Here is a 138,087-nt window from a genome sequence, read left to right as displayed (position 1 = left end):
GCTTATAAACTACATTTTATTATCAACATTTCATATGATAAACAGGGTTTTCTTTTACCTGTTAACCTGGTAATCATATTTGGGACAAACATTTCCAAACTCCTCAGTTGGTCATATAAACATGCCCCAAAGTAAACCACTTCTTATCTATTCATAAGAAACTTAATAGGGGAGGGGGGAGGACTTTCAAGAAGACACACTGTATGAATAACTTAATTTTGTTAGAATTAAAAATCATGGGTATTATGAAGAAAGTTGCAGATTGTTCTGTTATCAATGGTAACAAAGTATTGTACATTAGCTGAAAACAGCAAGTTCAGATACTGATAAAGACACAACTCTTTTAACAAAAAGTCTGTCTTTATCAGCCACGTGTTGTTTAATGCTCACTGCAATGATATAACAATATCCAAACTTGCAGACATAGCTAACTGCAACATACAGATGTTTCTATTCAACAGCGACACTGGTTAGACGTGACTCATCAATAGGACATTAAAAATTCTTCACATATATCACTGTCAAATGATTGGATCTTATTATATTGAACAATAAATACTTTAAATTAATTTACTGCATCAGCAACCATTTAGTATTGGTATTTAGTGCAATATTATGGAATATCTTAAGATAAGTTAGGTTTTTCAGAACTTACTTATGTGTAGATTATGTGTGTATTTTCAGTGTTGGTGATTAATATTAATGTTTAAAAGAAGTTCTTGTTAGGGTCCCACAGGGCTCTGTATTTAGCGCTCTTTTATTTGTTCTATATGCCAAAGACTTTCCAATCAGTTTAAACTGTAATACTGCATTGTATTGAGATAATACTTCTATTAGTGAAATAAATTGCATATATGATATTCTTAGTATTACTAATAAGTCAATAAGTACAGTTATTTTGTGTCTAATGTTTAAAAAAAGTAAAATAAAACTGAAAGTATACTTTTCTCTCTAAGAAATATTGAAATGTAAGGCTCTATTTTGAAGTTGGTAAAGCTTTCCTTTAGACCACAAGCTTATATGGGGTGAATAAATAAATAATTTAAATTTCAAATAGTGTGGGTGTAGAAACTTTATTATTTTATGGCAGAAGAGAGCTGTAATAATGTTTTGTCTTGGCAGTAAGGGATAGTTGTTAGTTATATTTTATTGATAATAACATAATGACTCTTCCATGCATTTTTATTTCCCAAAATTTAGTTTATGTACAAGAGAATTTAGAAAATTTTACAAATTGAAATACACACACACCCAATTATCATACAAGACTCACTAATCACTTAGTTCTGTTTACAATTAGATTAACTAAATGCGGTTAGTTATACATTCTTGAATATCATTTTAACTTATTTCCTGAAGAATGGCTCGGAGGTAAAAAAACTTTAACTCTTAGAACATTAAGTTACTTTATAAGTTACTGCTTATTTATTTAGATAAAAACATTAGATAAAAAATCTCTTTTTAAGTAAAGTGACTAAAACTCTAACCAGAAATAGACTTTTTACTTGAAAATTACAAATTTATTATATCATAGACAAACCTATTACAATATGGACCATCTGGATTTCCCACTGTCTCTAATAATTCTCACACAAAACAAAATAGAAACTAAAATAATAACCTAAAACAATATCATCTTGGTACAACACTAAGCAATGTAGCATACAACAAAAAAACACTTACAAACAATAGGAAACAAGTAATGCTCATAATAGGTGACTGAAATAGATGATGTGGCTATAGGCATAAAAAGTACAGGGCAACTCCAGGTGAGCTAGTTATTTGTTAGTTTTGTTCTAAAGACGGATCTATATTCTGTCATTTACCTTGAATAAGTTTTGTTGCTGTATTTACATGTTTTACTGTCTTGAGGTTTAAAGTGGAAACAGCATTACAGAACCCATAAGCGCTGCGTCTAAAGGCGCATTAAAGGGTTAAAACGCAAATTTCCAAATGGCTCACCACTAGTTTTTTTATTTTGTAAATGCATTTATGAACTCAAAGGTAGATATCAATGTTAAGTTTATCCTGATATGTACAATGTTTCGTACACTGTATGCTTATACATTACTGTAATATTGAAGTCTCTTGGAGCAACTGGAAAAAATTTTAAAATAGTACTAAATGTTAATAAAACAATACTTTTCCAATATGGTTTATTTTTTGGACAAGGCCTTTCGAAATTAAAGGTTTCATCATTAGGCGACTCCACAAATAACATTGGTAAAGACTATTCTGACTATTCCGTAAAGAAAATAAGACTATTCTGACTATTCCGTAAAGAAAATTATAATAAAAGAGTATTCTGATTTTATTTTACAATTATTTGTAGGCTAAATATTTTCCTTATGTTATTTAGCTCGGTAAAATTTAATTACAGATTATAATCTCAGATAAAGCATTGATGGCTAAATTTATGGATCGGGTAGTATGAGCTTAGGTATACCGACAGTTCATTTACAGTGTAGAAATATTAAATAACATTAAGTTTCCTGTTTTCATAATAATTTATTATTATTTCAAAATTATAGTATTTCTTGTTCTTACAGAAAACAGTAATGGCAGACTTTATTTACCTCATTCCTAAATGGTAATGTCTGAATATATGAAGATGTTTAGATCTATATTTGTGTGTATTAACTAAATTTTATTACGATAACAATAAATTGTTCAAATATCTTGAGGTATTTAGGCACAATATTTTATTTGGTGAGTTAATTTATGACAAATTGTAGGTGCTGACAGTGCAGCTACAGCACTAAACAATACCGCAAGAAATAGACAGTGGATGAACTGAAACAAGACTATAAACAAAAACTATTTATTCTCTAATCAAAAACATCTAAATTAGAATATATTCTTAATCAAACTTAAGTATTCTTAACTCAAATTATTCCTTAAACAAACTCATTTAACTTCATATAATCAAAAATTCAAAATATTATTGGTAATGTAATGGCTACTGTCTCATTGTATTAAATATCTATGGTTATAATATAACAAACAAATAAAAATCACTCTTTCGTGAAACAAAATAATCGCTTCCTTAACATATAATATTTATTAAAGATCCAAAGTTTCTATATTCTTAAAAATAAGTAGTTGACAGTATTCTTAAAATTATTCACAACTAAGGATCGTTTTAGGTATTATGTATAATCTAATCTATTTACAAATTAAACATTTAATTAATGCTATTAAGTGCACTTAATAACAATTTCAACAATCACTTTATTGTATGGAATAATAAGAATCTGGCTAGTTACTAAATATGAAAGTAGTGTGCATTATCTATTTACATTATCAATAATCATCACAAATTTAAAAACTACTTTAATCTTAAAAAAAGGAACTCAATTTGCACTCTCTTCAATGCTATACAAACAATATATACAACACATACTTATCAAAATATACTGTAAAATACATATCAAAACCGCTTACAGAAATAGCATTTAATACAACACCCATATTGCTTAACAAGTTTAGAATGTACAATTACTGTATAGTATGACTATCTTAGAATATATGTTACTCAGTCTTAAATGTATATTATTGAGATAAGAAACATTATCTAGTTTAATAAAACAAGTCATAGTTTACATACATTAGAATTAAAAATGAGAAAAAACAATTATTTCAATACATTATTTTAAAAACATTGTGGATGGAAATATTTGTTTTTAGTGTTGTTAAATGCAATAAATTATTACACAAACAATAAAGTACACAATAAATATACTTTAACATATGTTGTTGACAACTTTCAATAGTTAAATTATTGATATTTTATATAAATACACTTATAGTATATTTTTTGAACTGCAGAATGTATTAGAGCATATGTCAATACTTAGAGAAGTAACAACTTAGTAGTTTGTATATTGAAATAATGTTTTATTACAGAGCGATTCTTCAAACTTACATGCTTTATTAATCAAGAACTCGGTGACATTATGATCAAATATCTGATGTTAACTTATTCCAACACTGAAAAATGCATTAAGTAAGAAAATGTTACATAGTTAGTTTAGTTACTGCCTGGTATAGTTAAACTGCAGAGTACCGTCTAAATCTACCATTACATAGCCTTATCCAGCATTAACAAGTCTAATAACAATTATTATAACATTATCACAAAAACAATATTTATTTATAGTACACTATTTACATAACAATATTTAAACATACTACTTTAAGAAGAAACCCTATCTACTATGTACTGATGAGTAGCTCTTGTTATCCACAGATTCTATGCATAAAGAGCCAATCTATTGAGTAATAAATGTTCGTGTGAATTTACTGTGTTGAAATGTTTTGCAATAAACAGCAGTAATATACAGATCGATGTATATTAGTTGTGAACAAATCAACTCAAACATCCATTAATACGTGCTGTGTAAATTGTAAATAGGTTTACATTAACAAGGAAGTTTTTTTAATGTATAACAAACTTTAGGTTAGTAACCTAATTAAATAGTTTACAAGTCAAAACAAAGTATAAATCTGATTAATAATATTGATATTCAGAAGGCACATTTTTATCTCATTAATAATGAGGTTAGATTAGACAACTGTTGGTAGTGGAGTGGGGACAATGTGCAAGGCAAGACTAGACAACTGTTGGTAGCGGAGCGGGGACAATGTGCTGGTAGAAGAGAGTGTCAGGGTGAATGTAATGAGTAGTGGGAGGAAGAGAGGGTGGTGGAGGGTAGAAAACGGTGGGGTCATATACAGTATACTCCACATAATTAGGTGGACAGTAGGGCTCACACTCCACAGGGTGGTAGTATACCGCAGTAGCTGGAGCTGGAGCAGAGGCAGGAGGGATGTAGTGTGTCGGTACTGGTATGTTGGTAGTGCTGGACACTTCAGGCTGCTGAATCATGGGTGGATCGTAAGGCCGCCCTGTAAAAAATAAAATTACATACTGCTAAAAATATATTTCTAAACAAAAATGTGCAACAACTTTTGAATGATCTATTTTATTAGATCAACATTTTCTTTTCATGATAGTTTTACAATAGATGTTTAATGTTCCTTGTTTAAATTTCCAGTCATAAAATAAAGTAGATTTTACATTGTGTAATTGACAACTTATTTTAATTTTTAAGGCCTTCATTTTAATCCGTCTATGGGTCACACGTGAACTTTGTTCAAATTATAATTTATTTCTCTTTTTTTCAATGATTTAATCTATTTTTTTAATTATTATTTTATTTGTTCATTTTCTTGTTTGTCTATCAAGTACAAATTTTGTAATTGATTTTAAACAGACTTTGTAAAGACACAAGCCTTGAAATGTTGAGCATAGCTCAGAATTGGATGTCGATGAAATAATTATAATAATTTTGAGAAAAATACAGAATAAATAAATTGAGTATACTGTGAAAATTAATCTTAAACAATGTTTCTGCAAGTTATCGGCACATTTGATGAAGATATTTTGTTGGAGTAGTTTCATAAAAAGTTTTTAACCAATTAAAAAAATGAGGAGGTTATACAATTCAATCTGTTTTGTCTCCTTTTTTAGTATATGTTCACTAATGTACCAAAAACTACAACACTTATTTAGATTATATTTTTCTAAATGGAAGAGGACTGCCCCAGAATTATTTAAAACAAGAAATTACTGTAGATTACAGTTTTATTGCTAAAAACATATTTGTTTCACACAGTAATACCAATAGTGCATCATTGTTTGATTTAGAATAGTAGACAATAGACAAATATTTATTGTACAATACGTTTTCTGGTATCACAATGTAATGAAAACTGGTACATAGTCAATGATTAAAAACTACATAACTAAACCTATTCTAAAACATTACTTTCATACAAATCATTTTTGATACATAGATCTATAAAACATAAAAAAAAACATTGATTAAATCCGAGGCTAAACCCATTGCACGTATTTTTAAATATATATTTTTAATATTTGTTTTCATCATAAACTATCTTCAAAGAATTCATTTACACTATAATATGTTTTTTGACAAAGGGCTTCTTTTAATTTTTTTGTAAATGTAGATAAGGGAAGTTTTTTATATGCCTGTGGAATATCTTATATATATAAAAATCTTGAGTCACGATGTATGTTGCCAATAAACTCCAAAACGACTGAACCAATTTCAATCAAATTTCACATGTATCCGTAATTTAGTCTAACTTAGAAGATAGGATAGTTATTATCTGAATTATTCGCTTATGTCGTGAATATAAACGAATAAAATGAAGAAAAGTTTTCAAAGCGCCTGCACATTATAACCTGCAATTACGAGATAGATACGTATATTAAACAGTGAAACACTATTTGAAGGCGCTAAGTTATGATGTATAATTGTCTAAACTAAATTTTTGGTTGAACTTAAAGGTTGAGTGGTAGACCACTTTGTAATAAAATACATTATGCATGTACAATACATTTTTGACATATTTTCTTGATCGTGACATCAAGGTAAAATCTACATCGGGGTTGGAAATATAATTTACTTCAACCAGAAATGCTCATACGCGGGCAAAACTTACGAAAAGCGTGCGAAGCCGCGGGAAACAGCTAGTTATTATATAATTTCAAACCTAGATAAAGAGGACTAGTTTCAATTTTTTTAGTTTATGTGCCGGATATTGAAACAAATTACAATTTCTTGTGTGATATCTATGATTAAATTTGTATTTTTCAAATTGATCAGGATTCTTACGTACTAATTTAAGCATTTCAAAAATGTATATACATGGCAAAGTAAGGATGTTAATTTTTTTAAATAACGGTTTACATGTTGTTCTTGAGTTGCAATGACCTATTGCTCTAATAATTGACTTTTGACTAATAAAGAGTTTTTGCACATCTGAGCAATTACCCCACAAAGTAATTCCATAACTCAACATCGAGTATACATGGGCATAATATACAGCTAAACCAACTTCCAAAGATGTTATTCGAACTAGTATACTCAAAGCATACCTGGTTGAATTAAGTTTCTTATTTAACATATTGATATGGTCGGAAAAATTTAATTTAGTGTCTAAATGTATGCCTAAAAATTTTACTACGTGTGTATTATTACTAAACCCTTTACAAAAATGATCATTTCTTAATTTAAAGCGTAATGTATTATGCTTGTCTCAATTTAACAACAGACCGTGAATAAGGAAAATGTTGTGAAGTTTGTCAATGACATCTTTGGTGTCAAGTTCTAAGTCACTTAACATTTTTCGTCTAATTAGAGCAGTTGTATCATCTGCATATAAAAAGAGGCTACAAACTTCTTTAGGGAGGTAATTTGGCAGATCATTGACATAGACAATGAATAACAATGGGCCTAATATTGACCCTTGGGGTACACCATGTTTTACATCTGCCCAATTAGAACAATAGTTTCCTGATTTATTAGTAATAACTGTCCTCTGTTTACGGTTAAATAAATAAGAATTTAATATTGTAAGAGCTGTGCCTTTGACACCCATTCTTCTTAACTTTGTCATCATCAGTGTGTGGTTTACACAGTCAAAAGCCTTAGATAAGTCACAGAAAACCCCTGCAGTGTAACTTGACTCATCCAAGGCTTCAAGTATTATAAAATTTCTTTAAACAATTTCTAATTTGCCTTGTACCTCTATGGGCATCTGTGATGATCAACAAAATCAAATAAAACCTTACCTTGCATTGCCCTTATTTTGTTTTTGAACCTGGGAGCAATATTCTGAGTGCTATAAGTTGTGCTGTCTGGCTCACTGTTAAGTGAGACACCTCCAGGACTGTGCAGAACTGGTAGAGAGTCTGGTCTCTGAGCATACACGCCCACTGGACTCATCACCACAGCAGAATCTGCCAACAAAAACATAACAAAATAATATCTTGATATAGGAAAAGCGATTTTTAAATTGAGTTTAAAGTTTATAAATTTACACTGGAAAGCTGATGTGAAATAGTAAATGACCTGACATAAAATGAATAGGATGATATTATACAAACTAGTATTTTATATTTACTGTATTTGTCTGTTTACATTATGGGAATCCTCTTCCATCAGGGTAAATATCAAATCAAGTGTGGGCTAGGGTGAATCAGTAACTATGCAAGATGCTAACCATGTGGTATACATGGAGTAAAACTGTTTATTTTAACTTTCATTTATGCGAGGTTACTGTCACATAATTGTTTATTTGCAAAGTAAACCTAATGTATAAGGATTGCATCACTTACATCTACATATTTAAATTAGTTTAATTTATATACATACATATATATATATATATATATATATATATATATATATATTAATTTAAATTAAATATATATAATGTGCTTTTTTTTAAATTGAAAGAGTATTGTACGCATATTAAATTGAACACATAATGACAACAATGACAATGAATTGGGTTTCTTGGGAATAGTCTGAACCGCATCTTGATCATCACAATAGCCACCATCAACGATCTCCTCGCTGCTTAAACCGACATCTCCCCTTTCGGAGAGACTAAGCTGCTGTATAGAGCCATCATTTGTTCGGTCCTTATGTATGTCTGCCTGGTACCCTATATTTGCCATGACAGGATAAAGGCTTGAGCCATTTTAACACTTTATACTACATTTCCTGACTGGATCACCATAGTACGTCACGTATCCATTCATAGTTTCATTTCATGAGTCCACCATCAATCCACATCTACGTCAAAGATGTGGGGGGGGGGGGGGGTGGGGGGGGGGGGGGGTGGGGGGGGGGGGGGGTGGGGGGGGGGGGGGGTGGGGGGGGGGGGGGGTGGGGGGGGGGGGGGGTGATTAATTTTACCCCAAAATGGCCTAAGATTTATTTTGATTGTTTTGTTGTTTTTAAGGATCCATATTATGTAACTATTTTGCCTTGCTTTGATTACATTTCATTCCAAGATTTCAAGAAATTAATAGGTACTGAGATACAATTTTAATGTGTTAATTTTAATGTTGGGTAGGGTCCAATAAGCGGACCCGGTTTTTTATATAGAATATAATCATCGATACCTAATATTCGCATATCGAATCATAGACTATCAATCGATATAAAAAGTAATAACAATCATATGTTATATTAAAATGTGAATTTAATGATGTAACAAATAACCTTTACCATTACCTTCTTTTTTGCATCTGAAGACGACCATGTTAGCTCCTCTGACAGTTACATTTGTTACCTTTCCACAAATATCACATAATGGATTCTTAGGTACTAACCCCACATTCTGAAGCCATAAAAAAACATGTTTTATCGTCTTTTAAAGCAATTTCGTGAATCTTCCTAAGATTGACAGCCATTTTTAATACACAATGTTACTTATGTGAAATTAAAAATATTAATTAATTAGTATCGATTGATTATATCGATGGTTATGATTAAATAATATCGTTTGACAATTTCGATATAAAAAACCGGGTCCGCTTATTGGACCCTACCCTTAATGTTTAAAAGTGAACCCAAGTGATTGTACTCAATGTGTAGGCGGGTTAAATTGTATAATTTATCAATTTTCAGTATAGTGATACTGTATAGGGCTAGGCTACATTGAACATACTCAAGGTGGAGAAAATTGTTAATGTAACCTTCTGAATGCTACGCATTAGATCGTGGCTACAGTATATAACACAATCGGATGATTATCGAATGATAATGGAATTATCGATATTCATGACCATCCAAAGGACTGAAAGCTAAATGTCATACCAAAATAACGTAATAGAATTTACTATTACTTCAGCCAATCTTGCGATGGTATTTCTGCAGGTAGTGATGCTGTCAAAAGTACATTCATTAATAAAAAAGTAATAGTTTGTTTGATTTAAACTAAAATAGTACACGATTTTTCATTATATTCATAATACCAAATTTAAAATGTTGAAAACAAGTCTTCTCAAGATCGTTTTTTAGATATGTCGTGTTTGTTTATACTCTTCTTGCAGCGAAACACTATTTGATTTCTACCTTTAATTCTAGTTTTCATCTGTCAATAAAAAGCTGGACAATTCGGATTTAAAGGAGCAAGGTTATTATCTTGTAACCATTTAGAACATTGTTCACTGTTTATAAAAACATTTTGAGCCAATATCTGCATATATTCATCACCATTGATCTTGTTGTCACTAGCTTTTTCGTACATAAACGAAATAAAAACAGCTGGTAATGATGTCACAAGCAACAGCTTGTAATGACATCACTAATCTAAATAAAGAAAGCTGGCAATGATTAATTATGAATATCTTTAGGTCAAATGTTGTATTCAATAGTATCAGTATTTAAAATCGATAATCATAATTCAATTGTGTTGGTGACTGATTATTATACTGTAGCCTGTAATTTGGATTGACATTTTATTTTTGGTTTCGGTGGTTTAAATATAATCATGAATATCAATTAATTCAATTATGGTGGTGGCTGCTTATTATACTGCAGCCAGACTGTTTATGTTTATGGCAAAATATTTATGTAAGTACCCTGTATATATAAAACAAGAATAAATTACTATGAAGTCTGGAATCCACTGATTAAATAATGTTACTTTTCCTCAGATTCAAGTGATAATTATGAGAAGTTTCATTAATAGCATACTAATGTAACCCACAAGAAAAGAGTCCGATGGCATTTGGGGCAGAGTTTCATATTGCTGCTGGCCAACAGCTTTTCCCAGTATGACATGGCTATGGCCACATCTATTTGATTTACATGTAAATGAATGAAATTAAAGAACACCTATCTGATTATGGTAACAGCTGATGATGTTTGTTTATTGTAATAATTGTTGAGATTGATCAATAATTTTTTATACACATACAACTGGCCAAATTGTTGGGCTTCGGGTGTACAGTGAGGATGCAGACGGATCAGTTCCTATTGGACTATTTCCATGCTGGCTACTCTTTAACATATGTGATACAGTTATTGATATTTTTCTATTATTAGTTACTATCCTTATTTACTATGTACAGTTATAATAGATAATTCAACTATAACTTAACATGATTATTTCATTTCAGAATTAATCTAAATCAACAGTTGATGAAATAGCAACTGTTATTTTATATAGTTAATGTATTTTTCTGTTATTTGTATTTTTTCATGGTTTCCTTGGTTAAGGCTACAGTTTTTACAGGTATCAACAAACAAGCCTCTTCGTGAACCAGCTTCTCGTAGTAAAATATGGGTAAAACCAACTGACCAGATGGATTTGTGGTTAGATTCACAAGGCTATTATAGAAAACACACAGCTAAAGATGGTTCATGTCTTTACCGAGCAGTTTCTGAACAGGTAGGTCCATCGTCTCAACTATATTAAAAAGAGACTCTATGCCTTTGGAGTATGAAAACATAATAAAAGTAATAATTAGCTGAGAGGTTTAGGTTTAGGGAGTTAATTAATTAGAGAATTGAGGTTTCAGAAAAATGTTTTATGGTAACAACTAATGAATAAGAGACTAATATGGCTCCTCCACCTGTGTTTGTTGCTCTTAAATTCCTCACTACTATGAATTCAAAGGATTAACTTACGTATTCACACAACTAAATACCTAAACTTTCCAGTTAATAACAAATCTATGGTTTCTTTTGTGCATCTGACCATTCCTCCCACTTTGAAACTTTGAGAATAAGTTGCCAAAAATATAAACTATTTACAGGATTTTTAAAAATTTTAATAAGATATCTTTGGAAACATATATTCAAATTTTTAATTTCATGTAAAAAATGTTAACAAAGTATTTTGTGCCGAAGATCAAAAGAAAGAGCTTTTAATACTGACTAAAGTTACACCGTAACCATCTCTGTGGCTGAATTAGGAGTGCAACTATAGTGATTTAAGTTGGTTGGATTTTTAGGTGGATTTTGAGAAATTTTACATAGCTGTAACTTATACACCGTTTGAGATATTTGGAAAACATTTCCTAATCTATACAAAGACAACCTTCATACCTAATTTCATTAAATTCTGAGGTGGTTATGTCAATTTTTTATTTTAGTATGTTGATTTCAAATAGAATGACTACTTACATAATTGAAAAGAGTAGTTCTATTTAAAACAGATGGTGCCTTTTTCAAGCATAGGGGATTTTTTATATATGTAAACGGTTAGTTGTCTACCAATTGAATGTTTCTTTCTCTATAATGTCCACCATTTCATATCTAGTTATTTTTGTTTTGATGAATAACTAAAATAAAATAAGAAATAGCACCAGTTTTTATATATATTTTAGCATGGAACTGACATATTTTGATAGTAGAATAGTCTATATAGTAAGTTGTATATACCGTGTGTTCCAAATTTTGTGCACACTGAATGAATCTTGTAAACTGTGGAGATACAGTAAAGATGAAATGGACAAACTTGTGCAAAATAACAAGACCAACACTTTAATGTGGTTAAGCTAATTATTGGTTGGGTAATAAAAAGTTTTTTATATGAAATCTACATGAAATTTTTCCTATTTTTTAAATATTACAAATACAAAATTTTCAAGACCAGAAATCAGGTAGTGTAAGGTTGAATTCAATGTTTTTTTTAAATATAACGATCTATTTTTTACTTAATCAAAAGAAAGTAGAATTTTTACTGATTTAAAAAATACCATATATATTTTATACTTTTCTTGAGTTTCATAAAATAATTCATAAAAATCTGTTTTTTTATGGTTGTTTGTAGAGAATTTTGGTACTTTGGGATTATACCGACCACACCAGTATGAAGAACACAAAAATATAAATTTATAGAAACAAACATTATAGAACGAGAAAACAACTCTTTAATTACAAACTTACAAACTTACGATTATCAATTGTTAATGGGGTCACATTCTGTTATATGCCCCCAACGATTAAACTTTTTCCAATGAACTTAGAAAGTTATAAAACGATGTAGTTGAGTAACAGAACTAACATTCCATCAATCAACAAGCATTTCCAGGTATTGTGATCGGTATTGTTTTCGCTGTAATCTTATCTCTCTCAAGAATCCCGATTACGGCAGGCCGCGCGGCATCACATGATTTATTTAAGTTTTTTGCACGGTACATAATTGCCTTTCAATTACAATTCAATTTATATTTCTGATCAGCTCCTCTAGAATTTGATATTTTACTGATAGGTACTATCTCGAGGGATGTTTTTCTTTCGTTGAGATCAGCGCGGGCTTTGGCAGCACCAAAGGTTTGCCCGCGCTGATGGCCGGAGGCACTCGCATTTTGGGTGGCAAAGTGTGATCAAGAATAAAAACAAGTTTTGTGCGTTTTTTTCAATAAAGAGTTTAGTTTTTGTTTGGTAATGTTTGTTTTTGTTGAATTTTTGTATTTTGAGAAATGTAGGGGTAAAACACGGAAGTACAACAAAGCGACGCACCAGCTGAACGGGCGGCGAGACTCTGCAATCACGTTATCTACTAGACCGCTTGACTTTGATCTCTGTCTGAGGATGGGGAGGGGTTTGCGATAAGACAATTCCTTTTTTATATTGACGAAATATTTTTCTACGCTAATCTAGTAATCAGTATAAGAAAAATGTCAAATAACGGTTCATTTCTGGGTGTGGTCGGTATAATCCCAAAGTACCAGAATTTTTGTTATACTATTCAGATGGTTGGTAAACCTGTCTGATATTTCACTGCAAATAGTGTTGAAATGAGCTGTTTAGTGAAATACAGAAATTATATTATCAAAAAAAAGGTTTACTTCCATCTTTTTTATAGATTAGTAGATGGATGGTTCTATTCTTTTTCTATTCTATTATATTCTATTCTTTTGTAATCTACTTCCAGTATAAGATATTTTCTGTGCCATAATTTGCCTTTTTGTCTTGATGAAGAAAATATATGTAGGTCTAATAAGCCTACATCGGTCAAAAGGCCTTTTGCCCTTTTGAATTTCCTTTTAGACTAATGTGTTTATGGCGTCAAATTTGAGTTTGTCCTGATCAAGACAATATATACTCATGTAGGTTTCAGAAATCTACTTAAGTAAAAAAAGGCATACTTCCAGCACTTTTAATCTTCTTTTGGTTTAAGATATTTCCAGTGCCTTAGCTGAGTTTGCCTTATTGTCCTGAAGAAGAAAATATACATATATAGGCTACATAGAACTGAGAAGTCTACTACGGTCAGAAATCATGTACTCTTGATATAAGAGGGCATTCCTTTCTAAGTTCATGCAACACTTCAAAATAATCGTATATAGTAGGTTTAGTGTTATAGAAGTTTTGCTGTTTTTTCAACCTACAGTTCTAGGAAATAATGGCTCGTTGGAGAATGTTTGTGTTTATTCCTCTGTTCTTTTTTTAAAGCCGATATCACAATGAAAATACAATATAACAATGTGAAGGAAGTCAACCAATATTGATTACTTTATTTGCAAACATTCACAACTTTGTTTCATTAAGGTGTATTTCCAATGCATTAGATATTAATGATTTGTCATTAGCACGATCTGAAATAAAAGTTATAGGGTAACTTTGTGTTACCTGTATTCCACTACTGATCAAGCACTGTGTACTTTATAGTTTATAACATTAAAATTTTAACAAATATTTCAGCCTCTCTGATGAACTTCAGCTGTAACATCAAAGAATGTTTAAAAGTTTTAACAGCTATTTAATGTCAGTTAAATTTGTATTGTGAAACAGAATTATTATCATAATTTATTATAAAATTTAGAAGTGTTCTAGGAAAATTTTCCTATATTTCTCTTTCTACAAACCTTCCTCGGACTTCAACAAATATTAAAAAAAGGTTTGGTTAAATTGGTTCACCTGTTTTTGAGATTAGCGCTTAGCAACAAAGATACTGTATGAAATATATAAACAACATGTATCGCTTAGCATCACAGGTACCAGATAAGATAAATAAACAATGTGTATTGTGTATCAATGGGAGGCGAAGATTCCATACTATGTGATCAAATTATTGGTAAAAAAATTTTCTGAAAAATATTAACATAAATATTATTTAATTATTACATTTATGTAATTCAACATTTGTTGTAATTTTGTACTGACTTCTAAATTTGTAGTAAGCTAGTAAAACACAATTTTTGAATTGCTATTATTTAACACATAATGTCGTCTTTTTGTGTAAAGCAATGTTTTTATATTGATCTATCAAAAAGTTACTGTATTTTTAGTTAATTTGTTACTTTATTTTTGAAATAATTATGTCTGACATATTTTTACACAGTGTACACAGTCTTCTTATTGGGTAATAAATTCTAAATCTTTTGGCTATTTTGGTAGCATTTTTCTAAAAGATTTTGGCAGTCAATGGAAAAAGGGCTCATAGCTTTATGTGCCCTTTTTATGCAGAACGGCTATATGGCTTCGCCATATTTTTGTCTGTAACTGGTGAAAATGTCCTAGGGATATTTTAATAAATGAGGTTGGTAGGTTTATTTTAGTGGAAGTCTACAGCTGAACATTTGCACACAAAAAAAAAAAAAACTTGCTGTCTGCAGTTGCCTCGTTGTTCTGAGCTCTTTGAATGTTTACTTGTTTTCTGTATGTTAAGTTTGATTGTTATTAACATTTAAAAAGTATTTGAAAATGAGTGATAGTGAAACTAGTAGTGTAGAGAGAATGGTATGCCACAAAAGAGATCATCCATAAACAAAAGAACACGTAACGTGAAAATATAAAAACAAAACATGAGTGTGCTGAAGGTTGTGTTTCTTCGCTGGAGAAACAGTTACTGCCAAAGAACACGGGTTGATTACTTACTTTTAAAATGAAATGTTTTTAAAATTTGCCTTTTGGTAGTAAAATTGAACTTTTTAACTCATTCTACAATGGACAAATTAAATGCCTATAAGATTCCATGTTAACCAATTGTATGGAATCGCCAGGAGAACAAAAAAACATAAACAAAATCCAAAAAAATCCTGAGAGCATATTATTTGGTTATATCACATATCTGTAGGAGACACTAAAACAAAAGTCTTGCCGTAATTTTATTCTGAAACTGTTCCAAGTTTCGTTAAAACGCCTTCGTATTGTACAGAAAAAGATTTTGCTCAATGATTATTTTGAAGAGAAGCATGGTTTACATGCCAATAGGCCTAAGAAAATGAAGTAGTTACACATATGGGAGAGAATCTTTTCAGTATTCCTCATGATGAATCGCATTTTCACAGTTCCAAAAGCAACTTGTTATATATTGATAATATGTTACTAAATAATGTTAAAGACTTGTATGTAGTTGTGTTGGTTTTTCTTTATAATTTTCCTTGAATAAGGCCGAGAAGCGATCTTCAAGGAAAATTATAAAGAAAAACCAACACAACTTTAAAAATGAGTCCCAAACTTATTATGAGGATTTTAAAACCAAATTTTTGTTTACTAGTTGTAGGTCCAAGACAGATATATGGGATTTTTGTGTAGAGTGCAAAATTAAAAAAAATAACCCTGATGATCCTTGTAAACAATTTTTTTTCTCTTCATAAGAGAAAAGTGCAAAAAAGGAAAGAACTAAGAGATGATTATAAAGTCTCACGAAGATTTTCTATACTTAGTCATAGAGTTTGACTATTCACAAAATTTCGCTATTCCTAAACTGAATGTAATATTCAATTTTATAAGCGAATTTTTTGGTTATACTGTTTCAATATACATATTTTTAACGATGGGTCCAGTTATTGTTATTGTTTTACAGAATGTGATGGCAAAAAAAATCCTAATTCAGTTGTATCATTTTTATGTGAATGCCTAAAGAAGCAAATAGAAAAGTTCCTTGGAATAAATATATAGTCTTTCTATCTGATGCTGTTGGAGAGTCATAATCAGAATTTTATGCTCACAGGATTTTCATCTTGTTTGGCAAAAACAAATAAGTTTACTACAAGGGCTATCCAGAAAGTAACAGATGTTTATGAATACTGCGGCAGTGGGCGGGGCTACAACCGCCATCTTGCTGTCAAAACACTGCCATTCAGTACGCATCGAGCTGTAGCTGCATACGGTCTGTATCTCTTTTACTTTTCTCACTGTGATTAATTAAAATGTGTGCAGCAATTGAAAATCCCGCCACTTGTGAAGTGTGTTCAGTGATAAGTTTTTTGTTGGCAAAAAACCATAAACCAATTTAAATCTATCGCCAACTGTGTGATGTTTATGGAAATGGAATAATGAGTGAAGGAAGAGTAAGGCAGTGGTGTATTTACTTTAAAAATGGCCGCACCAATGTTCATGATCATAGTTGTAGTTGTCAGCCTAGCCTAGTGACTGAAGATTTGATATTGAAAATCAATGGCAAAATTCGTGAAAATCCCCATTTTACAATGACTGAACTTTTGAAACATTTCCCACAAATTTCACAGAAGTTTATTTCTTGAAATTGTTATAGGGAAGTTTGGATACCACAAATTTTGTGCCAGGTTGGTTCCAGAAATCCTTACGGAAGATAAAAAAAAAACAAATACTTGATGCATCCTTAATTAACTTTCCTTGATGAATACGACAAACATGTTAGCGAACTTTCATTCGATCGCATCATTACTGGTGATGAAACATTGGTGAGTCATGTCAATCGTGAAACAAAAATGCAATCTATGGAATGGGGGCACACACATTCTCCAAAAAAAGCCAAGGAAATGTCTCCAAACTCTTGTCAGTGAGAAATATTATGGCAACTGTTTTTTGGAATGTTAACCCTTTGCACTCGAAAGTAAAATTTTTGGTCACTACCAAAAACTGAGGCCTCTATTGAACAAGTACTGACGAAAACCTCGGAGCCCATTTTATCAATTTTGTAAAGGTTTTGTTAAAAAGTTGTAACTTTTTTATTTTAGCAGATAGAGTTATAATTTTGGTTTTGTTTTATTTCTCATAAAATTCTATATTGTAAGAAAATATATATTTGTAATTACATTATTTTTAATACCTTTTTTTTACTTATAAAAAAAACATTTTTTACAAAAATTAACTTTAGCTGTTATAACTGAAAAAAATTGCGTTGAAATTATATAAACTATTATTATTTCTAGGTCCCATACATAATTTTAAACATGCACATAAAATTTCATAAACTTACCTCTATAAACAAAAATGTTGTAGGCAGTTTTGTAATTTCCGACAATTTCCCCAAATAGTGAGTTATTTGTCAAATGATTGAATATTTACTTTTTTATACCTTTTTATGCCCGTAATACCGGTACTTTGGGATTATACTGACCACACCAGTATGAAGAACACAAAAATATAAATTTATAGAAACAAACATTATAGAACGAGAAAACAACTCTTTAATTACAAAATTACAAACTTACGATTATCAATTGTTAATGTGGTCACATTCTGTTATATGCCCCCAACGATTAAACTTTTTCCAATGAACTTAGAACGTTATAAAACGATGTAGTTGAGTAACAGAATTAACATTCCATCAATCAACAAGCATTTCCAGGTATTGTGATCGGTATTTTTGTCGCTGTTATCTTATCTTTCTCGAGAATCCCGATTATGGCAGGCCGCGCGGCATCACATGATTATTTAAGTTTTTTGCACGGTACATAATTGCCTTTCAATTACAATTCAATTTATATTTCTGGTCAGCACCTCTAGAATTTGATATTTTACTAATAGGTACTATCTCGAGGGATGTTTTTTCTTTCGTTGACATCAGCGCGCTGATAGCCGGAGGCACTCGCATTTTGGGTGGCGGAGTGTGATCAAGAATAAAAACAAGTTTTGTGTGTTTTTTCAATAAAGAGTTTAGTTTTTGTTTGGTAATGTTTGTTTTTGTTGAATTTTTATGTTTGGAGAAATGTAGGGGTAAAACACGGAAGTGCAACAAAGCGACGCACCTGCTGAACGGGTGGCGAGACTCTGCAATCACGTTATCTACTAGACCGCTCGACTTTGACCTCTGTCTGAGGATGGGAAGGGGTTTGCAATAAGACAATTCTTGTTTTATATTGTTCTACGCTAATCTAGTAATCAGTAGAAGCAAAATTTCAAATAACGATTCATGTCTGGGTGTGGTCGGTGTAATCCCAAAGTACCGTAATACCTCCCTCACTTTTACTTTTGGCATCGTCAGATGATTCCGAATCTGATATGTTACTGACAAAAATATCACTCAGATCGTCAACATAACCTTTTTGACTGAAATAACTTATCAGACTAAACAAAACAATGAAGAGATCAGCTGTTGAAGTTGGGATCAAATCAGCTGATGAAATGGTGAAGTTGACAAACCTCTACAACAAAATGTAAAACTGCAAAATCACCGCTATAGAGTATAAAGGTTTACTACGTTTTTACATACAACAACTATCCAGCTTGCGTATATCGCAAATTTACCGCATTTGGATAATTTATAATGCCAGTATAAAGGATTTACCAAACATCCGACATTTCGGACGTCCGAGGTTTTGGCCAAAACAACGATGTCCGATATTTCGGACGTCGGAGTGCAAAGGGTTAAGGGTGTGATTCTGGTTGATTTCCAAGAATGAGGATCAACAATCGACACAGAGAGGTACTGTGAAATATTTCAGATGGTGAACTTCACTCTGGCATTAATCAGTGGTTAAGATCTAAGGCGGCAGATTTCTACAAAGCTGGAATCGAAAACTTTGTGTCCGTTATGATAAATGTCTCAATTTGAATGGGGATTACGTTGAAAAATAGTCTAACAGTAGCTTTTAAATGTATATAATAAAATGTTCCTATTTCAGTTGGTTAATTTTTTATTTCAAAACATCTGTTACTTTCTGAATAGCTCTCATATAATACAGCTATTCACGGTTCGTGGCCATGGCTTTTCGCATTGCGATAGGAACTTTGGTTTGATATGAAGATTTTTAAACAAAGCTGAAGTTATTGAAAACCTGAAACCCTATTACATGCAATGGTATTGTGCAGAAAAAATGTGCCTTTTGAAGTAATAATGGATCCAGAATTGTTACAATATTGGGAAATATGTCATTGTAAAATACTTGGTGTAAAGTAATGGGCCCATTATGTGTTCTCAAATATATAATGAAAACTGTGAGGTATTCAGTGTATGGAAATCTGGTGTACAAGGTTATATTAATGTATGTACAGAGAAGTCACCTCGTCTGTAAAATAATTGGACAGTTATGTGCCCTTTTTAGCCAGAACGATTTTTAAAAGTGTAACATAAAAGAAAGGCTTCAAAGTTGGGTACAAACACTTAATTAGCTTACATATAAATTCATAATAGAGCTGGTAACTACATATTGCTTTAGTATTTTACATATTATTATTTTTTCAATAAACTGGATGAAACGTTCCGTTAAAAACTTTGAAGTCCTCTCACGTCAACATTTCTTTATTGATTTCAGGCCCTCGTCCCTGTACCCAACTTTGAAGCCTTTCTTTTATGTTATACTTCCGTAAGGATTTCTGGAACCAACCTGGCACAATATTTGTGGTATCCAAGCTTCCCTATAACAATTTCAAGAAATTAACTTCTGTGAAATTTGTGGGAAATGTTTCAAAAGTTCAGTCATTGTAAAATGGGGATTTTCACGAATTTTGCCATTGATTTTCAATATCAAATCTTCAGTCACTAGGCTAGGCTGACAACTACAACTATGATCATGAACATTGGTGTGGCCATTTTTTGCCAACAAAAAACTTATCACTGAACACACTTCACAAGTGGCGGCATTTTAAATTGCTGCACACATTTTAATTAATCACAGTGAGAAAAGTAAAAGAGATATAGACTGTGTTAAATCTCCTTTACTATATGATTTAAAAATGTTTCAAAGGGCAGATGTTAAGTTAATCAAATATACTAATTACATTAATATTGCAGTTATGTTACATTTATTATTGACAAAAAGACTTATTACATGAAAGTAAACTTTAAACTCAAATTTCTTATAACATTTTGCTTATGTGCCCTTTTTTCTTAGACTGCCTCAATTATGAACTAAAACCAGTGAACACACAGTTTGTGCTTTTGCTCTAAAAGTGCTAAGTAGCCACCAGGTTGTGCATAGTACTTTTTTTTATTAGTGCTAATATTCTTTATAGTTCAGAATTCAACTTCTGCAACTAATGATAAACCTATTCAGTTTAGACATATTATATACATGTATTGTTTATAATGAGGTTGTAATATACATTGAGCAGGCATGTGTGGGGTGTGCATAATCCTGTAATTATTTTTTTTTTTTAAAGTAATTTTGGAGCTCCATATCTTTTATCCATCTTGTGTATTGTGATATTACAAAAATTAAATTGTACTTTTTACAGATATTTCTAGCTCAGGCATTTCACCTCGATGTTAGAAGACAATGTGCAGAGTATGCTCATCGCCATCCTGAACTGTTATCAAGTGTAAGTGAATACATCATTTAGTGTCCATTAAAAACTATCTTAGTTGATTAAGTTAATTTTTAAAGTAATATTTTTTAAGAATTTTATATTAAGATAGGCCTAATGATTTAATTTTAACAGTGTAAGGTTTGAACAAGTGAATGTTTGGCTAATATAAAAATTAAAAATTATGGTTGTTCCTTCTTGTTTTCTGTTGAATAAAATAGATATGACAATCTTTTAAGAAGTGCTTGAAAACTTACAAAATGAGTATAAACGTCTTCTGTAGTATGACATCCAAAGGAGTAAGGATGTCATATGACATTTCATTATTGTGTCTTATATTTTTATGAAAATGTCTAAGCTATGCCTATGAATAGATTAGTCTGTTTAATCTCAACTTTTGTCCACTTTTCAACTTTAATATTTGTGTGCACATAAGTTGGCTAGTGGCATGTGTGTACATTTGTTTACTGTCGGAATTTCCCATTTTATTGCAGTGGTCACTCCTTGTTTCCCAGCAATTCAAATACTGCAGCTGATGAGAAACGAGAAATCAAGAAGGCTGGGGGAGATTTGCAGACTCTGATGACAGTTAGATGGATAAATGCAAGGAAGTTATATAACAGGCGATGGAGTAGGAGGTGAAAGAGGTTATGTATATTGCTGTACAGTTCCTACAAAAACAGGTTTCTGGTAATAGTCAAGAGGACATATCATACCAAAGGCAATCTGAACCCATAGCTGAAGAGATTCAAAGTAGAATTGTTGAAGGTATGAGTGATACCCAAATCAATCAGCTAATGGGGGCAGACTGGCCCGAAAATGCTTAGAGCAGCACAAAACTATGCAGATGATACCAGGGTGGTATTTGTAAGCTATGAAAAATATACTGGGAGCCAGCTGGAATGAAATCTTTGTTCTCAGATACCAGGACTAAAAGGGAATAAGGTATCATGCCAAGGTGTTCTGATGGTCGAGAGTACAGACTCAGTATAGGTCGAAGGGCAAGAAGAGGATAAGATGGTGAATCTGTGTATTCTAATGTTGATTGGCTTAAGGCCTGATCAGAATACAAGTACATATAGCAATGCCATCATAAGATAGCCGAGGAGAAGTCAAGAATGAGTTTAAGTATGGCGGTGCCAGAAGATGCTGATGTTATTAAAATACGGAAGATTTCAGAATTCTGTTGTGGAGGTAGTCAAGTTAGATTAAATCTGCTTTTAAAGAAGAGGAACAAGATCTCTAGTGGATCGGATCCTAAAAAAGCCAATCATCCATCTATGAAGGATAGAGCCAAGAATAACAGGTGAATGATGAGAAAGGAGGGAGATGGGAAGAGGTCAAGAGTAGAAAGAAATTTTCTTATGCTAGACTAGAAACTCTCATAGTGGTTAGCAAAGAAGGCAAAACCTACTCCGAAATCCTTAAGGCAGTAAAAGAAAGAGTAAAACCAGTACAGCTATTAGGCAATGCAAAAGTAACTTCAATACAGCATTCAAACAAAGAGCTACTGATCTGATTAAAAGGAAACAAGAGGACTGCAGAAAGGTTGTGTAAGATAGTAGCAGATAAAGTCCCAGAACTAGATGTCAAGATGAGGGGACAAATGAAGGGTGTTCTTCACATCAGTGACCTTGATGGGGAGACTGCTAAAAAAGAATAGCAGAGCTTGGACAGGAGAATCCAGACCTAAAGACATGGATGTGACCTCACTGCAACTGGCCTTTGCTGGAACTCACAAGGCAACTGTTAAACTTTCCCAGATTATGGATCACAGACTGATAAGGAAGAAAAGTGTCCTAATCAGATGGGTTTCGTTTAGAGTAAAGCTGCATGAAGATCAAAATCGGTGTTTGTTTCAAATGCTGGGAAACCGGAAGCAAGGCATACAAAATGTAAAGGACCTGACAAATTTGAGCATTCTGCATAAAATGCTGTAAGGAGGTCACAAAAATTGCAATGCAGAAATGATCATCTCCAAGGCACAAACAACTAAAAGAGGAAAAGGGTGATGAAACTGCTTCAAATTAATGTAAATACAAGTAAAGTATCTCAGAGCCTCTTGTATGCCAATGCACTTAAAACAAATTGTTAATTTGTTTGTTATTGTTAAACAAAACAAACTGAGGAGTCATTACAGGAGGGAACTGGAAGGCTGATGTGGATGGAGACTCAGAAATATTGCTGCTTAACCCTTTGACTAGTAATCCCGCAACAAATTCGAGAGCACCCTTCGTGCCGCCTGCAGTAATCCCGATAACACCCCTGGCAGTCATAACTTTGGATAAACAGAATGCTTTTAAGAGCGCTTCCTGGCAGAAAATTCTTAGGTTATTAAAGGATCGAGGAATCAAAGAGTACCAGCGCTCTATGGTACTTCAGGAACAGAAAGGTTTTGAAAGATACAGAAGAATACTGCCTGGAGATGGAGATATCCAATGGTGTGCCACAAGGTGCAATCGTGGGTCCTACTGCCAGCAAACCTGCTGTATGGTTTTTTATTGCTTCCGCTGTTAGATGGAGTGTCTCTAGTAGGGTACGCTGATGACCTGGCCCTTGTGATTATAGCAAATAGTGAACAGCTGCTCATGTCCAAAGCAAACCGAGTCATCAACCAAGTGGTTTTATTGTTACAACTACAAGTGTTGGAGATTGCACCCGAGAAGACAAGACATAGTAATGGCAGGAAGGAAATCTTTAACCGACATTACCTATGAGGTAAATAGTTTGGTAATGCATCCTGTGAAGATGCTGAAGTACTTGGGAGTATGGTTAGAACACAGAAGATCCTTCCAAGTTCATTTTGAGGAAGTGTCAAAGAAAATTGCTTGAATGGCTGGTAGTCTTAGCTGACTCATGAGGAATGTTCACGGACCAAGGCCAAGTAAGCAAAGACTGTTGGCAATAGTGGTGGAGTCAGTTGCTTTTTACGCATCACCAATCTGGATAAGAATCCTTGATTCTGGGAAGGCTAGATTGAAGTGTGAGCGAATCCAAAGGAGGATTGATTGTTTCTTCATGTGTGCAGTGGTTACCATACCATCTCAGCAGAGGCAGCTTTTGTCATTGCAGGTGTTCCCCCTCTGGAACTCCTGACTCGAGAGAGCGGATCGTCATGTGGGCATGGAGAGAGCTCAGACAAGGGAAGCACGATGGCAAGAGTGATAGATAAATACCCAGGAGGCGCCCTTGACAAGAAGTCTAATTGTGGAATTGGCCAGATGGATGAAAAGAAGTCTATTGAGTCTATTAAATCTGGATGAGAACCAAACTTCTATTTGACTCAATTTCTTACAGGACATGGGGACTTCCAGAACTACCTTTTCCGGATACAGAAAGTAACTATCTTTTCCGGATACAGAAAGTTCAGACTGTAAACTACAGATACTGTGGGGAAAAGATACAGCAGAACATACAGTTCTTGAGTGTGAATGCTGAGCCCAGCTGAGAAGAGAGTTCTTCCTCGAACTAGATGTCCTCACAAGAGAGCACCTGATAAGCAAGATGCTTGAATGTATGGAGCAATGGAGTCTGGTGTCTGGGCTGGTAAGAGACATCATCAAACAGAAGAATGTAGAATCAATGCACGATTATCGTGTCGTAGAGTTAGCCCAAGGGAATGACTGATAGATAGGTGGACAGAGCCAAGAAAGAATACTAGGCCCTGGTGGACTGAAGTAATACCATAGGTGATCCCAATTCCATCAGGTTGTAGTAGAGAGGTTAGGTTTTAGTGGGTTCAAGCCCTACACGCACAGGGAAACCGCAAAGAACCCGCAGCACCCCCTATGTGCCTGGAAGAGATTTCCCCCTCTCACAAAGAAAAAAAATATAAAAAACTGCTGCAGAGTCTGCTAAGTGAGTCACTGCTTCATATAACTATACTTTTTGCTTGCTTGAGATTTTTGCTGATCGTGTTGTCGTTTGTATGAATGCCGGACTACAATGATAGACACATGAACAGTGAAGAAATAACATCATTTAATTGATGAAAATAGTGAAAGTGATCACATTGCAACTAGTGAAGATTATATATTGAACTCAGATGAAGACATTTTTTAAATTTTGGAAGGAGAGTTTATTAATTGGACACGAGTCAAGCGTATAAGATTCTTACTGGCAAGTACAGATTTGGTTTCTATTAAAATTTGTGTGGGTGGATAAAATATTATCTGGATTTTACCCTTGGAACACTTTATTGTTGTATTTTAAACACATCTTATTTTTCTACATATACTCCCTTTTTTATTTATACATTTGTCCTACTGAATTGAAAGTTTTATAATGTTGACACAATAAAATGAAACTGGTAGTATCTGCAATGGAATGTACACGAATGATTTCACCCCTTCATCGTTGCCAAAGCAGTGATCTCCCAGTTCCTCTTTAAGTGGTTCAAATATGTAAAAGTCCAAATTTTCTTGAGTCGATGCAGCTGTGTATGGTCAAATGTTGGCATGGAGCAGAATTGCATTTTGAACAAATAAATCTCTCCTTTTTTGCTGACTGATAGACAAGCTTCACAACATGAAGCAATTGACAATAGTACACAGCATTAACTATATACTGTTCATGGAGAAAATCAATGAGCAGTATGATTCTGCAGACCCTAAAAATCAAAGCAAGGTCCTTTCCTGCAGAAAGACGGGGCTTGGCTCCGAGTTCAGCATGGATGGCTCTCTTTTCTGCTTAAAAATTGCAGAATTGTTTGTTTTAGTTGGAAGTTGGAGTCCTTGAAAGCGTTTTCTCAGTGAATTAATCAACTCAGAATTTCAGCAGATTTTATGTGTTCACCTATAAAAAAATTTGATAATTATGCATTGCTCAATAGATGTGTGCACTTCTTGCTCAGACATGATACTACTAATAGACCATCTGGTCTGGTGAGCCGAACCTCCTCCCTTCCCTCCTTTTGACATTTTAACTCAACATAGATGAAGACAAATTTCCACTTTTTTCTCTTATAGAGTCGTGAAAAGAAAAGTCTGGCTAACATATTTTCACCCTCATATAATATATGGTTTATGTGAATGATTCTTGTATATCTTGTATATCTAGGGGTGGTAAGATAGGAGACCTAGGCTAATGTTGCCTGTGAACGATATCGCATATACAATTAGATTCAGAACGTTTTTCAAAGACAAATAAGAATGATTTTGCTGTTCTAAATTCAAGACGGATCACAAGGAGTATGTTCATATTCAGTACGAAGCTGACTGCATACTAATAGTTTTGCATACTAATAGTTTGTAGTGTAATTGATTCTAGGTACAACATTACTATAGTCACCAGGTTGCACCTCCAGTACAGTAGGGACTTTTAATTATGTCAGATTACTATTTTTCAATACACTACACACTGCACTCTAAACTCTACACACTGCACACTACACACTACACAATGTAGTAAACATATTCAAATTGCACTATTCTGTAACTTCTTATATGAAAATAACCTCCATACCATCCATGGAACATGTATTAAATCTCCCAAACAAAGGTAGTAAGTATATCATATTGGCAATAAATGGGTGTTTACAATAAGCTAGCATTTTTAATTCATGTGAGATTTATTTTGTAAACCCTGAATTTCTGGAATATGGATGTATTGATTTTTGGCTTTGTGTAATATGTACATTTCTATAGTGAAGTGATTCATTGCATGAGTTGTATAATCAGATTAAAAGAGATGAACACTCAAAGTTTTTGAAACAGTACAAGTTTATTAATCATAAAGCTTTTAAGAGACAAGCATCCAAGTGTTTGTGTAGCTTAAGAAAAAGAAATTTGCACCACGATAAAATGTTGTAAATCATCATTATTTAACAATTAGTATTTTTAAAGTTCTTTTTTATACATGTATATAAACAACACATGTATAATTACACTCAATAACATGTCTATTCTTTACTTTTCTAAAAAAATATCATTACTTTTAAAGGCCAACATTTAAAAGTAAGTCCTTATAAAATATAATTTTGTATGTTTGTAAAAAAGTGATTTATTGATTTTTACTGTTGATAACTATGATTTTCATATTATTGATAATTTATTTTAGGTAACACATTGTACAGTTGATGAGTATGTGGATCACATGAAACATCCTCATGAGCTAGGAGGAAAAGTAGAACTACAAGTCATGTCATTAATGTTCAGGTAATATTTTCTGTAAAATCCTTAGTCTAATTTTCATCAAATACACTACAAAATATTATTGAGAAATATGAAACCTTCCCTAAATCCTGCAACTGATTGCCTCAATATAAAGTTTATAAATCATATTACAACTTTTAATATATTAGAATCATGACTGACGAGCTATGCTTGGAAACACCCTTATTTGTAACTTTGCATATGATATCATGTTATTCAATAATATACGCTCGGACAATGGTAGTTTTTATGGGGAGGCGGAGGGATTTACACCATTTAATGTATGTAGGACAAAACCTAAGCTATTTTTAAAACTCCAAATTACAGATTAAATTAGCATTTTCAAGCTTTTTTCGTTTTAAAACAACTAATCTCAAAAAATTCCCACATTGTTTCATGTAATTAAAATGTATGTACATCTTATAGTGTCTATTTTGGTTATGTATAAAAATTAGAAGAGTTTTGTATTAAAATTGTAATCAAAGCAATCAGTGACATTTTTAACATTTTATTCAGAATAAAGGTTTGTGTTCATAGATTATGTATGAATAAATTCATAATCCTTTCTATTTTTTAAGTATGTATTTTAACCCTTCGCACGCCACCAATAAATCCATTAACTTTCCTGACGCCAAACATTAAAAAAAATTTTGTTCAAGTTCAAAGCTAATTTTTATGATAAGTAAATTATAAAAGGTAAAAGCAAAAAAAAAAAAAAAAAAAAAAAAAAAAAAAAAAAAACAGCATTTTACTATATACTACCATTCTAATATATCCCTCTTCAATGTGAGAAGAGTTAAAATCAAGTACATAAATTGTTTTATTAGTTTTCAAAATAAACTGGTATTGCTACAAATGAAATTTTATAACTTTTTTAAATAAAAATTCTAAGAAAAAGATTATTCTTAAAACAAATTTATTCAAACTAAACTTAAACCCATCCACAGCTAGTCACTGGTTACAATGATAAACATAGACCTTTGTGTGGGGCACACTTTAGATTTGGTTATTTTTTATGGGCTTTCATATGGTATTAGTGAAATAAATAAAAAAAATATGTACACTAAAGTTGGCTTTAAGTGGATGTTTTAATAAAAGAAACACTTTCGGAGTGCTAGCTCTGAAATATATATCATAAATTGCTGGTCGTTTTGAGTCTTTTCTTTAAATCAGAACTAGTTAAGGTATTAGAAAAACTTATATTGCTGAAATTCATGTGTTCTTTAGTGTGACATAAATTAATATAAGTATATAAAACAATTAAATGTTATTCTTTTATAAATGTGATATCACTTTTTGAAAAAAAAGAAGCTAACAAAGTTTTTTTACACATATATTTTTATTTTACAATATCTAAAATTATCTAACAGTATAATGTCATAGTAGTGCAATTTTATTAAAGTTTGATATTTTTTGGTGAATTAATGACATCAGGCTGAACGTCTTAACAGGCGTAAATAAATAAACAATTCAAGTCACCAGCTGTTGCATTATAAACAAGTTGATTAAATACAGCATACATGTTCTGCTGTAGAATTTATGTTACTTAAACAAATAGATGTTAACCCTTTTAGTGCCAAGAGCCCATATATAGCTTCAACTTGTTGTCATAAAACGCCAAGAGCCTTTATTTAGGCTCAAGCTAGGTTGGTGGTGAAATGCCAAGATCCTATATATAGGCTTGGACAAGTTTGGACGTTAAGCGCCAAGATCTTTTATTTAGGCTCTCAACATTTTCATGCAGTACACAACCATTTATTGACTAATATCAATAAAATTAGTACTGATTTTTGCATTTTATATAAAATGTACTATAGCAAGTAGGACTGTATAGACATTTTTATAGTATTCAAACAAAATAACTAAAATGTTTTATCTAACGACACATGCATTTCTATGGTAAGTCAGTTTTGTACTTTGTTTACTAATAAATATATAAATTGTTAGTATTATTTTACCAAATTTTCACAGTTCTTTCTCAATTAAATATAATTACACTATAATACAGAGGTTTGTTTGAGTAAACATTTTTCAGGCATTTATTGAGCTCTTAATTTACACACAAAAAATGGAAAAATTTTAAAGGTATGCGATTTTAACAGATCAAAATTTCATAAATTCCATTACATGTCATTGTTCTCCTATTAAAAACGAATAAAATGAGGTCAAAATCTTTAGTTTATCATAAAATTTAGCGAAATGAGAATGATTTATGTGATACAATACAATCAGTACACACAGTGTTAGATTGTATTGTACCAGTGAACGAGGCAAATGTCCTGAAAAATCCTGTTTCCTTCACAATCCTTCCATCGTTAAAAACAAACTTCAAACAAAGGATCTAGAAATAATTTGATTAAATATTTTTACTCTGCCTTTTCAAGAAAATCATGATTCACACTGATAAAGTTTTTTGTCCCATATTACAACAGAAAATGTACGTTAACCCTCCATCGGGCGCTAAACGGAGTTTTCCTCCGTGTATTTTTTATTATTAAAAATAGTACTACTTTTCTGATGTTGGCAGTCGTGTCCCACAGTGTACTTCACGAGCATCTTTCGGGGAAGCGAAACAATAGCCTCCCGCTTTTCTTTGTCAAAATCTGTCAGTATGAGGTCTACTTCCGTGCGAGACTGGACGATTCCTCCGTGAGCGCCCGATGTCATGTTTGTAGTACTTGGACGAAATCTCCGTGAGCGCCTTATAGTGTTTAGTTTTTATGGAGTAATAATCCGTGTGCGCCTAAATGTCTGACCTGTGATGGTTTCTTTTTAAGTTTTACAATATATTTTATTTGAATTTTGTGAAATGGAGAATGAAGACGAGAGACTTGTCAGTACAGTACCCGTGTGCTAGGGAACATTTCAGTACTGTTTATGGAGTGAACATTGTCGTTATAAGAACCAGAAGGAAAATGTTTTGAAACTTTGTATAGTGTAAAAAAATTTTTAGTAAAGAATAAATTTTTATTTTAGAATAATAATTGACATTACAATTGTATAATATCTCAAGAATTGATGTAAGTTGTTTTTGTAAGAAGTTAAAAACTAAGTTAATTTCCATATATTATTAAAGAAGGTTAAACATTTTTACAATTAATTGCATTATTCCTTAAAATAAATCATGTTGTTACTATACAATAACATTTTTTTTTAATTTCGAAATTCCTATTTGGAAAATTCATTACATAAGAGAGTAATTTTTATTTAAATTCTAAAAATGAATATATTACATTGTAATTAAATCAGTATGAATATTTAAACAAATAAAAACAGTTTAAACGACTATAATATCCATTATTCACTAACCTGGAGGAAACCTCCGTGAGCGCCTGATGGTGTTTCTAATTTTAAGCGCCCGATGGAGGGGTAATCACTCAGTAGTAATTGAGAAACATTTTTTATGTGTATAAAAAACATGTACATTTCTTATTATAAAACAATTAATGGGAGTATTTATATCCTAGGAGAGACTTTCTGGTGTTTTATGAGGTTGGAAAAAACTTCCAACAAGCAACAGATAATGGTTTCAAAGATCGCATCATGTTGTGTTTATCTCAAGATCGGCACTACGACTCTGTTTACACTAAACAATTCATCTCAAATGCTGCGTTCTGTCAATGTAAGTATTTTGCTAGTTATATATTATGCTCTCTATTATTTTTGTCTGTAGAACACTCACCAATACCTATAAATTACATTGCAACAATTATGTTGTGCATAATACATGCAACAATATTAATACACATGTAACATTGCAGTGTACCATTAATCATAAAAGCCTGTTTTTAGCTGAAGACTACTAAATGTTCTTCCATGGGTACAAAGCCTAAATTGTGTCATGATACTAGTTGCTCTATCAGTTCTGTTCTAGATTCTAAATAATCATTAAATATAACAGGCTATAATAAGCCTATAATATATTAAAAATTAATACTATCACAAGATAAGATATTAGTCACAAGAAAAATTAAACTAATATAAAATAATGAGTTGTTTGAAAAAAAAATCAAAAGTGGCATAATATTCATTGAATTAAGTAAACTATTTATTATTTTAAATTTTATTTTATTCATAGTAAGAATAAAATACTATGTATGTACGAGGGTCGTCCATAAAGTAACCGCCGTTTGGGCGTGGCACGATAACTAGTGGGGGTAGTGCCGCCATTCTCACATCGGTGTGCGCAGCCGTTCAGTACGCTTCTAGCTGTGCAAGGAAGAGCATCGTGTGATCGTGCGTTCTTTTGTTACAACATAAAAACATGAGCGCCGTGATAGAAAATCCCGCCAAGTGTGAAGTGCGTGGTGTAATAAGATTTCTGTGGTCGAAAAGTTACACAGCAGCTGAAATTCATCGTGAATTGAGTGCGGTGTATGGCCCAAACATTATGAGCGAAGGTGTAGTCAGTCAATCGGTTCGTTTTTTTTTAAATGGAAGAAGGAACGTTCACGATGAAGACCGGAGTAGTAGGCCATCTCTAGTCAGTGATGACTTGGTGAACAAAGTGGATGAGAAAATTCGCGAGAATCGTCGCTTCACAATCTCGGAACTTACAGATCATTTTCCTGAAATTTCTCGAAGTCTTGTGCATGAGATAGTGACAGAAAAACTAGGCTATCACAAGTTTTGTGCTCGTTGGATTCCAAAAGTGCTCACCGATGATCACAAAATGAAAAGAATGAGTTCTGCCATAGACTTTCTTACTTGGTATGACGTTGAAGGATAAACATTTTTGAACAGGATCGTTACAGGAGATGAGACTTGGGTAGCCTATGTGAATGCCGAAACAAAAAACAGTCAATGCAATGGGGTCATACCGCTTCGCCAAGCAAGCCAAAGAAAGCTTGCCAATCTTTTTCAGCAAGAAAATTGATGGTTACAGTTTTTTGGGATGCTAAGGGCATCTTGCTCGTTGAATTAATGGAGCGTGGTACGACCATTACAGCTGCAGCTTACTGTGAAACTTTAAAACGGCTACGACGAGTGATTCAAAACAAGCGTCGTGGTCTTCTGACATCTGGTGTTGTGTTTGTCCATAACAACGCCCGCCCTCATACAGCTCAAAGAACAACAGAACTTTTGGAAAAGTTCAAATGGGACGTTTTTTGACCACCCCCCTACAGCCCGGACTTGGCTCCCAGTAATTTCCATCTTTTCCCGTACATGAAGCGGTGGCTTGCATCTCAGAGGTTTGCGAGTGATGAAGAGCTTCAAAACGCTGTGACAGGTTGGCTACGTTCTCAGGCGGCAGATTTTTTTAAAGACGGAATTTCAAAAACTGTTAAAAGATATGATAAGTGCTTGAATTTGTATGGTGAATATGTAGAAAAGTAGAGAAAAGCTGTAGTTTTAACATTTATATAACAAACTTTTTGTATCTCAACTGGTTTATTTTTTATTTCAAAACGGAGGTTACTTTGTGGACGACACTCATATGTTAGAAAAGTGTCTGACTCTATTGTTTGTGTGACTACCTAATGGATATGAATCAAATGGGCTCACATGAACTTCTGTGCTCATGCATTATTTTCTTCCCACCTTGGCTGGCAGCATTTGAGTGAGGTAGTGTATAGTGCTTTCATTAGTTCCTTTATTACAAGGAAAATAATGGCACATTCCATTTTTATTGAAAATTTTGTAATGAATAGAGTGGTCTTGAAATTCGTGCCGAACCTACTGATAGCAGCGGGACAAAAGCAGCTTCGTGTTGGTAGTCTCAGAGCAATTGCTAGACTTCACAAACAGTGACATCTACCTTATGAATGCCATAATCACTGGTTATGTCTTGGGTGTGTATGGGTATGCCCGAAGACAAATCCCAGCTGTGACAGTGGAAGCATTCCATGTCACCAAGACAAAAGAAGTAATACAAGCTTTAAGTGCGCAGCAATGTCAAAAGTAGTGCTGGCAGCTTTCTTTGACTCTCATAATTTGGTACACCACAAGTACGCACCACAAGGTCAAACAATCACAAAAGAACATTAAAAGGATATCATACATCACCTACATAATACTGTGTGGTACAATAATAGATCATAGTTGTCAGCATGAAATTTGTTAATAAATAGAAAAATGAAATAGAAAAAAAACATGATGACAACACTCCAGTATATTACTTGGATTTAATAATTCAGACTTCATTGAAAAACCAGATTTCAATGGTTCAATTCCTTTCTCGCCTGATATGGTCAACTACACCTTCTAAATGTTCCTCAAATTCAAGAGGCCAGTGAAAGGTCAATGATTTCAGACAAGAGAGGACATATGGCTGTGACATTATAGCCAAACTCCATTCTAAATGGAATTTCAAATGGATTCCAATAATGACAGTACTGTTGGGCATAGTGTCTAGAGTTTTGAGAAAAGATCTTTAAGGGTGATGAGGTTTCCAATGCTCCAGGTATACTAGGGGCAAAGGTCAGGTACTTTTCTAACAGCCTTTGTATTGTTTAATTTGTGGTTATTCTCTTAATATTATAAATGTGCAAGTTTGTGAAGAATCGTCTTTGGATGTTGGATATTTGTATGTTTAGGTTTTTGGATATTTGATTCTCAATCACACAAAATGTGGTGGGCAGATTTAGGTTAAATTTGACTTGTATATTGTTGCTTGTATATGACAATAACACATAGACATATTTTTATTCCAAAATAATACTTATTAGTTATTCCAGAATTTCTTTTTGCACGAACAAAATACTATCTGGGAGGTGAATTCAACCTATTTAGTTTATTTTGGACATTCAAATTAGTTTCCTTTGATGTTGTTGTGGAGACATTTTATAGTAGCTGAATGGTCAAAAACGGAGGGATCGGACACTAATATGATTCAATGAACCATTCCCTCTCCGGGTAGCAGTGAGCCTGTGACCATTGTACTTGGAATGACAAAGTAATGTTGTGGAGACATATTATAGTAGCTGAATGGTCAAAAACGGAGGGATCGGACACTAATATGATTCAATGAACCATTCCCTCTCCGGGTAGCAGTGAGCCTATGACCATTGTACTTGGAATGACAAAGCAATGTGTGATACACAAATTGAAATTTTTTTATGATGCAGAAAACAATTTTGCATTGAAGAGACATACAATACTGAGTTATATAAAAATGTATGTAACTTCCAGACTGACCCAAGAAAATAGGATGATTTAGCAAACAGAGATTGGAGAACATGGGCATACAGTGTACTGTGTCACGTTTATAGATATCTTTGAAGAACTAATACCAAAGGTAAAAGCAAAGACTGCAAGCGGGGTGGCCTGCAAAGTAAGCATGCATTTGCAAATGATGGAAATATGTAATTAATTTGAACCAGAAGTGCTCCTATATGTGCAAAATCTGTAATTAAGACCATGTCGTAATTCTGTTCATCCTCTAATATTCTCTTTACCCTTTGAGTGCCAGAGATCTTGCAGAGATGATGTAAAACATGCTTAAATGCAGAGAGTCTCACTCCGAGACGAGACGTTCCTACGTGAAGAGTGCCGGAGTCTCGGAACGAGACAATTTCTATTTAATTTGTCTCTATAACTTATCCCATACTGTCTGATATCATACCAAAGGCTAATACACGAACTAAACTAAAATTTTCAATTATTATTTATACATTATAATGCTGTTAGGTGACGTAAACAACTAACTAAAATGCAACACTTTCTCAGCTGGATAGTAATCGCGATCGCGGTGTCGTGACGAGTAGCGGAGCATTTTTGAGGTTATATAATTGTGCGTTTGTATTAATTAAAAATTTTTCAAGTTATTAGCTATTAAAATTAATAAAAAAAGGAGATGACAGTCACTTCTGAGTGTCCATGATGACAGTGTTGTGGAGTTTTTTTTTTTTTTTTTTATTTCCTGAATAAGGTTATGTTTATGTTTAGAGTTTTATTTTAGTAATTATTATTATATTAAACATAATTTTGCATAGTTTTAAATGGCTTTTATCATTAGAAGTATTAAAGTTTAGAAAATAATTTAAAAAAAAGCTTTTTATGATGAAACATAAACTTAAACTGAATATCTTTCAAAACCCTGTGCTTTTTAGTAAAACAAACCTTTAGCGCTTGAATAATTTTTATAATTTTGTTTATTGTACAATATTAGGTTATTACACATGATTTTGGAGTGTTTTAAATGCTCTTTACCATAAAAGTATTAAAATTTAAAAATACATTTTTCTTATGTGATTTTTAATTTTTCTAAATTATATAAACATCTTATTGTTATATATTTTCTGATGGACAATTAGTTTACCTTTAAATAGAATTAAAAAACCGGTTTTAATGACCAAAAATAAATTTTAAGTGGATTTTTTTCTGAAACCTTGCCTATTAGTAGTAAAAATAATCTATAGCCAATAACTATTTATAAAAATTTTGTTTATGGTAAATATTAGGTTTTGATTTTGGGTTGTTTTAAAATTATCTTTATTGTAAAAGTATTGAAATTTCAAAATACAATTTTTTTATAATAGTTATTTTACCTCAAACTTGATTTTTATTTTGTTTCCATGGAAATGTTGCTGTTTAACCCGCGATCGCTCGCGTATCGGAATGTTGTGTAGTTGCTCGCGTGGTGAGATTTTTTTCTCACTTTGGTTATTGTTTATTAATAGTCACTAAATCTACTTAAATGGTTTTAATAACCTCTAAAAACTTATTAATGTGTTTACTGTATAGTTTTAGAAACCAAATATCACCAAAAGGCAAATAAAACACTTTTACTTTTTTATATAGCCTTTATTACAAACTCAAATCTTAATAAAAATTACACACATAGGCTCAATAAAATTCCTCAAATATTGAAAACTTTACAAAAATCATAAGATTACCCCAAAATAATAATGACTTGTTTTACAGTTTATTCAGTCACTATCTTCACTTACGTAGCAGTCATTGCAAACAAAGGTAGTTTTTTTAACATGTTCTTTGCACAATAATTTTTTGCAGTTGCAACACCGATTTTTTGAGTATCGGTTCTTTTTTGCGGGACAGAAGTCACATTTTGATTTGGCACCCTCCTGTCGTAGGTTGTGAATATTCCTGTGTCCAGTAATCTTTTCTATTTTTTGCCGTAGCGGGATCGCCAGTGTTGGAATTGAAGCTCTTTGGTCAATGTGAGGTTTGATGAGGCATTTAGCTAATTCCTTTATAAAATCTTTTCTTGCAACTTTTTTGGAAGTGTTGAAGTTGAACATAATTTGGCTGTTGATAGTAGCAACATTCAAAAGGCCGCAAAAAACAGTAAATGGCCACCTGTTGCTTACTCTGGTGACTGAGTATTCTCCTTTCATGCGGTCTACTACGTCAACACCACCTTTTGTGCTGTTGTAGAACGTTATAATATCAGGTTTGAACTGCTCACCAGTAGACTCATCTATAGTGTCATCACTGTGCATGGTGGATAACATGATTACGTTTTTTTTAAGATTTTTTTGTTTGGTACATAAGAGAGTATAGTGCACTTATTAGGGTCTTTTCCAAAAGCAAAAATAGTACTGCATTTAGCACGACCTGTAATGTTTGTTATTTCAGGTGGTAGATCAGGTTTGTTTTTCCTAATAGTTCCTACAACTGTAGTTCTGTAGTTATGATATAAATCATTGGCCAAAGGAACTGAAGTGTAAAAATTGTCCATTGTCAAATTACGTCCACCATTTAGTACTGGCTCAGCAACTCTTTTTACGACAGCAGACACGTCATTATCGATCTTGAATGGACCATCCGGCTGTTTAACTGGATATATTTCCATGTTAACCGTATAAAAAGTCTTCGAGTCAGTAACTGCGTAGATCTTAATGCCGTATTTGGCTGGCTTATTAGCAATGTACTGCCGAAAACGGCAACGACCTCTGAATGGCTCTAACATTTCATCTATTGTTGCAAATGCTCCAACATTATATGAGGCCTGGCATTGCCTCACAAACTCTTCAAATATTTCCCTTATGGGAGCTGAATTATCTCTTGCCTTTCTGTAAGCTCTACTTGCTTTGTCATCAAATCTAATTCCCTGAACAAGAGTATGAAATCTCCTTTGAGACATTGTACATGCGAATATGTCTGGAGCAGTACCGTCTGTTGCCCAAAGTTCGTCTGTGCTCAGATGGTTTCCTTTTTTCATGCCAATCAAATATAGCAATCCAAAAAAGGAAAGAATTTCGTCTCTATTAGTAGGAGGACAATCCTTTTCCCCCCGGGAATAATTCCTCCTCATTACATCTAACTTCTGATTTGTGCCTAAAATTATTTTATCAATAATATTGTCTGTAATAAAAACCTTCCAGCAATCTACAATGTTTGATTTCTCTTGATATAGACGTTTTATAGAAGGAAGTTTTTGCACAATATTTTGTGCAGGTGTTCTGGTCTGTTTTGGCTTGTGAGCTTCCCACATTGTACCTACCATTCTTGCCTTTATAAAAAACACCACGTACCTCATTATTTGTTGCTTGTGGATGTTCAGAAAAATAAGCTATGGGCTCACCAGTGTCCGAATCAGCGCCCCTTTGTTCAGAATTTGAATTGTGATCACTGTGTTCACTTGCACAATCTGAGTCTGACACTATTCCACTAGCATCAAAGTTTTCCTCTTCTAAGAGCCAATTGGCAATGTCTTCTTCTTGAAAACGCGCCATTACACTTGAATTCACAATACTATTATTTACATTTAGTCTAGATACTCATATACTGCATAAACACAAATAAAACAATAAAATATTAACAACAAAACATGAACAGCTGGTAAACACACACAAAATTATAAAACAGCTGTAATACAATTCTTGCACTGAACAGGTCCGCCGTTAGTCGCGTGGTGAGAGAAAACTTCCTCTGAGCAGTCACGCGGTCGCTCGCGTGGTGAGATTGAGACTGGAAGGGCGCGGTGCTGTCTTCCCCCCCCTCTCCTGCTCGCCCCCCCCCCCCATGCGACAACCGGCTTGTAATGGCGTTTGTCTGTTTTCTTATATAACCTATTTAGATTACCTGAATGATGGAAACGAACACTGTGTTATTAAAAACACTATTAACAAAAATGTACTTTGGTGAAGTTTTTTCTCGCCACGGGAGCGATCGCGGGTTAAAGTGATTTATTAATATAAAAAAATTAAATAAAAATTGTAATGTTTAAATATTTTTTTAACCTAATTTATATTTATCTTTAAAAAGAACTAAAAAGGAGCTTTTTATGATCAAAAATAAATTTTATACACATTTTTTTCTAAAATCTTGTGTTTTCGTCCAAATCCCTTTGGCACTTTTTGCATAGTCACACAAAAATTAACTCTGCACTTTTCAACACGGATGTGATTTTACCTCTGGCACTAAGAGGGTTACTCATAAATAATGGAATAATATCTACTAGATACATGTCTATTACCACTTTTAAATCACAATAGGATCATCATATTTCATTGTAACTGATTTCACTAAAAGGCTGGATGTAAACTTTATTATTTCTCAACACTGGCCAAAAATATTTGAAGTGTTACTTCAGATCATTGTAGTTATTCTATAAAAATATTGTGGAATTTTGAAAAGAAATTCAATTAATTTCATTGGTATACATAAAAACTGTTTTCACTCTCTGACTCCTTCAAAATACTGCTCCTTAAACTTAAAGTACAATTATAAGTAAATGAATCAGGAAATTGCAATATCCTCCATTGACCATCACTCATTACAGATGTTTGGAATGCCACTTAAAAATGATATGCCTATCATGCCCCCAGTTGTTCAGCAGAAAATTGGGTGTAGAGCCATGTGTAACTGCTTGTAGGTTTCTATTCTGACTCAGTGCTTGATGAAGGGTGCCAGATGGGGATCTACAAATTGGGTGCAGAGCCATGTGTAAACTGCTTGTAGGTTTCTATTCTGACTCAGTGCTTGATGAAGGCTTGCCAGATGGGGATCTACAAATTGGGTGCAGAGCCATGTGTAACTGCTTGTAGGTTTCTATTCTGACTCAGTGCTTGATGAAGGCTGCCAGATGGGGATCTACAAATTCCTCTGATGTTTGTATAACTTGTTTTATGTAATGTTCATTTAATCATGTTTCATGATGTCCCTCTTTCTCTGACAGAAAAATTATATTCCAAGAAAGACTACACATTTATTTGGTTATACAAGATATTCAATTAACATGTTCAATGCAATGGACGTCAATACAAAGATATGCAATATTTGAACAAGTATCAAAATTAAGAAAGTAATTCTGGACGTACACTTTATATCAACAAACACTTATAGTCCATTATATATTATCATAACCATGTATTTTTATTTGTTTATAGTTTGTTGTGAGGTTAGAATGTTCCTGATATCATGGCCTAATTGCTGAAACGTGTCAGGGAAATACAAAGTTATAGAAGGGTAACTATGTTGAACATTTTCTTAATTTATTTGTGTTATAGTAGTCTTATACAGTGGATTGAAAACTTATATACATTACTTATATACATACTTTTATATACTTATATAGTTGTTGATAGAACTCCATATTACAGGGTTTATCTTTATAGTAGAATAATAAATGGTGAAACTAAAACCCTTTTTTTTAATTATCTTATTTCATACACGTGTATTGGTATTAAACCGTCATCATTAACCTCTAACTAAATAACAAACAATAAACAACTAAATATACACATGTGGACCATTTAAACAAATGTTAAATTTATATGACAGTTTTGTAATTTTGATTAGTGTTCTGTATTTAAATATTTTAATTTTCTCAAAGATTTGGTTTGTCTTATTTTTTAGATTACTATTTAATATGTTGTGAGGATCTTTGTTATAATTTAGATAGATTTATGTAATTCTTCTTTCGTTGTTTAATTTTTTCCTTTCCTTTTGATATTCAAAATGTCCATGTTCTTTTCAATAGTTGTGTAGTTATGGCCAGTTTCTAATACATGTTCAGCAAAATTTTATTTTATTGTAGACATGTTATTTGTTTTCAAAGCTTTTATATGTTCTTAAAACCTTTTACTAAAATTTTCTGCAGCCAGTTTGTTCCAATATAAATAGCTTTCACGGTCATTACAGTTAATTTTGTACACACACACACACACACACCTAATCAGTATTGTATCCCTCATTACTGAAAAGGACACAATGTCTCCTTGGTGATTTTCTGTCATACAAAATTGCATTAGTTTCTGGTGTATTGCTTGATTCCATCTGCTGTGGTCGTGGAGTGAATGATAGATTGCATCTAGTTAGTGCCCAGTCTCTGTTTTTGTTCCTTCAGCCTGTAAATAGAATAGAATATATTTTTGCATCACACTACAACACAATACTGGGACAATGATTGGCATGTTTTGTTCTGACTAAATTAACTGTCAAAAATATTGTATATATTTCCAGTAAATACATTTTCTTTACATTCTTTTGAAGAGTGTTTGTGGGTGGTATTTCGGGATAAAAATATGCCTATGTTTTATATCTAAGTGATGTACATGCTAAATTTGTTACAAATTTGCCCATTAGGTTTTGTGTGATTGAGTATCAAACATCTAAACATCTTTATAAACTTTTGCATTTTCAGCTCTTATTTATGAAACATTGTACAAAGGAGTTTTTGAACTTCTTGAAGTGGATTATGCTGTTAAAAAGATGTTACACGACAAATCATCAAAATATCAAAGGGATTCAAGCTCTTTTCTAATGAATGGGTGAGTAAATATAACCTAATATTCTTTTATATGTAATTATTTTTTTAATTTGAAAATTTTGTACTATTTGTTATTTTTCTGCTATTGTTGCCAATCTAGATTTTTTCAATGGTAACATAAATGCAATCATGTTAATAACTGTCATTTAAACCATCTTTTGTGTTAGTTTATAATAAACAGAAATTTTGTACCATTTTATAGTTTTTACAGTTATATCCAATGCATTTTAAAATTGTTTATCGTACTTTTAAGGGTTTTTCGAAGAGAATTTGCTCTTATAGTTATTTTTGTACGTTTTGAACCTGAATATATTTCTGGCATCTACGCTTTACCTGATCGTGTTTTTAACACTTCATTATCATTGAGATATCAAGTGAAACAGTTATAGATTTGAGACAAGTCTCTATTTATAACACATTTTTATACAGCATATTGAAAGCAGAGACCCAGATGCTTGGCCAGCAGCTAACAATTAGTCTTAACTATAAAGACACTATAAAACCTCTCAATTCTGATAAACACAAAAGACATCTCAAACTGTTGACCGATCTTTATAGAGAGTTTAAGCTTAGTAAAAATGAAAGATTTAGAAAATAAGCTTAAAACCATCTTTATTGAGAGTGCTTCAAAAAGAACAAATCACTTTCCCATGTTACTGATAATGTGAAAATTCTAAACTTTAATTATTTATCAATGCTTTAAAAAAGGCTACACTTGTGATATATTACTTGTTGATTTATTTTGAATTTTACTTGTAATATACTGTAAATTGATTAATGTCAATTCATTTGCATCATAAAGATGGTGTTTTTTTTTGAGATAATCTAAACATTGGTTTTAGCTGAGATAGGACATACATTTCCCCATCATTCTGGACTGGAGTATGACTGGTGTCAATTTTAGTTTGTCTGTGATAACAATCAAATTTTTATTAGCCTCTTTTATGTTGTTTTACCAATTAATAAATTAAATTGTCATGCCTTTTTAATCAGTCTGTAAATTAAGTTTAATAGTGTGTGTAAAGTAGAGTATTTTATAAATTGATTTGTAATGCAATGATGAGTCAAGACAATTATAACAATTATTATATACCCTAATTTATTGAATGAAGCATTGTCAAGTGTTAAAAGTCCTTCACTATTTAATTTATAATCATGAGATAATTACAACATACAGGTTGCCATGGAACCAAAAAGATATTTTTAAACTACAAATCTGACAAAAACTTGGTACATGTTTTTTTTTGTTTTTACTTATTATTAATAAGAAAATGTAATATAGGGGGACAAACATGATTTGACCTTTTGTTTGATTCAAATCAAAACAATTCAAATCTGACTTGAGTCAGCTTTATAACAAGTTATATTTTATATTGAGTATATTACACGATTATTTGTTCTTTTTAATCCCTCCAAAGGTTTATCCTAGCATAAATATCATTATGTATGAGTCACAGATCATTAATTAATTTTAATGTTGAGTTTTAAAATTACATATAAAAATCATGTCAGTATTTTTAATAGACAATAGACTTTATTTGCACATTTCATGGAGAATAACATTAGTGTCAAAGGTAAAATATTAAATTATTTGAAAGAAAAATCAATTTAGTTGTGTAAATTATCACATTAGGTTTATGTCAACAGTTCTCCTATATATAATGTTATTTAATTTATTTGCTTTTGGGTGAAAGATGAGTTTGGACACCCAGAAATCGTAAAATGCTAATATCAAAGCTATTTAATGAAGTTCAATTTTCAGATGTTTGTCAATGTTGATTTATAAAACTTGAGAAAAATTCAAATTGTTTTTAGACCATCTATGGATCTTATTACTGCAATAATATTTAAGTTAAAAATACACTATCTCCAGAGGCTATTAACACATTTACTATTCTTATAGAAACTTTATATTCAATATATTATTTGCCAATAATGGTTGGGAAGGATCAATAGAAGTGTGCAGGTACCCTTCACAAAGTGAGTTAGATAGCCAGAAAAGTCCGAGATGGTCGCAGTGGTGTGCTTTGCGTAAGACATCGATTTTTTCATGTAGTGTATTGCAGTGTTTAATATTTCATGTTTCAATATTTTAAAAAATTGAAGAAAAAACAACGCTGGTGGTGGACATAAGTGACACATTTAATAATAAATAAAAAGATATTTTTTACTGTAATAAGTTAAAAAAATAACTATTGTGATCCTATGCATCAACATTAGTCCTTTAAAGCAAGGCTATAATTCAGTGTTATATGTGGATTGTTAAAAACTAGGGTTAAAAACATATTTTAAGGAAACCATTATTATTGTCAGAAAGTAAACATATTTTCACACAAATACAGGAAAATCATGTGAATATCTTCAGAAATAGTTTTTGGAAATATTTTTCAAAAAATGTATTTGTTTGATACACAACTGCCTTCAGAATTGGGGTTTTCTACTGAACAGATAAAGTGAAAAAAATTTTAAATAGTTAAAATAATCTGAAAGGATATCTGTTATTTTTCATCTGATATTATATTACAAACTAAAAATAATAAAGTAAAAGAAATCAAATGAAGGAGCATGATGCAGTTTTGGAACAATTAACACTGTGCTGAGACTTTGGCTCATGCCCATTTCGGAAATATAACTCCATAGTCAGTATATTGGCTCGTGGACATCAACGGGTTAATCAGTAACTAGAACAGTATGGATATACCATGTACCAGAATATTAATGTAAAAAAATTACTATCAAGTGGAAGCAACAAAATAATTAATAAACTATCATAAAATGCTAAAACAAATAAGTGAATAGTTTTGTAAATAAAAATATACTACAAGGATTCCTTTATTATCAACTAATGTTATAATTGATTGTATAGTTTTATGGCTACTGGGTTTTCTTTATATTGGTTATGTTTCAGGTTAGCTCTGCGACTTGAAATAAGGGACAGTTACTTCAATGTCAAAGACTTGTTAACTCTGGGAGTTACCCCATTTCCCTACAAAGTGGCTAAATCATTAGATCCAGATATTTATAGAAATGTTGAATATGACACTTGGAATGATATTCGGCGAGGTTTGTATATCAGAGTAACAAAACTTCCCAAACGTTTCAATACTCCAGCCATATGGAGCATTTTTTATGAGATTTATAAATTATAGAAGTGTATTTTTACTATATAAAAAATTAACAATGACAATTAACATTGATTTAGTTGCATATGTAATGTGTATTTTATTTGGAGTAAGACCGTATACATTGTAACATATATTCATGTACACATAACTAAAACTATTATTTAGAAACTCTTACTCACTTAACTTGACTTGGACCATTTATGTGCATAACTACTTTTTGTTTAATAACTTTAGTGTGATTCCATTTATGTGTTTAAAGTGTATGATTTTCTAAAATAAAACTATACTATTTAACACAAAATACTACAGCTAACTATTATTTTGACAATAACTTCATGAAATGTTAAAATTACATTTTGTATATGCTATATGACTTACAAAAATTTGTTTCATTTTTATGACCTACTTCAACAGGTGCAACTTCTATTCTTTGTTTCATTCTGATTCTTTTACATTAAAAAAATTTTAATTACCTCACGTGAAGCTTTAAAATGGCTGATTCTACACAAAATTTTTTTTGGAAAAAAGGTATCTAAAACATGTGTATTAATTATATCTTTAAAATGAGATATTTCCCATAATTATATGATAAGACTAAGGCATACAAATTATTGAAATTTAACATTGTTTCTAAACAAATCAGCTCACTTTAACAGAAGATGGCATTATTGGTCTGCCAACTTGATGTATGAAGCCTTAATTAGTGTACGTTTGAAAAATTCTCTTCGTGCTTTATGTTGCCTTTATTGCACTTCATATGATTTTTTTAAACCATCAATGTTGGATCAATTTTAAACTTTCCAATTTCAAACCTTTTGTTGTATTGTTTTACGTTCTTTAACTCAAATTTAATGTATTTTTGTGTCTTGTCTATATCAACCCATTACAAGAACATGATAGACAGTCTTTTGATTCCTACATGTGATTGTTTTGCTTAGTTTCTCCAAGATATTGTCTAAAGGTGTTTGTGTTGTTAAACTGCTCTAATTTCATATATTATGCATGTCTTTCTGTGTGTATTAATGTGTAATAAAGTGCTACTTGAAGAACTACATTAAATGTTTATTTGAATAAACTCCTTATTCAGAATACTTTCCACAAGTGTTTTGCCAATTTGGGGTTTAAAAATTCTATTTATCATAATTTTTTATTATAATATTAAACTTTATTTAAATCCTCTTAGCAGTGCACTGCCTTATATAACAGTGTTAGTAAGTTTTATAAATGCTTATTTTTAATTTTTATGGTCATTATGAACCAGGCTCAATTAGTTCTGAGTTGTTGTAAATAATGGTAATGACACTTGAGCCAAATCCCTATTTGTTCAATTTTAGCAAGAAATTGGAAAACAAAATTCACTATTCTTTAAGCATAAATATTGAAATCATGAATAATTGAATAAATATATGTTGAATATGAAGAAGAAAGATATATAACTGAATATATAGTGAACTTGGTGTTTAGTGTTTGTTGAAATATAACATTTTGTTTGTTATACAGGACTGAGGTATGGAATGTACATGTGGAACAATCGAGAACTGCAAGTTGGAGTAAAGTGCCTCGTGAAGCTTCAGCCAGACCGAGTTTGCCATGCGCACATTCAGGACATGGCCCCAAATAAAGGACCAGTTGTTGTATTTGTTGAAGAACTGGGTGAGAAGTATGTAGTGTTTGTTCAAATAACAAATTTTGTTTATTTATGACTGAAACTTAATTGCAATGTAAATAGAATAAAACCTGTTTATTTCAAAACACAAATTAACAGAAATTAAAAACTAGGATACACTAATTTTAAAAAAGGTAATATGTATATACATTGTGTACAGTTACATCTCTGTGCTCAATGAAGGGTTAATTATAATACAAATTATATTTTATTGAAAGGGTGACAGTGGACTATGAGAGCTTAGAGCTACTACCTCAGCCTCCACAACCTCCATCTCTGTGCTCAATGAAGGGTTAATTATAATACAAATTTATATTTTATTGAAAGGGTGACAGTGGACTATGAGAGCTTAGAGCTACTACCTCAGCCTCCACAACCTCCATCTCTGTGCTCAATGAAGGGTTAATTATAATACAAATTTATATTTTATTGCAAGGGTGACAGTGGACTATGAGAGCTTAGAGCTACTACCTCAGCCTCCACAACCTCCATCTCTGTGCTCAATGAAGGGTTAATTATAATAAAAATGTATATTTTATTGAAAGGGTGACAGTGGACTATGAGAGCTTAGAGCTACTACCTCAGCCTCCACAACCTCCATCTCTGTGCTCAATGAAGGGTTAATTATAATAAAAATGTATATTTTATTGAAAGGGTGACAGTGGACTATGAGAGCTTAGAGCTACTACCTCAGCCTCCACAACCTCCATCTCTGCCCTTGCCTCTGAAACAGCTGAGACAACTGCAGACAATAAAGGCACTTACTCATGATATGCTGCCACATGAAGGTATATGTTTGAATATCACTTTTCTTATTCATTATCTAAGGATAGTATTTTTACTAATCAGTACACGCTCTAGTGTTTAGATGTCCTGTATAGTCTATGTGTGTAAGCTAAGGTAGTAGATGTGTTATATGTTGACAAATTGGTCAACAAGTGGTGCAGTGGGTTATGTTGGCATGTCGTGTACATTCAATTTATTTAAGGTTTTGTGGTTAGTGTGTTATATAAAAACACTGCTAGCTTTATGATACAATGAAACTACAAGACAACAAAACATTCCCTGCTGTTGGAGTGGAGAATGTTAGGTTGTTGTGTTTAGTCAGTTTTTATAAGAGCTCATTAGTGAATGTTTTATATTTCATCACCTCTACAGCTATTGTTTAAATCCGATGCAAATTTGTACCTCTGTATCTTTAAGATTAAATCAAAACTCCAGAAGATAGATCTCTGGCTTTAAAAATTTGTTCTGTGGACCATGATTGCTCTAGCAATGTGCAATTAGGGACCAGTGGCGTAACAATGGAGGGGATAGATGGGAACCACCTTCAAAAGCTCTAATAACATTTGTAATTCAACTTGTTTAAAACACCTCAGTTAAATATTTAAAATTCATTTTTGTTCATGTTTAATTCATTGTTTTGTTCAAATTAATTTTGTATCCTCCAGTATGGTGTGGTCTTCAATCCGATTCATCACCCCCTAAGCACATGTCCTAGTAGGAACTGTAGGATGTTACAAGTAAAAACACTTAAGTATTAATATGACCAAATGGTAAAACTAAGATTAACAAACAACATGGAAAAAGTATTAGCAAAAAGGATACAAGTGAGCAGAGCGAGCTGAGTTTGACCCGAAAAGTAGACAGTGATGTCATCTTTTTTAAAGTATTTAAACTATTAAACATATAATATTAATTACTTTAACAATTATAACGATGTTATACTTTATAAAATGTTTTTCCTCTCTTGTTTCAGACATAGGTGAAAAAGATGTCTGTACTGAATCATTAACAGTTAGTAATTCTGATAAAGATGATGTTTGGCGAATTGTACCAGAATCAGACGGGAAAGCTGCTCCAAAGCTAAAAATGTTTGCAGAACTTTCAAGTAAGAATTTGGTGCCAATTAGAATTTAGTGAGATGAAGTGAATATCAATAATTATTGGCATAACATACTGAAGTAGTGCCTATGAACTATTAAATCGTTTATAAGCATTGAGATGACAATTTTCTATGTTAATGTTGAGTTTAGCTCCATTGCATTCAGTCACTCCTTTACATCATACCAAAGTTATGTGAACAATTTCCTAATTATAATTTTAGAATTAGTTTGGGTATTAATACAATTGTTTAATATCTTACAAAATTAAGTCATTAGTTTGTTCAAAGCTAATTCTTATAGATTCTAGTTACAGAGATTAACTCATTGGGCAAGTCCCTGGACAATTACTCATGTTTTACCAAGTGTAAGTAAATCATACTGTATTTTTAAGTCCTGGCTATCTGGCCACAGGATATCTCAAGAATAAAATGAGCAATAGACTTAAAATTTTGCAGGCAACTGTAGCAAAGCCTGTTACTCAACATTAAATTTAATTAAAATTAATAACTTCACATCGTGTTTGATAAAATTATTGTTCTTGCTGTTTTGAATTTAGGAAACAAATGTTAATATTAAAATGCAACAATTTAACCAGTACAGTTTTAAGGTAATCAGGAAGTTATTGGAGCATAGATAGTATCGTACACAGATTTTAATAGGGTAGCCTCCACTAATATCTTTGTTGGGTGAAACATATGTAATTATTTTCAGGGTGTACAAAAGCTACAAGATTAACCCTACATCGGGCGCTAAACGGAGTTTTCCTCCGTGTATTTTTTATTATTAAAAATAGTACTACTTTTCTGATGTTGGCAGTCGTTTCCCGCAGTTTACTTCACGAGCATCTTTCGGGGAAGCTAAACAATAGCCTCCCGCTTATCTTTGTCAAAATCTGTCAGTATGAGGTCTACTTCCGTGCGAGACTGGACGATTCCTCCGTGAGCACCCGATGTCGTGTTTGTAGTACTTGGACGAAATCTCCGTGAGCGCCTTATAGTGTTTAGTTTTTATGGAGTAATAATCCGTGTGCGCCTAAATGTGTGACCTGTGATGGTTTCTTTTTAAGTTTTGCAATATATTTTATTTGAATTTTGTGAAATGGAGAATGAAGACGAGAGACTTGTCAGTACAGTACCCGTGTGCTAGGGAACATTTCAGTACTGTTTATGGAGTGAACATTGTCGTTATAAGAACCAGAAGGAAAATTTTTTGAAACTTTGTGTAGTGTTTAAAAAAATTTTTAGTAAAGAATAAATTTGGATTTTGGAGTAATAATTGACATTACAATTGTATAATATTTAAAGAATTGAATTAAGTTGTTTTTGTAAGAAGTTAAAAACTAAGTTAATTTCTATATATTATTACAGTAGGTTAAACATTTTTACAATTAATTGCATTATTCCTTAAAATAAATCATGTTGTTATTATACAATAACATTTTTTAAGATTTTGAATTTCTTATTTGGAAAATTCATTACATAAGAGAGTAATTTTTATTTAATTTCTAAAAATGAATATATTACATTGTAATTAAATCAGTATGAATATTTAAACAAATAAAAACAGTTTAAACGACTATGATATCCATTATTCGATAACCTGGAGGAAACCTCCGTGAGCGCCTGATGGTGTTTCTAATTTTAAGCGCCTGATGGAGGGTTAATAACTGAAAAGTAGACAAAATTGCCTTCATTCTATAGATAAAGTTATGACTCTGAAATATAATATAAATACTGTAATGGTTATATATGAAGCAAAAGCACATAACAGACAGGTCAATTTTAATGGAAAAGACATTTTTCATACTTCCACATTAAATTTATTTAAAAAGCGCTTTTGCCGGTTTTTTAAATAAATACACAGGTCGATCACTATTCTATTTACAAGTAAAGAAAGAAGATAAATGCTTAAACCAGGTACTAAAAGCTGCAAACGTAAATTATGTATACCAATACTCTATGAATAAAATATTCAACACTTCTAAAAGAAATCACCAGAGTAAAGGTACCACGACGTTCGTTATGTAAAAAATAAAAGCATTGCGAGTAATGAAATTTAGAATAACAAAGGATAATTACTTACAAAAATATGAACAATTAGTAAATAATGTATTTAATTAAATGTTAAGCTTTAAAAAATATTGATATAATGTAGGCTTGAAATTTACAAAGATAAATACAGAAACTCTTGAATCAAATTAGCTTGAAAAAGAAGAATTCTATTAACTTAATATAATATAAATTTTATCAGGATGGAGTCTGAGGAAAGTTTTCTTGAAAGCAAGGTGTTAAGGATGGGGTGCCAGGACTTTCGCTGAAAAGAAAAGGTAGCATGACGTGTTCCGACTTTTCAATATTTTAGCAGGAGGTAATTGGTTGGAAAAGGAAACTCATTAAGGATGAGGTGTCAGGACAATCACCTGAAAGAAAACAAAGTAGTAAAAGTAGCGAGTATTCAAGATTTAATTGAGGTAAAACAGTTATCTGATAATTGGAGTTATAAATTTAAATTAAATAAAAAATAAATAATAATTTAATTAAGTATCATTCGTGTGTTTTTTATATAAAAATTATCAGTATATGCATATTTCATGTGTTTTAACTAAACAATTTATATCTGTAAAGAAAATAAAAACAAATTAAGAAACTATCTAAAACCGTTTTGGTGTTATAAATGTTTTAGTAATATATTACAAAATGACTGAATAGGCTTGGTATTTTTTAGCAGTACCTTGAGAGAAATCTCTGGCATTTTTTGTACAAACTTATTCATTATGCTCCAGCACTAAAAAGGTTAAATTAAAAATGAATTAACAGAGTTGCTGTTCCATACCTGTTGTAAATCCTCAAGCTTGAAGTCGGATCAGAATATGATAGTACAAGTCGTAGGAGCAGCGAGCGCAATATACCATTTCAAACGTTCGTGGCTGGTGATTTAGTGCCCGAATTGCCAGTCAGCAGTTGTAGTGTTGGCTCGCTCATGTTTGGAGAGTATCACCTTGTCGTGTTTCAGGCGGGGAAGCAGGCTAAGAACCTGTCAACTGGTGTCTGATTCATTGTTGGTAAAAATACAACAAGAATGGTTTCTCTACTTTTAATTTAAATTACTATGAATTTCATGTTGTTATATTATACTGTGAATTTAAAAAATTGTGTATTTTATTTATGTATTCAAAATAATCTGTATTTAATTTTATTTCATATGTTAATAGAAGAAAAATGTGTTACAATACAATCATGATCATGAAGCACTGCTGTTAAGCTGGTCCTTCTAATGAACTTTGCCCATTGAGATAAGATGGTCTACACAACAGTACAATAATTGTTTATCCTTATTCAATACACGATACATAATACATAATTTCTCTTCCAGAACGTACAAAGCATAAGTGGTTGTATAATGCATACATACTAACCATTTTGACAGACATTTGAATATTACCAACAGCCTAACTACAACACTAATAATTTCAAAACTAAACTTAAAGAATATCTACTAAATAAACCTATATATTCATTCCAAGAATTTTTTGAAAGGGCAAATTGACTGGTTTAGCTCAACATGTCTATATGTATTTACGTGTGTATGTGTCTGTATATGTATTTATGTATGTATGTGTCTGTGTATATGTATAAGATAACTATTTATTACCATAACTTATAATGAATGAATGTTTATTCCAGCAAATGTACACGAAATACACTTATAATAGTAATCCAAGTACTAATGCTTATGTTAATTAATATTTTATAAGTTGATGTTAGATAATTTTTTTATTAACTATAATTTTCTTGATGTGACTCTATTCATTGTACATTCTGTGCATTTGTTTTATGAATAAAGAATATCTGAATCTGAGCCTACTGCAAGCTAATTTTCAAAATATTTTTGTTTTTCAGAGCCTAGCAAAAGATCAAGCAAAGCATTTCGAACCAAAACCAAAGATTTACAGTTACAGTCAAGTTCAGATTCTGTCAAGAATCAAGCTGAGGCCAATTCAGTTGTTTCTAGGTAAGGTTCTCACATACCCTACAGTATTATAAGTATAAGAAATTTGAATATTCCTTTTGAGGTGTGCAATTTTAATATTGCTTTTAAATGTATAAAGAAATCTTTAAAATATTACTGTGAACGATTAAAAAAATGACACTGGTTCAGGTATCAAAATTGAAAGTTGTATGTTAGTTTTATAAACAACATTTTGTGAAAAAAAGCATAGAATCAACTGTTGGTATATTCAATGAGAAAGAGTACATAACATTCTGATATACATCTCTTTATATGTTTAAAGATAGAAAAGTAATTGGTAATCATAGTAATATATTATTATTCAGTAATTGATGAGTTAATCTAAAGTCAGCTAAAGTGCTTCAGCAAATGAAGGGCCAAAGAAGAGATAATGAAATTTATAGTACCAGTGTTTGGTTTTAAGTTTTCCTTGGTTTAGTTTTATTTTTTAAAATTTGTTGGAAATAATCGTGAAAAATGTACAGAATGTATAAATATTGTCTGACTTCAATATAATTTAATTGAAAAGTGATACCTAATCTTGCACATTGATTTTGATATGGCTGGGCCTTGTACTTCTCTCCACATATCAAATAAAACAAGCATTGAATACATACTAAGTAACTTTTTATATGGACTTAACCCTTTTAACCCTGGCTATGATATCAAGTGATGTGCCAGAAATCCCAAGCCATTTTTAGAAAAAATTTAAGGTGTTTGTAAAAAACTCATAACGCAGCTATTTTTTAAGATGTCAAGCTAATTCTTTTTTGTTTTACTTCTTAATAAATGTAGTTTTACAGAAATATACAAATACAAGTAATATCTTGAAACTTATATTTTTTTAAATACATATACATAAATAAAACATTAAAAAACATTTAAACTTCAAGTTTGAGGATGGAAACCAAATAGCAAAAAAAATATTTGACACAAAAATACCCATTTATTTAATGTAAATTGAATCCTTAATCTAAGGAAACAAAAATTATAGGCTTACCTTATTTACAAGTAGAGTGACATCCATGTTTGTAAATACATGTCATTTTTCCTTTTTGCCATTTCCGGCCAAGTCAATGTACGAGCATTGAAATTCACAGGACTTAAAATAAACATAGAACCAAAGTTATTTCTGACAAAATAATTAAAAACTATGCATAGCCTAAATTTAAAAAAGGTTTAAAACCATATTTACATCACTATAAAAATGTTTTAGCACTTGTGGTCACCGAAACAATTTGATGAATTTCTTTTTGGCAACATACAAAAAATACCTTACTCTTTTTCTTTTACCTCCACACTGAGTGCTATGAATATTACACACACAATAACTCCTTTCCATTCTTCTTGGTAGGTGTTCTTCTTATGTTACACTGTTTTAACCTAAAACCGCAAAGAAAACTGAATATTCACAACCGCTGTCTGCAACAAGCGTGAGCAGTCAGTCGAGCTGAACTGCAATTGCTCAGTCACAGAGTGACAAAATACGAAGTTAAAGCTTTACAAACTAATATATTTTGATGCAATACATCTTTGTACACAAGTCTGTGGAATTTCAAAGCATTTGGTAAAATAGGTGGCCAGTAAAATAATAAAAAGTGCATGTCCGCACTATACGAGCGTCGGGAGTTGACACCATATTTATGACGTCTGTATTATGCGGACGTCGGGGTTAAAAGGGTTAATCAACAATTTAGATTAATTAATAAAAATATTTCAACAGGAAAACATGTATGTACGAGGGTCGTCCACAAAGTAACCTCCGTTTTGAAATAAAAAATAAACCAGTTGAGATACAAAAAGTTTATTATATAAATGTTAAAAACTACAGCTTTTCTCTACTTTTCTACATATTCACCATACAAATTCAAGCACTTATCATATCTTTTAACAGTTTTTTGAAATTCCGTCTTTAAAAAAATCTGCCGCCTGAGAACGTAAGCCAACCTGTCACAGCGTTTTGAAGCTCTTCATCACTCGCAAAACCTCTGAGATGCAAGCCACCGCTTCATGTACGGGAAAAGATAGAAATCACTGGGAGCCAGGTCCGGGCTGTAGGGGGGGTGGGTCAAAAACGTCCCATTTGAACTTTTCCAAAAGTTCTGTTGTTCTTTGAGCTGTATGAAGACAGGGGTTGTCATGGACAAACACACCACCAGATGTCAGAAGACCATGACGCTTGTTTTGTATCACTCGTCGTAGCCATTTTAAGGTTTCACAGTAAAAGGTTTCAGGAAAATGATCCGAAAGTTCCGAGAGTGTGGAATTTTCTCATCCACTTTGTTCACCAAGTCATCACTGACGAGAGATGGCCTACCACTCCAGTCTTCATTGTGAACGTTCGTTCTTCCATTTTTAAAAAAACGAACCCATTGACGGACTCATAGTGTTAGGGCCATACACCGCACTCAATTCACGATGAATTTTAGCTGCTGTGTAACTTTTCGATCACAGAAATCTTATTACACACACGAACTTCACACTTGGCGGGATTTTCTATCACGGCGCTCATGTTTTTTCGTTGTAACAAAAGAACGCGCGATCGCACGATGCTCTCCCTTGCACAGCTAGAAGCGTACTGAACGGCTGCGCACACCGATGTGAGAATGGCGGCGGTACCCCCACTACTTATCGCGCCACGCCCAAACGGCGGTTACTTTATGGACGACCCTCGTATATTAAGGATTGTCTTCATTCCTTTAACTGTATGAAAGGCTTTATTTATATTAGTTTATTTTTTTGTTTATTACAAATAATTTAAAATTGACACTATTTTATTGTTTACCTCAGTAGGTTTAACTTATAATATTAATTAAATATTGCGATATATTTTAAGGAATCTTACATTACTGTTGTTTATAAAATACAAGCTGTTTAGTAAATCCTGACCATTTATCTATGCCCAAATATATGTTATACCACTAAGAATTGTACAGTTTTCAAATTTGTTACTTCCTTATACAACATAAGATCAGATTAGTGAAGAATGTTTTCTGTGTTGTATCATCCACATTCTCTACCTGATTACATTGTGTAAAATTAGCCAGTTCAGTCATAGAAAACACCAGAAAATCTATAACATTTTATAAAAGTGTTCATGACTCAGTTTTACAAAATACGAGGAAATCTAAAATTTTCACGAATAGTGCTGTGCTGTGAGGAAGTTATGTAGTGCGTATTTCTTTCACAAGGTGAACACCACACAAACAGTTTTTAATTTAATACAACTTTGCTTACAAGGCTATAAAAATATTTGTAAAAGTAGTTTTGCTTCTTCATAATTTTTAGTCCAGAATATTTCGGGACAGCCCTATTTAAGAGCTGTAGAACTAAATTCCACTGAGCCCCCAACTCTTCTGTAGAAGCACACAGAGGATTATAATGTGAAGATATTATGATAGTTGGCCCACAGTCACAGAATTCTTTCCGGTATTACATCTATATAAGTCGGTGAAAAATATGCTGGTTGTTCAAGTTCAAGTTCAAAACTCTTTATTCAAGTCAACATTTCAATACATAAATCTTACAGATCCCAATGCGCCTCACAGGGCGCGTGCGGGAAAAGTGGTTGACAGTTAACATGTTACAAGTTTTGAATTATTTTGCAGTCGTCCATTTTTATCTTCCACCACCATTAATTTTTCACCCAATAAAAAAAAGAGAAAATTCAATTTTACAAACATTTACACTATTTTCAGCTTAATCATTATATATACAAAATTGTGAGCAGAAAACGACATTTGACAATAATTAACAATAAACTAGTGTTATGCTATCCCACTAATATTATAAATGTGAAAGTTTGAATGTTTGGATGTTTGTCCTCGAATCACGCTGAAACTGCCATACGGATTGTGCTGAAATTTGGAACAGGTGTAGCTTTTGGTCTGAATTAACATTTAGAGTGCTTTTTACCACCCATAACACATTCATTTCACGAAATAAAGTCGAATTAAAATTGAAAAATTAGTTTGTTTTACATTCGAATGTTATGATAAGAACGAAACGTATTTTGACAGCTGTTGACAGCTATAGTTCGACAAACTTTCTGAAACATCTATTTACATTTGAATTTCATCTATAATAAGTAAACAGTGCTTGATCTGTAGTGTAATGCAGATAGTAAATAAAACATTAATATATAAATTTTACTCCAGATTGCACCAGTGACGAATTAAAATCATCTAATGCATTAAATACTGTTATAAAACTAACCTTAATAAACAAAGTTATGAATGTTTTCACAAAGTTACTTTAAACTAACTGGGGGGTTCCTTGACATTATGATATTACATTTTAACAATGGCTAATGGAAAAACAGAGTATGAATGAATACTAACATGCCTCAACGATTCATATCTTTCCCCCTGGGCTACAGTCCAAAAAACAAGTGTAAACGCAAAAACTTTAATAACGATTATTTTGGAAAGTTGCAAAACCTTAATAAGAATTTTCCCTCTTATAGCGAAAGTACATAGTAAGTAGGTAGGACTCTCCCCTAGGTTGTAATAGGCTTTTCAGTCCCTACTAATGTGCGTATTTTCTTCATCAGGACAAGGTAAACTCAAATATGTCAACACGATTTTGGACCAAAGTAGATTTCCGAGAACTAGATAATCGAATGTATATTAAAATTTTGATCCAGGCAATATGGCAAGCTAAACTGTGACATAGTAGGTAAGTGAATTTAAAATGGTCTTAAGTAGCCACTATTTAACCGAAGTAGGCATCTCAGTCCTACTTGAGTATAATATATATATATACAGGGTGTATATTATGTCTGGAAACACCCCAAATATATCCTTTAATAATTTAAATATAAATTTGAAACCTCTTACAATCGTGATAGAGATTGGGCATCTACTTTTTGGAACATATGTTTGTTATGTCACACCAACGCGGGACGTCCTGGCGAGGGTATCGTGAATATTCTTAATGGAAGCCTATACCTTGTGATACATAATTTTAAAGGTAATAGCGTTACTGAATTGAATGCCACAAACCGCATCTCAAGGGAATTATTCTATCAGAAAATAGAGCATTTTTAGTATTGAAAATTTACTGATGTTCAACAATGTAATTTTAACATGGTTCTTGCCACAAAATGTGTTACACTAATTTTTTTAGCATTTTTTTAAATGTTTTCAATTAAATAAAACAAAAATTTCATTTTAAGCTGGTTCTATTAGCACAAATTTGCCAGTTTTTATTACAGTACAATTATGGAAATACTTATGTTATTGATTTCTTATTACAAATAAAAAAAAATAATGTATGCTGTTAGAAAAGTCTTAGCTACAACAAAACGTTTTACCTGCATTTGGTGTCAAAGCAATTGTTCGAACTGTGTTACCTTCTACGGTTTAGACAATGAGCCAATCTTGTGTAAAATGATTCCACAGAGTTGCCTAACATTTCTTCAGTTATCAAAGCAATCTCCCTCTATATAATCCTGTTTCTTCTTAGGTCTTCCAAATTATGAGGCTTTCTTCTATAAACATTGGATTTAAAATGACCCCATAGGAAATAATCGATTGGTGACAAATCCGGAGATCTTGGAGGCCATTCGATTTCTCCTCTTCGGCCAATCCATTTATGAGGAAACCTTAAATCCAAATACTCTCTTACCTGTCTCCCATAATGGGGTGGAGCACCATCCTGCTGAAACCCATACATTATCAAAGTATTCTCCTGATGCAATTTGAATAGCTGGGATTATTTCATTTTGGAGCATATTGTAGTAAAGTTCGCAATTTAAATTTCCATTGATGAAAAATGGGTCCAACAATTTTTGTTACCTAAAATTCCACACCATACGTTTCAGTTTTTGTGGTTGCTGTGAATGGGTAGGACTCAGTAATCCAATGTGGGTTTTCACTAGCCCAGTAACGGGCAATTGTGCTGTTAAACATTGCCATTTAGGAAAAAAGTTTGCCTCATCAGAAAATAGTATGTTGGTCAGAAAATCTCTATTGTCATCACATTTGCGCATCCAAAAACAAGTATTTTTTGTTTGTCACAAACTCAACTCTTCTGTCGTAATCATCCTCACTTAACTGTTGGACTAAATTAACTTTAAATGGTTTTGTATTTATTAATTTTCAAAATCTTACTCACAGACATAGAGTGCATATCATGTTGCTGTGCAGCTTTTTCTGAGCGATGTATGTGGGTCTTCAATAAATGTTTTGCAAAACATCTAGTGCATGTTCTTCATCTGTTGCAGATTGTATCCTACCCAAATTTGGCCGATTACGTACACTCCCTGTCATTTCAAAACGCTCAATAGTTTTTGATATTGTTGGAAACACTTATGGGATTCCTTTCTGTGAAAGTGGTCATTAAAACAAATTACAAAAACTTCCCGATAAGATCTTTGACGATCGCCATATCCTCGCATCATTCAACAGAGTAATTCGTTCTCTTTCAGGACAATTCCATTAAAATGCCAAATAAAAACTGAACTACTGTAATTAGATAAACTTGTTGACAGCAATGCTTCAGAGACACTGATTAACTCGACAGGAATGATATGACCTTTGTCCATTTGTAAAATTCCCAAGCTTAGACCTGTCTAGTGAAAGCTCCATGCTCAACAAACTGAAACCTGTAGACCAGATGATTAATAACACAATAATGTTTCTCATAGGCTATTGACCTTTGTCTCTTTAAACCTTTCCCTGCTGACTTGGAAAACACCAAGTACAGATTCATAAGTAATCAGAGAAAGTGACTCATAAGTTTTATTCATTGTAATAAAAACTGGTAAATTTGTACTAATGAAGACCAGCTTTTAAAAATAAATTGTTTATTTTATTTTAATTGAACATTTAAAAAAATGTTAAAAAAATTTAGTGTACACATTTTGTGGCAAGAACCATGTTAAAATTACATTGTTGAACATCAGTAAATTTTCAATACTAAAAGAATGCTCTATTTTCTGATAGAATAATTCCTTTGAGATGCGGTTTGTGGACATTCAATTTCAGTAAGCTATTACCTTTAAAATTATGTATCACAAGGTATAGGCTTCCATTAAGAATATTCACGATACCCTCGGCAGGAACGTCCCCCGTTGGTGTGACATACACAAAACATTGTTCCAAAAAGTAGATGCGCCCAATCTCTATCACGATTGTAAGAGGTTTCAAATTTATATTTAAATTATTTAAAGGATATATTTGGGTGTTTCCAGACATAATATACACCCTGTATATATATATATTTCTTCTTCGTCAGAACAACAAGGCAAACTCTACTTATTAGTATTGGAAATATCTTAGACCTGAAATATATGACAAGGACTGGAAATATACGCTTTTTGACCGAAGTAAGTTTCTAAGACCTGTGTGATCTGAGGATTTCTGTTTTCTTGATCAGGATGACAAGGCAGATTTCAGCTGTGACGTTATGTATATAATTAATTACAACCAGAAATGCTCCTAAACGTGCCAAACATGATATAATAATTAAGTTAAACTCTGATACTATTTACTACGAACTTAAATAATATCTACCTGATGTATGCCTACTTACGTTTTAAAATTTTTATAGGACTCCCATCATATTACATTATAATTGCTTTTACTAAGTAATATAAGGACTTTGGTTCTAAGATTGCGTGCGAAGCCACGGGTAACAGCTAGTTTTAACTATAAAATGAAGCCATTCGGTAGATCCAATGCTATGCTCGTAGTCTAATGATGGAGTAATAAAATGAAACATGAAACTTTCTTTTACTAACTAAATAAAAAAAAATGCACTTACAGTAATTTTGGAAATTTTATGGATGGTAAGAGTAAGAATAAACTAATTAATTGTTATCATGAACACTTAATCCTAGTGATTATTTAAAGAAATTAAAACATGCAATAAATGCTAGACTGCAGTGTTTGCACCTATTAATAAATTACTTTCATGTACAGTATTTTTACTGTACAATAAAGTTTTGTTTTTTCTAGTTGCTGTTTCTGTGTTGTAGCATGTGGCAAACACTCGTTTCATACAATGAATTAGTACATAAGTTTACTGTCTAGCAATACAATCTAGACAAGCTTAGTAATATTCTTGGTCCTCTATAACTAGAAGTTGTGTATTTTCACTCTTAGTCACTTAGATACTGATTTACTCAAAAGTATTTGAAAATTCAAATTTTTCTCTGTTTATTTCAAGTTTTGAGTTATCAAGGTTCAACTGTTATATTAAGGGTTGTAAATTCATCCATGTTATTATTATTTTGGTAACGTTATACATTTTGTTTTTTTTTTCAAGTATGAATTAATTTGAACGATTAATAAATCAAAGTATGTAATAATGTGGTATGTTTTGGACTTTTTTAACAGTTCTGACTGTAACTATCAACAACAAGATGTGTTGAACTATCAGCAGGAGAGCTATGAAGAATACAATTCCCAGGGTTATATGCAACAGGTAAGCTAATATTCCATATACATTCACCATATTCGTATTCTTGCAATAACACTGGCACTTTTTTGTTATACATGATAAAACTAGCTGCGTTAAATAGTAACACTGATACTGGTAAACCCTTCAAAGATAATTTGTGCACCTGATGAGACAATAAGAGTCTCTTCACCTAATTTTATACTATATTTTCATATTTTGTAGTCTAGGTGTCTCTGATGTAGAAACAATGTAGACAGTTTGTTTTGAGCTTCTTTTTCACACATTATTTTTGGACCACTTCAGACGAAACATGACTTTAGATTCTAGGAGGCAAGTTTGAAACCAGGCATCAGATTCCAGATGCTACACTAAGGGAAAGGTGAACCATCCCATGTTATCTAACACTAAACTCAATATTCACGTTTCTGGTATACTGTATTTCTGTATCTTAGCTTACCTATGACTGTGTTGAGGCGGTGTATTTATCAACAATTAACTATATTTCAGGTGATAAATACTTTAAATATGTTTGAGATATTGTATATGGTATAATGAGGATTATAATGTCAGTGTAGTATTGTGTTAAGTAACCTACTCAACATTTTCACTGGAACAAAATTGCAACTTTTCCAAATTTATTCCCATTTATCAATAAGATAGTACTACTACTACATCATGTTAAATAGAAGAAAGAGCACTGGAAATGGCTTGCTTTTGTTATTGTTTCTGATCTGATGTCCTTTATTAAAGCTTGATCTTTGTCTGACAGTCATGTTTCAATGTACGATATTCTGGATTATTTTTTTATACAGTTTGATGGGTCACAATAATTAAATTACAACACGAATGATTTACCCCTCGGATAATCGGGCTGTGGACAAATATTTCTGAGTGAGATGATAAAATAACAAAACTGAAAGCACACAAATTACAGGCATGATTTGACATGATGTAAATAAATTACACACCAGTTCAAAGATTACAGAAATATATTTGTATTATATATTTAAAATATATGAAACATTTTGAGAATAAAATACATGTTGGTTTTGGATTGAATACAGGATGTTTAACATTCAGGCAGCAGACGAGGAGATGGAACAGAAGGGCACTGAGGTGGATTCCAAGCACGCCTCCGACTGTTTTTGTGTCTGGAACCCCAACACTACTACATACCCAGCACAGAGACTTATATCCCCACCCCCACCTACTGTTACGTGCCACACAAAACCTGAGGGTAAGTACGTAACCAATCAACATATAATCAAGTACATAAAGTTTCATGAAGTGTTAATCTCCTAACAACAAATTTATGTGAAAAGAATTCTCACATGGTAGAAACAAGATTAAAAATTAATGGACAAAATCATAAAGTTAAATATAAATAAAAAGAATAATTTTTAAAGCGCCCACTCATACTTTTTAAATAAAGAATTAATATCTGAAAATTCATAGCTGCCTTAGTAATATATGAGAAATTGTAAATATTTTTAAATAAATTTTAATATTTATATTCATTTTAACCCTTAGTAATAGTAACGCCTTACAGTTTATAACTGTATACATATTAATTTGAAGAGGAGTAGTAATGACGGAGAAGTAAATGAAATGTAGATTTGTCATTGAGCTGTAACTTTTGATATAGTCAAATTAATGTAAATGAATGATGACATACATGATGAATTATTTTTTATTATATATGGACACAAGGTTCTTTTTTGGGCTATAAATATGTGATATGATTTTTTACCATAGCAAAACATTAAGCCAAACTATATAGTACAATCCCATTTATCTAACCTAAATGATTGAGCAGCTGACATCAAGTAAGTGAATATGGTGGGTGGGCGATATAGAATATAATTAACATCTTGTTACACTTTTAGACATTTTTATTACCTAATAAATATGATTATGTAATATGGTTATAAAAACTGCTATATATATATATCAGGGACCATAAATACATAGACTGCCAATTCATGTAGGATAAGTGAGACAACTCCCTCTCATCCTCATAGCACTTTTCCTATGTCTTCATATTTTTTAGAGGCAGTTATCTCCCCCCCCTAGAGCCTAGAGATTCTACAAAAATTACCAAATGTAAAGCAACCAAAGTCCTAAGTCTTTGACTTGACTGGTCTTTGAAGTGGTTTGAGAAGTTTAAACAAAAAACCCTTGAAAATTGTGTTTTAATTAACCGAATCAAAAAACATCTGTTGACCACTATCCTAATTTTCTCATTCTCCATATCACAGCTTGCCCCTCACCCTCCCCCAGACTATCGGCTGGCGACGCCCTTGCTCAAATGCATTTACAGACAGAACACAATCAGAGAACATGTGGACATGCACTGCCATCTTTTTTTCTGTACAATATAATAAACTGTTGTTTTAAATCAATGTATTGGATTACATAGTCATATTCAATATCTATCCAACCATAACAATTAATTATTCTTTCTTGGATTTTTTTCTGTATATCAATCTACTGAGTTTACTAAAACAATTTATTCATTTGCATCCACATAAAAATTTTTGTTTTAAGAAAAAAACTGAGATACTATGACTAACCAAAGAAATACCTTCATTTTAAATTATAAAAGAGATTGTATCAAAAAGTTTAAATATAACACGAATAAATTTGAAATATAATAAAATATATTTTAACGGTTTACAATTTCTAAAAGATCCTGTTGTAGACGGCTTGATTATTCTTTTCATGGCTTAAGTTGGAAAAGTCAAATCTTTGTAGATGGATATTGGACCTAATAAACAATTGGTAAAGGGTGTGGTTTTATTGATGTTGTTGTATTCGGGGTCTATATTTCTGCTGTCGAGGTGAAGAAAATCAATCAAGACTGATGTCATCCATTTTTGTTCTTAGATTTCTCTATATTTCACTATCATGGACAGATATTGTAGCTAATAAACTTGACTTTCATTGGGGGGGGGGGGGGGTGGGGGGGGGGGGGGGTGGGGGGGGGGGGGGGTGGGGGGGGGGGGGGGTGGGGGGGGGGGGGGGTGGGGGGGGGGGGGGGTGGGAAAGTAATGTTTAGTAACTCTTATGGCAGTCATTTGGACAGTGTTTTAAACGAGCGTAAATTCCATTAAATCCCTTATTATGTTGCCACATATAAGTAAAGTAAAATTTGAAATATCATTAAATCTGTTTATAAAATGGTTCTTTGCCTATAGTGTTTAGTAAGCACTTGGAATATAGTGGAAAACAGGATGATCTTTCGAACTTTTATTTTATTTGGCTGATGTAATGTTTTGAATTATGTTCGCATAAATGTTACAAAAACATTTAACATTATTATAATTAAACATTGATAATGGTGTTTTTACAATTATGTTCAACTGTATTCTATTAAGTTTCTAATACTTAGGATGACATTTTAATATCATACAAACATTAAAAAATATTGGCATTATATAATAATAATATAAAATCAGTAAATAAAAATATTTGAATATCAAAAGATACCAAAAATAAAGTTAAACCATAGCAAAAGTGTACCTTGTATTATGAATTTTTAGTAAAAATTACTTAAAAACCATCAAGGTGTTGAAAAAATTATAAACAAAAGTGTAAATAAACCGAAGCCCCTCAAAAGCAGATAGTTGTGCCACACAAAGTGTTCAATAATATGCAAATCTATTTATCATTCCATACCTGTAGCACATTACATGTCTTGTCAAATATTAAGAAAATATTATTTTCAGTTATAGTTAAAAATAAGATGTGATTTATAATTACATTCGTCTTATGTAATAATAAATGCCATGAGGCACAAAAAACTACTTCTAGTATAATAAAAAAACTTATTTTATTATTTTGTATTGTTCTATTATGTAGATTATTGTTTGTTATTTTTATCAGATTATAGTTATTTGGATTTTATTGTTAGCGTTGCTACTTTACTTTGTATTTTGAAAAGTGCTTATGGAATGTAATAGTGTAGCGACATTTAATTTAGATAATTATAATAAATAGGGACGAAATGTTCATAAAAAAATGAGAGGTTGCGTAGAGCGGATGGGTTTAAGAAAGTGAATTAAATCCATCAAGTTAATCCTACTTTGTAGGTTTACCATATTTAAATTAAAATACAAATAAGTTTTAGTTTAACTTTTAAAATACCAACTTAAAACTATAACATAAATTCGGATAATTCAGTTAGAATGTTATTAAAATGTTACATATAATTTTTTCAAATTTTAAGCCCTTTTATAGAATGTTATTTTAAACATATTTGAACGAAAGTAGTTTGTGTTGTATACATTAGTTAAAAATATGAAATTAATGTTTGGAATTATTACACCATTTTTTTAAAGAAGAATATATTTTACTGTTAGTACAGTTTATGAATTTATGGTTTTTATGAGAAATAGTGTGTGTCGTTGTCAACAGGACGTTTTAAAACATCTGCCATTGTGTATTCCAAACTGATAGTGAGTGTTGTTTCCTTTCTGCTTTTGTTAATCAGCAGTTTGTTGCTGAGGACTCTTGAACATTGCAATGTCGAGTGTTCAGCTAAACAAGAGTAACCAACATGTGTATGTGTAAACACTCTAGAGGGTTCCATTGAATGAGGAGCCCATCTTACTGGAAAAAACTATTGTAGAAGAGAAATATTATACAAATGTCCAATAATTTTCAATATAATTTATTTGATGTCTAAAGGCCTTGTGGAATAAATTTAAAACGATTGGACAGTTTTGTGAATATTGTTCCACTACAACTCTAGAGAGTTGTTTCCTGCTGTCATGTAAGCAGTTATTACTCGGGAGATTTGTCTTAACATGTCGGAGATTCAATTAACAATAGCAATCAACACATATTGTTACTGCATGTAAGTGTTTAGGTAACAATATATTATGAAGAATTTGCGATACATGTTTTATAATTGTTCTTTTGTGTGATTGTGAAAGAATTTTGTAGACCATTTTTTTATAAATATGAATATGAATATTTTTGTATACTATTACTGTGGTGCTAATAACAATGAAAATAAAAAAAGATGATGCTTAAGAAAACATGCCTATTTTTGATACTGGTACTGAGAGTAATAATTCACCTGCATATGCTCGTACATCATAGCTAGTCCCTATGGGGGCCCCACTGTACTCCTTGGCAGGCACTAGTTGTACACTAGGTGGTGCAAGGCGGGTAACCTCCATAGTGAAGGCGTGAGCGTTAGGCCCTAGTCTCCTCATCAGGGCCTCCTGCAGTAGTTCATTATAAGTTACAAAGTAATTGTAAACAGTTATTTTAATGTTAATAGAAATTGGTACATTTTGCTTAGATGGTCAGTGTAAATAATTAATGAAACTAATATTTAATTAGCAATACATTGCAATTATTGCAGCCATTAATACTAATAGGTATTGAACTCTTTTTCAACTGGAAATAATTACTGCAAAGTGAGTTTGCATTGTTGTATAGGATGTTTTTAAATAGCTAATATTAAACCTATTTATGTAGCTCACCGATCTGGTGACACATACGTAATGGATATATGATTAGCCTAAATTATTTAAAATGTCCTAAAGAGTTACTTAAAAACAACTAAATGTTTGAGATGACAGTTTTTAAATTGTAAATTTCTCCCCTTGAATGTTTCATGTAATGCAACTACAAAATTAGAAGCATAAAATTCTTTTTCTTACTGAAATTTTTTATGACAAAACATTTTAGATTCAATAAAAATTTGGTTCACTACAATCATGATTTTTTAATAAGATTGAAAAACTTTTAAAAGTCTTAAAGTGTTTAAAACAATCATTACATTTTATTAGTTTACACTTTAAAACGCTGTGTATTACATTTATTTACCTCTAAAATGTAAATTTTGTACTGATTCTATAAATGGTATAATACTTTTAATTTTTACTTCTGTAGAATTTACATTTCTTTTTTTGTTGCAAAAATAACCAATTATGTTAAAATTAAATATTAGGATCCTTTCATAATGTTAGGATAGTCTTTGTATCATTAGTCACTGTTTAATTATTAGGTAGATTTTTAATCTATCCATCACTATGTGTAAATGTGAACATTGTTTTATCTGTATGTATTATTACGGTTATGGCTGCAATTCTTATTGCATCTTTACGAAACCTGATATAGACGTTCAAGAAGTGAATTGTTAGGGCCAATTGGACCAGGAGTTCTTAGTAAATTAACATTTTCAGGCCACCCTCTGAGAAAATGGTTGTAGAGCTCTAGGATAGAAAAACCAATTTTTATAAGCACATTACTTTAATAAGATTCTTGTTCTTTATGTTAGATTTTTATTCCCCAATATTGGTATGAAATAAATCTTAACAGACAAAGGACTTTAGCTGCAAGGGCTCTTATAAAATGGCCAAAAAGCCTGAAGTTTGCAAGGGTGAAAAGCACTTGAAAGCTTCCAGGGACCGAGAGCTCCCAGTGGGTCAGTAGCAGAAGAGTCCTTGAAGCTGCTAAAGACCTAGAAATTATCATTAGACTGGGAGCTGTCAGAGGCCCAGAAGAGCTACCAGAGGATAGAAACTTCACAAAGCCGGTGTTGCTCCTTCAGAGAACTTGAAACTCCTAGAGACTGTAAAGCTAGAAAACTGCTGGAATAATTGACACTGTGAAATATAAGGAAGACTGTAAATACCTGTACGTGGTTCGATTTTTGGTTCCAGTTTGAGCCCTCTCTGTGAGGAGGGTTACATACTGAGCAAGGACACTATGATCCGCTTCATTGCAGAACTTTTAGGCCCATCACCATCCTCGTTCTTCTCTCCCATATCGGAAATGTCCAGCGTCCACCTGACTCACAATATCATGAAAAAGTGTTATTAAAGAACTATTTAGCAGTTCATAGTTAACCAAAAGCACCCAACAATTTAAACTTTTTACGCTAAAAATTATTTTAATGAAATGCTTCTGTGACATTAGACCTAAAGCAAAAATTATCTAACAACAAATAGATGTTTTTATGGGTTTCTTAAAGGTATCAAACAGTATTTTATAAATTTTAAATTAATTAATAATATATTAACATTTTTATTATACAATTATTTTGTACAGATTATCAAACAAACATCAAGATAATTTATATTGAGAATTATGTGCTGTTTGGGACTTGAAAAAAATTATTGTTAGATGGAAAACTAATAAAGAAGAAATTCAGGAATAAAAGCTATTAAAATATAAAAGGATTGTACCATACACAATGCGCAAAGTTAAAAAAGCTAGCTAATTTTCCGAAAACATATTTTGACAAATAGGGGTATTAAAAAATTGTTGTTTGTACTAGCAATTATTATTAAGTAGTGTTTTTGAAAATTAGTGTTGTTATGATAATTCCAGAACTGTGCTTTCAGTAATATAGCAAAATTAAGGTTTTAAAAAATGTAATAAAAATAAGTAATGTAGTAAAATGATAATTTGTGCTAAACGATATTTAACAAGTAAATACACTGAGGTGGTGAAAAAAATACAGCACTGCCTGTAGGTACAAATTATTGATCAGCACACTCACAGCAGATGACACAAAGGAAGAGTGCAGTCATGTGTGTTAGGCCATTCATTCCTTTATCAAGCGGAGGTCGAATGGGCCTGAGGCAACTCTCTCAAAACTATTGTCCATTCCACCATTCTTAAGCTGTCTTCATTAATATTAGTGAGGATGAAACTTATTCTCGTACCTTTTTAATAGTTTCTTCAAAAGCCACAGTTTGAAAAGGATGCTTGTTTTCTTTAATAGATGAATTTATTGAAGTGCATAAAAAAATTATTCTTTAATTCTAATTGCAATTACATTGAATAATTAGTAACTTGTATGGCATGTATTGCTCCTATAGATCTAATTTTTAATAATCCTATGAGATGTGCTTCCTTGTTGTGTATTTCAATTCCTTTCTTTTCTACATAAGTACATCCAATTCAGTGCAGTTTTAACATCATGGAAACGCCTTGAGTTTTACCACCTGTAAGAACAGGTGTCGTTGTAAACAGGCTTTTTTTCACCCATTATTTGTAATTTTCGTCGTTAAACCTATGGGAGAATTTTTAACGATTTTATTTAATATGCCTAGTAACTTGTTAAATGCCAACTACATTTTAGAACCATTTTAAATAATAGAAGTTTAATTAGATGTTTTTCTGTTTTTTTCAAAATAGCGAATAAAAATATATATTGAAAAAACTGTAAAAGGCTTGGTTTGTTATTAATTTATGGTTGTGTTACAAATTTGATACCTATGATAACTTGGAGTTAATTCGCACTTCCATAATTTTCCGTTCCTCCTCAAAATTTTGAATAACCTCAAGTTTAATTCCACAACTAAAATATGAGAGAATTCAAGTGTTTGAAGTTTAACATTGTTATGAGTTTGAAATGAAGATGGCCGCCTGTGTAGCATTAATTTTAAAATAATCAGAAATTAAAAGATTATTTTAATTGTTTAGTCTTATAAATGATATTGTGATTTTATTGGTATATACAATGAAATTACCATGCCTTATAGAATGTACAAAATATCTTATTAGTTACAACTAATAACATGATTATGTAAAGTGAATAGATCATTGTGTAAGAATTTTAAAGAAGAAAATCAATTGTAAAGTAATTTAAATATTAGTATTAAGATATAATTCAACAATATTATTCCAATTTGTAACTTAAGTTTACCTTACGATTTTGTAGAAATTCTGGCTCAACGATGACGACGCCATGTATTTTACCAACACTTTTGTGTGATATGAACAATGTCTCGGCTGCCAAGGTATAAAGGTTAGCTTCGTTATTTGGCGAGCATTTTCTTGAAAACTCTGAAACAATAAGTTATTTTATTATCTTCTTATCCACACAGTAAACTCCTCCTTCAATAAGTGGTAGTTTCAGAACATTGGAATTATAACATGTCAGTAATATCATAACCTCTAAACCTATTAAATAAGCTAGTGTAAAATAACAAGAGCAATAAGACATGAAGACAAGTTGTGACTATGTAAGTTTTATTGCAGAATCAAAGTTTCTGTAATTACCACCAATTATTTTGTTAACACTCCATCTCGCTCTACTTTTGTATACAGTATAGGTACATACAATATTGCAACAGTTTTGTCTTATTTTTTGTACATGCTTCTTAATTAGTAGTAATTAGATATTAATATTAAACCATAACCACTCTTTTAAAATCTTCATCCTCTCGCCGGAATCATCCAATACTCGATATTTATCATTTATGTAATGAACGTTAATCTTAATATATAATTAGTTTGAGTTTTGCATAAATTTCAGTCAGATTTGTAATTAATTTTAATTTGAAATGGGTATAGAGGTGAGACTACTAAAGGGCATTCATGCTTACTAAATACTTTAAAAATATTTTTACTTTGCCAGTTCCAACAACTGTAACCAGTTAAAGACAGATTAGATTATATGAAAAGTGGAGTGTTGGCTGGGTGACTGGTTTGGACTGTTGAGTCTCCAGTCATCAGTCTGACATTGAATAGAGGTCCACAAGCAGTTAGAGTACTTCAGGTAGAAAATGGTAGCTTTATTATCAGATTGTGATTTAAAAAGTCACACAAATCTATAGACCATTGAAAAAAGACAGTTTTATGCACAAGTGCTATACATAGTTTTTAATTACACCATTGCCTGGTCAAAGTCTTATTCACATTTTGACAAAATATTTTTTAAGGAGAGACCAATTCCCTTTTTCACCTTATTCTGTCTCAAGGGCCATCAGTCTTTGTGAGGTCTTATCACACAGAATAAAGGGAGAGTTTGTACAGTACTGACAGTGCTTTGGTGACAGACAGGGTTTGAACCTGCCATACCAAAGTTTGATTACGTTTTTTAGCCATCGGCTTTCCAAATAAAACATGTTGCTATTCTTGACAAGCTACATATTTAAAAATTGAATACGCATGTTAACTTAAACTTACATTATAAAGCAAATAGGCTTACTTTCTTATTAGAATGTTTTCGTTCTACACAAACACCATTCGAAAACATGGTGCATTTATGTTTTTGATACAGTCATTTTGATTTCATGGTTTATTTTGGGCCAGCTATGAATTGAACACTCTTATTCGTAATTCCTCCAAAGGCAGAGGTAGATGTCGTCTATTGAATTGTAATAATATATGATATGTCTACAAGATTATTTCCTCATTACAAAAATAAAAACGGTGTAAATACTATGGGACTAGTATTAGTGTTTTATAAAAATGGAATAATTGTTGTGATTAAGAGTACAATCATGGCTTTGTAGTACTTTATATGCACTGATATGAAAACACTAAGTCAAGGTTGATGTTCCCGATTCCAAAAGACTCAATTCTTAATCATAAGTAAATGATGCAGACTGGATGATTTACATGTTGTGAATAGAGTTCTCACTTTCAATTATTCAAATTTTGAATATAAACTCTTTACCATTATGTGGAAAGTCAAACATGTGATGCTTCAATATGTAAACTAATTAAATTATATAAATTAAACTTAACACCCAGAGAGAAATAAGTTTTGACCTTTCCTTTAAATATTTTTATGTTACTAAGTTTTGCATACTGAAATATCCTTTTTTTAGTATGCTCAAACCTTTTGAAATGACAGCTTTACAACATCATTAAAAGACAAAAAAAAATGTAAACAATTTTACTCATCTATTCAAAATACTGCAATATAAGAAAATAGTCATTATTTTGACTTTGGGGTTTTGAATCAACATCAAAAGTACATGAAAAATACATTGACTTTGTAGTGAAAATGTTTATATAAATTATATGATAACCTTAGTCATAATAAATCTATTCTTAAAGCTAGTTGTTGATATTGACTTGTTGCATGTCGATTGTAGAGGGTGTTTATAACAATAATTATAATTAGAATTTGTTACAAAAAGGAAAGATATAGATAGTTTGAAAGATTGAAAAACAAATTGTGTGACAGTATTTTAATTACCTATATGATATATTGTGAGACATATTTGTACAGAATTTAATTGTCTGCCACGAAATTTGTACAACACAGTTGCTTTGTGAGTTAATGTCCATTGATGTTACCTTTGTGCTTGTGGTTCCATGATTGGTTAACAAAGCCTACTCTGTAACATCACATCTCTCCACTGTGCCTGTTTCCAGAGTTGACAGTTTTTACCATGAAACCCCATCAATTATAAATAGCAAAACCATGTAATCTCGATCCTGTTATCCAACTAAACATTTCCGTTCATTTAGTTTTTGCTATCCTCTTTGCTGTTTTTAGATAACACTAATGTACTGATTTGTAACCAGCTCATGTTCATTTTACCACCACTTATTTTTCTAAGCTATAAACATAATGTAAATTTACTCACATTCACTTTTTTGCTGAAATACTCGTTATAACATGGCTTTTAATATTATGACTATGGCATAATTGACTGTAAATTTAAAATTTAGTTACTTTTTTATTTCTGCTTTCTTAGTAAGCATAATATTATAAACATTTTGTATGTGTTTATGCTAATAACAACAAAACATTAAAGGAGGTTGTTAATCTTATAAATATTTAAATATTATTCTTGATTTTGTAAAGAAGCAAAGGTATGACTATAACGACTTGGATTGTAGATATTAATATTCCACAATATTAATATTTAAATTATCAATGAGACATCCAAGACGATATAAAATATTTTTTGATTAGTAAGCTCCGAGTGAATATTCAGTACAATTTATTACTAAATTGTTAACTACTAAATTATCTGGTTTGTCTAAAATAAAAATCACAGTTCTAAATAAAAATAATAGATTTATTTTAAACTGGCAAATTAATAAGTTCAACGTTTAAGAATTTTCATCGTTCTATTTTCCACAAAGAATTGACAAACCGTTTAGTAAATTTAAAAGTTCCTTTGGCAAGAAATAAAAATATTAATCAAATATATCAAACTAAAAAATCAGAGCTCACTTCTAAAATAAAACAATAAATTTTTAAAATAAAAATCAAATACCACTTGGAAATAACTAAAATAAAAATGTTCACTTCTAAGTTCACTCAAAATTCAAAATAAAAATTAAAACTTAACTTTCCACTAGTTGAACCTTAACTTTCAAGTCTCTGCAATTCAGATTACAACTCTCTCAAACAATTATTAAAGTTCAATTAATTACCAAAATTAACAATTTCACAATAAAAACAGTTCCATTTAAATATTAATAAATTACCAAATCTCAATTAAAATTATTAACAAAGTTCAATTTTTAATTCACTTTTCTTGCAAGTATGAACCAAATGTAACTGTATGATTCTATTATGCTCTATTGTTCATCGAGAATTAATTATGCAGATTGCTCTGTAGTTTCTATGAATTTTTATTTTGAATTTTGAGTGAACTTAGAAGTGAACATTTTTATTTTAGTTGCATATTGAAATTATTTGATTTTATTAGTGCTTATGCAAACAGTTACATTGTAAAATATATATATTTTTTTTCTATGAAAAATTACAAAAAATTTAGTTATTGTTTTGTAAACGATTAAATTTTTTTCATTATTCTGGGGGGGGGGGGGGTGGGGGGGGGGGGGGGTGGGGGGGGGGGGGGGTGGGGGGGGGGGGGGGTGGGGGGGGGGGGGGGTGGGGGGGGGGGGGGGTGGGGAATGTAGCAATTCCGTGGGATTCAAAGTGTGTGATATGTTAGTATTGCTGTAGTAATGTGATAAATATGAGTTAGACGTAGTATGGTCTTTAGTTTTTTTTTCTTAGCAATTCCACATGTCCACTCAGTTATAAGTCATCATCAACTATTATTCAGAGAAACTTAGCTTCATATGTCATTTTCACAGCAAGTAGAGCAAGAATTCAACTTTTTCTTCTCCCAAAACCCTATTTGTTTGTTTTTGGCATATTGACATCTAGATCATTTTCATGGCAATATTGATAGGCCATGTTCATTGCTATTTACTATTTATATTTATTTAACACATGGACTTTGAGGGACGCACGTTATTACTATCCCCACTATTAAGTATGGGTTCTTCATCACAGAAAGTCTCGTTTTTATTTTTCTTTCCCTTTTGTAGTTTTTACTTCATACAATTAAATAAATAAACATTTCAGTTAAGTGGTTTCTTAATATAAATGCGTAGTTTGTAGCCAAGTTTAATTATTTATTTCCACTGTAAATACCACTTTACAATAATTTAAGCAAACAGTATGTAACATGATAATAACAACACTGACAAGAATTAGGATGAAAAAATGTAATTATTCCTAACTGGTAATGGTATAGATAGCAACAGACAACAAAACGTAAATTTAAACATTACTTAAAATATCATATAATTATTCAACATAAAATGTTGAACATTTGATCAAGTTGGTCCACATATATATATATATATATATATATGTATGTGTTTATTTGCATAAAATTTCTGTAAGTAAGAATTCCGTGCCTTGGAATACTTTTTACTGTCTTACTTTTTTTGATTATGTACATAATTACTAGTGTAAGAGCCTATAGTAGGTTCGTGATGATGAATATTATATAAAGCATGTAACATAGGATTTAGCTGGATAGAGTTCTATTGTTGTCTAGATTTTGTTGAAGAAATTATTTTTTAAAAATGTGGAAAGCCCCCGAAATGAGAAGACAGAAGGTGAAACCAAGTTAAGAGCCAATTACCCTGAGGGTAGCCGGTCCCCCAGTTTCATCACTCCCCTATACTTGTCAGTGATTCTCCCCCAACCATCATGCTTGTACAGGACAGTACAATCAATACAAACTTACTTAGGAAAGTTTCCTTCAAGTTTGATATGATATTAAATTATTGCTTTACTGAAAAATGTTAGGATTAAATCCATTAAAATTGATTCAGTTGCAAGTAAAATTACAAAAAAAGTGTTTAAATTTTCTTATTAAAATTAATGAAAAATCAAGAGGAATAATACAACGTAGCATTATTAAAATAGCCTATGCATTTTTCACATTTTTAAAAATTTTGTATTGTTTGAGCTAAGGAAGGAATCATTTTTATTGTTATGATTAATTTTATAATACTGTAGTTTTCTATTAATAGGTTTTTACTTACAGCCAAATATATCTGATAAATTCCACAATGTTTGCTATGAATACTCCTTGTAAATAGGATGGTAAAAAGTATTTTTTAAGGTTTTAGAAAAACATTTTAGGATTATAAATTTATTAAGTATAAACCATGTTAGTAATTTATGTATGATCTAATTTATTGTTATGTAATGTATTGTATTATCTTACACAGAGTGTCTAGCGACTGGGAAAATTGAAAAAATACCAGGAATAGTCAAGGATTTTTAACAATTTGGAGAAAGTCATGGAAAAGTCAGGGAATTTCATTATAGACTGGAAACATTTTCCTGTTATTCTTGCAAGGTGTCTACCAGTCACAGAAGTCCTGGAAAAGTTACGGATTTTAATGGGGGTTCATGGAAATGGTCATAAAATCACGGATTATTGCTTTGTCACAGAAATTTTCTTTTTAAAATATCTGTTTTATGGCATTGTGATAAAACTAGTAAACATGAGTTTTTTAATATTGATTATACATTGCTCATTAGTTGTACAACATAATAAATAGTATTTCCATAACAGTTCTTTTTAAAATTATAAAATACTAATTTAGATGGCTGTAAAAATGTAATGGAGATCAAACAGTCAGTCAAAATGTAATAGAGATTAGGCAGGCAGTCCAAATGTGTTATACATATAAGCAGCAAATGCCTAATTTTTTAAGTCAAATTTCATGCAATATGTACAGAGTATGTCATGAAATAACAGGAAGTTGTAAAATTAAATGTCTTTCAGATTAACAATAATTACAAGCTAGTATTAAGTACATTTTTATTAAACTTACATATTATAATGGACATTGAACATAGGTAATATAACTTTAAATACATGTGTTTAGTCTTAATAGTTCTGACTTCTTGTTTAGGAGTTTTGAATTCTGACTGTTTGGTTATTTTAGTAGTTTCAATCTTAGACTGAGTAACTCTCAGTTCCTCACTGTTCAGTATTTATATTTTCTTATTTTTTGTCTTATTTTAGCCCTAAGTTAAAACTTGGTTGAGTTAGAACATAGTTAATATAACTTTAAATACATGTGTTTAGTCTTAATAGTTCTGACTGTTTGGTTATTTTAGTAGTTGCAATCTTAGACTGAGTAACTCTCAGTTCCTCACTGTTCAGTATTTATATTTTCTTATTTTTTGTCTTATTTTAGCCCTGAGTTAAAACTTGGTTCACCATGACACCTTTAACCAAATACTGTGCTCAGGCAGATATGTTCATCTTTTAAATGCTTCAAATTAACAAAGATTGAAATTGAGTGCTTTAAGGCTAGCATTTACATGTAAATAAGTGTCCTGAGCATCCAAAGTTGAGAAATGATGAGAATTAAGTCCGTGTTATGAAATTGGTCTTTAATATGGCTGAAACCTCTAGTGGCCATTCAGTGATTTCTGACACAGAGTTCTGTAAATATCAATACCAGAACTTCTATCAGCCATTCAGGAGAAGCGTCTGTTCATTTAAATTTTAAATGGTTAATGGGGATGTACTGTATATTAAACCGTCTACATAACTATTAACCTGATAATCTAAATAGAGGCCATTTCTCATAATAATATTTTTTTTTATAAAAATGACTTAACAATATTCAATTTTACATGGTCATCATATATCTTTTGTTTTTCGTTGTTGTTCGTATTGTATAACAACTATCAAGTTTCAGCTGATATATAGATTATTCAATTTATTTTTATAAACCTTTATTTGCTCTACAAATAAAAATTTATAAATAAATTAATAAAACTTGTAGTAGATCATTTTCAGAAATTGTCATCATTGTGTAGTTATTGAATAATTAAACTTTTTCATACTTTCTCTAGATCGATCATTATATTATTAATCCATTTTTAATGTGCTTAAATAACACATGAATTAATTATGTTATTATGATTGTAAAAATGTAATTATTATCAACATTTATACATTTTTTGTGATTAAATGATAAACTTTACTGACAGGATAGTTTTATAATCAATTTTATTTTATCTGTTACAGATGCCTAATAGATTACGTACTATACCATTGAATAAATTTGTGACATCTGTGGTGTCAATACCGTCGTAATTCATAAGGTGAGAAGTGCTAATATTCTACACAATTGATAGTAACAATCATTTGTAACCGGATTTCTGACTTTTGCCATCATTATATTGTACAAACATAGGACACTACATTTCTAGAATACGAATGTATTGCCTTATACAGATATCAAAACAATTTAGTCATAAGGTTGAACAAGCACTTAATGGAACAAACTATTATAGTGCAAGACGTCACTGCAATTCTAGTGGGCAGTTATTGCTTCAAACCTTGCGGTGTTGCCACATTGTCGTATCAGCTGATTCTTAGCATGAAGCGACACAATGACATCTTGATTCGTTCCGGTTGTTTATATCCGTTTTGTTTTTCGATGTTTAATTATTCTGCATGTTTTTATTTTATTAATAGCTGTTCCCCGCGGCTTCGCACGCTTTTTGTAAGCTTTGCTCGTGTATGAGCACTTCTGGTTCAAGTGAATTATATTGTCAACGCCGATGTAGAGTTTACCTTGTTGACACTATCAAGAAAATCTGCCAAAAGTGTATGTTTATAGCCATTGTACACGTACATGTACTTAATAATAAAGTGGTCTAACATTCAAGCTATAAGGCCAAACAGAAATTCATTTGAAAGACAAATATCCATAAAAACTTAGCTCCTTCACATAGTGTGTGGTTATTATACACAACTATCTCGTAATTGTAGTTTACAATGTGCAGGCGCTTTGATAACTTATATATTTTGCAGCGCCTCCTGGTGGTGAGTTACATCAGTGGGCATAGCATATAAACCTTCTACGTCGAAAAATACATATACATACAAATTTTCATAATGATCGGTCAAATAGTTTCTGAGTCTATAAAGGACAAACACACAAACATTCATTTCTATATATTATATAGATTATATTTTGCTCTTATTCTGTTTCATAGTATTAATCCGTGTAAATTTAAATCGTAAAACTAAAGGATTCATAAAGATAGATTAGAAGTAAAGATGAGCTGTAATGATCACTCAATTGTTGAGTTCAATTGATTATCCAATCACTAGTTATTCTTCCGTTCAACACACACTATAACCCAGGCTTGCATGGATATGTCTCGTACTATAATACATTTTATACAAAGAGTTCCTTGTACGTTTTCCAATGTTTAAAATAAATTAATCAACGTATAGAAGCTTTTAATTAATAATTTATTTTAAAACAGCCACTCCAATAATAAGTAAATTTTACTTTCACGAGGCCTTTCCTTTGAAAACATTTTCAGACCCACATAACAGAAAACATTATTCTGTTTTTTTGAAGTTACTTAATATTCCCCTGTTTATGTAGGTTAATGTTACATAGAAACATGTTAAAATTAATTTTAGGATTATAGACATTTGCTTTTTAGTACGAGTCCAATTTTAAAATTATAAGATTTAAATTAATTAATGATGTAATGAAAAAAATTTACTAAAGCCACTTTCTATTATTTGTTATTTTTCCGTGAGAAAAATGTTTAAAAATTAAATTTAAAATAAACAGAAAACATTTAAGTTTTGGAATACCGAAATAAATTCGTAAATCAGGAACAGCTAAAAAATTTAACACAAACCTTGTGAAAAGAACTATTTATTAGATGAATAGGCTAACAGTTATGTCTCTGACCTTGTGCTGATAGCAGGCATCCCTTAAGATAATACCAACTGAGAAGTATTGATCATGAGTGTTTGAGAAAATTAAAAATATTACAAACTCACCTAACTGTTCATTTACATAACCAGAGGACAATGGTGGCCATAGTGTATTTTGCGATAACAAAGTAATTCTCATCGATCTAAGATATAGACCTAAGATCTAAGATGAACGAAAAATTAATTTCATATATTTCATTTTGATCTTCACACAGTCAAAAGTACTTGAAACAACATTCACTACACAAATTGTCCTAAGTTTCAGCAAACAAACCATTAAAATTGTTTACCCCTTCACGGTTTTTGACATAATATAACATTCACAGCGATTACATAAAAGTGTGCTACAGATGTAATAATTCTGTATTCTCTTGTGTGCCATAATATTGTGCAAGAAACATATCTATGTCAATTGCACGTTGCACAAGTAGCTGTGACGTTTTTACTACATGTCAGGACTTCCTTGGACCTCTGTCATGAGTGTTTATACCTTGTTAATTCCATTGTAGTCAGTCACATAGTGCAAATAACTACCGCGAGTTATTACATACCCTGAAATATTTTATGGTTTTATTTCTATTGTTTATTTATGGAAATAACCAATGCACAAATAGACAATTGGCTACATTTGCATTATGATGCGTAACCACAAATTGGTTGGTTTTAACATGTTGACTGCGGCAGACGCCGAAGTGCGTTTACTGTCATATTGGAATGCTTATCACTCAAGATAGAGCGGCAGTGAAGGTGTTAAGGTACACAAGAGTTGGGAACTGTTACGGCTTAAGAAATATAAAACAACAGATACAATGCACCTCGATAAATGCCCAAAAGGATTTCCACAACACCTTCATTTTGAAATAAACTATGCAGCAAAATATGACCATTCATGAAACGGGAAGAATATTTCAATAACAAGATTCACGGTGCCAATCATTAACAAATATTCATAATTCTGTTATCTTGTGCTGATATCCCTATTTCTCTATAGTTTCTTATCCCCCCTTACCAAGAAACCTTAGATTTTCCCCAGTTTCCTACATCAATAAATTATTTGAGATGTAACCTAAATTTCAAATGTTATTAATTTTTATTTAATATTAGCTGTTACTCGCGGTTTCGCATGCATCTTTAGAACCGAATTCCTTATATTACTTAGTAAAAGCAATTATGATGTAATATGATGGAAGTCCTATAAAAATTTTAAAACGTAAGTAGGTATACATGAGGTAGATATTATTTAAGTCCATGGTAAATAGTATCAGAGCTTAACTTAATTATTATATCATGTTTGGCACGTGTATGAGCATTTCTGGTTCTAATTAATTATATACATAACGTCACAGCTGAATCTGCCTTGTCATCCCGATCAAGAAAACACAAATCTCGGATCACACAGGTCTCGGAAACTTACTTCAGTCAAAAAGCGTATATATCTAGTCCTTGTCATATATTTTAGGTGAAGATGTTTCCAGTACCATAGTAGAGTTTGCCTTTTTGTTCTGACGAAGAAAAATTATATATACTTACGTAGGACCAAGATGACTACTTCTGTTAAAAAGTGCCTACTTAAGACCGTTTAAATTCACTTACCTACTATGTCGTAGTTTAGCTTGCCATATTGCCTCTATCGATATATATATATATATATATATATATATATACAGGGTGATTCATGAAGTTCTCCCCCCACTTCTACAGCACATTGTACTAGTAAAAATAATGAAAAAATGTTATATAAACATAGGTCCGAAAATGCTTCGTTAGCGAGTTACAGCTAGCGAAAGATTTCGCCTGAATTCCTGGGTAAAGAGTAAAATAAAGCCATACTGAACTTTTGGAAAGGTTAATTAAGTAAGAAATATCGTGGATTCTTATGTATTTTTACCTGATAAAGCTAATAAAATAGGTTTCAGAACTGTACCTGTAGTAGTTTTTGAGGGATTCAGGGTTAAATGCAAAAAATTGGGGCACGAAACAATGTTTTTTTAAGTTTGATGTACAATATCTTTGTTAAATTGGTAATAAATACATAAAATCAACAAACATTAATTGTAGAGAATTTAATTCTGAGAAAATTGATATAATCATATAAAAATTATATGTTAATGTTTTATTTACTATTTGCATTACACTACCGATCAAGCACTGTTTAAATAAATAAATATATGTTTATTGCCATCTTAGAAAAATGCATCAGCAAAGTCAAATATACACCTAAGTGGTATAGTCTGGAGGCAATTTTACTTATTATTGATAAAATTTAAATGTAAACAGATGTTTCAGAAAGTTTGTCGAACTATAGCTGTCAACAGCTGTTTAGTGCCAGTTTAATTTGAATTATGAAATGTAAAAACTACAATTTTTCTGAATTCCAAAATATTCCAGGTAACTTTTCTTAACTTTTTCTTCATTAAAACCTTCCTTGGATTTCAATAGATATTTTACAAAAAGAATTAACCGAATTGGTCCAGCCGTTCTCGAGATTTGCGCTTAGCAACACATTTTGCAATTCATTTTTATTTTATAAGATATAGTGTGTGACTGCCTAAGTATTCATTTCTGGGAATGGAAATAAACTATATTGAAAAATTATTAAAAGTCATTTTAGATAGTTTTAGGTAATGTGGCTAAAGTAAATACTCAGATCTAGATGTAGACTTGTATAAATAATTTGGTTTTATTTTGCCAAGTGTAACAATGGTACAAAGTACTATTGCCATTATTTGCCCAAAAAATTGTTACAATTTAAAAAATACTATAGAAATAGATTTCTTATATAATAATCCTTATTTTTGAAGTTACTGTTGACTGTTGCTGGTACTGATTGAGCTTTAATTTGTTTCAGGCATGCTCTGGGAGAAAATGAATGTGGTTATTAAAAAACACTCCACCATTAGAATGAACTTAAACAACCAACTGTATTTTAATTTATTTAAGTCCTATTATAATATTTAAAGGAGCTGTTAATTTTTCATAGTTTATCAATATATTTTATTTAATAAACTTTCATAAAAGTCAAATTATGATTAATTGGTGTGTAGAGTGTTTGAATAAAATTAAGTTTTAACCGCTAAGCTCTTAATTGACCAATTAATATCTAAGAAGATGAAAGACTCTGGTATAATGGTGAGCAGTGGAGCTGCCCAACAAAACATTGTTACAAATAACAATAATTCCATCATACAGAAAGAAACATCGACTATCATGAGTGCACGTAAACTTCCAAAAAAGAGGAAGTTTGATCCATCAGAACTTGAAGAAACTGACAAACCCGTTATGTCAGAACATCATCTGCCCCCGAGTGTGGTCGTAATGCCTCCTCAATCAATGGCAGTGGATTATTCTGGAACATCAAAATATCAAGAAGCTGAGAGAAGAACAACATATGATATGCCACCTGTTATAAAAATAGAAGATAGAAGTGAACCTATTTTAAATAAAGAGGTGATCACTTCGCATGATGAACCTAACAATGTACTGATGCCAACTGCAGAAATGAACTTAAGTAGAAGAATGAATGGACGTTCTGATATTGATTTACGAGAATGGATGGATCACAGGGTATTAGCTAAGAAAGACCAGGTTTACTTACCTGGAAAAATCCGACAAGCAGGGTGCAATGGAGAGGTTTGGGTCGAGTTTGATCACATGGAAGGTAACAAAATGGCTGTGTTCACTGACGTGTTGTGTAGTGGAAAGTACAGTGTGATAAGTGATGCTAGTCCTTCACTGCAACAGATATATCTGGGTGTGCGAGTCTGTGTTCGTGTAGCAGGTTCAGACGAGAATCAGTCAGTGTTTGTTGAAGGATATGTTAACAAGATTATGATGTCACCACCAAGATTTGCTGTCAAACTTGCAAATCACCATAACAGTGAACATGTTGCCAAACGTGCTGAGCTTCGTCTGCTTCAGCCTCCCTGGCGAGATGAACTGGAAGATGCCGAGGAAAGAAATGGACAGATGCCTCTTCAGGTGCAACATGTGGTACCTACTCTACAGCCAGTCAGCTATTACAGGTAACACTAGAATATATCTATACAACTAATCTACATAAACCTCTCCTCCTGAGCAAATTACTATGGTGTGTTTCTTGTACTACTGAACTGAATTAATTCGGACACTGGTGCTGGGGGCTATATTACACTTATTCATACTTTTCTAACTGTGGCAATTTTATTCTTAAAACAAAACTATTAAAACTAAACATCCATTACATTATAAAGCTTATTAAATTTGGTCTAATTTGGTTGTGTTGTAACAATTATGATAATTTAACAAGAATTTATTAAATTAAATAAGAATAAATTATCAAAATATTTTGTAAACATTGACTTGTTCCTGCCATCTTCATGGTACATAACAAGCAAACGAATAGTAGAACTATAAAAATAAAGTCTTATGTAAACGTTGGTTGGAGCACGTTTCAAATAATTCCAATTATTACGTAAGCTAGCATCAAGTCAAAAGGAACCGAAATAAGAAATGAAAATGACTGCCACACTGTAAAAGGTAAAAATGTGTTTTATTTTACAAGGATAAGTTAGGGCTAAGAAGCTCTTTCTGACACCACCTAAGGATTAACCACTTAAAGGTGACTTCTGAACCACACCAATGGTCGAGAAGGCGGGCTGCTTGCAAGGACAGTATCGTTGAACGGTCACCTATCCAAGTGGCAGCCGTGCTCGACATTGCTTGACTCTGTTATCTTCCAATAATTGCTGTACCCGCTTGCTCTGCACTATAAGTATATATTACTGTCAATGGAGTGATATATACTTAAAGTTTTGTATATTTCCCCTAGGTAGCAGCACAAGGCAAAACAACACTGAGTAAACTAGGACAAGATTACTGCATATAGATTATTCCACTAGAAGTTAAAACTATCGCTATATGAGGGCAGCGTGAAGCAGTAGAGATATGATAATGCAGATCATGGTGATTGGACTTTCGATTGCCCAGGAGAGGGCATCTTAAATATAAGATCTGATATTTGATCATTTTTATTGTAGAAACCACTCACTGTAGTATAGTGAATTTATTCCTGTAACATCTGTTGGTTGAGATGGCATCTGAATTAAAATATAAAATTCCAATTCCACCTAACTACCTTACAGTTACAGGAATTTCATTAAATGACTTGCAGGACATGATGAAATGACTGTTTCAGGTCTATGACAACGTCACCTCTACACAATAATATGGCCACTCCTATAAGCTTACACTCAACTTCAACAGCATTATCTAATGCTAGTGCAGATGACATACGGCACAGGAACTATGATGACTTCTGTGAAAGTGATGACGATTTACGTAGAGAAGATATTTTTCTACTCACAGACGCAGGTAAAGTCACAATTTGCTAATTATACAAGGTGTGTTAAGTATGTATCATTTTGATATTTAAAAAAGCAAACTTTGTGTAACATATATATTTCAAAATGAAAACACACACTTTTATTTAATTTTCTACATAATCTTCAACAGTAATAAGGCATTTGTCATAACGAACAAGTTTGTGAATGCTTTTATTATGTATACTGTCATCTGAGTTAACAGCCACTGGAACATAGTGATTTTGATGCGATTGTGGTCATTGTGGCACTGACCTTCAAGATACTTCTTCAGTTCAAAAACACATGTATATTTAGATTGAGGCTGTATGGAGGATGATGAAAATATTTCATGTCAAATGATTTAATTAGATCTTTTTAAGTTTGTTTTACAGCATGTGGAAGGGCATTATCATTAAGCACCATGAGCACAATTTTCAATAGTTTCTTTCAGTAACATCATAAAAAAACTTTCAAACTTGAAAGAACTTCTTTGATAATAAAGAAATCCTGAAGCTTCTATTCATTATCTTGTTATCGTTCATTTTTTGCATCAAATCATCAGTGATAATTGAGGGTCTCCTACTCGTTTCTTGTCATGAACATTCTTTCAGCTGTCTTTTTTGAAGGCTCTACCCATTTTCGTACTAATCCATCAATCATATTGTTTTGTCCAAACATTTCAAACACATCATGGAAAAATTATAACAGCTTTCATGTCTTTAGCAGTAAGAAAAGGAGTAACAGTGTGGATTACAGTCGCTGATGCGTTTTAAATGTACATAAACAAATGTAAACACATTCGGTTGTTGTTGTAATAGTGGTGTGCTCTCTGTGACTTGCCAACAGATGTACATATACAGTATGTATACACATGTAAAGGCACTTGTTGCTACAGTCATGTTGTTGTGAAAGATCCAGTTTTAACAACTAACAACTATTTGTTGCAATATTAGCGTTGTCGTGGCAGTACCAGTACAATCATTTGCTTTTTAGTTCTCATGATTCCGTGATCATTCCAATTATGAAGTCTCATAACAAGGCAGTTCGAGTTGTGAGGATCCACATCTAGTTCTCGGTAAAAACAATACTGAATTAATTAAACTAATTTTGTTTTACTTTTGTGAAAAATCATTGATAATTAAACATATATAATTGTATTTAATTCAAGTTAAATCTCACTGTACTATTAATGTGAAATTTAATGTTATTACCTACATGACACCCAGAATGTTTTTGTTTTTACAGATGGTTGTAAGTTGTCTGGAAGCAGTAAACGTAGCAGTATGCAGAGTCGAGGCAGCACCTCCAGTCTAATGGAGCATGGCAGTATTACACCTCGCTCCACTCCAGCTACCCCAAGGTAAATCCAACTCAAATGCAACAAAAACTGTGATTATTTTGTTAAGTTACAATGTTTATTAATATTACAATTGAATGCATATTATAGTGATTCATGTCCCAAATAGATAGCGTTGCCATAACTTTTCACTGACCAACCGGGACGCCAATATTTGAAATGGGTATGGGAAGATTAAGTGTAAATAACATTTAAAAACTTGGTGTAGAATGATTTTATGAACTTATTTTCTTTATAAAAAATATAAGAGTGGTTATAACTTAAAACTAAAAATACAGTTTGGATTCTATTTTTACAGGGTTTTTATTAAATCACTTCAAATTATTAAACATCACAAGCTCAGAAAATGTTACTGCAATTGTGATTATAGGTAAAAATTTATTCCATAAAAATATTGACAGGGATAAATTTAAAGCAAAGCTTATTTTTGTACAATCCATATTTTTTACTAGAGTGAATATTTTCTACACATAACGTAGAGCAATGGTGAGTTTGATTCAATACGAATATTAAGTTCAACTCCATCTCACCTTAGTCGGGCATTTCCGTAAAAAATCAGTTTATTATGGACCAATGTAAACCAGTGGAGTATTTTTATTCTCGCGAATCTCCAGACTAAACTACTACTAGCTGGGACAATCCAGGTAATTGGTGGAACACTGGGGCAAGCTTGTAGATCCTGGACAGTCCAGGCCAAACCGAGGCTATGGCAAGTGTACCAATTTATATAAAATAAACTATCAATTATTGAGAAATATCAATAGTCAAACTTTGGATTTTTGCTACAGGTCTCAAGCTGCTACACCTCACAAGTACAAGAAAGGCGATGTTGTGTCAAATCCAAGTGGCATTCGGAAGAAATTCAATGGCAAACAGTGGCGTCGATTGTGCTCAAAAGATGGCTGTACCAAGGAGTCACAGCGGAGAGGCTATTGTTCCAGGCATCTCAGTCTCAAGGGAAGCAGTCTTCGTGCAGGACCAGCAAATTTCCCAAGGTAATTTTCAGAACAAAATCAGTTGTGAAACCAAACAAATGAATTGAAATCCACAATATTATATTGAAACGTTTATAAGAAACGAATTTACCTTTATATTTATTACATTCAAGTACCTATTCTGTAATGCGTAAAGTAATAAAAATCTGCTATAACCTAAGAAACATAAGAACACACAAGTTTTTCTACAAAGTAGGAATACTTTTATAATCATATAAGTTATTATTATACAGGGTGATTCATGAAGTTCTCCCCCCACTTCTACAGCACATTGTACTAGTAAAAATAATGAAAAAATGTTATATAAACATAGGTCCGAAAACGCTTCGTTAGCGAGTTACAGCTAGCGAAAGATTTCACCTGAATTCCTGGGGTAAAGAGTAAAAATAAAGCCATACTGAACTTTTGGAAAGGTTAATTAAGTAAGAAATATCGTGGATTCTTATGTATTTTTACCTGATAAAGCTAATAAAATAGGTTTCAGAACTGTACCTGTAGTAGTTTTTTGAGGGATTCAGGGTTAAATGCAAAAAATTGGGGCACGAAACAATGTTTTTTTAAGTTTGATGTACAATAACTTTGTTAAATTGCTAATAAATACATAAAATCAACAAACATTAATTGTAAGAGAATTTAATTCTGAGAAAATTGATATAATCAAAGTCTAAAATAAAACAGAAATAAGTACCAAAAACTGATTTTATTCAGTATAATACATTACTAGTTTTAAGCAAAATTAATCAGGTTGGGCCAACCGTACGCACCTTTTTATAATAGATGTTCGAAAATGAGGCCATCATTATCAATACATTTTGCAGCACGTTTTGTGTATTGCTTTTGTTGCGTTTCTTAATTTTTCAGGACTTCCCTGTATCTGCACAGCCGAATCCATAATACGGGGCAATTAATTCATCACGAGAATTCACTTTTGTCTTGTATACAAATGTCTTTCATCCATCCCCAGATGCAATAATCCAATGAGATAGATCTGGTGATCTTGGTGGCCAAGGGTGAGGCCCTCCATGACCAATCCAGTGTCCAGGGAATTGATGATTTAAGTAAGCAGAAACGGCACGTGAAAAGTGGGGAGGTGCTCCGTCATGCTGGAAGTACAAATTTTGTCTGAGATGTAAAGGAACATTCTCTAACAGCTGCGGCAACTCTTTCTTGAAGGAAATGCAAATAGAACTCAGCATTAGGCGTCCAGGATTTTCTTCTGCCCATGAGTGTTCATTGTGCAAGTTATTGACACCATCCCGAGTGAATTGTGCCTCATCCGTAAACAAAATACGCTTGTAGAGTTGATTATTAATATTCAAAAAGTTGCAAAACTCCAAGCGAAGTGGACCATCCCCCTAGCTGTAGATGTTGAACCTTTTGTTTATGAAACGGATAAAATTTGTTTCGATTAAGTGACCTCCACACCGTTGACTGCGAAACTCCTATCCGCCTAGAAATACGTCGTGTACTTACACCTGGACTGCGATGAACAGCATTAATAACATTATCATCATCAAGTTGGACAGCTCGTTCATAATTGGTTCTAGTACTTGGTAGTGATCCTGTTTCCCGAAGAGTACGAAAAGTTCCTCAAATTGGTTTGGTATCTGGAATCCTCCTATTAGGGTAACATAGTTTCATATTCTTCTACAGCAGCTCTAGCATTACCATTACAGTAACCCAAAATAAAAACCATATCAGCGTATTCCTCTGATGTAAATAAGTAAGGCATTTTTTCGCTGAATAAACAATCGAATTATAACTCACAGAAAAAATTGCATTTAATAACACGATTCACAGAACCCGATCTCCTGCTGTAGCTTGCAAAACACCACTAATACACAGTTCTAACGTAACAGTACAGAATACCATTGTTGATCAGCTGTTATTCGTGCGTTACCAACTTAGAAATTAATAAAACAAACAAAAACTGCATTTCGATGATTAGTAAACAATAATGGGAAAATGTTTTGCTTCATTTATTTTCGAACATTTGATGTAAATTTTTATTTAAAAAAAAAATACAACGTAATAAAACATGATATATTTATTTACAAACAAATTTATTTAACAGTTAATCTTGTTTTCTCAATTTATCTCATCATTAAGGAACAAACATTATTGTTTTTGTTTTATTTTAACTAAATACCGTACGGTATTTCTTTACAGCTAGTAATGTATTATACTGAATAAAATTGATTTTTTGGTACTTATTTCTGTTTTATTTTAGGCTTTGATTATATCAATTTTCTCAGAATTAAATTCTCTACAATTAATGTTTGTTGATTTTATGTATTTATTAGCAATTTAACAAAGTTATTGTACATCAAACTTAAAAAAACATTGTTTCGTGCCCCAATTTTTTGCATTTAACCCTGAATCCCTCAAAAACTACTACAGGTACAGTTCTGAAACCTATTTTATTAGCTTTATCAGGTAAAAATACATAAGAATCCACGATATTTCTTACTTAATTAACCTTTCCAAAAGTTCAGTATGGCTTTATTTTACTTTTTACCCAGGAATTCAGGCGAAATCTTTCGCTAGCTGTAACTCGCTAACGAAGCGTTTTCGGACCTATGTTTATATAACATTTTTTCATTATTTTTACTAGTACAATGTGCTGTAGAAGTGGGGGGAGAACTTCATGAATCACCCTGTATAGTCTAGAAGTGTTGATAAATAATCAGTACTTTAATTTTGATATTGTTTAATGAATTCCTTATTTCATTTGTTGTATTGGTGTGTCAGTCATACTTTAAATCTTTTCTGGAGGTACATAAAAGTGTGTTTTATGTACCTTAGATTGGTAACATTTAGTATGATTAAATTTTTAATTTGAGTTATTATTATTGTTTTACAGCACTAGGACTAATACAAATTAATTATTTATTAAGTTAAAAAAATACCTGATGATGGGTAGCAAAAATCTTTTTATGTCTATTCTTAATTTTTATTTATTAGCAAGTGCTTTTGAAATTTAAATTTATGGGTGTCTTTCAAGTTTTGGGTGGTTGTATATGTTTTTATTGGTCATATAAACTTTAGTTTATTGGCAAAGGTTTGGCATAATCAGCTTAACATTGATTTCACAGTAATGAAAGACAACTAGATGTTTCTGTTTGATCGTTGTCAATTTCAACTGACTCAATGCAAACGCCTCTAGTTGAAAAAGATTAACTATTAACACAAAATATAATGTTATTATGTAAATAAACAAGAAATTAAAATTGTCATTAATAACCACACATATCTAAGATTGACATTGAGTGGTGAATACAGTATCTTTATTAAGTAGCCATGTGAAATGTATTTTATATATATCTAAATGAAGTTTGAATCAAATGTATATTCAAATAAATTAAATGATAATCAGTCTCAATTTTAGTAATTTTTATGCAGGTTTAACTCTTATTACAGTACTTGTTGTATTTTGCAGAGGAAAAGGCAGTGTACTGGATGGTGAAGAAACATCTCGTGACTCTGACACTTCTCCAAACTATGGAGATCGTAGAATAGCTGGCCGTTTTGATCCTGAAGAAACAGAAGCAGCTAACATGCTAGGTAGTACATAGATATTTTTTACTAATATTAATTTTTCTATTTGATCTATTTATTGAATTATTATCAATGTTGAAATAAGCTATTTTTCAATACCATTTATACATTTACATAAAGCGTGTTTCGTACATTTAACAAAAACCTCTTTGAATTCTCATAAATATTTGTAGTTCTGATGAAGTAAAAGATGAACAATATTGTTACAGTATCACTGGGCAGTTCGCGTTCAGCAACACCAGCATTCTCTTCACCCACAGGTGGCTCGGCCGTGTCACCGTGTACCATGCAATCCCCTGTCACCGTCGGACCACGCCACAATGTCTTCCTACCCATCAACAACAGTCGGCCCCGCCAGCCCCGACCTTCTCCTGTTCAGCCTCACTTCATGGTCAGCTCCTTTCAGCAACATGTCATCAGGTGATCCTACTTTTCTGTTAAATCGACTTTAAATTATTGAATATTACCTATCTCCATTAAATAATTTAATGGAATGGGGATAAGAATTTGTCACAATCAGAATATTTTACACAAGAATCAATGTTTTGAAAAAAATATTTAGTTAAATCAATTATATATCCATACGGGTGAGGCAGACCACTCGTCCACAATGTATAGCGGCTCTACCAAGAAACTACTTTCTTCCTTAAAAAAAACCCCTCATATTTCACTCCCAAAAAATTTGGAAAAATAATTTTTAACATCCAAAAATACCACAATATGGCACTTTTGAGGGAGAGGAATAGGGGTCATGTTTGAAAAGGTTGGAACTCAAATACTGCTATTTAAATCTGAGTCAGAGTGAAGTACATGGTTATGCACTCACCAATTAGATACTCCAAACACAGCTGGTCATTATATGTGGCATGCTGAGTTGTGGTAACAACTAACTGTCATTTGCCTGAACTCTGCGAGACATCAATCAGGGTTAAAATTAACGGACTGCCTAACCAAAGGATTAAACTAAGATAGGCATTCCAAAATTACCCATTCATTCTGAATCACATAATTATGTTGTAAATAACACAACAAAATATGTTCATCATATCGGTCCGCAGAAACTAAATCAACAATATTATTACAGGCCAGACATAGTGAGGCCAGGAGCGATCATGTTGCAGCAGACCTCACCTACAAGTCAGGGCATGGCTACCAGTGTCATCCGTATCTCTCCCAGTCCTGCTGGACTTCAGCCTCACCCTCACAACGTTGCGTGGAGAGTAGACAGTCCCCCACCACCTCCCCCACCAGTTCCTCACAGTGTCGTCGTCACTTCCTTGCCTAATCATAATATACTGCAGCAGGCTCTCACCAGTACTGATGTAAGTAATTGTGGGTGTCAGTCTGGTCCGTGTTAAGGGACTTCCTGAAGTATGTTAATAAATTATGGTTGCTTGGCAAAATTTGAGTGATAGGTAATCTATTTTATACCCAATATTAACTGGAAACACTAAATTGTTCAGAAAAATATCAAATAAAACCTAGCCAGTGAAGGATTTGATGATTGTTGGGAGCAAATTCTTTTTAAGCATATCTTTAACAACAATTCACCAAAAGAAATTACTCTTATCACAAAATTTCATCTTTTTGTTTCAAAGGGATTGATTGAATAAAAAGGAGGAAAGAGGAGTAGCTTAACATTTTGTTATCTTAATTAAGTAAAAGGTAGGAGAAAGGCTCACCACATGTCGTATTTTTTCCCCAAAATTGAATTGTTCAATTGAAATTGTAGGAACTCTGTGATTTTCAGGTTTAGAAGTACGAGTACTAACAAGTTGAACTTTATTCACACTACATATTCTGTAATTGTCAGCTAAGATCTATGTTTATTGTAATAAAACAAGTCTTGCATGCAATTAATTGGTTTTTTGTAAAAAATTAAGAATATTGTTTCTTCCAAACATTAACCATTTAGTGAGTCAATAATTCTACCAGTTTATTCAGACTAATTGATCTTTTGATTGTGCAGATACACAGCAGTGAACGGTTGATGAAAACAACGCAGATGTCTGAAGAGTCCAACCATCATCACGTCCCTATGACTCAGGAAACAGTAATTAAGAAAGAGATGTCCCATCAACAAGTTTATATTGAAAAAAGTACACCACCATCTGTTCTCCAGCAGGTGGGTTCCAAAGTTTTTTTTAGTTAGCACAATTTGTTTAATACAGATTGATTCTTTAACACGTTTGCTGCCAAAGGGCACAGTAGTGTTTTTTTACGACACTTGTATTATCAGATATTGATCTGCTTGGTATCCCAAGAGTTGAAATTAAAGCTTTTATTTACTACAATTAATAAGAACTTCTGAAAAAACAGTCTATTTTAAATTACATGCAACAGAAGTGGTTTTTACTACAGCAGTGTGACATGATTGTTAACCTATTGGCCTACTAGCTTATAATAGCCTCTGTCTGAACTTCATAGTAAAACCAATTAGTTTGGTCCAAAATGGAGACTTTTGCTTGAAAGAAATCAGGGTTTTAAAATAGCCATCCTAAATTACATGTTTTAAATGTATTATTCAATTTGAGATTTAAGTGGAGAAAATCGTTATGTTTGGTGAATTTGTTTAGAGATTGTCCATAAGAACAATTGCAATAATCTGATTTTTCATACAAAACCGACCTAAAATAATTTACTGTAATGATCATAATGTAAAATAAAAATACCACACTACAGTAGAGTCCCGATAGTTCGAGTCTCGATAGTCTGAGGTTCCGTTAAATCCGAGCCAACACATGTAAAAAAATAAAATGTGATATTGACATATTTGTACAACACACTCGAGCGCATGTCTGTAAACTGAGTGCTAGGCTACTTGGAGAAGCCGGCAGCCTGACTCATCAGTGCCACTTCATTTGCAACGCCCCAACCTCACCCTATTGTCAAGGCCATGGAACATCGCGCCCCGTATTGTCTAAAAATAAATCAGTCCGTTGCTCATCACGTTCGACTGCGGTACGGTTGTTCTAGATTACGATCGCAGTGCGCTTACCCGTCTGTTATTTACAACGTACAGTACTTGTTGTCTAAATATTAAGTTTTAGTAAAAAAGTATTTTCTGAAGTGTTTATGTGTTCATTGTACAGTAAACTATGAGTTCAAAAAGTAAAAGAAAGTTTGTACCGATAAAAACAAAACTAGAAGCTCTTAAAAGACTTGATAAAGGTGAAACGTTAAAAAAATTAGCTGCCGAGTACGGAGTTGGTGAAGTGACAGTTGGTGACTGGCGAAGGAATCGCGATAAAATTGAAAAGTTTGCATCAGAAAAGTGCTCGGAAAAGTGTACTAATGAGCGGAAGTCTATGAATAAAGCAGAGTATGAAAAAACTAGCGAGACCCTATTTTTATGGTTTTGTCAACAAAGAAACAAAGGTTGTCCTATTTCCGGACCTATTTTACAGGAAAAGGCATTGTACTTTCGAAATGAAATCAATGAAGGTGAGGAAGATTTTACGGGAAGTGTAGGATGGCTTGACCGTTGGAAAAAACGTTATGGCATGAGGCAGTTAGAAATTTGTGGAAAGAAACTTTCGGCGGATTCCGAGGCAGTTGTTCAGTTCTGTGAAAAGTTAAAAAATCTTATTAAAAGTGAAAATTTAACACCTGATCAGATTTACAACTGTGATGAAACTGGTTTGAATTTTAAAACTTTGCCATCAAAAACTCTAGCTTCATGGGAGGAAAAAGCTGCTCCGGGTCACAAAAAAAGCAAAGAGAGACTGACTGTGCTAGCCGCTTCAAACCCGTCGGGAAGCCATAAATTAAAACTAACTGTCATTGGCAAGTCTGCTAAGCCTCGTGCGTTTAAAAACATGTCTATTTCAACGCTTCCAGCAACTTATACAAACCAAAAAAACGCATGGATGGGCAAACAAATTTTTAAAAACTGGTTTTTTAGTGAATTTGTTCCTGAAACCAAAAAGTTTTTGAAGAAAAGCAACCTACCCTCTAAAGCCATCTTAACACTTGATAACGCAGGATCACACCCAGATGAAGGGGAACTGCAATGCGATGGCATACGCACAATGTTTTTGCCACCGAACGTGACCAGCCTCATTCAGCCTATGGACCAAGGCGTACTTGAAACTTTGAAAAAAAAGTACAGACGCCGTTTGTTGCAATCAATGTTTCAAACAATTGAAGGAGAGGCAACCATAAAAGATTTCCTGAAAAAAGTCACAATCAAGGATGTGATGTATTGGATCGCTGAAGCGAAATTAAACCAGAAACAATCCAGAAATCATGGAAGAAAATCGGAGTGTGTAAAATTGATAATGATGATGACGATGACGATCTACCGTTAATAAATTTAATAAACAGACTTCCTGGTTGCAATGGGACAAATCAAACTGATATTGGAGAGTGGATGAGTAGGGACGAACAGTTAGAGACAACAGACGACACCATAGTTGAGATGGTCACAGACATGACAGCTGACGGGAGTGAGGAAGAAGAAAGTGTGCAGGAGACAGACCCGGCAATGACTCACAGCGACGGCTACGCGGCACTGGTTGCGGCCCTGCGCTACGTAGAGCAGCAAGCAGAGGTGACAGCGGCAGACACGTTATTGCTTCGGCGGTGGAGAGACATGGCTGCCCGCAAACGCTGCAGCGTGGTGAAACAAAAAACTTTAGACAGTTTTTTTAAGTAAACATTGCATCTTTGGACCTCTGCAAGTAATTTCTTAATGCTGGTATTTGTAATAAAAGCATATTTCTTTTGTTTGCCTTCAGTTCTAATTATAACCCAATTTTTCTCAAAGTGTTCCATATAATTCGAGTTCTTCACAATTCGAGGTACATCAGGTCCCATTCACCTCGGATTACCGGGACTCTACTGTATTTGCAAATTTGGTAAAAGTTTTATGTAGATGATTCATCAATCCAAATTGTTAGTTTCATTGAATTTATGAGTTACTTACCTGGATTTTTTATGTTTCGTTGTGTTTTATTAGTCAAACGTTCTTAATTTACAACAACATAAAAAAGTTTTTTTTTTAATACTCTATGAAAAGTTTGCCTTTTTCTGGTAGTTATGAAACTAATGATTTCTGAATAAGATGTACAGGCACTAGGTGCAGCAGAGGTAGCATCAGCAACAATGTACAAACCTTGCTGAATGTGTGGGCACTGATTGCCAATGTGTTGACCCAACATCACCTGGGCCTGGTCTTGTAAATTCTCCACTTGCTAAAGGATCCTTCAGACTTCCCATATCTGCTCTGAAAAACACAATAGTCTTGAGACAAGCAAACATGGCCGTTTTCTTGTCGTCAGCTATCTATCTAAAGTTTTGAAGATTGGTTAAATTTTATATCATAATACTGCTAAATCGTTTTCTTAAATTTTCTGTGTGTGTTTGGTGTATTGGTAACAAAGAATTGTGTACAGGGAAGCAAGATTCGGGTGGGACTCCACATAGCTACAGCTCCAGTAAACTCAATGCACTCTCCTTCTCCTCCTCGTCACCAGGTCATTAGCCCGCCCACCTCCCAGTGTGACAAGAACATGTTCCAGCAGGTTATTGTGCATCCAACAGAATTGCTTCCTGTCTTACCTTTTCAAACTAAATCCGCCGACCAGCCAGAGAAACATGAAAACACCACGAGTAAGTATTTGATCATTTATTTACTCATTTGTATATATTTTTTAGGACATAATTTGACCAATTTAGTTTGTTTATGATTCGTCTTTTTTTTTTCATCACAATATTTCTTCTTTTCAAGTGTTATTTTCTTTCCTGATCTGTAATCACTTTTCCCATTCTCTGCTTGTTCTTTTCCAACTGTAACATAGAAAAGCACTACATCTATCAATATTTTGAGTGTGTCTGACTTTAACTTTGTTTTAATAATTATATTACATGATTTATTCATGTAATTTCAATACATAGCTAATTGTTCGACTTTAATGTATCTAACCACACAAAGACAGATGAAATAATATAACTTTAAAAATTGCTTTTTAAAGATTTTTTGTGAGCTTTTATTAGTATTTTAACAGGCCAGGTCCATAACACATCAGTTATTGGATACTGGGTTCTCAATTTTCTCTATAACAGTATACTTCCCATGATTATATAATGAAATGTTGAGGATCAGTAGAATTAAACATTTTTACGTTTATTGAACAGGTTACAAAAAAGTTGATGTTTTAAAATCTACAGCATACCAAATTTATCACTTTAATCACCTATTTTTATTGCTTCTTAAGCTCATATTTATTATTGTAATTTTCTGTGTTCAATATCAGTTTAGTGTAAAAGCATCTGTATTTATAAACTAACATTGAATTAAAATGTAACTATCAAAATATTGATAGAAATTTTGCAAGTTTAAAATTTTGTTCACTGTATTGATGTTATTATTTATTTACAAATTTTGATGTATATTTTATTGTTAACAAGCATTCACCATACAGTATCTGAAGTGTAATATACTTAAACCTGATGTGAGAGTGCAATGCACTTTTTTCTGTGAATCTCAATGAAGAACCAGTTATGGTCGCCTCCATACCTCCTGGCTCAACTCTAGTGATAACAAGCCTTTTATTATTTATCAAAGATTTTGCTCTGCAGGATTATTTATTTTTACCCCTTTCCATGAACTAATCAAATATAAACTTACAACAGTGTATATTGAATCTTCTTTGGTCTATGTTTTTGTTTCACCTTTTAGCCTCATTCATGCTGTACTTGTAATGCTTGGTTTGTGTAGAAGTCGAGTATATTTATGCTTGATGAGAAACAATAACATTCTATACTGTATTATTAAAAAATTAAAACAACTAGATTGGTAATTATATGCATTTTGGTGCAAATTTATTACTAAGAGATAACTACGAAAGTAATTCAACAGACCAAATTAAAGTTAAAAGCACTTTTACTATAAAGTTGTTTCTGGAATAATAAATTCGCTTTTTTCCAGTTGTAAATGATAACTGCTCAGGACAAACGACATATTCGTGGGAAACACTGGTACCTCTGTTGAATGGCTCACCATCTACGACGCCCCCTCCCCTATCTCCACCCCTGAGTGCTCCACCTGTGGCAGATATCCCACCAGAGGAGGATGATGATGTGTTTGAGCCAGAAGGAACTGCTCCTACTGTAAGCGACACTGGGAGTAAAAGGAGAACACAGTCATTGAGTGCTTTGCACAACAGTAAAGAGCCACAAAGCCCTCTTAAAGTTAGTATTAATTTATACTTTTTAATATAGTTTTAGTAGTTATCTATAGTACAGAAAATGTGAGGTCTGTATTATTTTATTCAGAAACAACTTTTATATCAATTGCTTGTTCAATTCAGTAATGAACGTTAGGGAAATTGGATTTTTCCCTCCAAAAAAAATGTATAACACATAGTAAATTTAATCAAGACTGGTCTTATTCCTTAATTATATACGGAAAAAATTAACACTAGGATTGGCATTAAATTTATATGATTGGCCTCTCATATCGCCTGGACACAATGGTGGCTGATCTCTGCCTCAGGTCATTGATTTATGACCACATTCTGTCCCTCAGCCCACTGTTTTGTTGTCCAGTTTATCAGACCAATACATGTGGCCCACTATATTGTGCAGTTATATAATTCAGTCCTTGTTCAGTTGTGGCTGGGAAGTGCTGCTAACTCGTGGCCAAATAAGTAACTAAATTAATTTTTCTCTATTTGTTGCTATTATAGTGAATCCCATCAATGTATTAAATGTGGGATATAATAGTAACATAAGTGCATTTGGTGAAGACAATGCTCAAAATATGGAAATAGCTTTATATTATGTTGATACTAGAAATCTACTTCAGATAGATTATTATTTTATTTTGGAAATAAATATACTTTTAAAATATATCAACCTTTGACTTAAATTACATTTGACTCAGTCCGTTTGAGAGCAAATAATAAATAACCAATCGATAAAGTTTCAACCTTGAAACTAATATAATTTATAAAGTTTTTGTAATTTAATTTAAGTCAGTCATTTAAGGAGCCAAAGGTTAAATAGGACCATTTAAACCCGAGTAAAAGTGACGTAAATGATAACGCAAGCGCAGACTGGTGACGAAGCTGGCCACTATTCATGGCCCGGCGAGCTGAGAGAGCATCCACCTGAGATTCCATCCAAACTGAGTGACAGATGAGTTTTAGCCTCATTAAAGCCTCCCAATCACAAAGGGTGAATAGTTTTTGTTTTTTTTTTTTTTTCTGGTACTTTAACATAGTTGAATATGTATACCAGGTGTTCACAATTGTATGTGCACTGAAGGGATTTTGGAAACTATATAAGATACAGCAAAGATTAAATGGAAAAAGTTGTGCATAATAACATGGCCAACAAATCAATGTGGTTAAGTTAATTATTGATGCGCTCGCTGTGCTCAAAAAACTGTTTGATAACATTTTAATGCTGACACAGGTCTCTTATTAGTACTAATAATGGTATGTTTTTTTACATTAAGTCTGCATGCGATTTCTTTTAGTTTCTAAATATCATGACTAATTATTCAAGAACAGCAAGTAAAAGGTATAAGGTTTGAGTCAATGTTTTTAAATGCAGCAACTCATGTTTTACTTATTGAAAGAAAGTAGATTCTTTACTTGTGGGTCTCATCAAATAAATCATAAAACACTATTTTTTGTATGGTTGCTTTAAGGGATTTTTATTTTACTATTCGGATGTTTGGCAAATCTGTCTGATATTTCACTGTACACAGTGTTGGAATCAGCTGTTTACAGTTTTTATATTTACATTTTTAATTATTGTCCTTTTACATTTTTTATGATAAAAATGTAAAATATAAAAAATGTATGCCAGAGTCAGTCTAATCTGACTGTTAATTACACTTTTGTGACTGATTAGCACAAAAGCATTTTACTTTCAAATTGTAACTTAAAATCTTAAACATAAATCAATATTATGTCAAGCAGTTCAGAACAAAAAATTTTGTACGAAGACAAAGGGAATCTTGCTGTACAATGATAGTGCATGACCTAACACTGCTTTTGAAAAGCCTCTGTATGGGTGAATCTCACAAAATAGGAGAAAATGATTATGTAAAAGAAATAAAAAATAATTAAATCAGAAGTTTGTTATTATTGGTGTAACTGTTAGTACGTATTGTAAGGAATAGTTATTTGTGAGTAGCAGAGCTAAATTTGAATAATTTCTATTTTTTTTTCAATTTTTACAAAGTTCAAGACACCATATTTTTTACAAATCGGTAACGTTTAAAAATCCACGATTAAAATTGTATTAATATTAATTATTACCAATAATTAATCATTGTTTTAAGATTTGAAGTCCTAAAACTATGAAAGCAGTTACTGTCACAAAGTTTGTAATAATTTTTGCCATTTTTAATGCCTTTTAAGTGGAACCTGTAAGCTATCTAGTCATTTACATTGCAAACTTTGCAAATAAAACCCGAAATTCTTTAAGTACTTTAACTAGCTTGTTAAATATGGAAGGATAAGTTCTTAACACTAAACAATTTATAGGATTAAAAAAATAAGAGATAAAAATAACCTCAATATTGCCGATTTCACGAGCGTCATCCGATTTGTAGCAGCCGTCACCGATTTGTAGCAGCCGTTACCGAGTTGTCGCGAGGTTACCGATTTGTATAATCAAAGTGACAGAACGAATTTCTAATGATAAGGAGTAAGAAAAAGCACGCAGTGAGTTTTATATGTTTATAATCTATAACATATACTCTCAAATGACAATAGTCAAGATGATGTTTTTTAAGAATATTCTGAGGGAAACTAGATTACAAAAGTGTTATAAATTCAAAACACTCTATACAAAAACCCCATTGAAATAATTATAAACTAATAACTAATATGATTATCTTAAAAGGATATGTTACATAGTTAGTACTACAGCAAATAATAAAATGTCCTATGCTGTTAACAATATCTGGACATAAATTGTTTGAAAAAAACGTCTTACTTAGTGTAATATTTAATATCATAGTTTGAGAAAAAATGGGTAACAGAATATTATAAATTTCAAAGCACTTGATATAAAAAAGTTAATGCAATAATTATATCTTAGTAACTAACACAATTATCTTAGAAAACTATGTTGCATAGTTAGTATTACAGAAAATAATAAAATATCCAATGCTGTTTACATCTTGACAAATTTTGCTTGAGAAAAGTTTCTTTTGAATGTAGTGTAGTATAATAACAAATTAGAAGGATATTTTGTTACAACTCATACAATAAAGTGTGTTACTATTATTAACCTGTGTGATATTAAAATCCTTCATTGAAAACAAACACTTAAAAACTTAATAGTAATATTTAAAAAAATTAGTTAGTCCACATTTGCTTTTTTAAATTTGTAAAAAACCCGATTCCCTTTCATTACTACAGTTGGGGTTGGTAATATGGCCTTAATTTGATCACCATGAACCGAAACAAACATCTTTTTCATTAGCAAAATATAATTGGTTATCTTTGTTGCAAAATTTCAAAAACATCACGGTGACATCTTCTTGAGAGAGGTCGTTCTGACACATACACCAATAAATTGTGTTTCAATCTTCGATTTCTTTCCTTTGTCAATTTTGTATTCAACCAAAACATGAACTCCAGAAGTAACTTTATTTGCAAAATCTTCCTTTGTTCGTGTTACATTTATACATTTGGGTCAAATCCTTTTGTTCCTTTAATTCAGGTTGGTCATAGTGGTTGCTATACTCTTCGTCTTCTGAAGATGTAAATACGTCATCAACTGACATATTTTGAGGGGTTTTTTTGTTTTTTGAATCGATCTTATTTTGAGTAATTAATAATTGATCATCAGTTGGCAAGACTTCAGAGAGTTTGTAGTGTATACAGGATGTGTTCTGCTGAACACTTAAAACAAGAAAAGTGTACGACAATACATAATGCCAGTACAAAGTCCACAAGTTACCTGATGAACCTGCATAATCCCTTTATAAGGGGTATGCTGAGGTTATTCACTTCCAACTTTAAGTCTTCTATAACTGCTGATGGGATTTCATACAAATCAATGTTAAAACTACTAGAGCATCCACAAAAATCTTTGGCACAAGTTATGTCAGATCCACGTAACACCTTTTTTATCAGATTCCCTTTTAAGAGTACCGCCCACCCCATCCATTGGCCCTTACCATGACCGGCCTCAGTGAAGTTCCAGGTGAACGATTCCATTTGGGTAAAGTATTTTGGCAGAAGAGTCTTCAGTAAATAAAGGTTTATCCTGTTTCTATACTGACTAGATGGACTGTCCAGTAAATATATGAACCAGCGGTAGTTGCAGGGAACTGTTGGGATGCGTTTAAAAAAACAGGTTTCATGTGACCCCAAACGGCGTGGGCTTGGTGGTCCAAGTTATCGGAGGCAGAGGCAAAAACATGATGTTTTTGTGGTGTCACCTACTTTAGCATACCACACACCAGTATTTAAGGATAGCTGCCTTTTACTAGCACCGAAGTGAACGGATTGTACTTCCTTTTTTCGTACTTGGCTACATAATTTTCAGAAAAATCTAATCTGAAGAGAAGCTCTCCCTCTGAAAGATTTTCAATTTTGTTTTTTAGAGCACCTGCTTGGTGTTTTGCGTAAAAAACATGTTTTTTAAAGATAGCTAACTCGTTTTTTAAATACGTTTTTAAGACAGATACTTTAGCTACTTCTTTCACCTTGACAGTTTTCTAACAATTTTCTTTTCATTTTTTATTACTTTTTGCTCTTCTACCATTTTCCACTTCTGGTATTTAACCAAAAAGTCTTCTTCATAGCAGAACTTGACTTCATTACTTTTGCACTGTGAACACATATTTAACATGCATTTTTTGCTATCAGTTGAACACACAACAAATTTCACTACTTCAGCAGGAGACCGCTGCGCTATAACATTAGTTAATTTTAATGCTTTTATTAGCAAATCCATATTTGCGTGTTTTACGCAGGCACATGTTTCCCTGTCAATCATTTTGGGAAATGTAACCCAAAAGGGTCTGGAACGACAGAATGATGCCTTCGAAATATTTCCATGAGTCTCCTTTTGAAATTTTTTGTGAAGATTAGATAAAGTGTCCAATAGAATTCTTCTTTGTTTTTTAATGCCACCCTTTTTAACAAACTCCTTTTTCCCTGGGCACATTTTGCTCACACGGTCGTCTTCAAAAAAATTTCATTAATTTTTCAGACAATTCTTTAGTGATGGAAGTTTTAGTTGGCTGTGTATACTCAAAAGAGGTACTGGGGCTGTTTTCGATCACTTTGTTTGCAGTATAAGGCACTATATCTCTGAAGTGTGTTTGTACTCGGTATTTTTTCAATATTTGGTTACCGACCACTTTGTGTAATATTTGATTTTTTATTTTTGAATGTGCGACTTCCTTTGTTTGGGACTTCAGCTGTTTTTCCAGGGCATAGCCCAAGAACAATTGTTTCCTCACTCGCGGGGAGAACTTTTTCACCTCTTAGTATATTACGTACTTCTTTTCTTGGAGATGGGGATGAGTCAATTAATGTTTTTTTTTCTCTCTGTGCAACCGCTTTTTATACTTTCCTAACTTTTTTTCTAATTCTTTAATCTTCCTCTTGTTGCTTGGCTATAGTTTATAGGCCTTTGCTTTGTCTCTTCGGATTTTTTTGCGCCCTCTTCTTTTTTGTTCAGATTTCCTCTCTCACGTCCTGTAAAGGAGAAGCTGGGGGAGTATCTGTAACTTCTTTCAGTGATTTATTTTTCAGGCTTCTAACAAGATTTCTTTCTTTCCAATACTTTCGCATTTTTCTTTGTTCTCTAGGAGTCATGTATGATATTTTCTTTATTTTATTTTCTGCTTTCAATCGAGCAAGACGATCTCTGTCATACTTCCTCTTTTCTTCTTTCTTTTCTTCACTCATTCGTTCTCTATACCTTCGCTGACGTTCCTTTGTCAATGCTTTCTGTCTCTCATACTTTTCCTTTGCTGATAGCTTTGAGGAACGTACCATGGTTCTTCACGACCTAGAATCAAAAACAGAGAAAAGTGTTGCAAAGTTTTTAAAAACGTATGTTTTAAATTAAAAATAAATGTATTAGAGATTTGGTTAATTTAAGATTTTTGAGGAAAATCAAAAAGTTTCTATAATTACAATATGCCAATAAATAGTAATTTAACAAATTTGTTGTTAATTTATAATCCAATTGTTTGTTCTAAATCAACATGCTACAGAGCATATGAAAACTGTTAAAAGGCTGTTTATACTATTCGTAGTAATCACGTTAATTTAGAAAAAGTAAAAATAACATTAAAATGAATTTTAATCATAACTTTCAAACATTATATAAATAAAAATTATTTAACAAACAGTTATTGCAAGTCACACAGTTTAGAAGTGTATTTCCAACAAAATCGATAACGGCTATACCTCATCGTTAACGTCACCGATTTGTGCGTCACCGATTTTGTAATATTCAGATATAACCTAGTACTGCCGTGTTTTAATGTTGAGTACAAAGGTTAGGAGATTGAGGGGTATGTTCCTTACTAATAACGGCGGCATATGATAGCTTTCAGAAATGTTTTAACTGTATAGTTTACAAAAAAAATAGCGTTACCGACTTGTTGAGGAATTAAGGTACTGATAGTTTCTTACCTGAATATTAATTGTTTGAAGCTTCTGGATTCGATGCAATCTTCACTAAAACAGCAAGTAAACTCGATATACATTCACCTCACATACAAAGACGTAATTTTTAACGCTCAAATCAAGTCTTGCTAACTTTTCGCGGGATCGTAGCTTAGTGGTCGTTGACGTAGACTTCCCCGGTGACAAGGACCAAAGGCAACTGAATATTATTAATGAACTAAATTTCTTTTGTAGGACTTTGGTTTCTCTGAGCCACTGTCTTTAGCTGTATTGTTGACTAATAGTTTTTATTTTAAACGTACGTTTTATGACTTATATTTTGAGGTGAATTAGCAGACGATAGCTCAAAGACAGTTACCGATTTGTATTTTTCTTCCAATAAGAAGGCATAATTAAGTAAATCATATGAGTTATTGTTTTAAATTATTAAAGAGCTAAAGAAAGGTGTTTAGGTAAATAAAATAACAGACTTTTACCTAAAATAATATATTTATTTATGAAAAAATTGCCAAGGACTTAAATTACTACATTTGGTGAGATTCACCCGTATAGTTCCGAAATTGCTCCATGCAATTTTTCAGTAGCGGAAACATCATCTTGGTGGAAAGCACTTCAATTACAATGAAGTGAAAATTAAATAATGTGTAGCACCTTCTTTAAACATTAAAAAAGTCAAAAATATAAAGTGTTTTATGATATTATATTGGTTAGTCTTTTCTATGATTGTCATAGATTCCAGCACTGTACAGAAAGTGTCATATTATGCTGGAAGATTTGGTAATGTGTTTGACATTTTTTAATCTCCTTCTGGACTTAACTATTTAATTGATAAAACAGAGTTTTCAGTTTAACTTATATGAGTGCTCAAATTTTTGCTGGATGTATGTCTTAAATTTTATAAACCTTGTTACAAATTGTATTTATGCAAATCAGAACCCTCTTGTAGATTATATACATTTTCACAGCCGTTTTTTGTGGTTCAAAACATGGATATTACTGTGTAGTTAATGTAGCATCTAGTTTTTGACACTCAGCTATCTAATTATTATAATTTGTAATACTTCTATGATTTCCTTCAACCAAGTTCATACAATCTTAAAACTTACCAAATTTGCTAGAAACTATCTGCCAGTTTGAAAACATGATTGCTTGTCGCAGGTATTTTTATTTTGTTTTAGGTAGAGATTTAACAAAATTTCACATATAGTAAATTTATATTTTAGTAGTTATGTCTGTTGTTATTTATTCCTGTTAAAAAGGTGAATCCCCCTTCCTTATTAATCAATCAGTCCCTTTGTTTGTTGAAAGTACAGTGTAGTACAACTGTAACCAAAAAACAATAAACATAAACACATATAATAATGATTTAAAAAACGAAACTGGAAAAATGAAAACAACTGTGAGCTGAATAAATATTAAATAATGATAGATGCCTGTAAATCATTAATTGTACGAAAGTTTACCATTTCCTTTATTTATAACTTGTAATTATTGTGTATTATTACAGGCTAAAGAACGAGATCGTATTCGGAGACCGATGAATGCTTTTATGATATTTAGTAAAAGGCATCGTGCTCTAGTTCACCAACGACATCCTAATCAGGATAACCGTACAGTTTCAAAAATCCTTGGAGAGTGGTGGTATGCTTTAGGACCTGAAGAGAAGCAGAAATACCACGAATTAGCATCTGAGGTATTTGAAGACAAACTTATTCAAATGTAGTGATCTGTTAAATGTGGTCCTAATGAATAAAGATATCATTAATAATTTTTATAAAACATTAAACAAAGTTGTGTCTTGTAATCGGGTATACTTCTACCTTGTTTATTTACTAACATATTTTTGCTTTATTTGTTACCTTTAAAAAATATTTAGCGTATTTTGCTAAGCTAAGTGAAAATAAATTTTCTTTGTGCGAATCCTGTATATACAATAATATTAAAACTGAAGCTCAGAGTTTTTCTTCATAAATAATGTATATTCAATGATTTTGAATTCTAAAGAACCATATCTTTGATTTCTTATACCATGTTTATGTTTATCCTCATAAAAACTGAATTAGTGGGTAATATCTATTACTAATAAGTATTTGGTAGGCCTCATTTATGTGACTTTTTTGTTATTAGTTGATAAATCTCAAATCTTTGTTCACATTTTGTCAATTAGAAAAAAATTACATGTATCTTGTCATTCAAGTAATCAGTAGAAGTTACTTTACTAGAAGATCATGTCATGAAGAAAGAAATTTTAGTTGATTGCATCAAACAAAGAACACACTGTTTTACTTTGATATACAAAGTTTCACTATCACAAGTTTTGTTATATAAAAATTACAAGGTGTTTGGGAACTTTTTGAAACCTTGTCTATGCAAGATGTTGTAAAATATTCCTAATGTGTACAATTTTTTGTAAGGTTAAAGAAGCTCATTTCAAAGCACATCCAGAATGGAAGTGGTGCAGCAAAGACAGGCGGAAGTCATCGACTGGATCTAGCCGGGGGAAACTGGGGTCTGTGGATGAGGGTGTGGAAGGTGTAGTGATGGCAGCAATGTCACCCCCCGGACACCCTACCTCACCACAGCCCATAGCTGAAGTAGAGATCCCACAAGACACCACTGAGGTAACAACCAAGTGTTATTATTGTGTCCACTCATCCCGTCTTTGAGAAGCAATTTTAAATATTTACCCCAAGATTTAAATTTAAGTACATTGAAAAATAAATTCTGCCATCTATAATTAATTTGGAATACAAGAATATTATTAAAATACTATCACAAATAAATATGTGTGTTAAATAAATAAATATATCAAACTAATTGAAAGCAGAGCAGTTGACACAAAAATATATTAAGCAGGATATGCAAATAGGATAGTAAGATACACAGAAAATCTACTTTGTCTGGTTAAAAAGACGAAAAGCCTTTCCATCAAATTCGAGTTCAATTATTAAAATTTTAAAATCAGTTAAAAAATTTTTTTTGTTGTTTTTAGCTTTAAACAAATTTTTTTAATATGAAAGGTATTAAATGGTTAAAATAGAATTACTGTTCTTGACAGTTATACTATCATCACGCTTCTTTCAAACTATTATTATAACTACTAAATTACAATCTTTAACAACTCTGATTAAAGAACTTGCATCAGTTATAAAAATGATTACTATTAATAATATCATTGTGTTTAAAAATATGATATTTAGAAGGAATGCTTTTTAAGAAGTTAATTTTTCTTTAATACTAAACTACACATTTTAAAACAGTAATTATACATTTTCTTCATATTTTAACATAGTTAACATACAAGTTTATTTTAAATCGTGCTTATGAGTATTTTTTTTCAGAGAAATTTGTCACCATTTCTAATAATTAAGTATTTTATTGCCATTTTTACGTCTTCATCATCATTGTAGTGCTTGCTGCTGACTTTTAGGATGTAAAAAAATGGAAATAATTTTGAGCAAGGTCGAAGGTAAATGACAGGTGGTTCAAAATCTCCCAGCAGGAAGAACAGATCAAAGTTTTGTGAAGCAGGAAATTCTGTTTGTCAGTGTCTTATGTTCAGAATTGCGAGGTCCTTGGAACATACCTATCTACAATCACTGGTTTTCAGTCCAAGAAAGTGTACCTGTAATATATAAAACTGTAACCTTTATTTCATGAAATCTGTTTTTCAGGTAGATCTCAATGTTGATATAATGTTTTAGTAAAACCCAATTTCCCCATTTTCATAAATTTCATGATTTTAATATTGTTTATGGTTCACATGTGAAAGACCCAGGGCAAATCACAAAATGTAATCTCTTGTCTATGTTAGAACAATTCGGAATTTTAATTTAACTTTATTGATTGTGGATACTGTCAAAAATAGCTTAAAAAGAAATTTGTGATTCCAGAACACATGGTATATCAAATTAAGATTATAAGTGTCCATTTCAAAGGTTGTTTTATTTTCCTTTAAATGTGAATCAATATGTCTTATCAAGAGTTCTTGTATTTCAATCAAACCCAATCAAATTATTTGAATTCTCATTTTAACAATAGTCAGTAAATAAACAATCCGTTCTGAATTTGTAGTTAATTGTGAACTTTCTTATATTGGATAGTAAACAAATTCTTCTATCTTACTAACACTAACAGTTTATTTTAGGCAAAACTTCATGATGGAGTTAAAGTTGCTGTTTATGAAGAGGAATTCTCTGATGATGATAAAATGGTAAATATCATTTTAATTTTCATCAGATTTCAATCTTCCTCTTTTTAATTAATTTTTTGAATCCTGTTGAAATTTAAATTTCAGTTTAAATGTTTTATTGGGCAATGAAATGTTTGTGTGCAGGTAATTTGCTGTGAGGAAACAGAGATTGATCTCAAATGTAAAGAAAAGGTGACTGATTCTGATTCTGAATCTCAAAGTGAGACGGAGCCACTCATTGAGAACAAAGCATTTCCTCAGCAGAGATTTAGTCCTGTATCAGGAGTTAAAGCAACAGGAGAAGTCACTTGCCGCCCAAAACCCATCAAAGCAAGGTAAGATTGGATCATGTGAGTGATTAGACCTAGTGTACTAGTACTAAAAGAAACACATGTAGAATATATATCGAATTGTGCAAGGGGGAATATGAATATTTCTAGCTACAGCAGACGTATAGATAAATTAGGTCTCGAAGTTTATAGATTGCACATATGTGAAGCAGGATAGTGATATGTTTATAGTTTATTACTTCTACATAGAAAACACATTTACTCTGGAAGTTAAGGTGTGTAAAACAATGATAGTATTTATTTTTATAGAATATCGTATTTAGTTCACAAACTTATATCATATTATACAAACTTATATTTATATAGTATTTGTATTCAGTATACCATTTATTTAACAGTTTGACATGAAACAACTAGTTTTGTATGTTAGAAGGACAAGACTCTAGTGTGTCAGATTTCATTATTATAGAACATCGGGAAGTTCAAAAACAAAAATATAGTTCTTCTAGTAGTGCAATCCTCTATGGATGTTACATTTTAATAAAAATGTTTGTTTTTTTATTTAAGTTATGAGGCTTACGTGTGTCAAATTTTAACTTTGTATCATATAGAGAAGTTAGATAATTAGTGATGAGTGATTGCAGGCTTTGTTTTTTTTATATAAAGATTTGAATGCAATAATATTACTGGTTTTTAGTGTGTGGTATTATACGAGTTGGACATGTATAGTTTTTCGATTCCAGTAATGATGAAACCATTAAAAACTTCTATAAAAATGTAAAACTACAATGAAAATAGATGAACAAATCAGTGAAATTATTTAATTATGTGCATGATTTTTAGTTTGACCTAAAAAATCATTCAAATTTAAAGTACTTAATTTTTGGCGCCATCATTAGTTGTAATTAACAACCGCCACAAGTCTTACGCACGGACTCGTCCTTTCCTTGTGCGAGCGAGGTGTCGTAGATTGTACATCTCATGTCGCCTCGCCCTGCTGGAGAGGACAGTAATGGCGGATCGTCGGGAGTGGATGAGGGGTAAGGATGGACTCTCCTTGCGTGGTTTTATCCTCCAACCGCTTGGCCCCACTAAGGCTTGATTGGAACCAATACAGAGCAAGAGGTGCTGTGGCACTGAAACTTGCAGTTACACCTAAATGAACCATGGATCGTCGCACAGTACCTAATCTTATAGCACCTAAATTCTGATTTTTTTTTGCTCTAGGTGGTATAGGATTAGATGCTATAACATTAACAAGTTTTAAAATTGGTTATTAATTTGTTTATTTATGGTTATGTCACTTAGTGAGCGTGAAAGGATAACTCTTGTAATGATGCGTGGGTGGGGAGATAATGAAAGATCATATGAAGCAGTTAAAAATTTATTCAATGATACTTTTCCAGAGAGATATCCTATCTCTAAGTCCACAGTAATAAAGACAGTGGCCCGTTTTGTAGAGACTGGTAGCGTTAACGATCGTGTCAGAACTGGAAGACCAACAACAGTGACAGGTGAAGCCGCATCATTAGATGTTCTTCAGTCTTTTGTCGAGAATCCAAATGAATCAGTTAGATCTGCTGCAGAAACTCATGAAATGTCTCGTGAATCAGTCACAAAAGTGTTAAAAAAAGGCAGCTTTCAAGGCGTACCTAGTACATCTGATTCAGGAACTGAACGAAGACGACTTCGATCGGCGACTCGAATTTTGTGAAGTAATGATGGAATTGACCGAAAACAAATCCTTTTGAACGATATTTTATTTTCTGATGAGGCAACATTTATGTTGAATGGCAGTGTCAATAGACATAATTGTCGGTATTTGGACAACAGCAATCCGCACTGGAAAGAAGAGAGTCATACACAGCATCCACAGAAACTTAATGTTTGGGCAGGTATTATAGGAAATCAAATTGTGGGCCCATTATTTATCAATGGTAATTTAAATGGTGACTCATATCTAGCAATGCTCCAAAATGAGATAATTCCTGCACTACAAGCTGCTCTTGGTCGACAATTTCAAAGAATTTATTTCCAACAAGATGGCGCGCCACCACACTTTGCTCTCCTTGTTAGAGAATACTTGGATACAATATTCCCTCACAGATGGATTGGAAGACGTGGTGCAGTAGAGTGGCCTGCTCGTTCCCCTGATTTATCTCCGCTGGATTTTTTTCTTTGGAGATACCTCAAAGATAAAGTTTATCGTACTAAGCCTCGAGATTTGGCGCACATAAGAAATCTCATAGTCCAAGAAGCTCAAGATATTCCTCGTGACTACCTTCAAAATGCAGTGGATGGCTTTTACAACTGCCTAGGACATTGCCAGACGATGGGAGGAGAACATTTTGAACACTTGACTTTGATCACAGGTACTTAAAAATTGGTGTTTACTTGTAATACTTAATAATTTACATTGTTCAATTGTTTTAAAATTCAAATAGCTATAACTACTGAATGAATCCACCTTTTGAAGTCCGGTTTGCGGCATTGTACTCTGCTAAGTAAGAACTTTAATTTGATTCCAAACTTGACCTATGCTGCTATTTAAGAATTTTGTCTGACTCCTTGTGGACCGTCCCCCAAAGGGATTATCCAGTCGGTAATTGGGCAGATGTGTGCGTTACTATCACCAGTAAGCATGTGTGAACTTAAGTATTTCTTTCTATTGTGGTTCAAAAATTAAAAAAGAGGTTCCAGACTTAATTGTCACCATGTACACCAATCAGTGGAGAATCACTTATTGTTATTGTACTTATCACTCTCCCTGCTACTTACGTGTTTCGTAACACTCCTATGTTTTTCCATTGCAGATTACCTTCTGGAAGCCTAGAGAGTGGTGCCACATTTCAACATACACCCATCAGTGAAGAATCAGTCACTGTGTTATTGTCTTATACTTACCACCCTCCCTGATACTTACGTGTTTCGTAACACTCCTATGTTTTTCTATTGCAGATTACCTTCTGGAAGCCTAGAGAGTGGTGCCACATTTCAACATACACCCATCAGTGAAGAATCAGTCACTGTGTTATTGTCTTATATACTTACCACCCTCCCTGATACTTACGTGTTTCGTAACACTCCTTTGTTTTTTCTATTGCAGATTACCTTCTGGAAGCCTAGAGAGTGGTGCCACATTTCAACATACAACCATCAGTGAAGAATCAGTCACTGTGTTATTGTCTTATACTTACCCCCTCCCTGATACTTACGTGTTTCGTAACACTCCTATGTTTTTACATTGCAGATTACCTTCTGGAAGCCTAGAGAGTGGTGCACATTTCAACATACACCCATCAGTGAAGAATCAGTCACTGTGTTATTGTCTTATACTTACCACCCTCCCTGATACTTACGTGTTTCGTAACACTCCTATGTTTTTCTATTGCAGATTACCTTCTGGAAGCCTAGAGAGTGGTGCCACATTTCAACATACACCCATCATTGAAGAATCAGTCACTGTGTTATTGTCTTATACTTACCACCCTCCCTGATACTTACGTGTTTCGTAACACTCCTATGTTTTTTCTATCTGCAGATTACCTTCTGGAAGCCTAGAGAGTGGTGCCACATTTCAACATACACCCATCAGTGAAGAATCAGTCACTGTGTTATTGTCTTATACTTACCACCCTCCCTGATACTTACGTGTTTCGTAACACTCCTATGTTTTTCTATTGCAGATACCTTCTGGAAGCCTAGAGAGTGGTGCCACCTTTCAACATACACCCATCAGTGAAGAATCATCACTGTGTATTTGTCTTATACTTACCACCCTCCCTGATACTTACGTGTTTCGTAACACTTATGTTTTTTACATTGCAGATTACCTTCTGGATAGAGAGTGGTGCCACATTTCAACATACACCCATCAGTGAAGAATCAGTCACTGTGTTATTGTCTTATACTTACCACCCTCCCTGATACTTACGTGTTTCGTAACACTCCTATGTTTTTCTATTGCAGATTACCTTCTGGAAGCCTAGAGAGTGGTGCCACATTTCAACATACACCCATCAGTGAAGAATCAGTCACTGTGTTATTGTCTTATACTTACCACCTCCCTGATACTTACGTGTTTCGTAACACTCCTATGTTTTTTCTATTGCAGATTACCTTCTGGAAGCCTAGAGAGTGGTGCCACATTTCAACATACACCCATCAGTGAAGAATCAGTCACTGTGTTATTGTCTTATACTTACCACCCTCCCCTGATACTTACGTGTTTCGTAACAACTCCTATGTTTTTCTATTGCAGATTACCTTCTGGAAGCCTAGAGAGTGGTGCCACATTTCAACATACACCCATCAGTGAAGAATCAGTCACTGTGTTTATTGTCTTATACTTACCACCCTCCCTGATACTTACGTGTTTCGTAACACTCCTATGTTTTTCTATTGCAGATTACCTTCTGGAAGCCTAGAGAGTGGTGCCACATTTCAACATTACACCCATCAGTGAAGAATCAGTCACTGTGTTATTGTCTTATACTTACCACCCTCCCTGATACTTACGTGTTTCGTAACACTCCTATGTTTTTCTATTGCAGATTACCTTCTGGAAGCCTAGAGAGTGGTGGCCACATTTCAACATACACCCATCAGTGGAGAATCAGTCACTGTGTTATTGTCTTATACTTACCACCCTCCCTGATACTTACGTGTTTCGTAACACTCCTTTGTTTTTCTATTGCAGATTACCTTCTGGAAGCCTAGAGAGTGGGTGCCACATTTCAACATACACCCATCAGTGGAGAATCAGTCACTGTGTTATTGTCTTATATACTTACCCACCCTCCCTGATACTTACGTGTTTCGTAACACTCCTATGTTTTTCTATTGCAGATTACCTTCTGGAAGCCTAGAGAGTGGTGCCCACATTTCAACATACACCCATCAGTGGAGAATCAGTCACTGTGTTATTGTCTATATACTTACCATCACCCTCCCTGATACTTACGTGTTTCGTAACACTCCTATGTTTTTCTATTGCAGATTACCTTCTGGAAGCCTAGAGAGTGGTGCCACATTTCAACATACACCCATCAGTGAAGAATCAGTCACTGTGTTATTGTCTTATACTTACCACCCTCCCTGATACTTACGTGTTTCGTAACACTCCTATGTTTTTCTATTGCAGATTACCTTCTGGAAGCCTAGAGAGTGGTGCCACATTTCAACATACACCCATCAGTGGAAGAATCAGTCACTGTGTTATTGTCTTATACTTACCACCCTCCCTGATACTTACGTGTTTCGTAACACTCCTATGTTTTTCTATTGCAGATTACCTTCTGGAAGCCTAGAGAGTGGTGCCACATTTCAACATACACCCATCAGTGGAGAATCAGTCACTGTGTTATCATCTTATCCTTATCACTCTCCTCTCAATCCAGCAGGGGTCTGTGCATTTCAACCAACAGGAGGTGCATTCAAAACCATGCCCATATCACCGAAGGTAAATAAAACTGTTACTAAGTTTTTTAGGGAGTATAACACCTATTTAACCATGTCTGTCAACTCAAGTACTCTATTCCTATTCACTTCAAATAGAAGTGTTAGTTTGTTATGAGAGCTATTCTGAAAATAAGTTGTGATTAAATATGGTTTGCCTATTATAATAAGGTCAATGAACTATTTCATTCTCTAATAAAGAGCTTTATAATAGAGCTTTAATATTTGTGGTATTATTAATCTTTTGGCAAACATTTATAAGAGAGAAAATGATGTCAAATAAAGAGCCATTATAATAAAGCTCCAAGATTTATTGAAAACAAGCTCAAAATGACATCCAAAATAGTAAGCCTGGGTGTTTGATTATGGGATTGTCTTTGTCCATGATTATGCTACATATAAACACACAGCAAAATACTAAACAGTTTCAAGTTGAATTGTTGAACTTAAATCCTTTCCCATTCTTTAAAAATTCATTCCTGATTCTTGAATTAAACCTAATAGTTTTAATCAGCTAAGTTTGTTTGAAATCAAATCTTCGGAAACTGCCCAAGAACACCAAAAGTAATCCAAAAATACCACTGTTATAAAGAGATTTGCATTGGTTCAGGGAAATGGCTATATTTTAAGTCATATTCTACTATCATATATGTAGTCATATCCTATATTCTACTATCATAGATTATAAAATGCGATTCCAAAACATACACGTTTTGTTTTTGATAAATATGGGTATACGACGTGTGTCCAAAAAGTATCCGACCTTGACGTCTGGCATGAATTGACGTTACTCGGCGGCAAAGGCAATCTGGTCCCCTTCAAAGTACTCACCTCCACAAGCCACTACCTTATTCCAATGCTCCTCCCACTTCCGGAAATACTCCTTAAATTCATTTTGCGGAATGGCTAATAGGTCCTTCGTCGCATTTTGTTTTATTTGTTCAACATCGTCAAATCTTTTTCCTTTCAAAGGAATTTTTAATTTCGGAAATAGCCAGAAGTCACAAGGAGCTATGTCAGGACTGTAGGGAGGCTGTCATGGTTGGTTGATGTTGTGTTTCACAAAAAAACCCTGAATAAGATTTGAGGAATGAGCTGGTGCGTTGTCGTGGTACAGGATCCAGTCACGGCTTGTCCACAGTTCAGGTCGTTTCCTTCGCACTGCATCTCGTAGCCGCCTTAGGACCTCAAGATAATACTCCTTATTCACTCTCTGGCCTCTTGGAGCATATTCATGCATATAAACTTTCCGTATCATAGTAATCGTCTCTGATGCTGAAGGGCCAAGTTTTTGGCAAAATTTAATGCAAATGCGCTGCTCAACACGTTCAGTCATATTGAAATGCAACACACACACACACGGCAGTACTGTACGGAACAGAGCGCTGTGACTCACTGAGTGACCGGATCGTATTCAGTGCCTAATATGGGAAGGAGTAGCTCGCCCCTCCCCTCCAATAACCGGTTCAAGCCGGTCGGTTACACCGCGGCCGCCTACTGGTTGGCGGTCGGATACTTTTTGGACAGACTTCATATATTTGTCTGTTCCAAAAACTCGTGACTCTTAGAGCAAAATGACTTTGTTCTGATAAATCTCATAAGGATTGTCTCTCTCAAAAATTACAAAATATTTTTAAAAATAGAGTCCTGAAAAGTTTTAGATCAAAACATGCAAAAACCCAAAAATTGTACTCCTAGGATGTATAACAACCGAGCAGAATTTGTTACTACTTACTTTTCAGGGCTATACAAAATTAATGTTATAAAAACAACACATAATATTCTACAAGCTTCACCTGTAACAACAAATTTATTTAGTAAATCCACCTAGAGTAATTTTGTTTAAAGTCGCAAAATTAAAAAAATGTATTAGTTAGACCTAAACAACCTCCTGATGAACAGACCCAAAATTTCAACAAACCTTTTGGCAGTGAACCTTGTTGGAAACCTTAGAATTAAATACAATTCTATTTCAGTCTGTGCAAAATAACAAATACAACAAAACATTCGATGAATGCTTTTCTTTGAAAGGCATTAACCAAATTCAAAATTTACATAAGCTTAAAATTAATCATTTATAAATAAATTATTGGAGGGTTCTACTGACTAAACATTCCAAATGGTTTAAATTTAAGGTATAGATAATTAATTATATAGGTAAACTAGCAGTTGCCCGCAGCTTTGCACGCAATTTCCTGTTGAAAACCAGCACACTATATCCACGTATTATTTTTCTATCATATTCTAAACATTCCTGAGATAATTGATAGTCGTGAGCCTCTTGGGCGCATTATGAAGGTATGTACCATATTTCCTGCCTCTATCTTTCGTGGTTTATGCTTTGATAAGTTATTCAGTACAATTAATCTATAGAGATGAACCTCGATAAACTAATTAGGTTTAAAGAATCAAATTCGGTATGTTAAAATTAGTTTTCTGTCTAAGACATTTCTAGTAGTATTGTGGTGTTTGCCTTGTGGTCTGATCAATGAAAACCAATTTTGATCATAAAGCGTCTTCTCTCGGCTCTTTTCATTTACCTTCAATCTAACCAAATTTGATTACCTTATGTGCAAACACTCACGGCTTTGTGCAATAAGGTGTTTTATAACAGCGTTTAATAGTATATTTTCATTGCATTATATAGTTTATTGACCATTTGTGCAATCTAAACTGAAAATTAGCCAATAACTTCTTCTATGCAATCTGCATTACACTACTGATCAAGCACTTTACAATAATAATTTTCTAAATATTAAATGTTTCTGCCTGTTTGACGAACTTCAGCTGAGTGTTAACAGCTGTTAAGTATCAGTTCACTTTGTATTATGTGCCGTAGCGCAGTCTGCCGGATCCAATGTAAAACACTCCAAAATCAACAATTACTTACAAATGAAAAATTAATTAAAAATACATTTTCCAGTGGACCAAATTGTGAATCTAAACCATTCTCGAATTCCATTGAAAACACACACAAACTTTCATCAAAATCGGTCCAGTCGTTTAGGAGTTCAGTCACATACACAAGAACACAAGAAATATATATATATATATATATATATATATATATATATATATATATATATAAAGATTTAACAATATACATTTTATTAAATTACACAATTAACACTCAAAATTATTTTAATAATTAATATTTCTTGTACAATACTTGGTAATATTCCATAGATGAAATATAGAGAACTTTTATATCTAATGTATCTAAAATTATTTAAGTGTGTGTATGTATTTATGTAGTGTTATATGTATATATGAATCAGTATTTTATTTTTTTGTTACAGGTTGTGAAAAGTGAACAGTTTCCTACAGTGTCCTCCACATCAACTTCAACAGTGAACTGGACAGTTGCCAGCACTCCAATGGAAGATTGGACTAAGACCTCCACAGGAGCAATACGCAATGGAGCCAGCCAGCCCACCAGACACCCGAGCTCTGTTGTACACACTACAGTGAGAGTGAGCTCTGCCCAGGTGAAACCTCCACCCGTCCTGACCACCGCTGTTCTGCAAACCCAACCTAGTCGCAACATGGCTCCACTGCTACAGTCTCACAGTGCCAGTGTCAAAACCACACCGATACTGACCAATGCGACAATCCTTCAGCCTTCCTTGGCAAAGAATGTGTCTACTTCCGGCAGTTCGTTGTTGCTGCCTAGTCAGACCAATATCAAAGCTCTTCCCATCCTACAAACATCCACCTCCAAGGCACCTGTGTCGCACTCGTACCAGCAACCTGTGACAGTGACTTTTATAAATCCTCTGGATTCCGGTCAACTTCTCAATACTCTTCTCTTCAAACCAATTGGAAGAGTTGAATCAACGAACAACCCCACCCCTGGAGAAACATCAGTTCAATATGTTGTTCACAATGGGAGGATACAAAATGTTTATGTTCCGGCACAAACTGGTTTTCAAATTCCCATATCAGGTAAAGTATAGTAACGATTGGTCAAATATTTAATTATTAGCGACATGATAAATCCTCCCCGAAAGAGAATTTGATACTAAAATCAAGTGTTATAGCTACTCAATCTTATAACGACATTACTACTTCAAATTTATTATAAGAACACTTTTAACTAGTAAGATTTGTTATTCTGATAGTCAATGATAAAATTATGACAACCAGCTGAAACAATTAGGATCCCAAAATTAAACATGTTTTGTAGAGTTACATAATGAATGAGGGAAAATTTTAATGGAAATAATTAAATGTACACAATAGATCTGAATATTACAAATTTTATATTACTGTTCTGTAATAATAATCTAAATTATTTACTCGATTGTCTTTTGTTACACTATAATTTTTTAATTTTTAGATTACAGAATATTGCCATGCACAGTTTATAGTAGTTCTGTTTGTATATTACATTGTATATCTATCTTCTAATTTTTATTTTTATGCTTAATTAGGGATCTCCTAAGGTAAAAATTACTTGTTGTTGAATACAATCTCGCTAGATTGACAAAGGTGGTTTTTAGAGTAATAATATCTTGTTAAACTATAAATAGATTTCATTCTTCATATCAGTATGTTAGCTAAATTAATCGTGCATACGAATAGTATTGCATATACAATACATGCACACCATATCTTAATTATGTACAAAAGATACTTCGTAAATTATACAGGTTGATTCACGACAACATGCAGAAACTGTGGGAGCTCATTCTATGAGTAAATATAATGAAAAAGTTTATGTAAACCTGGATCTGGAAATGCTTTGTTAGTGAGTTACGACTAGCAAAAAATTTCACCTGGATTTCGGGTCACCATGTAAAACGAGGTCTTCCTGAAATTCTGGTGAGGTAGTAGAGTAAGAGAAAAATTCAGTGGGTTCTTATGATGTTCGACTTGATAAAATGAATAAAACATTTTCTAGAGCTGCAAGTTTAGTAGTTTTGCATTTTTTTTAATGCAAAAAAAGGATTGAAAAACAAGTTTTCATTTTTAGGCAACAATTGCTTTGTTATTTCACCAAGAAACGTTTATAAATTTTTAATAAAACTTTAAAAAATTGTATTCTGAACAAAACAGTGTAAATAAAGTACACAGAAAGCGAATAGATGTGGACACAAGGCCCGTGTTTATATAAATTTTGTTCGTTATTTTTATATGTAGAATGAACTTCCACAGTTTTTGCATATTTTTGTGAATCGCCCTGTATGTTAGATAACTATCTAGAGCATTTAATGCAGAATATATATTGCAGACCGCTCAAAGAATAAAATTGCTGTGTTGGGGATAATAAACAACACCTAACAGTCTGAAATTAAAATATTGTTATTGCTTATACTGTTCATGATATGCATTATTCAGCACTCAAGAGGGTTAATCTACATGAACATTTTAAGATATATTAACACATATGTGTTGGATTCAGATGTAAGTGGACATCCAATCTCAGTGCAACAAGCTACGCCCATCAAACTGGTCACCAGCCAACCTCACACTTCAACAGTAATAGTCAGCAAACACAACAGGTCAGTTTAACTAGACTACAATATGTGATTGAAATCAAATTGTAAACTTAGAAATGAGACTTCTGTTTAAGATCGTATGTATAGAAATAAATATTACATCTTAATTGGGGTTTTAATGATCAAATTAAAGTGGTATGTATTATTTAAAATTATGAAACATGATTGTAGTACTGTTTGGAAAAACCTCATGAGACAAGTGTTGTATTTTTTGGACAAAATCCTCCAAAAGCCATACTCTGTCTAGTGAGATTAATTTATTGGATAATGTTTGTTATTAATCTTAAAATCTTAATATAATTTTCAATTGTTTAGTGTTATGAAGAAAGAAGAAGACCGTCCAAAGGCTCAGTATTGTGAAAGTGCAACAGTTAATGGAGAGATTGAAAAATTAAATAATCAGTATTACCAAGGTATGCAACTTTTATATATATATATATATTTAGAATACTTGTTTAACCATTTGAATGACATCACAAAATTTACAATAATGCAACTTTCTTTCATATAATCATATCTTTTAACTAGACAATCGGAATTGTTTTTATAATAATGTTCAGGGCAGATCTTCATGTAATTTTATGATTGGATTGTTGACAACCAACCGATAAAGTCACATTGAAAGTAATTGTCCTTTAGACATAAAGACAGTTTGTAAGAGATGGTGAATCTCCATGTAGTCAGTGCAATAGTCCTAAATTGCGAAAAGTTTCATTGTACATTTAAAACGTCTGCTGGAGTACTGGCAATTTAGTAGTGATAGCAGGCAGGCAAGGTTCAGGGGAGGTGGAGATGACATCTGACTAAATATATTGCATGCGGCCCAGGAAATGTGATAGCAATATCTGTGCCATCTGACTGAAAATTGTAGTTTGTATGCCTGAGTTTTCTTGAGTTTAATATTAATTTTAAAGATTTACTTTAATGGGGCGTTTAGGTCTGACATGATGCACAGCTATGACACAATGAGCTTAGAACTGAGTGGCAGGAGAAAAATGTTATGTCTGCAGTTGGTGGCGGATCAGCGGCACTATGTGGTATTGTCCTGCCGCTCACACGAGTCGTGGCTCGTGTTGAGTGTTTCCTTATGTGCAATAAAAACATTCAACTTTTAAGTCATCGTTCGAATGCCCACTGCTTGTATCGTAGCTAAGGTCTCGGTTTTGGTCTATGAATAATTGTTCCTCACACACGTTCCAAAATGGTTATCAGATTACATAGGTTAAAACAAAGAAAGTGATGTTATGTTTGGATATCATGGTTCCATCAAAATCTGGACTTAAACTTACTCTGGCAAAAAGTTGTGCAAGTTTTGTGTCCGGTACTCAATAAAAATACCTATAATTACAGATTATCAAGTGATGTATAATTATAATAATATACATTGTGGGTTTTAATCGCTATGCACCTTACAGATTATAAGTGCTTAATATATTTTTCATCAGATCATTGTTTTTAATAAAATTCAATCTCAAATTTTCAGAACTTGTGAAAGAAACAGAAACCACTGTGGAACACATGGCTCTTGTGGAACCACCTGCTGAGCAGGAACAAGTGGTAACTTTCAAGGTAAGCATTGACAACAGTGTAATCTGTTAAATATATGATATAAAAGAACTAAAAACCACTCTGGAACACATGACTCTTGTGGAACCACCTGCCGAGCAGGAACAAGTATACTTTTCTAAATATCTGATAAACGTTTATGACTGTAGGGAATTAGAAACTTTATTTTGGTATAAATGCCAGAAATTATTGTTTTTATTATCATTATATTCTTTTTGTTTTATCTCTACAGGGTGAGTTTTAAGTCCCTTCCCCCTTATTTTTTTTTTTAAACCGTATAAGTTAGGAGGTTTAAACTCCGTACATATTCGTTAGACCTAAATATCTTGTTTTTCATGGGTTCATTGACTCTCCCACCTCCAATGGGGGACGGTCCACGAGGAGTAAGCCGAGATTCTTAAATGTAAGCATAGGTTGATATGCACATCAAATTAAAGGTCTCTGTAAGTAGAATACAATGCCGCAAACCGGACCTCAAAAGGTTCATCCTAATGAAAATTACAGGGTGTTAAAATGTACAAAATAGTAATGTGCTATTATCTGTGTTTTATCGCGCAACTTTTTAAAAGTTCATTTCAAAACAATTTTTCTATTGCTGTTTATTCTTTAAAAGAAACTTTATTTTGTTGTGTTTAATGATTTTAAGGGATCACTGGAAGTCCGAGATCTAGGAGTTAACTAAAGGATTTAATAAGAAGTCGGTCATGTGATGTGTCGTTTAACATTGCCTTTTAACGCTGGAAACGGTGCTACAATCTGAATTAAAAAAGGATAATTCGTAATTTTGTTAATAATAATTTTGTACAGAATCTGTGGTCTGCATTTTTAAATGTAATCTTTGACATAGTCCCTGTGTCGTTGTAAAAGTGAAAGTTGTTTGTTATCTGGGTATTCCCAGAGACTTGTTATGTTTGGTTTCAGTTACTTGGGCCATTAAGTATCTGACCTTGTTAGTTGCAGTGTGGCTACTGACATTGTTAGTTTTAGTGCTGTTAAAGTTAGAAACATGTCTCGCACTCTTCAAGAAAAAGTTGACATGGTGTTTATTTTTGGCGCTTCTGGGAATAATTACCACGAAACAATGAGACGATTTAATGAAAACCATCCAGAAAGACCTGTTAGCAGAACCTATTTAAGGCAGTTAATAACAAAATTTAGAGAGACTGGTAGCGTTACTGATGCAAAACGTTCAGGCCGTCCTCCTTTGTCAGAAGAAGTTGATTTTGAGGTTCTTTGTACAGTTGTGGAAAATCCTCAAACCTCTTCGAGACAAATAGCAGACAATATCGGGGTATCACAACGCAAAGCAATAACTACCCTGAAGAAGCACAAATTTCATCCCTACAAAATTATGCTACATCACGCATTAAATGAAGATGACCCGGACAGAAGAGAGTACATTTTACGTAAATGGTTTAGTGAATAGACACAACTGCCGATACTGGGTTAACTCTAATCCCCATGTTCACAGAGAACATCATACCCAGTATCCCCAGAAAGTAAATGTTTGGGCAGGTCTCTTTGGTAACCACGTGATTGGACCACTGTTTATTGACGGAAATTTAAATGGAGAAAGTTATTTACATATGCTCCAAATTAATATTCATCCATTAATAGAAAATACAATTCGCACTAATGGTGGGGAGTTTAATCGAGAAGTAAGGTTCCAGCAGGACGGTGCTCCTCCACACTACGATGTTAATGTTCGTGGTTACCTTAATGTACATTTTCGTGAGAAGTGGATAGGACGACGCGGGGCAATAGAATGGCCAGCACGGTCCGCGACTTGAACCTACTGGATTTTTTTTTGTGGGGACACTTGAAGTCTGTGATTTATTGTACACCAGTCGCATGTGTGGAAGATCTTCGGAACAGAATTACTGAGGGCTGCAGGAAGGTAACACCAGAAATCCTAACCCGTGTAAGGAGTGAATTTGTTAACAGACTATACTACTGTCAGGAAGTAACAGGCAATCAGTTTGAGCATCTACTACAATAAAAGGGTAAGTAACAACCTACTAGTATCGGAATCGTACAATATTAGAAACGGAATCGCTGTTGAAATAAAAATAAATGGGTCTAAAACCTTTGTAAGACAACAATTCTTTAAATAAAATACTTACAAGGCGACACAACACATGATCGACTTCTTATTAAATCCTTTAGTTAACTCCTAGATCTCGGACTTCCAGTGATCCCTTAAAATCATTAAACACAACAAAATAAAGTTTCTTTTAAAGAATAAACAGCAATAGAAAAATTGTTTTGAAATGAACTTTTAAAAAGTTGCGCGATAAAACGCAGATAAATAGCACATTACTATTTTGTACATTTTAACACCCTGTAATTTTCATTAGGATGAACCTTTTGAGGTCCGGTTTGCGGCATTGTATTCTACTTACAGAGACCTTTAATTTGATGTGCATATCAACCTATGCTTACATTTAAGAATCTCGGCTTACTCCTCGTGGACCGTCCCCCATTGGAGGTGGAGAGTCAATGAACCCATGAAAAACAAGATATTTAGGTCTAACGAATATGTACGGAGTTTAAACCTCCTAACTTATACGGTTTAAAAAAAAAAATAGGGGGGAAGGGACTTAAAACTCACCCTGTATATTAAGAATATGCTCATTCTTTCCATTACAAGTTATGTATTTATAATCTGTTCCCATGACAGAATACACATTATTTGTATTGTTTTATTAATTTTAAAAAATTACATTTAAAATATTATTGAAATAATAGTTCCCTGTGGCTTACAGGTGCTCACTTAAAGTTCTATGTTTTAAGGTTCTGAAGTAAGAGTAACGGTTGTTATGAGTGCCTACTAAGGTATTTCAGTAGCAATGGTAGTATTTACTTCAACCAAGAAAGTTTTTACATATGTTGGTCTGAAAGGCTATTTTCTTCAAAAGTGACTACTCCCGGTCTTTATAATCTGCTTCCAGTCTTAAGGTATTTTTTGTGTCTTAGTAGCATTTCTGTTGTCCCAATCTAGAAAATATATGCATAGTTTGGCCTGGAAATTCTACTTGGTCTATAAGTGGCCGCCATTGTAATCTACTTCTATTTTAAAGTATTTCCAGTGCTGGTAGACTGTTGAAGGCATAATACACATTTATGCCATAATATACATTTGTAAAGGTACCGAATTTCACCTTTCTGGGACAGCGAAAAGTTAAGGAAAAGTATAACTCTTCTAGAAGCAAACCTATTTCAGCTCCAGTAGTGATTCAAATTCATGACAAATTTATTTGTCTGTTGAGAGTATAATGCATGTACATTTCAAATGTCATTGTTCTAGGTCATTGGGAAGTTTAAAACAAAAATATAGTTTTCTAAGGGCTGCAACTCCCTATGGTTAGTTGATCTTCAAGAAAATGCTTTTGTTTTTCTGTTTATGTGATGAGGAGAGTGTGTGTAAAATGTTCATCTATCTAGAACAGCGAGAAGATGAAAAACAAAAATTTAATTCTTTAAGGTGTTTTTCAACCCTATTTAAGTCACTATGCTATTTAAGTTCATCTGCATGCAAAATGTTTTTTTTTCTAATGAGGAATGTATATGTCAAATTTTGTCACATTGAGAAATGGAGTTTATTGTTATAGTTTGTTTATTTATGACTCTCTACAAATATACGTAATATTTTTCAGAGAGATGTGCAGATGGAAGAAGAAAGACAAACATTTGTGCTAGCCCCAACACCAGCTCAACTAGGAAAAGCTCCATTGCAACGAAGACAATCTATGGGTTAGTGTGCATTTCATGAATTGGTTCATATTTTCCTAGGTTATTTTAACCCTTTAAGCGTCATGAAAAATTACACCTGATCTTTGATAAAGTTACAATTTTTTTAAATTTCTAATGTGTAAAGTTAAATTTTTTTTCGTTTCTGTATGTCAAAATAGAGTTATTTAACGGTGAATAAAATTTGTTTAGCCCTTTTTGGATTTCCTAGGCTAATTTTTAACTTTTGAAAATATCGTAGAGTAGCAGTGTAGTTGTCACTAATATTTTTTTATTTATTTCAATTTGTATGGGAATGAAACACAGTTTTATAGATAAACATATACTATATTACAAACCAATAAAATTAGAAAAATACAAAAGTAGACAAAGAATGTTTATTTGGTGGCGGGCTGTCACAACTGACATTCCGCGCGTCTTCCGCAAGCCACTGTTATCGCGTGGACTTTGAACCTTCTTATCGCTCGGCAACCTGTAGGACAGCCTTGCGGGGCTTGAATTATGTTTCTTGCTTTCTGATAACATCCTTATGACCGTAGTAAAATATGAAAAAGTTTGGGGTTGACAAGTAATTGCTCAAAATTACCGAATCTTCAAATTCCGAATCGTCTGGATTCGCCATTCACACGAATAATGGTAAAAAACACTAAATAAATACTGGAAACTGCTGTATATAATATGAATAATTTACTTTAAAAAGAATAGGACACAACAGAAAATTAGCGATAACCGAAATACATATGCGCGTACCGGATGCTTCCCACTAACTGGCTAGATGCCTTGACGGGAGCTCCCGTCAATGACTTTGTGAAAGGCGCGGGCCACGCCCGCTAGACAGTGTTTGGCCAATTAGAAGCAACTGCCACTCTCATTGTAACAGAATTCGAGGCGGGGCAACCCGTCTGTATGTCGCATGACTACTAGAACCATCTAGCAGCGAAATATTCAACTAACATAGCAGTAAGAAAATAAAGAATGCAAAAACGCGGATCCACGGCAATAACGTTTTGAGCTTGTAGTGGCCCTCCGCGGATCCGCGTCAATGACGCTGGAAAGGTTAAGTTGGCTTTTTTATGTGAGCCTCAACATAATTATATTTTCAATTGTTTATTTTTTTAATTTGTTCAATGTTTTTAATGTAGTAACTTAGTCTACCATAAGTTATTTCCTGTATTTGATCTTTTGTGGAAACTTGTAAAATTATATAAATAGTGATAAATATTTAAAAATGAAAAAAAACTTGCCATTATGTGACGTATTAATAAAAATCATATTGTTTTGGTCATTTAATAAAGCTATGTTTTACTTTTACCTAAAACAAAAAAGTTCTTTGTTTAATTTACAATTTCAAATTATATTTATGAATTCCAGAGTAACATTACAAAATATGAAAATTTAAGGGTCATTCTAAAAGTAAAGTATGTTTATCTTACAAGCTGGGCAATTCTTCAAAAAGTATAGGGTAGCTAGTAGAGCACTGCAAGTAAGTTACAGTTTTTAAGAGCTACCTGTAGAGAAACAACTTGGAGTTTATCCCATAAAAACATGTTAAACTTAAAATACTTCATATTCTTATTTTTGCCGTAGATTTATGGGAGGTATTTTAAAGGTGTGATTAATATGGGTGGAAGTAACACATTTTAAATAATCAATGATAGTGAAAAGCTATAACTAAAGTGTGGTATGCTTTTTTATTATATTTTTAAAATGAGACACCTCCCATAATTCTATGACTAAAAATAAGGATATAAAAGTGTTTTGTGAAGCTTAACATCCTTCTTATAGGGCCCAAATCAAGATGGCTACCAGTGCAAATGGCTCTTATTCTAAATTAAGTTTTCTTTAATTATCTTGAACAAAATATCTAGAGAATCCTACTTCCTTACTTTTATAGTGACCCTTATATCTTGCAATATAAAATTTGTATCAGTAAAAGATGTTGGACAGCTGTTCCAGTTACGTCAGGAAGCCAGGAAGAGCCCCAATCCAACAACTGTCAGTTGGTCAATAATCCTCAGTCAGAACTGATAACTCACGGTTGCGGTACCACAGATGAGGATCATGGTTCCATTCCAGAATCACCTTCAACTAAAAGGAGCTTCTTTAAGAAAAATGTTGAGGATGGAATGGATAGGTAATCGATCTTTATGATTATCTTATGCTATTTAAATTTATGTTTTAAAACGTACATATTTTCAAGTTCTCTGGAGAGTTTCAATAGCTAAGTTCAAATAGTAAGGATTTATTTATGATTAAAACTTTTGATGGGTGTGAAAAAGGAAGAGTTAAAGCCTTTGCACTCTTTAGACCACCAAGTGTAGCCCATACGGATCTCTTGCTCAGTTCAAGGAAAATTTCAGGTAGTTGACCTCTCAGCTCGTCTAGCCATATGGTAGTGGCCTGCTGGGCTCTGCGATTGCACAACCATTTATGTAATTTGGAATCTTATTTAAATGGTTGTATTTTACCCTCCGCCCTTTAAATGCAATTCGTGAACACTTAAAAAATGTATTAGTTTTAAGTTTTATTTTTTTAATTGGTCATTTGTTATTTTCTCATAAATGTACCAAGTAGTGTGTAATTTCAATTACAGTTTTGCCTAATTTAAAATTATTTTTGATTAATACTAAATTATTAGTTAAAGCCAGTGTCTACTGGATGGATAGCAAAATTTGGACATTTGACATTGCTGTATCACATAAGTTATGTTCTAATTTTGTAACATACAATGATCTTAAGCTTTTCAACCATTTAAGGAGAGGGCTTTGGGAACAATAACCTTTGGGATTGCAGTGGGAGTGGACCCAAAGTGATTACACTTCAAAGTTTGCTCCTGTGTTTTGCTTAAAGTTTGTGGTTTTTTAAAGAAATACTATCACTTTTTTACACTAATCTGTGAAAAAAGTCAGGGGTTTAGTATCAGGTGACATGTTTAACATAACTAGAAAAAGCTGGTAAAATTAGTAAAAAAGCTATTTTAATTTTCAATTAAGACAAGATTCCTCACTTATAGCTAAGAGGTATCTTTATCAGCAGTAGTGATAAGGAGGACCTGGCTGGTTGTCAATCACCTTTGCACTGCTCTTAGTTGTGGACAACTAAATAACTTATCTCTAAACTGCCAGCTCTCTATTGCTTGATTGTGTGTAAATAGAGACTCAAAACTAAACTAAGCTCATTGGGTGAATAATATTGGAACCTATAGAAACTGAGAACTTTTATTTCATTTTTTTTATATATATATATATATATATATATATATATATATATATATATTGATGTGACTATTCATACTAAATTTTATTTGACTAAATAAGTTATTTATATATAATTGTCATAATTGGACACTGCTTTGGTATACATATCTTCTTTCCTGAAGGCATCACCAAACAATCCTACTGCCACAAGGGCTCAGGAGTAATAAAAAAATGGTTATAAAAGATATAAATTCCGAGGAAATAGGTGATTTCCCGGAGAAGATGCTTGAAGTAACTAAGAAGTATAATCAGCTAATGTTCGAAAATAGTCAACTAAGGAACGATATTTCTATCTTAGAAAATGAGGTGGAGGATTCTATTACTGAACTTAAACTCAATGTGGCTATTCTTTTAGCTGAAAATAACAAATAACAAGCTACAGCAGACCTTTGTAACAACCTTGAAGAGAGGAATAATCAGCTTGTGTCACAACTTCAACGGCTGGAAGAAAAAAAGTCAAAAAGATGAATTACTGAGGTCACAGGATGTGCCTCTAAACAGCAAATTATTGTTTTTTGTGTTTTTCTTACTACGCAAAAGTCAGTAGGTGGGCAGATGTATGCTAACGTCGTCTTGCCTGCAAACAAGGTGCTGGCAGGTAACTGCTTGCTAATCCTTAAAGGGTTAAAGAAAAGAAGATGAAATAATTTGGAAAAATCATATTTTTAAGTAAATAGATGGCATACATGATTTAACAACAAAAATCTTGACACCTCAGTCTAGACATTGTTTGCTATTGTGTTTATTCAGTATAAGGTAATGTTGATTCTCATTGGTCAAGCGAAACCAACCGAAGTTACTTGGAACGGTCTGCAAAGACACAAGAGGAATAACTGTTGGTAATCTGACATTGATTCAGTAGGGAAATGAGTGTGAAAAAACATAGTTAAGACCCAAGCATTTGATGTTAAATCTACCTTTAGTAATTTTTTAATGTTTAATTTAAGTTCAGTGATTGTAAAAATAATGAAATTGGTTTGGAAATGCTACAAACATCAGTAATTTATTTAACCGAGTTTTGCCATAAAGCGTTTAACTGAACTTTGATCAAAGGAACACAATCTTTGCTTACTTGTTGGTTTACGAAAGTTATGTATCAAACAAGTACAATTAGGTGAATGTATAGTTATGCTTTAGTAATACTAGCTGTTTCTAAATGTACTTCTTCCATAGATTTTCACTAAATAAATGATAATTTTAATCAAATTAAACTATTTATTACTTGTTGTGAGTGTCTTGATGTTTACAACTACAATCCCAACCACATTTGTAAAATTATGTAGTTTCTGGGTTAAAATCAATAAAATACTTGTTAGATCATTTCAAAAATTTTAGTTAATAATAATAATTATATATTTTAATTATAGGGTATTGGAACAAGTAAACTTTGAAAAGAAGTTTTCCTCTCTACCAGAGTTCAAACCAGAAGAATGCCAATCTCCAAGTGCCATATCAGTTCCCAGCAGTCCTCATGTCTTCAATGCCCAGACATTCCGTAAAAAGCAACAGCCTCAACATCGCTCAAACGGTTAGTTTACTAATACTACTTCCTCTTATTTTAAAACTTTGTAAATGTATGTTTCAAAATAGATTTGTCATCAAAAGTTAATCCAAATTAATATTTTTAGTCTTAGTTTTATATTAGCAAAACTTTATTACCACTGCTAATTTGTAAATGTTTGCAGATAGAAAAATGAAGCTTGCATATTTGTGTAGGTCAATATTGCCTATTTTTTCATTCAAAACTTTTAGGTGTTGCCCTCTGAAGGGGTGAGTCTCTAACCCAAAAATTGTAATTCTCCCTTTGTGATACATTCTAAACAGGGAATATAAAATTAATTATTTTGCTGCAAACTATGGCCCATTTTTGTTTTTGAGGTATTTCAAATCAAAGTTAAAAATGGGCTTATTATTTATGAAAATTCATAACTGTTATTAAAATATTCAAAAAATAAAAGTATTGTGGAGCTATATGTTTGGCTTTGCAGCCACTTTCAATGTTGGAATTTAAAATAAACTCTTAAATCCCTGAAAGGGAGTTTTTGTGCAAATAAAGAAAACCAGTGGATCTCCTTTTAACATTCAGTATGACAAAAATACCAGGAATCTCTTTTAACCCTGACCATGATATCAACTGATAGAAGCCATTCTTAGACAAAATGTAAGAGGTTTGTAAACAACTCAGAACTAGGCTAGTTTTTAAGTTATAAGGGATTTTTTTTTGTTTTACTTCTTATTAAATGTAGTTCACAGAAATATACTAAACAAAATAATATTCTGGAAAACTATTTTTAGAAAATATACTATATTTGTACTGTAAGTTTGTTGATGAAAATCATATAGCAAAAAATTATTTTCCACTCAAATATTTATGCATCTTATTTTAAATGTAATTCTTAGTCCAAGAAAAAATACCTGCCTTATTTACAAGTGGAGTAACGTCCATTTCTATAAGGAGGTGTCATTTATCTTTTTACCTTTTCTGTGTAACTAAGTGTAAAATCAAGCTCTTGGTTGAGCAACATCCTTATCTGATGAACTTTCAAAGGATTGATAAGTTAGATCTTAATCCTTTTAATCTAAATATCATCTCATCTAATTCATTTTCATTTCCCTCGCCTGATTCTCCATTGAATTCAGAGGAAATGTCAAGATAGCCATCACTCAAAATCGTCACTTTACACATCCATGCCACTTGCAATTAAGTTACTAATTAGTATATATTTTCACTTAGAAGAGACTTTGAACAATTTCTTTTACTCATTTTCAAGTAAAACAAACTAAAAATTAACTACCATACTTTATACTATTTTAACTTAAAGCAAGATGGAATTTTCACAAAGTGGTGAAATACAGCTGTCTGCGACAAGCAATGAGTAGCCAGCTGAGATGAATTGCATTTTCTCAGTCATAGACTGCCAAAATACAAAGTCAAAACTTTACAAATGAATATATTCCAATGCAATACATTTTTGTACACAAGTTTGTGGAATTTCAAAACATTTGGTAAAATAATATAAAGAGCATGTCCGTGCTATGCGGATGTTGGGAGTTGACGCCATTTTTACAATGTTCGTATAATACGGATGTCAGGGTTAAATGTTAAATTGTTCTTGATGTCAAATAATTCAAATTTCAAAAAAACTTGAAAGTTAAATATAAAATTAATTAATAGAATGCAAAAAATAGAACAGCCCTTGTTGGTCTGTCTCAAATTGGTTTCAAAATACTATTTAAAATATATTGGTAACAACATTTAAAAAAAAACTCTTCTTTAGTCTTATAAAAATATTAGATTGTAATAAATATGTATAAGATAAGTAAGATAATTTTATGATTTTCACAGTTGAAGAGGAGTCTACACCTGAAGTAGCAATGTCTGCTACTCCAAAGTCTGCTAAACTGGTTGGTTCTACCTTCTTTGGGCCAGATTTCAATATTGAGGTGTTCAAAGGTACTATTATAATAATATTTGTGCATTGAAAATTTTACCAAGATAATTGATTTTGCTGTGTGTGTATGTTTATTTAGATATTGACTAAACTTAGATTCTGAAACATTTTACCATTTTGCTTACAGCAATAAAAAGTAGTTTACACAAAGGCCAAAATAACACAAGTGTCATTAAGAACTACAACAAAAAGATTTGAACAATAATAAAGTAATTGAATTTTGCACCCAGCTTGTCATCATTGCAATGTCAAAAAAAGAAGTACTTCAGACTAGGTATTGTGTAATACACTTTGCTGAAGTTGCATGCTTAAATTTCAAGTCTATAACGCATTTAATTCTTGAGATATCCCTTTACAGTTCTCTGTCAGACAAGAAAAATTTTATATAAATCCTTCTTTTGTAAAGAAATTTGGATACCAGGACCTCGATTTGCCGTGTTTAGGCTTGCTTGCACAATTCTCACTTGTGTAATTCGCTCCTACGGGGCTGGTTAATAGTAAGAGCTCTGATATGATACAAGAGGTAAATTTTATGCTCATTATTTACAAACCATAACATTGAACGCATACCGCCCTCTGATTGTGTCATAGCCAAGACCTTTTTATAGATATGCATCCAGCTATTCCTGCATAAATTGTTGACGTTGTTAGTGAATTAAGGACAAGTTTTAAATAGTTTCACCATTTTCGTGAATTTGATGATTAAAATTGAGTGGAAACCCTGATGCTCTATTTTTTAGTGATATCCATTTTTTAGACTTCTCACAATTGCAAAAATCCAAAATTGGATAACCAAAAATAATTTTGAAATTTAACTTATGTACCTAAAGAAATAAAAATCAAAAACATGTTATTGATATTATGCTTATTAATACTTTATATAAATAATGCATCTAGTTACACTACTATACACCAGTTTTTAAGTTTTCTGTTTAATTTTAAATGAAATGAATATTTTGTTTTTATAAGGGTCAACTGTAGACTTGGACAGCTTAGATGCTTCTTCACCTCGGACCCCAAAAACCCCTGGCAGTCGAGACCCAGACAAAGGCCATCGGAGGGTATTAGAACAGCGACGACAGTTAGTGATGCAACTTTTTCATGAGCAAGGATTTTTCCCTTCCACACAGGCTACTACAGCATTCCAAGTAAGTAAACATCTCCCAAAAATTTGTTGTTGGTGTTATAAAAGCCATAATATTGCTAACAATTTTATAGAAGAATAGATTAAAGTATAAACTTTCATTTTAAAATAAAATAGTTTTCAAATATTTACTGATTTTGTTTGTTTGTCATAAAGGGTGCGGCAAAATAACCTCCCTATTTTTAAATGCTAATAAAAACCACAGTTTTTTTCCAAAAAACAAATTTATTCATTTTAACTTATTCTATGACATGGGAAGTTTTTTCTACTTTCTTCTAAAAAGAATATCAGATAAGTGGTGGCCGTGGTTATCAATACATTGTTGCAAGCTGTCGTGGACTCTCTCGAGCATGGCTTGAGGTATGCGCAGAACTTCATCCCGTATAGCTTGCTTCAGATCTTGCAGGTTTCTGGGGCGATGTTTGAACACCTTGGCCTTTAAGTAACCCCACAGAAAAAAGTCACATGGGGTTAAATCGGGTGATCGCGCTGGCCACACAATGTCCCCTCCCCGAGAAATCAACTGGCCAGGAAACATTTCCCTCAAAATGTTCATTGCTATTCGGGCAGTATGTGCTGTGGCACCGTCCTGCTGGAATCACACATTCTCGAAAGCCCTCTGTTGTTGGGCAGGGTCAAAAAATTGTGCTAGCATGTTGGCATACCTGTTTGAGTTCACAGTAACAACATTGCCATCCTCTTCAAAAAAATGAGGGCCAATGATTCCACATCATGATAACGCGCACCAAACAGTCACACGTTCACTATGAAGAGGCCTCTCATGGATTTCCTTCAGGTTTTTTTCACTCCAATAGCGAAAATTCTGTTTATTCACCCTTCCAGACAGATGGAAATGCTCTTCGTCACTGAAAAAAAACAACAGCGTCTGGTGGGAGACTTTCCAAGATTATTTGACACGCTTCCATACGACTCTGCCAATCACGTTGAGACTGCTCTTGGACAACAACCATCTTGTAAGGATGGAAATGAAGATCCATGTGTAGAATTCGACGAATACTACGGTCGGACATTCGAAGGGCGGTTGCATGTTTGCGAGCTGATCGTTGAGGAGACTGCAAAACTGATTGCCTAACCGCATTAATGCTTTCTGGTGTACGAGCACTACGAGGTCTTCCACCTCGTTTTTTCACAACAGAACCAGTTTCTCTGAAGTTTTTCACCCACAGCACAATAGACTTGCGGTCCGGCACTGAATCACGAGGAGGAATTTGAAACCGCGTTCAGAATTCGCGTTGAGCCATGATAACTGATTCATTGTTACGAATGAACGCTTCGACCGCAAAAGCTCTCTGTGCACTCGTCCACACCATGATGGCGACTGACGACGTGCCTACGGGCGGAGCATCACTTAAACTTCCCCCTCTCCTGCGTCGATTGCGGCTATCCCCACCATTCTGAGTGCCTCCCTCTACTCACAATAAAGCAATGAAAATAGGGAGGTTATTTTGCCGCACCCTGTATAACAAAACCGTACTTACCTACTCACTCTTACTTAGTTGTCTCTTATATATATATATATATATCGTGGCAACAAGGCAAACTGTGCTGCAGTTTGTAATATAATTAATTTTGACCAGAAGTGTTGCTACCCAAAACTTAAAATAAAAGGTTCTGTGTCATTTTAGAACCTTTTACCCATTAACGCTGAAATAATATGTACTTTCAATATGCCTACTTCGAATCAGAATTATTATAGTGCATCATCATATAGCATAAGTTCTTTCACAAACAAAATTACAGACTTGAACTTCATCCTTATTTGCGTAAATACTTTTCAAATACTACTGAAAATGCTGGAGCTATTCATCCAATATTATGGAATATTGCAGAGAAATTTAGTTATTACAATGATACTTCTGTTTTCTCTTTGTTTTCAGGGCTCTTTCAACTTAAGACAGTTATACTGAACTGGATCAGGAGATTGGAGTATCTTCCAGACACCATCACTTAGCTCAGGAGTGTTTATTATGCCATTTAAAAAGAATATGCATAAAATATGATGTTCCTGTTATTTTATAGGAAATTGTGTGCAGAGCCGCAAATTTGTAATTGAATTGGGTTTGCAATTGAAATATGTGCCTTTACCTTAGATTTAAATCTGTGAAATTAGAAGCTGAAATAAAGTCATCGATTGTTGTACAATTTTAATTTAGTAATTTCCATTAATAATTTAAAAAAAAATTTAAATGATAAAGTATTAAAATATTTTCAGTCATGCCACGTAGATATCTTCCCCAACAAAACATCACTACAGCTGAAGATTAGAGAAGTGCGTCAGAAATTAATGGCCAATCAGTCTGCACATACTCCAATGAGTGGAAATGCCCTGACTAGTCCAGTTGATTCCACTGCCTCCACTCCTGGTATAATATTTTTTTACCTAATTTGAGAATTAAATATTTTATTTAATTATTATATTTAAGCCTAGAAGTGACAGTGTTAAACTTCCATAGTGGCACGTCAATCTTTGCAAGCTGTGTTTCAAAAATTCATATAGAATAGAATATTTACACTTACGTTATTGTGCTGCACATTGATTTATTCACAATGAGTTGCAGTTTAATAATATAATTAATTATTAGGATTTATTAAATTTTAGTTACACTTATCATGTGTAAAACCAAAAATTGACTCAATATCACAATAAAATATTAAAATCAGCAATCTGAAAAATAACAACAAAACTTTTTACTACAAATTTACTATATACAAAAGTTACCTGTAGAAACTAATCATGGAAAACTATATCCAAAAAGTATATTTATTTCAAAATATTAAACCTTAGCAAAATTGAAAAAAAACCCAAGAAGGACTCAGGCTCGAATAAAAACCTGGAACCATGTGCAACTTACATACACTGACTTAATCATTTGTTGAATTCAGCTGTTATAGTGCAGTCATTGAAGCATTGTTGGTCCGAATTTTTTTTACTGTGAACCGAATTGCATAAAATTTTGGAATTAGGTTCATCTTACCCTTAACTTCAAAAGTGAAAATGATTTTGAACTCCGCAACCACCCTGGGGGTGGTTGCCACCCCTTCTCGGAGTGAATTTATTTTTTTCAAAATAACCTCGGATATCGATAGAAGGCCTAATTTTAAGCAAAAAATCATCTATAACGTTTTTCGAAAAATCCAATACTTTTCAAGTTTATTGGCAATTGAAAATTCGCAATTGTTTCACGTTTTTCATCGGTTTTTTGCAAATATCTCCAAAAATATACGTTTTATCGAAAATTATATAAGGGAACACAATTGTAGCAGGTAAAAACAATGAACAATTTTGTTTTTTATAAAGTATTCTAAGTGCAATATTAAGCTAGATATTAAAAATCAAAAGCCGTTTTTTTATTTTGTCTGAAATTTAATCGATGTGGTCAATGCCATCTAGCGGCGAGCAGATGCATTTTAGGCATTTCTAAAAAAAAGAGTTTTATAGTGCTTGAAATAAGCTTTAAAATGAGCACTATTAAAAAGTCTTTTGCACGTAAAATAAGTGAGCTGTATTGCAAAATAAGAGGAGCATCTAATGTTTTTTCTTTTTAAATCAATGGGTTTCATAAGTGCCATTTCCACCAAAATTAAAATTAATCGTATTCCGCCTAGAATCAACTTTATTATGAAGAGTTTAATAGATTGTATCAGTTTGGCTGCTTCAGGACACATATTTTTCAAAAAAGTCACGATTAAAAAAAATTTCAAATTTTTAAAAAAACCACCTTTTTTCATAATATCTCAAAAAATGACGACACATACCAATAAAAGTGTAGGTATGAAAAAATGTAGGTATATTTCTGACAAACAATTTGGATTTTTTTATTTTTCTGTAAAACAAGAATTGACGGAAATATCATTGTTTAAAGAGCGCGTGGCAGCGCAATCACAGCCTCTCTTAAGCCCTTTAACCCTTTCATTGTTTGAGAAAAAAGGTTTTTTACTATATATTGCAATGAAGGATGTTGTAGGTCTCTTAATTAACTTTACAATGGTTTTTTATAAATTGTGATAGCATGAAAATTGAAGGAGTCATGGTCAAAAAACTTATCATATTTTTTTCTACTTAGTAACTGAAAATTTCGGACTGTGAATATTTGGAGCAATGTGAAAGTACGCAGTATAATTAGAGACCCAAAACTATTGTAATGTGTATATATATATATATATATACATAATATGGCTCATTATATTTTGGAAACGTAGGCATGAATACTACCAACTTTCTTATATGTATATATATAACACATTTTGAGTATAATTTTGTATAATTTGTAAATATTTTTACCCAATAAATGGCAATTTTTTACTCTAAATTAAATTATTTTTAAATAATATGTAATCATATATATTTACTGTTTTAATTTAGGGGTAGTTTTAAGGGTTAGAAAAGCTTAAGAATATGATAATCATTTTCGAGAGTGTGGAATAATATTTAAATCCTTTTCACTTTATACAAATAAATTTTTAAACAATTTTTTTATCAAGGGGTAGTTTTTAAAGGGTGAAAGGGGGGTTAAAAATTTGATAATTATTATAGAAAATATAAAATCTTACTAACTCTATACTTACATCCTTTTATTACATCATACCAAAGTATTTTTTGTGATTTTTTCAATTTAGGGGTTGTTTGCAAGGGTTGTAAGATGTTCAAGGGGTTAAAAAATGATTTTAATATGAGGTAATTGTGTTTAAAACACTTTAAAATTTCACCACTTAGTATTAAACATGTTTTCTAGCGATAAAATGGCTCAATGTCGATTTTTCCATTAAGGGGTTGTTTACACCCCTTAAAAAATAATAGGCGGAGTTCAGATCATTTTCACTTTTGAAGTTAAGGGTAGATGAGCCTAATTCCAAAATTTCATGCAAATCGGTTCACAGTAAAAAAATTCGGAGGTAAGACCGTATTTTTCGCTTCAATGACTGCACTATTATTGGTGCTGCTGAGGCTGTACATGAATTCAACAATGTACTAACAATTGTGCATGAACTTGCATTTCAAAAACTCTGTCAAAAGAAATTATGCCAAAAATAAGGTTTTTGGTTACTAAAATGACTGAATATTGTTTTTATTTCTTACAGGTAACAGTTTTTGATATTGATTGTAACAATTTTTTCAAGTAAAAATAGTCTATACTGGGATAGAGGTATTCAACTTCCAGTCAGTCGGTGGTGTTTCATATGTAATATCAGTTATGATGTGATTCAAGAGTTAATTTTATATGTCTATGTTTCAGGAGTTTCTTCATTGCTTCACTCTGTGATACCTGTGTCGTCCAGCAGTTAACCTTAAATCCATATAATATTATTTTACTAACATTGTTTTCCTTCATTGTGAATTAGAACTAATTGTACATAACATATAGTACAGATGCACGTTTTTAAGGAACTCATATTCATTTAAATTCAAGTACTTAGATAATAATTGTTTTCTGTGTAGTCTTTTTCATTGTATATTTGTTAATAAGTTTGTAATTTTTGTTGTATAGGTGTCAAGTTACGTCTTCTGTTTTATGTAAGCACAATATTATTTTCCTTAATAGGAGTGTGAAGTATATTTATAATGTTTATAATAATTATTATTTGTATATACCAGAAATAGTTAGATGTCTGTGAGCTGTTGGGTTCATTTTCTGTTACAGTTATATATAGTTTTTATGTTTTAATAATTTTATATTTAAGTGTTATACATTATAGTAATGTAATTTTGCAATGTTTCAATGTACAATTATATTTTATTACTGTTTTAACTATATTCATAGAATTTTTCTCAACATTTACTCACAAATCTTGGACTGCCTTAAATTGAACAGAGTGCAACTCATGTCAAAATGTAAAACAAACTTATTTATCACATTTTATGCTGTTTGAATTCGTTGTCATATTGGTACAACAATCATGGAGGGTTTGATACCAAGGGTTTCAGGACTTTATGTGCATTATTATCTTAATTTGTCAAACATACGGAGAGTGAAGTAAATGTATGATTGTGTATGCAATGTTTACATTATGATAACTGAGTTGCTCTGTGCGACTGTCTGATAATGTTGAGATACAGTAGGCCTACTGAGTAAGTGTACCTGAATGATTTTATCTCTTCTTGTTATAGCTACTATTGTGCAAACACCGCTATCCTTTATTTCACTATAGGTTGACTTCTTTGTTTTATAAAATATATTTACCTCTATTCAATTATTTTATTGTGAAATTTAATTGTTTTCTAGGGGTGTGTGATTAGTTCGTAAAGCACCATATTACTGGATAGGATTATATGTATACATCTACTAAAGTAATTAAATACAAATTTGCTGTAGATAACTTTTATAAACTGTCAATACTTTACTTTTTCTTACAACAAAATTCAAAGAAGGAAGAAATATATTTATACTAAAAATACCTAATATTATTTTTACTTTGATGATCATCAAGACAACACAGTATGATTCTTGACTTGTATGTACAACATGTCAAGACAACACAGTATGATTCTTGACTTGTATGTACAACATGTAGAATATGATCATCAAGACAACACAGTATGATTCTTGACTTGTATGTACAACAT

The 138,087-nt window shown here is 32.5% G+C and overlaps 3 protein-coding genes across 6 annotated transcripts; 2 read left to right on the top strand and 1 right to left on the bottom strand.

The window, feature by feature from the left end:
• Positions 1–2,805: 2,805 nt before the first annotated feature.
• LOC124360565 (leucine-rich repeat extensin-like protein 1) lies at positions 2,806–7,862 on the bottom strand. Its single transcript, XM_046814290.1, has 2 exons — positions 7,664–7,862; positions 2,806–4,908 (listed from the first exon to the last, which is right to left on the bottom strand). The coding sequence occupies exons 1-2, from the start codon at positions 7,845–7,847 to the stop codon at positions 4,613–4,615; spliced, it is 480 nt and encodes a 159-aa protein (XP_046670246.1). The 5' UTR covers positions 7,848–7,862; the 3' UTR covers positions 2,806–4,612.
• A 3,256-nt stretch (positions 7,863–11,118) lies between these two features.
• On the top strand, positions 11,119–66,794 carry LOC124361282 (putative bifunctional UDP-N-acetylglucosamine transferase and deubiquitinase ALG13). The gene is made up of 13 exons (XM_046815330.1): positions 11,119–11,280; positions 21,228–21,311; positions 27,354–27,451; positions 30,916–31,070; positions 41,001–41,127; positions 44,035–44,189; positions 45,752–45,911; positions 46,572–46,705; positions 47,677–47,808; positions 51,703–51,814; positions 60,154–60,241; positions 61,298–61,454; positions 66,640–66,794. Exons 1-13 carry the CDS (start codon positions 11,194–11,196, stop codon positions 66,792–66,794), a joined length of 1,644 nt encoding a protein of 547 aa, XP_046671286.1. The 5' UTR covers positions 11,119–11,193.
• Positions 66,795–76,300: 9,506 nt separating this feature from the next.
• On the top strand, positions 76,301–137,277 carry LOC124360562 (protein capicua homolog). Of its 4 annotated transcripts, none has more exons than XM_046814284.1 (27): positions 76,301–76,379; positions 80,873–82,046; positions 83,198–83,373; positions 84,609–84,723; positions 85,509–85,715; positions 89,155–89,279; positions 89,483–89,693; positions 90,358–90,595; positions 91,243–91,398; positions 94,670–94,886; positions 96,205–96,467; positions 104,403–104,588; positions 105,310–105,516; positions 107,043–107,108; positions 107,232–107,422; positions 112,667–112,838; positions 116,134–116,779; positions 118,239–118,338; positions 118,651–118,748; positions 119,819–119,904; positions 123,558–123,654; positions 125,608–125,785; positions 128,276–128,436; positions 130,255–130,362; positions 131,330–131,508; positions 133,738–133,888; positions 136,760–137,277. In XM_046814284.1, exons 2-27 carry the CDS (start codon positions 81,133–81,135, stop codon positions 136,807–136,809), a joined length of 5,298 nt encoding a protein of 1,765 aa, XP_046670240.1. In that variant the 5' UTR covers positions 76,301–76,379; positions 80,873–81,132; the 3' UTR covers positions 136,810–137,277. The 4 variants fall into 4 exon arrangements, with proteins under 4 accessions (XP_046670240.1, XP_046670239.1, XP_046670242.1 ...); XM_046814283.1 differs by having other exon boundaries at positions 125,599–125,785; XM_046814286.1 differs by lacking the exon at positions 107,043–107,108.
• The last annotated feature ends 810 nt before the right edge of the window (positions 137,278–138,087 follow it).

Source organism: Homalodisca vitripennis, chromosome 4, assembly GCF_021130785.1.
Source record: "Homalodisca vitripennis isolate AUS2020 chromosome 4, UT_GWSS_2.1, whole genome shotgun sequence".
Taxonomy (NCBI): domain Eukaryota; kingdom Metazoa; phylum Arthropoda; class Insecta; order Hemiptera; family Cicadellidae; genus Homalodisca; species Homalodisca vitripennis.
This window is presented reverse-complemented; position numbering and strand designations above follow the sequence as displayed.

Bases quoted from the DNA above. Each gene is read 5' to 3' on its own strand.
- LOC124360565 (XM_046814290.1), bottom strand. From the start codon at position 7,847: ATGTTTTTGTTGGCAGATTCTGCTGTGGTGATGAGTCCAGTGGGCGTG. The intron at 4,909-7,663 runs GTAAGGTTTTAT...TATTTTTTACAG, and splicing joins CAAAATAAGGGCAATGCAAG to GGCGGCCTTACGATCCACCC.
- LOC124361282 (XM_046815330.1), top strand. From the start codon at position 11,194: ATGGATTTGTGGTTAGATTCACAAGGCTATTATAGAAAACACACAGCT. The intron at 41,128-44,034 runs GTGAGTAAATAT...GTTATGTTTCAG, and splicing joins AGCTCTTTTCTAATGAATGG to GTTAGCTCTGCGACTTGAAA. The intron at 46,706-47,676 runs GTATATGTTTGA...CTCTTGTTTCAG, and splicing joins TGATATGCTGCCACATGAAG to ACATAGGTGAAAAAGATGTC.
- LOC124360562 (XM_046814283.1), top strand. From the start codon at position 81,133: ATGAAAGACTCTGGTATAATGGTGAGCAGTGGAGCTGCCCAACAAAAC. The intron at 89,694-90,357 runs GTGATCCTACTT...ATATTATTACAG, and splicing joins TTTCAGCAACATGTCATCAG to GCCAGACATAGTGAGGCCAG. The intron at 131,509-133,737 runs GTAAGTAAACAT...AAATATTTTCAG, and splicing joins AGGCTACTACAGCATTCCAA to TCATGCCACGTAGATATCTT.